The sequence below is a fragment of the Lampetra planeri genome, chromosome 1 (assembly GCF_965212315.1).
Source record: "Lampetra planeri chromosome 1, kcLamPlan1.2.h2, whole genome shotgun sequence".
NCBI lineage: Eukaryota > Metazoa > Chordata > Hyperoartia > Petromyzontiformes > Petromyzontidae > Lampetra > Lampetra planeri.
Genome location: NC_136107.1, coordinates 8687619 through 8793916, shown reverse-complemented (window position 1 = coordinate 8793916; position 106298 = coordinate 8687619). Strand labels below are relative to the sequence as shown.

Below are 106298 nucleotides of genomic sequence, written 5' to 3'. Positions count from 1 at the left end.
TGCTTGAGCATTGGAGACGTGAAGACCAAGCTTAAGCGGGGTTTGTGCGCGAGTGCCAATGGCCATGTCGAAAGACTTGCGAGGGACTCACTCGCTCTCCTCTTACTGGAACAAGCGGCGACCCGCTGTGGGCCTCTCCGTGGCAGTGCAGACCACCCAGGTAACTTCTCACTGAATATTTTCCGGGTCGCTGGCAGCCTGAAGTAAGCGTGCGATTAGTAGCCACAGCCGTAGCGAGCGCGTATATTGGATGTGGTGTGCTGTGTGTGGAAACAATGTACTTTATGGGTCACTGACCCAGACACCTGCCTGAAATTAAGCCCTGGCAAGTCGGGTTGCAGATTGTACGAGTATATTATTTTACACGATTGAACTTTAAATGTAACATTTATGCATAAAGTCGATGTGTGCTGAAGAGTCAAACTGATGCTTCATACACCAGTCTGGTATGTTCATAGTGTGAATAACTTTATATCTGGTGTCCATGAAAATGCACATTGGCACTTGTTGTTTGATCTCGATTTGGCAGAGAGCTGCGTGCTACTTGTATTGTGTTCAGTAGAGTCGTGCCGCACATAGCATTATTTGGCATGTGGATAAAGCACAAATCTTTTGTCTGCTTTTTCCTGGAATATTGCAGAAGTAGTGCTGGTGGATGTTAGCACTGTCACATTTTAGCCATAGATAAAAGCCAACTTGGTCAATAAATGGTGTGTTCATTTTATTAAATAGTGCATGAGCTTTGGATGCACATGTTAAAAGCATGAAAGTATATGTAGGATATGCTCTATATGGTACAGTGAAAGATGGTGCCTCAAATAAACATTAGATTAGAGCAGGGACGTGCGGTAAGGGGAGGCAGAGCCTCACCTATCATACTCCAATAAAAATAGCTGTTACTAACATAAAGAATAATCAAATAAATATTAAGATATTTCCACTGATCTGTGTTATAAATGTCATTTCTGTACGATTCCAATCATTTTTAAATCCTTTATATTAAGTTCGCATGCTTGCTTGCTTGCTTGCGTGCTTGCTTGCTTGCGTGCTTGCGTGCTTGCTTGCTTGCTTACGACCGTGCAAATCTTTCGGTCATTTTTTAACCCACTTCCCGTGATCCAATCGAGCTGACATTTTCCACACAGACTCGTTGTGCCAGACAATTAATGTTCGTGAAAAAAAATTCCCAAAATTTTACACTTTTTAGGCAAAAAAAAATATTTTACATATATTCAAATAGAATTCATTCATCGCTTTGGCTGAACGTCACAGTATAAGAGCCCAGAGCGTAACCCCTCCACAGGCCGTGGCGGAGTAGCGCAGTTGGTAGCGCCCTCGCTTCCCATGCCAAAGGTCGCGGGATCGATCCCCGCGGGATCGATCCCCGCGTCCTCCACAGGCGAATACATTTTTAAATCCTTTATATTAAGTTCGCTGCCACGCATATAAAGGATTTATAGTGAAAAACTTTGTTTTTACGGGTTATACTTATTATAGTCAAAATTCGCAAATTTGCGGAGCTCCGCTGCCAATACAGGAAGAGACGAGAGGTGAGGCAGCGACGAGCTCAGCCTCCCCTCTGATTGCGCAACCCCTCAGTAACTGGATGGAGCGCGGGCAATAAGTATGTCACCAATGTAATGTTTGTAGATCCCTACATTTCATGGCCTCGCCTTCCATACTCCAGGTAACTTATTTCACGTATGTGTATAAAGATATTTAGGCTCGCTGGTCTCGTCATGAAACTGCAATGAAAAAGCACCAGGGGAGGCAGCTATCACATCTGCCTCACTGATGGGGACGTGTTTAACACGCCCCCCTCAGTGAGGACACGCCCCTTTCAGTATGTGAATCTGGCTCTGACACGAGCCAGTGCCTCCCCAGCTATTGACCTCACCGCACGTCACTGGATTAGAGTGGATGTTTTTAATGAATGCATTCTTACGATTCTAGATTTAAAAGTGCATAGTTCAAGTGGCTTCCTAATATCGGAAGAGCGTTCCTGACGGCCGCAAAAGCGCATCTGAAAGCGTGCGATACAGTGACCGTCTTTATTAGATGACTAGTCATGGGGGCTGTTTTGGCCATACTTCACCATGCTGGTGAGTGCGGGGTTGGTGAAGGGGAGGGCCCCCATTATCGGTTCAGATATTTGCCATTGATGTAAGCCGTGGCTGGGAATCAAACTCGGGTTTGCCTGGTTTTTAGTGAGCGCGCGGATCCCTGCGCCACTGCTCTCCCACACATCATTTCAGTGCAAAACATTCTCCCCGCTCGTCTCCGTCAATAGCCATGAACGAGTGGACATTCCACATTCCTATGCCAAGAGCCTGTCTTCTTATGATGACAGGTTGATCAGCAATTTTTACTGTTTAGTTCCCACAAACGGTACACTTATGGACCCTGAAGGGATAAAGCTGGTGGGTCATCCCCTGATTGGAATTTAAACTCGCAAACTTGTAATTGTGAGTTGAGCGGTATGCAGAAACACTGAACTGCATGAGGGCAATCAAATTACTATTTTACTATGTATCGGCTAAAAAAACCTAATAAATACCTCCCTTACATTAACCAAATTACAGTGCTGAAATTAAAACTTGTGGGGCCAAGTTCACATGTTGACCAACCGACCGAAGCGCATAACCTTAGTGGATTTGCCCAAATTCGCGAGAAACATCGGCACGTTTCTGATAACATTGCACAGAGCAACATTCGCCAGCAGTTTGCGTGAATGGGGCCCATAATGTAAATGCGATGATGCCCTGGCGTCTTCTTTCGCATGACGGGGAGTTTAGAATAAAGGTTTACAATGTGCATGTCGCGATTACCGAGTGGACGCCTTATGAAAAAAATCCGACAATATGTGTGTGGAACTTATTTTCTAATCGGAGGTGCGGGACATTGAAGGTTGTTGGTTGAGCTCTCGCTGAGCGCTGCTGCCCCCTGCCCAGGTGGCGTGTGGGGGACCCAGGCTGCATCGAGGGGCAGCGTCTGCCCCACACACGAGGGACACGTGGAGCCCAGGAGGCCTTCTGCTGCTTGAGAGAAATGAGCAGGTTGATCTCGCCCATGGCCATTGCTGGGCACGGCTCCTCATGTCGTTATTCACGAACTTGCTAACCGCGCGCGATGTTGGCTGTCCGCGAATCGCGTCTGGAACTCTACATGGCTACATCGAGAGAGATAGAAAGACAGTGATGAGTTGTATTATTTACATATTTACTCAAGGTAAATAAGGAGGGAACACTGTACACGCAAACCAAGCAAATGCATTAGGAGCCAAGTAGCTAATTGGATACCCGGATTTAAGAAAATAATAGGGGTGTATGAATTTCAGCTCAAATTAAAACCTCAACAAAATTACTCAATGTGGATTACAAATACATGGAACAGTAATCGCCCCCTACTGGCAGACACATTTTAACTTGCAGGCCAGCAGTCGCCTTGTACCGCAGAGGCAGAGCTGTCATTGCGGGTGCTCTTCAAATGGTTCAGATGAAGTGTTGAGATGCCGATGCATTAAAGCGCCCCATGAATGCAAAATATTGTAGTTAACATAAACAATCAAATGAATCCCTCTCATCTCTACATTGGTCATCTCTAGCTTGTCTGCATTTTTCTTTTTGTTTAATCTCGCAACATTTCTCATTTTGTCTATACTTCTCTTATCTCACTACATCTCTTGTCTATTTATATTGTCATTTATTCGGATTGTATCAATTGAAATGGAGGGGAGTTATAAATTATTATTTTTGCTTGGGGTCCCCCACTGGGCCAGCACCACCACTCATCCACCTACCCCAGGTCATTCCCCCTTATCGGTGCAATAGCAGCAGAGAAATCATTTCCGCGAGGTCGTGAATTTGAATGTGCAGGAGGAGCTAAGATCAAACACATTTTTCAGCATCTTGGGGCTGCTGCCGTTTTGATCTTGGGAATTGCAGCAGCACAGAGAGACCACAAACAGCTGTCATCATTCCCACATTTGATCCTTAATTGAAAATTTCTTTGCAAGTATAAGTAGTATATTCTTGGGTCTTTCGGTAAAGTCACGTAGATAGGTTCAAAGAAAATAATCAAAAATACTACGACGTTTCGATCGCAACGAAACCTATGACTGCAGGTATATGAATTTGAATGCCTGCAGTCACGAAAGCTTTAAGTCAAGTTTTAGTAGTGTTTGCCTCGTGTGTGATATGGCTGAATGAGATTGTTACGAGCACATAGCCGACTATGCAAAGCAGCTGCATTCCTCTGCCTACGACTGACTGCCTCTGTCTGTTCCAGGGGTCGGCAACCAAAATAAAAAGAAGAGCCTTTTTTAAATTAGGTACAAAAACGCAATATTTCACGAGCCACAATGCAGTCCTTAAAGAGCCGCATGCGGTTCTGGAGCCGCAGGTCCGTGACCCCTGGTCTTTACCATAACTATGCCGACTGTTTAGGTACAGATTATTGATATGAAGTCTCATTTAGATGCTACATACTGTTCATCCGAATTGGTAAAGTAATTCCAAGCATCTCCCTGCGGAAATGATAATGGGGCGACAACCCTTTCCGTTGGTGGCCCCAAGCCAGTGGTGGAGATTCCACATTACTATGGGTGGGGCCTGGCTATCTCTTGGGTAATTATCTATGTTGAATTGATGTAAGCTAAATGACGCATGGGCTACAAATGCCTCTGACCGCGGTTGAAACCTAAACTTAGCAATTTGCCACAGCCACATGTGGCTGGATTACTCTGGCAATTACTGTACACAATATGTTGCTTATTGTATGACTCCCATATTTATAAAGTAATAGATGACGATTATCGTTTTAGTGCCTATGAACAAATCAGACGAAATGTCCTGGTCTCATCATGAGATCTCGGAAACTAAGCAGAGAGAAAGTGCCTGGTTATTGCTCAGATGGGTGACCACCACACGCCATATTGTTTTAGGGGGCTGTGCCACGTGGTCAACAGCAGATCCAATCGCAGAAAAATCCAACGCTCCCAGTATTCTTTGCCAAGCCACTCTGACCAGCGTGATTATTATCAGTGTTACCTAGAGGAGGTTTCGATATTGTTTGTGATGAGCACATGCCCAAAACATCAAGCAACCAGCAACAAACAGCACTGTTGAAGAAACGACGATGGTAGTAGTCGATGGGTTTGTTGCACAACAGTGTGTGAGCCATGTGAGTTTCTGCAGCACCTGACATCCATGCAGTGCCGGTGGGCACCACCGCGGGCCACGGGGCCGGCACTAATGGCCACGCAAGGAGAGCGGAGAGGTCACGGCTCGCACTCACAGATGCAGGTGAGAGTGGCACGAATGCCTCACTTCACAAGCTCATTCCACACATTAGTGGGGCTGGCCAAATATGTATCTGCAACTTATTTCGCACTGTACCGTACTAATCGGAGGTGCAGGGGAAGGACAACAAACTAAACACGAAAAGCAGTTTGAAATAAATTAATTAAAATCTGGATTTAAAAGTGCATAGCTCCGGTGGCTTTCTAATATCGGAAGGAAGAGCGTTCCAGACGGCCACAGAAGCGCATCTAAAAGAGCGCGATGCAGTGACCATCTTTGTTCGATGGCCAGCCAAAATCCGCTGCTGCGAGGATGACCGGAAGATCGCGTGATGGTTTATGCTCCTTGACGAGATCAGTAATGCATTGTGGTTCATTTGTGGCAAGCAGTTTGTGTATAATGAGTGCGACCTTATGGATGCGTACGGCAACCGGAAACCAATGCAGCTCGGCGAGCACTACAGGAGGACCAAGAGAGCCGAGGCAAATATTGGCACCTATTCTGGCTGCTTTGTGCCACTTGTCTTTGGTTTCTCGTGCCACTGGATCATTTTCTCTTTTTGTATCTGAGAGTGATTTTTTTTTAATTGTGGACGTTATAAGCTTCTAAAGTGTTTTATATTATTGTTACTAGTTGTGGAGCATAAGTAAACCAACTTATTCACGAAGCAGCTTTCACATTTGTTTCTAATTCATTCTGCTTTTTGTGCTTTTTTTCAACTTTGTCTTGATTGTGATGTCAGCATCATGTCATGAGGTGAAGTATCCATTCGAAACTGCCACAGAGCAAAATAGATAAGAAAACAATTACTCCTTGATATATATCCGTCTCAACACATGGAAATATTCGTATTTCTTATACAACTCATTGGTCGCACGGCCTTCTAGAAGTGCATTATACTGGTAGGAACCACCTGGTTCCACCAGCCCACAGGGGATTATTGTGTCCGTCCGTCCGTCGTGCATCCAAAAATGGGAGGGGTGGGGCTGGATGGAGAGGGGAGGGTGGGGAGGGGCTGGGTGGGGAGGGTGGGGAGGGGCTGGGTGGAGAGGGGCTGGTCACCCCGTGGTGCCCTTATAAAACTCAACGTTTAACCTACTCACGCCGGCTTGTGCCCGCCCTCACAGTCGGCCATATTTGCGGAATACACCACGCCGCCGTTGACCCTGGCCATTGACCGACCAACCTAACGTTCCTACCAGCTCCCTCCGCAGGAATGTGTTTTCATCAGCTTTGATTCAGTTCAAGCAAACTCCCAACCGGTTTTAACACCATCTCTCTTCAGCCGTCAAGATTGCTTGAATCAATTCTGGTGAACTTCCAGAGGTTACAGGCAAGGACACTCTCTTTAAAAATATGGATCCAAGTTCGACGGAAAGTTACAGAATGCCAAACTCAAAATAATCACGAGTGTTGTTGTGTCAGAGAGCAGTGTAATCCAGCCTCTCCACACGATGACCACTATAGATAAAAAAAAATGGGCACGAACTTTACGTGCTCCAGCGGGTGATGGGGGGTTGTGTTGACCCTAACCGGGATTTAAACGCCGTACCTTATCAATGTTAGTTGAGTCTTGATTTGAAGCTTTCGTGACTGCAGGAATCCATACTCTTTGGTTCTTTTGGTAAAGTCACGTAGGTAGAAAATAATAGATCACGACGTTTCGATCGCAACACAAGCAACCGTCATCAGGTGAGACCAACACAGCAGGGGAAATGTTGCATTTGATGGCAACGAAATATGAATGTGTAAAACGCAATCGTATTCAATTTATTTTTTTACAAAGGCAATGTGAATGCGTAACATACAGTATCTATAGTCGTGTTTTGTGTCGATGCGATGAACGTTGCCGGTGTGGAATTGATATAAATGTCCAATGGAGCAATTTTCCAGATGACACTGCTCCACGCTCGCCTTGACAATGGTGTGCTCGCGTTTCAGCGTATCATGACAGCAGCTGCCAGATGGCACAGATGGAGATATGAGGGCATGCGAATTTTTTTTGTTAATCAAAACCCGACACGGCACAAGATGTTTCCACCATTAAAGCTCAGCAGCGGCTTTATGTTGCCCTTTTATTTGTCATCTGCCGAGCACACGAGTTTTGTGAGCAGACTTGCACAGTTACATGTTTCGGTCATATAATTACGCTGATGGACACCAAGTTTCCTGACACAAAAGCCAATTTTGTAACGTCTATAATCAAGGTATATAACTGTTTAATTTTCAAATTTCAGTCCTTGTGACCCATCATTGTCCAGCTGTCCATGATTATCTCTTCGATTCGTGTGCAATTTAAGCCACGACAGCGCACATCGCAAACAGCAGACGGTCAGTAGGCACTGTAGGCAGTTCCAACATTGAGAAATGTTTCACTTGAAATATTGGATTTCGTCCTACAACCAGTAAAAAAAGAATACATTGATAAACACACACAAACATTTTCACAACTTCGAAGGCGTAGTTTTGCACACAAGTCATTTGTTGGTGTTGATGTCACGGCTTGCCGTGTCTCTACAATGTTTCTCAAGCTCGCGAGGCGGATGGTGGAGGAGGCTGGGAGACCTCGGGCACTGGTGATCCGGGAGGGCAGCCAGCAGCGTCCGAGAGCCATGCTCATCCTCACGCCAGAACTCGCCTCCTACCGGCAACCCCATCACCTGCAGCCTATAGCCGAGGAGGCGAGTTCGCTGCAAGTCTTCTCAGCCCACCCGCTGAGTAGAGCATGATTAATTATAGATTTGGAGTTTTCGTGACTGCAAGGATCCATACTCTTTGGTTTTTTTTGGTAAAGTCACGTAGGTAAAAAATAAAAGAAATGAAATCACGACGTATCGGAAGCAATTTTTTTCATTTTAATTTATTTTATTTTTTACCTACGTGACTTTACCGAAAAAACCAAAGAGTATAGAGCATGATTAGCCCATGAGATGCATTGCCTGCAGGCCGTAGTGTCCCCTTTCGGCTCCCACCCAACGGTTCACCCACACGGGAGGAAACCCCAGCAGAGTGCAGGGCCTCGGGATAATTAATCCAGCGCAACCACTGACACACATAGCTAGACATGCTGTTATTAAGAAACAGATGATTATTTTGGACATAATGTGATAACATTTGCGTGAAATAATTTACGGCATAAAATCAAGCACAAGATATAAGGGGCCGTCCATAAATGACGTCACGCACCTAGGAGGTGGGTCAGACATTTGTGACGACATGTGACGATGGGGGGGGGAGGGTTTGAGAAATGTGACGTCACATCCAAATGCGCAACTTTTAATAAATAAACACGTTCTACTTAATTAAATAGACTTTTTAATAAATGTATTCTCCTACAACATCAGAGTGCAGCGCCACATTAAATACGCACTACAATGACAATAGTTTTGAAGCATGTTTTATTTGGGGGGGGGGGGCAGAGCTTTGTGACGTCATATTTGAGGGAGGTCTGACTTTTTGTGACGCCGTGTGACGAAGGGGGGGGGGTAAAAAATCGTCCAAATCGCGTGACGTCATTTATGGACGGCCCCTAACTTATATTCTAAACATTAATATTGTATCAGCACCTTGCTCATTCGCGAATATTTATGAAGCATAACACACCGATTTGAAGCAGTGCTAATTTATTGACATTGGACTTTTGTGATTTACAACCTTGGTTAAAATATAATTTTTACTGACTGCATCATTTGAAGGGATGCTTGGTGACATTGCTATGGATTTGTTAGGAAAAAGATGCCACTCTGAAACTTCACCTGGGGTGTAAAGTGTAAGTGATGCGTGGCACCGTGTGTGTGGTTGTTCCAACTTCCAAGCTGGGCTGCAATGTCGGGTGCAGTGTTTTTCAGAGCACAGTGCAATTGGGACCGGCTTTCCAGAAGAAATCGCTCGTTATCAAACAACTCCATCCCATGCATGCCACGCAGGTGCAGTTGTTATCATTCTATGCTTTGCAGTATAACATTATCTGTAACTATTATTTCAAACAATTACATTCATTGGGTTTACAATTCAGTTTGGGGGGGGGGGGGGGGGAGTTAGCTTGAGTAAGTGCTTTATTGAATAAAATTGGTTTGGAAAATTAATAGGATGAGTAAAATTTATATTTAACATGGTATCCCAATCAAGAGCAGGATATAAAAAGAAGTAATTGTGCATCTATTGCTGGATGAAGGCCCTCCCAATAAGTTGGTGAAAGGGGGGGGGGGGGGGGAACGTGTCAGATAACCCTCGCCACTTACGTACGTTGTGACCAGAAATCGAAGTCAGGTTGCCGAGTTCATGGCGCAGTGCCACTGGCTTCAATCGATTCAAAATTATTTTTAAAGGTTCGGCTGAACCGTATAATTATAAAAAAAATATGTATTTTCTCCAATTAAAATGTGCTTACTTTTAGAAAGAAAGTCCTCACGTGTAGCCTAGTGCCTGCAACGTAGCTGATACGAGGTCTTTGTTTGGATAATTTTGCAAATAACTGGTTTAAAATAGATTTTACTCCATAGCTAATTGGAATTGAACCTTTCACAACTTTTGAACCGACTGACACAACCGGTCCAAACGGTTATTGGTGCACCAAAGCCGAACCAGAGAGCTAATCGGTTTTGACTCCCGATGTAAATGGGAACCCAATGGAAAACACCAATAACATGTGCAGCATTATTTTGATATAAACAAAGTGTGGATTCACTTTTGCGAGTGTCCGAAACTGATTGCCGTCTTAACCAGAGCTGGGAAGGAACGAATGCACGGAAAGTAACGCAAGAAGACGACTGTCACTGGTAAAAAAAAAGTGCCTCCTATGTTTATATTCGCAATTTTTTTAAATGATATATATGAAGCTATTTATTCATCCTATGTCCACACTAGTCATCCTGGTAAGGGAACTTTGCCATCATATGTCCTGGTAAGGGAACTTTCTAGCTCCAGTTACCCACAACGCGCACTTGCAGGAAGTTCACTTTTCAGCCTTTTCTTCTACCGACCCCACACCCGAAATCTGGCCTCTCACTCCCCAGCTTCTGGAACATTTCACAAGTCCCTCTCAGCGCCTCCTCCTTCCCCCTTTTTCCTGCCAAAATATATCTCCGTTGAGTTCCCTCCAACCCCCTATCTCCTTTTTCGCACCTTCGTTACTATCGTCCTCCTTAATTATTAGTCTTGGCTGTGGTTCTTCGTCCACGCGTCACCCTTCCATCCTCTTGGCTCGGGCCACGTGTTCCCCCACCTGACCTCAGTGTGCCACCGCATCACATTGACACGATTATCCTGAGCATCCATCTTGGGCATGCAAGTGTAATACAAATGATCAACATGATGGTCATTTCATATTACGGTAATTACAAAGTGCTTATATGTAGTTTGATGTCCACCTAAAATGTCATTTGTCAATAAAGTAGACGTCATGTTTCACCACCCACCCCTTTCCCTTAACTGTTCAATGAATTCTCATAATTCGGATGACAATGCCACTGGCATTACGTGTATGGCAAGCAGTTTGAACGTCTGTATGTTTACCGTGTCGTCGTCGTTATAGAGCCAACTCTTCAGGCTGTGTCTGGGCAAGAATACAGACGCGATGGCTTCACCCACGCCGGCCACCCAGGTCGTCTCCTCTCTGTCGTGAAGCACGCCCAGCCGCACGTATTCATGTTTGTTCCAACGTTCATGAAATCACAGCGCCTCCCGACTCTAAAGGGGGGTGGGACGACACTCACCTGTTGCCAGGCTTAAGTGGTGGAAATTCTGCATTCACCATTGTATTGGCCAGCATCTCTATAGGGCAAGCACGGTTCATATGCCACAGTTTGACCCTGATTTGGAATTGAGCTCTCAACCTTTCAACTGCGAGTCAGGTGCTTTTAACCACACGCCACCTTGCTGCACACAGAGTATGAGGTATGATGAAACTGTGAATGGGATAAAACAACACGGCGTCACAGGATTATAAGGCGGGGCGTGGGGTTGCTTGCTCGCGCATAGAGTAAGCGAGTGAGATACCCAACCTACAAGACAACTTTGGGGACCTGCAGGAGGCAGTACAGCAAGAATGCTACAGAAAGACACTTTCACTTCACTTCGTGCAGATTACATTTAAATAGCCCCCCACCCCGACGGAGCTGTAATGAATATTGACGTGTAGTGGGAATGCGTGTTTTTTTGATCGTCAATATTTTGTTTCTTCAGAGCATGGGAAATCCATCGACACCTCAAAGTACTGCGATGATTTCGATAGCGACACAGGTAAACATTACCAGCGGCTACATCCCTCTGCCTCGTGACGTTGTGGCGCCTGCAGCTTTGTTTCACAGTGCAATTGAGTTTGTGAGACTTCCTGCGTGATGTTATCAAATTAACCTCTACCTATTGTGAAAAAATTGTTGTCTTGAGAGGAAAGACATGTAAATCAATCATTGATATTGCTTTGTTTTCATTATTATAAGAAAACCCTCTGAGGTTGTTTTATGTTTTAAGATATATAATTTTAAAAATGTAAATGATGGTTGCTTTACCCTGGAAAGGTTTATCTTTTAAATTAAAACATTAGATTCCAGTAGTTTCAAAGAGACGATTTGTGTTTTTTGTAAAGAATGCTTACACATGTATATGAATTTTCCTTTTAACAACTAAGAAGTTTGATTTGTAGAGTGAATAAATTCAGTTAAATTAGAAATTGCTATTTTATAAACGTATGGCTAAAATAAATGACACTAGCCAAGTGACCCATGACTCTACTTGGTACAGACAGAGAGACATGGCAATGGTGAGGAGATGAATGAAAGGCAGCCCTCTACGATGGTACCTCACAGCCTTCAGCAAGGTGAGACTTGTTAATAACTCATCAACGCAATACCAATGCCGTACCTGCTTCTTTAACCGCACGAGGCTGCTCTTGTACACGTGTTGCTATGGGCCTAGGTGTGAGCGGACAGGCCAGTATGTGCTGGAAGCCACGTGGCGATGCCGACTCCGCCACGGCAGGCCAGGGGGCAGGGACACACCGACTCACGGCCTTCATCCTCGGGGTGGCCTTGGTGCTGGTGCTGCTGTTGCTACTCAGCACTGTCATGGGCCTGACCATCAAGCTCAGTATGTGTCCAAATGACCCCTTTGAGAAAAGTGGCCTCTCACTCATGTGTTGGCAGAAATTCAGTTTTCTGAAAGTGACATAATGACTGTTTAACATTTTACCATTTTCTCCCAAAGTATTATAAAAACTGCATTTCACAAACATGGGAATCAGGCCCAGTTTTTAACTGAGAAGGAAGTTTGCACTTGCCCAGCTTGCCCCACCAACTGTGGCAGGACTTGTGACCCGTTTTTAAAATGACATCTTCAAAACTTTTGCAATAAAAAAGAGCTTTATTTTCCCATATTTCCCTGGCCTGTTATAATAAATTGTAGACACAAAAAACACATCCCCTGTGCATATTAATAGGCAATTGTGATATAAGCTGCTTACTGACGTAAAAATGTTACAACTATTGCCTTTTTTTTAAAAGATCCTTGGAAGGAGCAACCAGTGACCGCTACAACAACACCAGCCATCAGCACGAGTCGGTGACGACACAAGCAGAAAGTGAACCAAAGCTGTAGCATTACAATTTGCCTCATTTTGGTCACCTATTTTTTTTTACACTTCCATTGCATTGATACTCGGTGAAAACATTGTATTGATCTCCTGTATTGTATTACACCATGAGCGTAATAAAGAAATGATTTAGTGCCTTGCAGTATACGTTTATAAGTTGTTATGGCCCACGTGTCACAAAGTAATTAAATTAAATTCATTAAATGCTGTACTGGGTTGATGAAGTTAACTGTAGTAGATATAAATTCCAAAGTGAAAAGCACTGATAGAGTTTGGCAGGGCTTGTCGGATATCAAGTGGAAATGTTTGACAATGGAATGAAGGCCAATGGGGAGACAGAGAAAGGCAAATTGACAGAAAATGATATCGCGGGATGAGATGAGGATATTAGTATATTCGATTAAAGTGGCAAGAGATTGTGAAGAGAGTAAAATATTGAGGAGGCCATAGCACAGCAAGAGAATATTAATAATAGTTAAAGGATGAGGGCAAGGGTTGGGTTAAGTTTAGCATTTGGTTAGGCTAGGCTTAGGTTAGAGTTAGGGTGGATTAGATATAGGTTCGGTTTAGGGTTATTATGATTATGGTTAGGGTGATTAGATAGATAGGTTAGGGCTAGGGTAGTTCGGATTATAGTTAGCATTATTAGAGTTGTTTGCATTATGGTGGCTAGGGTTATGAGAGTTATGGTTAGTTTTATTAGGGTGATCATATTAAGGTTAGGTTGTTAGGGTAAGGGTTAAGGTTATTCGAATTAGGGCTTGCGGTTCAGGGTCAGGGGTTTTTTGACTTGAGCTCCGGTGATAATCATGTTACTGACTGTTCTGCACATCCAGCTCGGTCACACTGAAGTGGTGTGACTTCCGCTGTTGTTTCTTCCATACACACTCATCAGTCTTCAAGCGTATACTCTGCAGTATGTAAACAATAGCACTGTGGGGACAGAAGCAGGATGAATGAGTTGGTTGTAAAATGAATTAAGTGTGAGCAATTGATTTGATGAGCGAGTGAGTTCATGGCTTAGTTGGTGAGTGAATGAGTTGGTGAGAGTGTGAGTTCGTTGGCGAGTATGGCGATAGGTGAGTTCATAACTGATTTAGCTGAGTGATTTGGTGAGTCAGTGACTAAAGCGTGAGCAAGTTTGTGAGTGAGTGCTTGAGCCGGTGAGTTCTTTCGTAAGCTGGTGAGTTATTTCATGAGCAAGTTTTATATATATACTGTAATGGTTCGTGAATCGGTTGATGAATTGGTATGTGAGTGAGATTGGTGTGGAGTGAGTGGGTATATCTGTGAATTTGTAAAAGTGTATGTGTGAGAGTACGTGTGAATGTGAGGAGTGGTGGCACAGTGGTTGGCACAATGCATTAACAATCCGGTAAGCAACCTAACATTGATTCCCGGCCATGGCTAATATCAGTGGCGATTATCTGAACTGGTCCGGGGCCTCTCCCCTAGGCATACCTGTCAACCCGTACGGTTTACACTGTATTCTTGTACAGGGAAATTGAGTTTTCAGGTCCATATGGCGTACAGCCGTTTCATTGCGGGCAATTTTTTTTTTGTCTATTTGTTTGTGTTTCTCCCTTGTGGTGGGACTTTGTAGGATGAACGTTGAGATAAAAATGGGCACGGGATGACACATAAGGTCTGAATTAGTCTGTAATAAGGTAGGCACTGATAAGGGGTTGACAGGTATGCCTAGGTCTACTTAGCCTTAAATGAGTAAATGGGTGGTGTGCGTGAACATCAGCGTTGGGGAGACCAAGGTGGCCGGTGTGGTGCTGGTCACATTATCCCCTTGTATGCTGTGTTGGTCTTCATAGGTGCTCGCTAACAGTACTTTCCCTGTTGGAGCTCTATGGGGTATATTTGCCTTTGTGTGTGCACGTGTGAACGTGTCTGTTATAGGATTTGTAAATTATAACCAGTAAATCAGTAACCATTTTCGAATCTATTACCAATTCCGAAAGGAGCCGGTCATCGTATCTCGTGGAATTGTATTAATGAATGCACTTATTGGCACATGCGAATGGTCAAACGACACAGTGAGCTAAGTCACTGCATGGTACATTTGCCCCTGTTTCTCACGCCACTACTGGCCGAATGGCCTTCATTCAAGAGAGCCTCTGAAAGATATTTGGTTTACTCTTGTCCTGACCAGATTTCTGGCAGCTTTGGGCCCTCTGACGGAGGCAGAGGAATTTTATAACTCTCCATTGTTTCAACCGAATTGCCGGAAGACCAAACCAGCCACCTCAAGATTGCAAGTCCAGTAAGCTAACCGTTAGACAGTGTCAGCTCCCTATGCATTATTCTAAAGGACTCTTCACCGAAAGTAATATGTAACCCATCAGTAAATGTGATTTCAATTTTCGTGTTTATTCATAGCATTTATTTGGCATTGCATTCATTTTGTACAAAGCTCAATATAACCGTATGCTATAATAAAAACACTGTTTAACAAAATATAGGTTTGGTTGACCATGGCATCTCCCTGGACATGTAAAATGTAAAAAATACATGACAAAAAACACCTTGAAATGTTGCAGTGTTCTTGTACCGATCGGCAAAAAATGCATTTTACAATGAACTTGCAACATTTCCCTGCTGTAACTGTAATTTTGAAAATACAGGGCGAATTTATACTGACTCATACTTTCATAAGCTCTCCACATTTACATTCTTGATTGTGTCGAATATCGCATAATTCATGCAAATCGCATCTCAGAACAGACAAATGGCATGGCTGCCAGAACCAGCAAAAACAATTGGCCTGGCTCTGTGGTCCTATTTTGGGATGTTTGGCCAACTCAATTCATGAGGGTTTATACAAGTGACAAAACCCACATGTGTGAGGGGGGGGTAACACTCGATCCCCGTAAAATAGAAATGAATCCACTTGCTGTACTGCCATACCCTGGCAAGTCAGGACATGGTGGTACGAATTTGTGTGATGCACCAACCCTCGCGTCCACAGCGCTGGATTGCAGGTGTGCGTAGCCACCACCGCTCATAAATAGCAAAACCTTTATGGACACTACAGGTTGATGGTTCAGCACCAATAATTAAGAGTGTGGGGCCTCAATACATCCGCATCAGTGAAGCATTCGTAATGCAGTGCGGATGCTTAGTTTATATTTATTTTGCTGGAACAACATTGGATTGAAAATGAAATTCATGGAACACACGTGAGAAACTAAGAATGAGACAAGATGGTAGAAATGGAGTGAACAATACAACAGAGATACGAGATATACTACACAACCAAGGCAGACCATACAAACAAGACAATGTAGACGGGACAATATAAACGAGACTATAAGCAGAATATATTCTCCAATTGAATCGCAACCCCAAATCGTTACAATTCTTTAAATGTGGAAGCATGCAATACCTCACACAGGAGGAATATGTTGTCTTGATATGGGGTAGCTTTCACGATCAGGCAAAAAATGGGCCATTTAAAATTTGAATGTTTCATTAATTTGAATGCACATTGTGGATGTAATCATAAATAGATTGCATAATCAGTCAATGAAATTGCGAAGAAGCACGCTATCTGTACATTTTCACAATCACGTAATGACTGAACTTAACCTCCGCACAACTAATTAGAACAGGACCCTGCGGGGTGGGCTGGTAGGAATAATACTAATACCGGTACAGGGATATCGACCGGGTATAGAGGAGTTAAAAAGAAAATGATTTGTGCATGGGGGGTGAGCGATGACGTCCACACCCCCCTCCCCACTGACTCGCGCGCCCACAGAGCAAGGATTGCAACAGGCGATGTCATTGGCTGCGCCGGATGCGACGTCCATTTAGTTCACGGATCGCAGGGGGAGCGGGCGGCCATCTTATCAGACAGACGGATGGCCTCGCAAAGCCTGTCGCAGTAGGCCTCGCGAAGCCTCCTGCACTAGGCCTCGCGAAGCCTCCTGCAGTAGGCCTCGCGAACCCTTCTGCACTAGGCCTCGCGAAGCCTTCTCTGCAGTAGGCCTCGCGAAGCCTTCTCTGCAGTAGGCCTCGCGATGCCTTCTCTGCAGTAGGCCTCGCGAAGCCTTCTGCACTAGGCCTCGCAAAGCCTTCTCTGCAGTAGGCCTCGCGAAGCCTTCCCTGCAGTAGGCCTCGCGAAGCCTTCTCTGCAGTAGGCCTCTCGATGCCTTTTCCGCAGTAGGCCTCGCAAAGCCTGCCGCACTAGGCCTCGCGAAGCTTGCCGCACTAGGCCTCGCGCCGTGCTTTTCGTGCACAAATAAGGCGATTAAATGTATCTCGTCTCTGTGTTAATAAATGTATCTTGTCTCTGTGTTTAAAAAACGTGCTGCGCTTCAGTAAAGTAAGTTTGAAGCGAAGTTTAAAGTTTCGCCGTGAGGCGCCGGAAGCGACGGCCATCTTGTTTAGTTCACAGATCGCAGGGGGAGCGGGCGGCCATCTTGTCGGACAGACGGACGGACTGACACATTAATCTATTGGTGGTCTGGTCCACTTCGTTCCTACCAGTAATATAGTCCTCCAACCAGCATTGCTGTATTCATAATAGAGAGGGGACCTCATCTGATCAGGACACTAATTTTCTGGCTTTGCAGAGTACCAACCTCAGGAAAGGGTTGACCAGAGGACTCCTACTAACGACAGATGGCAAATGAGGCTACGCCACCACTCGTGTTAAAACAAACTACCAACAGTCCCATTTCGGATTTCAAACGTCTTACTTGATAAATTGGAGGTAAATGTAAGTATTTTATTGTGAAAAATATATTGAATAACACTCGGGGAATTGAGCATGAGAATGTGGAGCTTTGAGCTCCTGAAAGGTGAACGTGGAGACAAGTTGAAGTTGTAGAAAAAGTGGTGGCAAAAGAAACTCCAGATGGGAAAGAGTACATCGAAGCCCACTGGTGTAGGTTGATGCAGATGATTCACAAAAACACGAGACTCCGGCAATGATGGAGATGGAAGGGAAAGTGGAAAAGGAAGAGATGGGATGGCTGGAGAGTTGAGATGTGGGTAATGGTGTCAAATACAGAAACTGTTTGATGGAAAGAGTAACAAAGAAGTTCTATCGGAGATTCAGGGGGAGAAAAGTCTTATTAGATCAATCGAGAAAAGACCAACATTTTTGGCCACACATTTAGTCAGAGGCGGGCCAGCAAGGCCTTCTCTGCTGGCCGAGAGATTGTCAGAATCAGAAAATTATATTTCTATAATTTAATATATATTTTCATTAATGCTATATGCATTTTACAAAGTTCGTTCTTATCAGTCTATTAACGTACTTTCATTGCTACCCTCTCCCTCAGTTGCACTGCTCCCAGTGCAGCTCATAAATGAGAGCTTTTATCCAATCAGATTTTCTACCTGTGCTCTCCACCTCTTCTGGTGAAAAATCGACCCTGAGGCCTTCAGAATGTCGAGTGAATCCCCTCTGCTGTTGAAGCAAATGGGGACGATGTTGTTGGTTGTCATTCTTTAACCAATCAGATTTCGAGTTTGCCATGTTGGGCGTATTCTTTGACACGCCGGAGCCTTCTCGCTGGCCTAACTGCCTACGTTAGCATTTTTCATGTGGCGTGATCAGAGAGCCAGTTATCTAACTGAAGTAAAACTAGCTAGCACGTAATGTAGCATTTATATAAATAAGCGCACAACTTTATCTATCTGTGATGAATGCTGCATTTTCTGTCGTTTTCATGCAGGGGGCGCTGCAAACCTACGCGTCCCCTGCATGAAGGACGGAGGCGCAGGGACAGACATTCGATTACGTTTGAATTGATCTGCAGACTGCGGTCTTCTCGCACAGCCAGCTCTGTCGCCTTATCTCGATCCCGCAATCCCAAACAGGTGATAGTCCGCATCGAACCGAACCCCCAGCAAGGTCATCTACTTAACGATGAGAGGATTCACACGAAATGTCGTTTTCAATTAAGTCTTCCAGATGTAAAATGATATAAGCTTTTAATGAAGAAAAAAAATTACCTAATTCAAAACACTACAATTCAAAGATATTTAATTTAAACTTCAAAACGGAGCATCGGGTGCTTGCGTGAATGAATCGTTGGTGTGCAATTTTTTTTGCGACTCTCCTGGCCGAAGGCCGTAAATGGTTGAGGGGCGCCACAGGCCCCCCCGAACAACCCCTAGTCATCTATGATCTATTTAAACTTTCGTGACGTTTAGATTTTTAGATGTAGTGTTTTAGATTTTTAGTTTTTTCTTTTTGTGGGGAAGCCTGTTGAATCCTGATTGTGTTTTGTGTTTTACGGCATTTTTGCTTGCTTGGTGGTCGTATGAGTAAATGACTGGTTGTTGTGAGTTTGTTCTTGTTTCTTTGGTAATGACATTGATTTGGGCTATGCAATGTATATTTGTGATGCAGCATCCTGTCATACTGCGTAATAGTGGTACATCCTTGGTTTTAGTCATGTATTAATTTCTCTGCAATTAGTGTATTGTAACTCTCATAGTCTCGTGATAAATCACTTTATTCCACTCGATAAAGGTTACTGTCACTGTGAATATGGGGTGGTTACGTTGAATGACAATAGCCTAAAGCCCTAGTGTCATGGTGAGGTTATTCGAATGCGGTTTAATTGCGGGAGGATAGCACTGAAGGCCTAGGTGTAAAATACACGGCCTGCCACTGCATTTAGCATATTGGGAACGAGGTCCAAGGGAATATGCTGCTTCATAACTCGAAGGGGGGCATTACAGTGAAATTTAAGCAGCTTAAGCTTTAGACACGCTGGAGGGAGTTTGAGCCAAGTATCCGACTGTGCAGAAGACTAAAGACACGAGGGAATACAGTACAGGGTGCGTGCTGGCAACTCGTGGACTATCACGCCCCCTGATGACCATTCTAGGAAAGACACGAATGGCGCAGACTTTCGAATGTTTCATATTCTTGACATCCGCATTGCCGACTGAGGGCATAGATTGACAATACATTTTTGTTGAAGTTATGTTGTTTCACGTGCACTTATAGTGCATTTTGTTGAATAAATGGTCAAATGATGCACCTGGTGGCTGAATGTAAAACAAACATTGCATTTTATGGCGAATTACGCAATCCTGAAAGTATCTACATAAACTGTATAATAAACGATGTTTTTGCCATGAAGAAACTACGGACTCTTATTTTGACCTGCACATGCTCGCTTGCCCACGAGTTCTGCAATGCTTTGCATCTGCTTGCACATCTCCGGATTAAAGTCTCCACATTGCTCCATGTACTTCAGCACTGCGTAAGCTGCAGACTTCGCGTCGGCGGCTTCAACCACCCCAAACCTTTTTCCATCCTCTTCCATGTGCTCCTCCCCACTGTCGCCATCCTCATTTTGCACAATTAAGTTCCTATGTTTAGTTTGGTCGTTACATGATGAAGGATTGCGAGGGTTATCAAACATTTCCTCCTCCACCTCATCATTATGAGTCAGCCACTTTTCAACATCAGCTTTATCCACGTCACACAAAAGGGGCAGTTGATTAATCCTCTCCAAGAATGCTACAGTCGAAGGCTCCTCAGCCTCCTCTGACCCATGTGTTTTTTCTGCTCCACTTGCTTCCTCCAACTCCCCAGACTTCCAAAGCTTCGTGCAACACTTCTGCAGAATCTCCGGCCGTACATCCTCCCAGGCAGAGGCAGTGTCGACAAGGGCGTCGTTAATAGAGTGCTGTCCCCACGATCTTAAAGCACGCTCGCCATGGACATCGGGTAAAGTTGGCGGTCGCAGCATCCGCCCTAACAGCCTCCAGCAGTAGTGCCTCTTGAAGGCACGGATGGCACTCGACCACATTGGACGCAGGGGAGAGACGGAGCCAGCCGGCAGCCACACCAACCTGATGTCTCCACAGTCGCTCTGAATGCTGGCTTGTGTGCGCGAATGCACGTGGTCTAGGAAGAGGACAGCTCGCTCGGGCAATTTTTTGGCACGCAAGTGCTGCCGGATGGCTGGCACAAACCTTTCGTTGAACCATCTTCGCAGCATCGCAGCTTCCACCCCACGTGTGCTGTAACGCGTGTAGTAGTCCACTGGCAGCGCTTCCAGGCCTTTGAAGACCCTCAGCCACTTCGCCTTGCCCACCACGGCGAGCTTAAGACGGTGCGTCCCGCTAGCATTGGCGCATAAGAGCACCATGACTCTATACCCAGCAGCTCCGCTGTCTGGAGAGGTCTCGGCGCTGCGTGACACCATGCTCTTTGAGGGCAAGCGCTTCCAGAATATCCTCGTGTCAACCGCATTGTAGACCTGCTCGCGTGTCAGACCTGCATGCTTTGCCTCCTCCAGTGCCACCCTGAGCGGATCCATGTCCATAGGCCCGGACAGTTGCGGCAATGGCTGGATGCCGTGGCGGCTGCTGAAGTCTTTGAGCCAGTCTGAGCTCGCCGCAAAAGGCTCTTCAACTTCCATTTGTTCGTGCAGTCGTAAGGCATTCGAGCAGAGCGCGGGGCCATCTATGTTCACGCTGCACGCCCGCATCTGGCAGAACCATTCGAAGATGGCATCATCAAGATCGGCCAGGGTTGCCTTGGTCATGCGTTTGCGCTTGGCAGGTTCAGCTAGCCTGTCCACGCCCGCCACGTACCCCAGGATCTTGTCCGCCATGCGCCTGATGTCGTAGACCGTCGACTTGCCAACGCCGTACTCGGCCACGAGCGAGGACACCGTCTCGCCTTGACGCAGCCTTCTGATTAGCTCGACCTTCTGCTCAATGGTCAGCAGCTTATAGATGCCCCTGCGGTCAATCTTGATAGGTTGTAAGCACAAAAAGAAAACAACTGTTGGGGTTGTTTGCTTTTCAGTTACGTTGTCAGTAACATTATACACACGTGCACGAGACAACCGAGGTGTGAGGCAACTTTATCACTTTGGGACTTTGTGTATTAGGAGCTTTGCTCTGAGGACGCCGCTAGCATTTGGTCTCATATTATCAAATTACAATTAAACTTAAGAATGTAATTGTGTACTTTTTTTTTATCAGGCTGTGCATTGAGAGGCCAAGCTAAAGAGTAAGTGCAGATGTTGAATGCAAAACATAGACACGACACAAAGACATATGTTAAACAAAACATTGGAATGGGGTAAAGGCACTGATAGGATGATAGTGAGCAAAGCAGCATGCTCACTTGAATCTTGCCGAAATATGTTTGAATGGTCTCGAGCTGAACATGTCCCCTTTGTTTCACTGTCTCCCCAACTTAAAAAATTGTACGTGTAAAGCAATATAAAGGCAAACACTTACAAAGCATCAGGAGCCCCCCGCGAGTGAATACAAGGAGCAAACAGATTAAGTTGTGCTAAAGGCTTCATATACATTTTAATCATATGGAAATATGTTCATGACCATAGCTCCTGCCATGCTAAGACCAACTGTTACAATCGCTCTAAGTACACATTTACCCAATCTTGCTTTCATTTTTTCTAAGATGTTTTTTCAACAGTTACTGCCATTGGATGAAGTACACAAACTCAAGCTAGGCTGCTCGTATAATCCAGAATGTTAATGAAATGTCAGTTGCATTCTCTGTGAATGTGGCATTTAGATTCCATCAATTACAGGTATCATGGGGCTGGTATAGCTATTGTAGAGGACTGAAAGAAACCCAGGTCAATGCTGTCCACATGCTCCCCAGCACGAGCAACCAAGGCTAACTTCTTCACATCCTCGACTCGTACTAATCTGTTAAATCCAAACAGCCAGGTCTTAAAATATTCATTGGTTTTATTTTCGAGTACAGGATCTAGAGTATAATAAGATGTTGAGCATACATTTTAAAACCATCTTAATTACTTTTAAAGTACGTGCCATCTCCTTCAGAGTGGAGGTTTTATAGTGACAGGAAATGTTACTATGTGTAATCCCAATTTTTTTAATTGGCAAATTTTGACTGATGTAGGCACACAATGGCCTCACAGGATGGTGAAAAATGGTGCAACAACCCCCCCCCCATGACTGGCAGGGTATGGGGGAGGTCTTCATTGACAAATGGTGCATTCTATATATTTTTATAAATCCAATATTTATTTGATCCTTATGGCGGTACCCCAGGGTACCAAATAATACAAAATGGCCAAGGCAATTAAATAGATTGTATCTGGGACACTATTTTTTCCAGGGTTGTACTTAATTCTGCAACTGGGGTATCAATCAATCCGAAATCAGTGCTACTCCGCGATGTTGAAACGCAGCGAGGACGATTGCGCTGAAACCCTGAACGCTCGTACGCACCATAGTGCATCGTGTACAGCTCGTTGAGATGAGTCGATTGCCGCACCGCCGACCATCAACAGACTAAAAATGACTGCATCACAGACATTATGCGAGAGCCAGGGTACTATGGTAACCCGGGGTACCGTCATAAGTTTCATTTGTATATACTCTACCACATCAATTCGGATATCAGATTATTTCCCGAGTAAAGCCCATTTACCAGAATAGGTTGACACCCAATCCAGGCACTTGAAAGAGAAGAATTGGTGTATCATGGAGATTTATACATTTTCAAACCAAAACGGGCTGTGAGGTTGCCAAATTGCATTAACTTGATTTAATCAACAATCCATTTGTGCAGATACTTAAATATAAGCTGCTCATATGCGTGAGGGTACATGGCTGATTAATGGATTTGGCCATAAAGCTGAAAGCAGGATCCTTCTGAAAAAGGGCTTTGGGAATCAGGGAGGCTTTCCTGGAGAAAGGACATTATATCACTTCAACAACACCAACTACATGAATAAAAAAAAAACATGTGGGTATGTATCTTGAACTTCTTTCGCACTGTACGTAGCCAACCGTGCAAATCCAAGGTGCAGAGTGAGAAGCTTTTATGGGTCTTTCGCCCCAGCATGCTTGTATAAAAAATGCAAGCGATATACTCAACTACACATTACTGAAATATACGTTTAATATGCAAAACTCATTAGAATCCAGTCCTAAAGGTGTGGATGCATAAATCAGCAGAATATTTAACACTATCCAATGTTATAGGCACCAACACATACATCCGGAATTACTTTATTGGTTACTCAAGAGTTAACCCTTAGAACTAAGTATTTGAAAATGAAAGAAATCAATGCAGTTAAATTGATTTAAGTAAATAATTTATGAGTGACGCACGTATTCATTAGTATGCACATCTCTGTTAGTTTGCATCTGTTACATTACAATTTTGGTATCATCTTATTGTAACCCGGTGAAATACATTCTATGAAAACCCAATACAACTATAACAAAAGCTAAAATAACATTTAAAAAGTTGAAATTTTGGGGGAAAAGTACACGTACAATAAAATCATGTTTAAATACAGATACATCGTCAACTCTCAATTTTCTGAGGCAATTGGGCGGGTCAGATGAAAGAAAAACGCATGAGGGTATACCAATGTATGTATTATTTACCTACATAGAATAAAGATTCACATTTTTTGGGTGCTTGACCCAACATCTAAATGCACGTGACACAATGTCTCATCTCAACCATTCCAATGCCCAGAGGTAGTTTTCTTTTTTAGCCTTGGGGAGAACCCCCCTGAAGACAGCGGTCCCTGTGCGGCACAAGGTGACGCAGCACCAGCCTGCAAGTGGGCATTCGTCTGCCGGTCGGAGGCAATGTTGCTGTTGGTACTGTAATTCCAATTAAAAATGTGTGATTAATTATTCAACTCTGGAAAGTTTAGAGCACGACACTGGCGCACATAGCTTTCACTCAACGTCCACTGTAAAGTAGACGATGCGTATTTTTGGTCAATGCCTTCAGTATTACCGAAAACCGTTGCAACAATCGAACTCAACCACTACTTGGCTATCTCACCTCTCCCATTTATAATTGTGGGGAATTCATCAACAGTTGGCCTAGGATAATTCTAGTTACACCCACCATAGAAATGTAGAATCATACCACTGGCTCAGGGCTGTAAACAGGAGACTAGTGCAGTGCCACCCATGCTCAATTCAGCAGGAGACAACTTTAACCAAAAAAACCCCACATGCTGCATTGTTCACCTTGCACTGCCAATGAAAATCTCTCACCAACATGACAAACTCGATGGTTTGATTAAAGAGTGGAATACCACTGAATGATCCATACAAAGCTCTGATTATGTAACTAATGCTCAAAGTGACTTCAAGAGTCTCCTTGATTGAACAGCTTTAAGCTATAGATTCTTCTTCTTGGTTCTTTCGGTAAAGTCACGTACAAGGGAAATAATAAAATAATTAAAATAAAACATATTAAAATATAATTCTCACGTTTCGGCCATAACGCAAGCAGCCGTCCTCAAGTGAAGAACAGGGCTGTCGGAAAGACAGCGTCCCAATGAGTTGAGGAATTTTATTTTATTGTTTTATTTTTATTCTTTTATTATTTCCCTTCTACGTGACTTTACCCAAAGAACCAAGAAGATTAATCCTTGCAGTTACGAAAGCTTTAAATAGAAATCTATAGATTCTTATTAAGTCTGCCACGTTTTTCCTGATTCATATATAATTGATTATTTATTACTTTTAAAAAGCTAACTTGTATACTTCAACCAATAAGAGTGATTCCATCATCACTAGCCTTCTCTATGCTCCATCTCCACAGTAGTCTTCTGCTCGGGCACGTTTCCCTTCCTTGCTATTCCGTCACGCGTCTCATCCATCAGTAAGCATTGCATCTTAGTTTTGTTGTGCCCAAATCCATATATTTGTCTGAATAGTGCATCTGATGTCTCAAATTTATATTTATTCCATGATCCAACTGCTCCTCTTTTGTCACTCACTATAACTTTCAACTTGCATTTCTCTATGATTTGTGCCCTTTATCAAAAGCCATATTTGTATTTCACAATGAAATTGCATGTTATTCAGTCAAAAGTGAGCCAGTTATCCAAGCTGTTATACCAAATGCATAATTAATATATATACAATTACAACTATTCACAATGAAACAGTGTTTCATTGAGACGATATGCGATCAGGAATCTATGATTCAAAATGGGAGTCGGGCAAAGGGATACTGCAACATTAGTGAGATAGCCGTGTAATTGGATGTTTAGCCTCTATAAGCTCATCGTAGTCGAACAATGCGGGCCAGAACGAGGAGACTTTCCTGAGCGTAGGTGTCCATGACCATGAAGCAAATGCCTGATGGCTTCCTTGCGTAAAGACACGGAGAGTTTGGATTTGATCTTACGGCGGGTGCCGAGGAGCTGCACCATCTCCTGGTGGTCTGTGTCTGGCTGTTGCTCCAGAAACTGCATCACTGTTTCCAGAGCCATAAGGGCACTCCTTGCACTGATTTCATTCTGGGCAGGAGGGTCATCATCTTCGTTAACCTCATCATCATCCCCATCGACATCCTCGCCACGATTCTGCTCTGCTACATGCTCATGATTTTCTCCAGTAATGTTAGCCAAACAATGCCCATCTAGCACAATGCCACTTGTTGTATTTTTAAAGCAACTAGCACTATAATCTGTATGGCCATAATTTTCCCCTGCTCCGTCCTCATCTTTGGGAAGTTTGTAGCTGGGCTTATTGTCATCCGAGGTGCACCCAGTCTGCATGTTTTCCTCATATCCATCTCTGCACCCGAGTGTCTTCCCTGTCTGCCAATGGAGAAGTGCCATGTTCGTTGCCTCATGTCGATGTCCATTCTCAGGTTGCGCCAGATTGAAAGCTGTGAGCTTCTCACCGCTAGGCCAGAGCTCACGCCAGGAGGCCATGAGTGTCGCTGTTTCTATCTGCGTCCATGCGGCCACGGCTTCAAGCAGCACGTCCATCACTACGTGCTCCTTTGGGGAGGTTAACGTATCTTCCGAGTGCTTGCTAAGCAGGCCGCACATGTAATGTTGATGGAGGCTCTGTACAACACCCTGTTCCATGGGCTGAAGCTTCAGTGCTGCGCTTGGTGGCATGTACACTGCGAAAATATGGCAGTTATTTGATACTGAATGCAGGGGGTGTGCTTCAGGGTGGGATGGTGTATCTGCCAGGACCAGGACAGCTTTGTGGGCCAAGCCCTGTGTACTAAGGTGGTCTTTCACGGCAGGGATGAAGTTGTGGTGAAACCAGGTCATGCAGATGTCACTGTAAGACTGCGTCGGGTTCTGCTGGAAGTAGACAGCTGGTAGGAACCCCTCGTTCAGACCATTAAGGACCCTACTCTTGCTAGCTCGACCAATAAACGCCAGAGGGAGCCGATGAGTTCCAGCTGCATTTGCACAGCATAACACAGCAATCGGCTCCTCATCATCAATAAAGTCAGGAGCAGCTATTGCCGTGCCAGCCACTGAGATACCCTTCCAGTGCAATTCCAACTCTGTGGCTCCATACAACTGATCCGGCATCAGGGCGTGCGCATCTACTAGCCTAAGGAACCGCCTACAAAAGGCGGACGTGGCACAATCTTCAGTGGAGAATCTTTCTGGCTGAGCATTCAGGCCATGAATGCCATGTCGGTGCATAAACCGGTGCAGCCACCCACAACCAACATTGAGGGGCTCAATGATTCCAAGGTCACGGTGCAACTGCTGGGCCTGCTCGACAACCGCACGGCTTGAGATGGACTTGCCCGCGGCTTGTCTCTGCTTGAACCAGGAGAAAAGTGCCGAGTCCAACTGCTGCACGACAGTAGTCTTTGTACTATTCCTTCGCAAGGGCATTTCTGTGTTGTTGGATGCTGACACGTGCGACAGGATTTTGTCCCTGCTGGGGTGAAGGTGATGAGCAGTATTTTTACCGCAGCCATGCTCAGCAGCAAGGTGGGACGCAGTATCAACATTGTTGAACCTCTTGATAACCTGCACCTTCTTGTCCAAAGTGGGCATGAGATTCCTCCGCTTGTCGCTTGAAGACAACTTGTAACAATCAAGGATAACATCAAAAGAATGACACACCACAAGCACAGTGAGTTTCCTCAGCCTCAGAGTTTCTCAACTACATTCAAGCTTTAGTAAAAATATAATGCAGCATTGGCATGGGGTATCGACTCTGCTATTCATCTAAATTATTTTCCCTGATATAATCAGTGTCTGTCGACATCTAGATTGGATTGAAATCTCAATGTTTTGGAGGGTCAAATCTGACAACCAATCACATCAAGCAATTTTGGAAAGTTGAAGGGTGGTGCAGTGGTGACACTTGTGCTTCACCGCAAATCTGGGGTTGATTCCCGACTCGTGTGCATTTCCAAATGGAGTTTGTACACTCTCCAGTTCCCTCCCAGGTAGCTAAAACAATGTAACTGATATTGGCAAAATATCCCAATTTAAATTCCAGATTCATTTCAAGATCATGCTCACCATTTTCAAGATCCTCCATGGATTTTCCATGGCCTAATTATATCCTCTCATCTGACTCCACTCCCTTCCACACATTCTCCACTCCAATAACCAAGGATTTATATTCAAATCTAATTGTTCATTATGTATATGTCAGTGTCCTTAACGTCAGGGCATCTCCGAGTGCTTTACATGCTCTATACAATGCTGCCCTCTAATATTGGACTCCTTTCCCCAACCATCCATGCTGTTGCTCCTATTCAAATCTAGACTCTCCTTTTTCCCTCTGCCTATAAATTCCTCTCTGTATATATAACTAGTGGACGTTTAAGAGCTGAACAATAATGCCCATGTCTCTCCATGGGAGAGAAGAAGCAAATGTGACCAAGCATCACTGCCTTGGTACAACTGCTGTGAAAGGAAAATGTAACCAAAAAAACAAACACCCCTTCTTTTGCAGATACGCACATTGACTGTGTCTGAGGCTGACACGAGGTTGAGGCGTTGCTTGCGAGAAAATGAGACGAAAGTTGACAGTGGCTTAACCGCATCGCGGTGGTGTGATCTCTGCACCGTTAATGTCACAAGACATGTATATGAAATAATCTATGTTTTTTTGAATGGCATCTTCTCTGAAGTCTGCCCTGATCAATCTGATTTTAATGTAGTAATGCCATGTGCTGTGTCACGGGAATCAAGCATGTGACGATCTTATTTGTACCCCAGATGCAAAAAAACGCCGACTAAAATCGCGCCAATAGGACCACAAAATCGCGGCTCAAATACATCTCTTGAACTCTTAAATTGTTATTCTTGGTTCTTTCGGTAAAGTCACGTAGAAGGGAAATAATAAAATAATAAAAATATAAAACAATAAAAATTCTTTATCAGGTGTGAAATCCACAGCAAGAAAATTTGCTGTGGATTTCACACCTGATGACGATTGCTTGTGTTGCAGTCGAAAAGTCGTGAAACATTTTTTTGTTTTATATTTATTTTATTTTATTCTTTCCCTTCTACGTGACTTTACCGAAAGAACCAAGAATATGAATCCCTGCAGTCACGAAAGCTTTAAAAATCAAAATCTTAAATTGTCAAAATTTTGGAGATTAACATAAAATAGGAATTATTGTGGATCACAAATGGGAAGATAACAAATAAAAAAACACGTTACACTGTAGCTTAGTTATAGAATTATCAAGGGATGTTTAGCAGCTGCTCCTATTTTATTCTAGAGTAGGCTGAGATTAACTAAATAGAAAGTGAAACATCCTTACTGAAGCTGTGAACAATGTAGATTTATGAATATGTTATTATATCCATCCCCGCATACCACTATAAAGAAAATAACTCAGTGCAGATTAGTCAGAAATTTTAAGTTTGGATTTGCGACACTGTACTGCGCAAATTACCTATGGTGGTAAAAATATGGAAACCCTTTAGAGAGTAATGTGTAATTTTTTGTGTATATTATCACATGCTTTAAAGATGTGTGTGTCAACTTGTATTTGCAGTTATCAAGTACATAATTGTATGTTTACGTACATTTAGTCATATGCAGTCAACACAAAGCAAGTATTTTGAACAAATTTAAAATGTAAATGAACACAAAAGAAAATAGGAATTTAGCTGCAAAACATAAAAAGAGATAAGGTGAAAAACAGGATAAATTCAGTGGTGGATGGGAAAAAAACTGCAAATGAGAAAAAAGTATATGATATAAAAAATATATTGAAGCGTAATTACAAGCAAAATTTAAATATACAATTCAAATGTTTGGTTGTTACGCACAACACAGCACATGTTAGCACTATGTTGTGAAATAAAAATTAAGTTAAACAATTAAAAAAAATCGGGTTGGAGATCAAAGTTGGGTGACCTTAACTCCAAATTCTGTCCGCAGCATCGCAGACATGCATTGTAGCCTTCCATCTAAGGCTGTTCCTTGTCCTCCCGATGCTTATCTGAAAATACCTGAGAATTCCACGACTAATAGGCTAATTAAGTCACTGCCCATGACTACATTTGCTTTTTAATTAATATGCGCAAAATTGTACGTAATAATAACAATAACATTAATAATATGGGTTATGGTAAGATCCGTGACATTGGTAAGGATTCGTGTATCATAACACAGAAGTCACGGATAACAGGGTCGTATATTACAGGACCAAGCCTTGGCACGTTCGCTGACTCTTTCAGAGGCGCACAGTTTGAACGCCACCATAAGTGTGATGCGTCCAATTCACAGTGGACGAAAACTGTCGTGACATCATATTTCGTAAGAGTAGGCCCAATGTTTGCTTGGCGTGATATAATTTGAAAAGTTACCTGCAAATCCAGATACATCGATAGAAAATGTTATATCTATCAAAGGATTGCATCTATCTTTGAATTTACATTTCGTGTATCTAAAGGATTCAATCTCTCTTTGGGTTGAACTTTCGTTGGATGCCGAGTTGTTATCCGTTCACATTCTTAGCTTTCTATCTGTAAATTGCAATTTCCTCCATGTTAAATCACTCCTTAATGGCGCTTACGAGTATCTGAGGGCAGTATAACATAATAAATAACTCATCTCCTGTGACCCTCTTGGCTGATGCTCTACAGCTGTGTGTACTACTTTGCAGAGTGGGTCTGCACGTACAGGACTGTATGACAGTCATTGCAACAGCTGCCAACCACATGGAATATGTATGCATGTATGCAAGATATGTTTAAATTCCAATTCAAAGGCGCATGCATAGTCCCAAACTGTGTATATGCTGCATTAATAACTATTGTTTTATCGTCTTGGGGTGAATCTATCTGCAGTACAAAACACTTCTCTTTCCAAAGCTTTTATAATAACTGTGAGCAATTCAGGAAACACGTTAACTCTCTCTTGATCTGTTGCCACTTTAACAGTACTGTTAGCTGCTGTCCCTTTTCACCCTTGTGTGAAACAACACAAAGCCTATTGGAAAGTGTCTCCTTGCACGAGCCGTAACAGATTGAGATGAGGTGGGAAAGGCAGATCTCACTACCTGTGCTCCGTCGCCTGCGAGGTCGATGTGCAAGGGGCTGTCAGGGTTTGGTGACAGCGTAGTCGTCTTCACTCCATCGTCACACCTATGCACACGCCACCCATCACTGCACCACCACTGATCACTCTCCCTTCAGGAGCTTTAACTATCGGCGACGTTGTTCAAATATTTACCACTCAGTGGGTTCTTGCAAGGATAAATAAAACATATATGTTTGAGATAAGTACAAAAATTTAGGCATGAAAGCTATATTATCAACTTTTTAAATCTGTCTTACAAAATTAATTTGTCCGGGCAATGCACAAAATTGTATGACATTTTCAATAATTGTGGGTGGCTGTCATCACAGATTGCCTGAAACTTCAGTGTCAGTGCTTTAAAATTAACTTGTGGTTTCAGAAGAGGCCCAAGCATTGTTTTCTAGAATGATTCATACCTAATCAACACCAATATTTTCAACCAGAGGCTACTTGATCAGAGTTGAAATTGAAAGACTAGAGTAAATAGCACTGCTATCAATGTGAGATGGATGAAACTAAATATTTTGTGTAGTTTATCTGTCCAGTTACGTGGGCAATGTTAAGAAGATACGATGTAGCAGTTCATCACATTTTTTCAAAATGTTCTGATACCGTTAGAGGAGTGGAAGCTGGCCTATGACCAAACCACCCTTAAAGTGCCCAGCTGTCAGATCCCAGAAGCTAAGCAGGTTTAAGCCTTGTTTGCACTTAAGGGTGACCACGAGGTTTTACCAGCTTTTGTAGGCATGAGCCTCTGAGGTGGTTCGGATACGCAAGCGATAAGTGTTACTCCTCACATGCGTTGTGGTTATTCTTGGGGTTCTCTTGATCAATAATGGAAGTGACCAAACACCGCAATGCAAGGCCCTGCAAAAATAGAGCCTTCAGACCGAGTGAGACTTGCCTGGGTGAATAATTGGCATTACTATTCTACAGGAAAAGCTGTTGTCCAACATCCATGGGGAATGGAGGGTGCCGGTTAATCAAACAGGCTTGTGATCAGAGTTAATACTTATGAAACTTTTCAGGAGGGCGAGCTCAACAGTTATCTAATATTAGAAGAACGTTTGTGACTTTTGGCTTTCCATGTTTCATCAGATGCTCTTTCACTGGTAAAAACCAGTACAAAAATATTTCCTCATCCATGCATTACATTGTGCCTTGTCCTCAATGCTCTTGGTTTCGTGAATTTTCCCACCATTAATAGCTTCATTATATGTGTGTCCGCTGCATTTGCACACATAGGTACAGTCAGGTGGCCCTTGTTCTACTTAAAACCAGCTGCACCAACCTCACCTGTACCAGCCAGGGTAGAAGTTGGAAAACAATGCCAAAAAAGGCCAATTTCATCAGCATTGGAGATCTGCTCTGGGGTTACGCTGTTTTACATAATGTAAAATTTCTAGAAAATGTTACATTATGATCAGCAGATTTATTTTTCTCCAGACACATGAAGCCTTCTGATACCATGACAAAGTTTGAAAAAAAACAACCATCCATTTGAGCAAACGCAGGCCTCGGTCATTTCCATTAGTCAGCATTGGGCCAGAAATTGGAGCTCCCTCCGAACGTTTTAAGGCAAACCATTCAAACAATACCTTGTCGAATTGTTTCAATTTTGGTTTGTGCAGAGCACGGGGCATTGTTCAATTGCTTTACTTGTCTCAAAATTTGTCGCGAACTGGAGTAACTCTGCCTTCTGCGCCTTGATATTGTAGATCGTAGACGAGCCGACATTGAATTCCTGCATCAACTTGTTCCTGTTCTCTCCTCTCTCCAGGCGCTTAATTACATCAAATTTCTGCGTAATCGTCAACACAACATACTTTGGGTTCTGTCCTCTGCTCTTTGATGGGAGTATTGGTAGCCATAGTTGCAGGATGGGCGAGATATATTCAGTGATAAAGTCAGGATACAACACAAGCACATCACCATCACAATGGAGGATGTTTACAATTGAGTCTTCCACTAGCGACACCACTCGGCAGCTTCCTGAGAGCTTCCAAGAAGCCAGATAGCAATCGAAATTTTTCAAGATTTGTATTGCCATCTATGACGGATGCCAATTAATAGAGCATTCCGGATGGTAAAGTGCCGAATAACAGAGCTTTTCCTGCATGATTATTATTTAGATTTGGTTCAGTGCTCCAGCATGGCGATTATTAGCCCCCGGTGAGTGAGACACCAGATTTAGTCTTTCAGACAATTACCCCGACAGCATTTGAATTCCTTGTTAATAACATAAACAAAAGCAAAAAATGGGCGTTCTCACCTGCTGCGCATACCCTCTGCGTGAACTCTGAGGTGAGCCCTGAGCTGCGAGGCCATCACGAAGTCCCTGCCACACTCTCCGCATGCATGCACGCGCCCCACGGCGTGTGCCTTCTCGTGTTGGTGCAGCTCAGTGGCAAGCTCCGTGGCGTACGGGCACAGCCGGCACTGGTGCTTCTTCGTGCGCACGTCTCCCTCGTGCAGCAGCATGTGTCGCCGCAGCGAGTTCCGGTTCATAAACCTCCGCCCGCAGATGCCGCATGCCAGCCTGCCGCTCCCTGCTGCACCCACAGAACGTTGCTATCGACTCGCCACTCCAGGAGGCACGGCCGCTACTGCTGCATACCTTTGACGGTGCTCATTGCAACGAAAATCATCATCAGCCATTATCTATCGACTGCAGGAGGAAGGCCTCCCCAAACCATCACTATCTCTCATGGTCTTGCGATGCCACAATCCATCTAGCCCCTGCACACGTGCTGATATTATTGCTCCATCTCCATAGTTGGCATCCTCTTAGGCGTGTTCGCTCCTTTGGATGCCACTTCATCATTAGTCTCGCTCACCGGCCATCATCCTGTGTGATGACGTGTCCTGCCCAAGCCCAAGTGCTCTTTTTAGCAGTGGAGTAAACATGACCACGGAGTAATAAAAACACAGCGTAGAGGACTTTGTGAAAAAATACGTGGAGCTTGAAATTATAACACTGTCACTAATACAAGGCTGTAATGAAACTAGAATAGGCTGGTAACACATGGCAGGTACAGTGGTGGGACAGGGACTGCTTCCATGCACTCTAGGGGAAAGTGATGACTCTATGGATACTGCACGCAATTATTTTATTATTTTTCCGACCTGGTGTTACTTCAATGTGAAATCTGAATTGCCGAGGTTTTACTGTAGTCACTCAGTGACAAGCATAATAGGAAAAATAATGCAAGACACAGCACCTTCATTCATGTCTCCCAGTTCCACCTCCACCTCGGCACAGCTCCCCATCACTGCATGGTCTCCCTGTGGGTCACACGTCACTGCAGGCCTCAAGGAAGAATGATAAGCCCTCAGCTGTTCCCTTTTAGTCTGAAGATCCTCTCTCTCGGCCTGAAAGTCGTCTTCTGAGACTGAGGTGATAAACAATGTTAAATGTTAATATCACTGAATCACGGAAGCCATATTCTTGGTTCTCTCGGTAAAGTCACGTAGAAGGGAAATAATAAAATAATAAAAATAAAACATAATATCTTATTATGTTTTATTTTTGTTTATTATTTTTATTTTATTATTTCCCTTCTACGTGACTTTATCGAAAGAACGAAGAATATGAATCCATGCAGTCATGAAAGCTTAAAATCGACACGTAAGCCATGTTTTACAAGGCGACTATTCAAACACGTGTCAGACAGCTCACGCACACAGCCTTGGTGTGTGTATATTTTCTGAGCAGTGACATGGCCCAGCGGTAGCGCATTCGCCGGTGTTGCTGAAGTTCATGGTTCGAATCTGGCAGGCTGCCCCGGTTAATACTGCAGGTGTTGAAACTGTGAAATACACTCCGTCTGCTTTATAGTGGTCGTAAAGATTCTGTGACGTCCTTCAAGAAGTGTTAGGCCATTGTGTACAAGCAAAATCGTGCTAATTTTCTAAATTTGAAACGTTAACAGCAATTATTTAATTTGAAAGACAGCAATTTCGCCCCCTACTGTGAAACTAATGCAGACTGTGAAAAATAGCATCTTTATGACAGCCTTGAACTATAAAAATGGTGCAAACAACACTACTGAATTATTATTATACAGAACTGTTTGCATTTTTGGGTTGCATAATCTTTGAAAAGACATTATCATTACATTCTACAAACTTTTATCAAGAATCTCATTTAATGTAAAATATCATGCCTCTAACCAAGACATATCACTTAAAGACTGTGGAGGCAAGTGGTGATAGTGACTACCTCTTAAGGCCAACAAGGCACATGAGGGGGTCGTGTGGCAATCACCACACCAGGTTGCATTCATCTTTCCAGTGCTGATGTTAACATGCAATCAGCCACACCAGATACCCCTTTTAGCCTGAGTCTACCTATGGGAGGCCATGCCAATTGAAAATATCAACGACAAATGGTGCACATTACCAGAAATTGAACCTGGATCCCTGGAATCACGGTGCAGTGCACCTCCGATTAGCATGGTTGGCTACGTACAATAAGAAATAAGTTCAACATGCTTACATACAACATACAAACAATAGGCATTGAGTTCCTTGCGCCCCCCCGTGGTGCTGTTGATCCTGCATAATGCATGGGCATAATGGGACTTTGAAACCCCTCCGCCCACCTCCTACGCATTTTCCATTGGTATGCTAAATTCCTCTTCATATGCACATTCTTTTGTTAAGGCGCTCCTCCTCGCTACACCTATATAAGCTCCTAGCTTGATAATGTCTCATTCTTCGCCTGAGGACGGCTGCTTGCGTTGTGGCCGAAACGTCGTGATTATTTTATTACTTCCCTTCTACGTGACTTACCGAAAGAACCAAGAAGATGAATAGGCATTGACATACAGGTGTCATGTTAATTCACACGTTCACACTCACAGCCGGTGCTCTCTTCTCCATGCTCTGTTTTGATGAGCGGCGCTCTTGTCTCCCAGTCTCGCACAGCTACACAAGCAATGGACACCTTATCGCACCAGCATGGCCCAGTCAGGAAAGACGAAAATCATCAAGGCTAATGGAAAAAGTGACCTCCTGACATTACTGACTCAACAAAAAACACACACACACGAAAAAAATGAATGGGGAAACCTTTCAAAGTGGGCAGCAGAGATACGTTTACTGTAAACTATCAATCGACTTTAGTAATGGGGGTGACATGACTCAGATAAAACAAATATATCGAATGAAATGGCAACGTATGCGATGTATATTATTTACCTATGTATAATATGGCCTTGTGTTTATTAATTAAATTCAATGGTTAATTTGGTGGCATGTTTGATTAATCCGCAAAGAGGATCTGCCCAAGGACAACAGTCAACTGTAGAATTTTATTCAAGAAATATTCCTCAATGCAGCCTCTTCCATAAGACCTATAAAAACTGAAAATGGCACCCAGATCCATCTAAGGTTAGGCTCCAGGATTCACAAATGAATGCTGTGCCAGGATGTTATGTTATGCTTCACTGAATCCGAGCTTACGTGCTTTCAGATTCGTTTGTTAATAACAGTCTGGCTACAGGCAAAGTTAATCTGTATAATGGATTAGCAGCACCAAGAAAAAACAGGGTTCCACTGTTATTGTATTGCTTCAATAATTGTTGGCGTACTAACAAGTTACAATGTTTGGTTCTTTACTGAAAACTCAGGATTACGGGTTCACACACAAGCGCACACATGCACATAATGCGTGAACACTATCTCACCGGTGTCACTCAACTCTTCTTGCTTCACATTCGCTTCCATCCACATCTCACAGCCAGGGTTGTCGTCACGCTCCTGTTTCACGAATGGCTCTGTGCACAGAAAAGCACCAGGTGTCCAGGCCTCCATGTCTGCGGGGGGGAAAAACAGCGCTTACATAACCAATATAAATGTATATTATACTGTATATATGATAGGTAATGTTTCGGGCAATGGCGCATCTTCATAGCACCAAATGGAATGTGCTATGAAAAAGGACCATTGCCCAAAACCTCACCGCATGTATTTTTTTCTTTTTCTTTTAAGGCAGCAGTTCCACTGCTGGATTATTTTTTTCGACTGAGGATGATCGTCTTCTTGGTTCTTTCGGTAAAGTCACGTAGAAGGGAAGTAATAAAATAATAAAAATAAAACATAATAAAATACAATAATATAATATTATGTTTGATTTTTATTATTTTATTACTTCCCAACTCTATCTCTGTGACCTCTCTATGTATGTGTTATTGAATGAGGTTCATTGCCTGAAACGTTGCCACTTATATATTTTTTTGTTAAGAAAGTAATTCATATTTGTTTAGTTTGTTTGCTAGCGGTGTTTGTGCACCACCGCCAACGTAGAAGCATCACCAAATAATGTGTTTATAATTATTATTAATTTGACTTTTAATAAACAAAGGCAGCCAAGGGCCAGACTGTTTCAAACCCTTGCGGACGCGCGATTCGGAATCGCCAGTGTATCGATTCTATAGTCATCGATACCGTGTACGATTCGATTCGGACGTGCGGCCGGAGCGGAAATTCGGCTGGGATATCGATTCCCTCCCCAGGTGCGAATCCGATTTCGATTCCTCGCGCTGATTGGCTACGGGGAGTTCTTAATCCTCTAATCCGGTTTGGGGTCACGTGATGCGACGAGCAGTGGCCCCGAACCATGGATTCGCTGGGAGCGACACGATGCATTTATCTCTTTTTTGTGTTTTCAGGAATCTTTATTTTGACTGGAAGAATCTGATGAGCTGTGAAGTTCCTTTTTTTTCGCAGATGTCCAGTAAGGGGCGGGTCAGAGAGTTACAACAACAAACAAAACAAAAATACGAGTGGAGTGCACAGGGAAGGAAAGCGAAGCAAGTCAGTAAATATTAATGAAGGGTATCAGTACATTCATAATAACGTTTTTGGGTTAGATCGCGTTGGTAAAAACATATATTTTATTTCTATTATTTTTACTTCTTTTTACCAACGTGACTTTACCGAAAAAACCTAAGAGTATGAATCCTTGCAGTCACGAAAGCTTCAAATCTAGAATTAGATCGCGTTATTTATAAAGGTGTCGTAATCCTCCACCACCCGACACGGCCAATCAGCAAAAAAGTGTCACGTTGACAAAAGACAAATAGTTCACTACTCTAGCCCACCGGTGTGTTGAAGAGTGAAACCACAACATTTACAATTTTTGGGTACGAGTTTCGTTGGTAATTGCATCCAGCATCATCGGGCAATTCGCCATAATGGTGAGGCTCTGCACTTGCTCCCAGTCTTAAATAGAGCAGCAGCAGGGTGACGTCATCATCAGTACAAATTGCATAAGGACATCGATTCATGCTGATTTTTCAACACCAAATGCAATCTTTGGCAAGGCAGCAAAACAAAAACAGTCCCGGATTACACCAAGACAACACAGCTCCAAAGCACATTTACAAATGTGGTTGTACCCGGCACTAATCTTCTGCTTCAGAATATGCTTTTGAAGGAAGATTTATGATGAGAGGAAACAAGGTTTTTCCAAAACGTTGGTGCTGCAACGGAAAATTGTGTCACCTATTACAATTCTTGTTCTTGGGATAGTTAAAATACAATTTAGATGGACGTCTTAGATTTCATGGCTTTGACAATTGGGTTTATTAGCTAAGCATAGTGCAGATTTGCATATCAGGATTTTGTGGATGAACATGGTCCAATGTAGATGTATTCTTGTGTAGTGAAATCGGGGATGCAGTGACATCGGGGATGTCACTGCATAGTGCCGGCCTGAGAGGGCCAGGGCATGCGATGCACTTGTCATCACATACACCCTGTGGGCGGGTGTAGTACCAGCCCTAGCGGGGCTTGGTGAGCGCTGGATCGCGCGGGCACCGCACATAGCGTGTGGTGGGGACTCCCACGAAGGGGAGCGGGAGAGTGTCAGCTCAAGGGCAGTGTTGCCCCGGGCCATGGCACTCTGGTTGACCCGGCAGACACGTGATCTAGAGTGTCCATAGAGAGGCCCCCAGGTCGGGGGACTAGGGGGTGATCACGTGTCCAGGGAGAGCTCTCGAGAGGGAGCTAGAAGGCTCCAGAAGGCGGGTGGGGCCAAGGGCGGAGCGGCCCCGACCGTAGGGGGATATAAGGCAGGTCCCTAAGAGGGACTGGGGTCGCTGCATTCTACAAGCTGAAGCTCCACGTCCACCAGCTAAAACCTACATCTCAAGTTGGAAGCTCTATGTCTTCGAGGCAAATACATGGTCGCGGACCCGAGAAGGGACCCAACCCTGCGTAGCAGTAACCCCTCTGTATAGAGTAGTTAGCTGGGTGGTTACCACCCTAGGCTGTATCTGGTGAAGGGGCAGTTACCCCTTTGTGTTACGTGTTATAAATAAATGTGTTGTCTCTAAAAGGAACAACGTCTGTGACTCAGTTGGACTCACGACACTTGCATCAAGTAATGTGAGATTGGATTTTAAGCAGAGGTCACAATGTTGGGTCCTGTACAGGGTGTTTCAAATAGATGCACCGAATTTCAAAGCGGTATATTTCAGGATGGCAACATGTTACAATTACACAAAAACATACAAACGAGTTAATGAGTTATCAAGTTTTTCTAACCATTTTATAAATGCTCTATGTGCCCTCCACCTGCTGTACGGACAACATTGAGACGATAGTTGAATTCATCCCAAACGCCTCTCTTCTCACGTTTTCCTCTGAGGTGCGTGGTCGCCCTGTGCCCTTCCCCTTACATAAACAGCCTGTTTCCTCAAATTGTCGGTACCAACGACGAATGCTCTTTGACATTGGCAGATAAATGCCAAAACGCAGTTGAAACGCACGCGTCACCACAATTACGGATTCAGTCTTGCTGAACTGCAGAACGCAAAACGCCTTGTGTTGCGGGGTCACCATCTTGCGAATGACTGAGGCTAGGTGCTGTTTGTGCGCTGGGAGAGGCACCTAGCGGTAATCATTTGAAACTCTATTCCCCGCCCTTTCAAGTGGTAAGAGTTTCATTCAAGGGCGGTTTGTGGTCGCAGAGCTATAGCGATTTCAAATTGGGTCCATCTTTTTATACCACCCTGTATGATACATCCTGTGAAAATCGAAGAGTAGAAGTCTGTTTCGTGATTCATTAGTATGGGAGGGATGAATATGAGAAGGCAGCTTTTCTTCCTTAAGCGAATCTAGCAATTGAATACGAAGGTTATTTTGAAACTGCGTCAAACATCATCAGGGCAAGATCCCTAAAGTCCCAATAAAACTCCAGGAATTCCAAATGATACAAATGTATCCAGATCATAATATGGTTGTCAAAATTACAAATCGTATGTTGGCTGCGAAAATCTCCGTGGTTCGGTTAAAATTATGTTATTCAGTTAATCACTTTGGTTAGTGCGAGTGCATGAGAAATAACTTGGGGGTATACAAGCTCTTGTGACAAATGCGTGTTTGCATTTGTTACAGTGAAACCCCAGATAACATTTATGAATTATCTTTGAAGAACACGTATATTGACATTATTAGTCATATTTACAATTGGGAGTCTAAACATGCAATGTTCATGCTCAACTGATACCAACTCTACACACGCCACCTTTGATTCACCACTCGTTGTGCCAGCTGTACCACACCTACACACGGGTAATTGTGTTGGCTTCGTTTCGGTCGGATCGTACAACATTCCGAGGATGTCAATCGTACGTCCAACCACACCACTCTACCACCACCCATCGCCATCATCACCCATTTCTCGACCAACACCTCCACGAACCACCAAAACCGCTTTGCCAAGATGATAAACGTCTCCACCATCTTCACACCCCTGGAGAGGTAACATCCAGGCGGTAGCACGTTCACAGATTGATTAATGAAGAGGTTCACGATTGAAATCCCGGAGGCCGTCCTAGTTATAATTGCAGACGTGTTAACTGCAAACTACGATGCCGTCTGATTCAGTGGGCATTAAAGAACGGCTTGACGTCATTAAAAAATTAGGCCATTGTGTGTTAAATTTGAAAATGTACTATGAAAATGCTCACGTTTACTCAGAAACAGCTGCAAACTATGTGAGACAATAGCACTATCATGACAGTCTTGCGCTATAGGAATGGCACGAAAACCAAATGTACTCGAGATTTCATTTACAGGTGAAGTATAGCCAGTAGGTGTAAGGACGCTAATTAAGCAGGTTGTTTGTGTGCAGTGTTATGAGGTGAGCCCCTGTGCGTTATGCATGTGTCGTGACATAGAATCGATCACGTAGCAGCATAGCGCTGGCTGCTGGCAGGGAAGCGGATCTGCAGCTTACAGCAACCCTGACAGCAGGTCACGTGATAGACAAGAGAGGCATGTAGGGGAAAGGTTACGGAAGGGGCACATTGAGGTTCCAGAAGGGGGCGTGGCCGGAGCCAGGCCACGTTGACAGTATAAGAGGGGCCCCGGGAGGGGACCTCGGGGCTGTCGTTTGGAGTGGGATCCCGTCGTGCTGCTGAAGTCTTCACCATCGTCTCCATCTTCACCATCTCCACCATCTCAGCGTCGCCAGTCAGGGAGTCTACCAGCTGTCCTGACTGGGAACCGTAGTTATCAATTGTTGACTGTTAAAGCCTTTTTAGAGTGCCTCCTACTCTTAGTGTCTCTGAGTCAGTCACTACACATGTGTAATAAAAGACTCGGACGCTTCTCTCTGTCCTGTGTCCTTTATTTGGGTTCGATCTCTTTCCCTCACGGTACTCCCCTATATACTCTCCACCCTGCAGCCCCAGGCTGCTGTCGCTCCCGTAGCCCACACTCTGCAGCCCCAGGCCGCTGTCGCGCCGTGCAGACCCCTGCTGCCGACTCCTCCCTTGCAGACCCGCTGCTCTCTGCAGCCTCCTCGCTGCTCCTCCTGCCCCCGGGCCGGTCACCGTTGGCCGACGGTGCCGATCCTCCTGGCTTGGGTGTGTGGCGACCTCGCCCCTCTCTCTCACCCTTCGCCCTGCGTGGCCTCTCTCTTCTCCTAGTCCCCGATCACTCCCGACTGCTTCCGGTTACCCCCCTTATAGACCCTTACCCTCTCCCCCACGTGACGTAACTCCTCCCCCCATGACGTCACTTCCGGAAGGTCGTTTTCGCCCGCATTACACATGTACTGTAGTTATGCTGATATCGGGAAGGTCATGCAATTGGGTCAAGAAACGAATGTGACCATATCCTTAAGTCCCTCGTGATAGCTAAGAAATAGGCATGTCATGTTGAAAATCTTTAAATCAGAGAGGTCTTTATTTATTTCACATGAAAACATTTCACTTCATAATGATATTTATATACATAAAAACAAAATGTAAGTATCGTCTTTGATTGTAATTCGCAAGTTAGATATACAAGACGTTAAAAGAAAAAGATTAGCAAACAAAAGATAAAAATGAATCAATTTGGTTTTTTACAATATGCTCATTTGGGTGAATTTTAGCAGAGTTAAGTACAGCAGTCATATCCCACGCATCAATGATTGCCACATTCATGGTTTTAAACACTTCCAAGAGGACTTGGTTAAGCTTAAATGTGTTCCAGTTATTAAAGATCGCCACTCCGCTGTTTTCTCTCACGTTGGAAAAATTTAACAATGACCTTCGTTTGAGGGCTTCGAAGCAGGAGTTTCTCCACTGCCGCTTTAATGTTGTGCATTCTCGTTTGAAACACGTGCAGAGGGAAGGGTGTGAAATGAGCGCCGAGGGAGATTGCTATGACCGTATCGCTCCCACCGGTGATGTTATCAATTCGATGAGCTACGTATCGGAAGTCTTTTTTTGAGGTTATTCTCGTGGCAATATAAGGGTAGTTGTGATAATACCAATTCAATGTAATGTTGTATTCATCAACGGCAATATTTTGCACATCTTTTCCAGGTAGGTCACGATCTACAATCTCGAAACCTGTAAGAAAAGCAACACACATAATTTTAAATCTATCCATCAGGTAGCGCTTCGTGTGAAGGCTGCAGGTCTCTCAGACACCGCCAAGACCACGCCGACTGCTAGGCCATGCCCGCTTTTCGCAATCATTTAGAGACGTTAACGATTGGGGGCCAGGCCTGGGCAAAGCTGCTTGGCAAGTAATCACAACCGTTTCCTGTTCACCTTGGGTCGTCCAGATGTCTTGTGACCCCCATTTAATTCTATAAAACGGAATATTGTTAAAGTAATGTTTGTCGAAAATATAAATGAATATGAAAATGGGGAAAAAATTGGGGTCAATTAATTGGGCGTCAAAGCTTTCCATAACTCTTCAAAATAAACGTCCATCTGGTACAGACACAATGGGAGGCTCATCGATGGCTAGGTGCAGTCAAGCTCCCTACTGGCCAAGTATGCTGTTTGCTAATCTGCTAATTGCTGCTCACTCTGAGGAGTTGGGTGACTCTTCTGTAGAACCAGCATGTCACTTGGAGGTGGGGCCGTACCATCAGCCTGGGTATGAACACAAAGCACCTACCTGGTACATTTTATTATAATTACAAGTAAATAAGCATCCTTACCTTTGGTGAAACGTTGAAAATATTTGAACCACTGCCCAATTGTTGAATCACCAAGGAGAAATATTTGTTTCCCCTTCAAGCAGTTCTTGACAGATGATGGCGAACCAAAATATGCATTGTTGCAGTAAGAAGATTTCCATGTGTTTTTAAAATAATATCCAGTTGGACTTGGATTCCCTAATCCCATAACACAATGTGTATTTCTCTGAAGTAAACCTATAAAAAGAGTAATAGTTTAAAGAAAAATATTGACATTGACTATATTTTGCTCAACATTCATAATTGTAAGTAAAGAATTATTTATGTCAGGAACTCTTTTTTAACCAGTGCAAAATCCATTAAACTCTAATGGGGAAACAACCTACAAGAACACGATGTTTATCATTTATTATTCCACAACACTGGTGACAGTCATGTTAAAACATTAAAAAAAGCATATTTTACCAAACAACAAACTACATAAAAATTACTAGAATTTATCCCATAATGTGGGTCATTGAATACAAAAAATTTGTAAATAAGATGAGTTCCCTGTTGGATCATACTAATTGATGTGAGCAATGTTTCCATATGTGCAGGGCCCATGCACTTTCGAGGTATAATGTGTGTTCTATCATACATGCAATGCATATGATACCACACAGGGCCAGTGCCCAAGTTCCCTCTTATTAGCAGTAGATATCCCTGCAATGGTCGCTCACACGACAGTTCTACTGCCACCCCCCCGCCAATTAAGAGGACCTGGAGCCGGTCCTCTACTCGTCATTGGCACAAGAGTAGGTAATTGATATTAATCGGGGCAACTCTGGGCGGTGACGTTAAGCGTTAGCGCGTTCGCCACTTGTGGTAGAAGTCCATGGTTCGAATCCAGCGATTGCCCTGATTAATTATTAATGTGGGCATAATAACCATAATACATGTATCGAGCGCGATATCACAGACATTTAAACATTATTCTGCGAAAGCCGGTATAAACTAGTCCATTTCATAATTTTACAGTAGTAAATTGTGGTGCATATATGCATTCTTACCAGTTGATGGTGCAACATGTATTTTGTATGACATTGGAATTGTCACCCATATACGATCCCTGCAATAGAAATTCCAAAAAGTATTTTATATTTATTGTGCCACCGTTGTTTGAACAGTGTCTATATAAATTAATACCTTAATTTGTATGTCTCAAAAACCTTTAGGATATTTCCCGACAAGGTAGAAAGTTGAAATTTGGTACATCGGTAGCTTTTGGGACACACACAACATAAACAAATCTGAAATCCAATATTTTTCATTTTAAGGCCCCGACATCCCGATTTTATGTGCCCCATAGGACATGTTTGTGCGTCTCATTCAGAAACCATTCAAAATATAAGATTGTGGGTTTTTTCATTTGATAGAGCGTTAATCAGCAAATGCAATATAAGTGACTCGTTCTATCTTTTATTGTTTTTGAAATATTTCGGATTAAAGCGGTTTTGAACGAAAAAATACGCATTTTATGGTGTTCAAATCTGAATAATTCGAAAAAGGTTAAATGTAGGAGCTTCCCCTCCAAAAGAATTCAGTTCATACATTTGTATTCTTTCTAATAAAAAACGGAATATTCAAATTGAGTGGTTTCTGTAGGGTACATCTTTAAATATAAGAAGTTGAATCAAGTCGTCAACCATTTTTTTTGTGGAAAATATTTTTTTAAGTAGGTAGTGTCTGATCGTAGATAGAACTTGTAAAAAATCACATCAGGTTAGTTATTATATTTATTTAAAACTTTTGCCTGGCGAAGACAGCCTTTATGAACTAGTATAAAAACACTGCAAAGTGTTTTTAAAATGCACTGTTCAAAGAATAATGAGACATTAAGAACCAGTATTGTGTATACATTCAACATAACACGTACTCGCAAAAAGTTTTGTAAATAAATGCTAGAAAATATCAAGTGCATTATACTTAGTGTCTGCTATTCTACCATGGGAACGCATGCAAGAGGACATCCACCGAGGGCATGTGGCAATGAGATCAGTTCATGCGCAGGATGAAGGTGTATTGCTGCCCAACAGGATCGTGAAAGGTAGAGACGGCTTAAAGCTATACAACAGTGAATTGATTGCGGCAGATGTTTCCACCAACAATGAACAGAACAGTGGCCTATTTTGCACAGTGGACCTAAATATTCCATTGGAAATTACAGGTGTTTTGCTTTGTTCCACTATGGTAGCACACTCCACCGCCTCTATGTGCCCATGGTGGACATTTGGAGGAACTATAGTTGAGTTTGGGGTGAGACTATGAATTGTTTCATACAATTCGTGAGTTTTCCTACAAAACAAATTGAATCCCGGTTTGGCGATCTAGGAGATGAGGCCATATGAACTGGGTTTGTACTGAGCATGGCATTGTTCTCAGTGCAATTGACGAGGCATTCAGAGCCACTCTACTGCATTATGGTGGGAATTCAACAAAATCATGTATGCCTGGTCGTTTCAGGTGTCTTTATTTGCAAACTTGAAGGTTGTTATACATTAATGTGAAAATAACTCTTCGTCCATCATGTGGCTTTTCACAATCGATGTCTTTATTTTTAGAATGCTTACTGTAAACATGGCTATACCTTGGAGGTAAAAGAGCAATGCACCGAATATAAATCTGAGTGTACATGTTCTTACCTTGCAAAAAACTTCGTTTCCTCTTCGTTAAAAACATTCTTATAGTTACTTAGTGATTTCATAGTGAGAAGAGATGAACAAGGAAGCATTCTTGGTTTTTCACACATCCATGGTTCATGCAAATGTGGATCAGTGAAATCACAGACTTGCTTGGTAGTGTTTAGAAAAATGTGACATTGGGTTACTTCTCTTGACTTCCCACTCACAAAAGTCCCCAGGAAAGTGACTTTATCTGGAATGGTTTATCGGACTCTGTCCAGCACGCTCACGGCCTCACTGGAGTGCACGAGCGTGAAGGCCAGACTGCTGTCTCCTGGCCAGAAGAGCGTGAACCTCACATCGTACACACCATTGCCAAGGTCAGTCACCACGCCAGAAGACGCAGCCCCAAGGCGTGGGCTGAAAATCCGAGCGAGGAGGAAATCTCCACCATAGAGCTTCCTTCTGTTCGTAAAGTCATACATTTCCACTTGAACATGGAGTGTGTTTCCAACGGTGTGAGGTTCTCCTCTATTTAGTATCGTGATTCGACTGTTCTTGGCAGATGTAGAACAAGTGATGTTGGTTGAAATGGGTATTTTATAACCATGCTTTCGAGTGACTCTGAGCTTGGCTCCGCGCCTCTGAGTTGCGGCCGTTACGTCCGCAAATTTGCGCGCGTTATAAATTGCATTATTACGTTTTGTTTTAGGATATGTCAATGTGCCACTGATTGTACCTTTTGTTGGAAGTAATGATGTCTTTTGGTAGTGAGCTTTTGGTGGTATTGATTTGAGGTTCCATGTTTTCTGAAGAAAGAGAGGGATTTTTTTTGTATTTCAAACAAAGCTATAGCAAATACGATTTATTTAGGGCATTGACATGTTATAAATTACTAAATTAAGCAAGGCATTTAATGCGCTGTTGTGAAGATTGTGTATCAAAGACAATCACAGAAGGTTTTGTTTCACCACGTATAATATTACACTGCTCTGGGAGATTGTGGTGGTCGTGAAGCCGCCCTACCTCTACTGTCCCCGCCCAGCAATGCCACTGCCACGCGCGCACCCCCCCCCCCTCGCCTCCTGCCTGTGACAACCCCCATCATTACCTAACCAACCCAACCCTGTGATTGATGGGACGGGGTGGGGCTTAAACAGAAAGAGGAGGGGACGAAAGAAAGGTGGGGCCTAAATAGGAAAGGTGCAGATCTGAAAGAGAAAAAGGTGGTGCCTAATGAATAAGGAGGTGGGGCATACAGATGAAAGAGGAAGGGACGTCAGAAGAAGGGCCAGAGTCTACAGAGGGTGAACTATTGAGTTAAGGTGATAAAAGCATGGAATCAAATATGTGCAGCAGGTAGTATAACTTCCTTTAGTGTGGCAAATGCGGCCACAGACCAACTCGTAAATATTAAATTATATATTTGACCATCAATCTATGTTTTTTTCCCAGCAGCATTTCTATGAACAGGACAAACTATGGACTGCATTTGACTTTTTGAGTGCCGATAGCATAGTGTGGACCTTTAAAAAAATAGTAAAAGTTTTACTTTTCAGTATGTTTCTACATGTAAAAATGAAATAAGATTTTGGTGAGCAGCCTACAAGCATTTTATTTATTGCACTTGTGCTTTGTCTACTATTTTATAATTGTGTTAAATTATTGCCAGCAAACCGCTATAAGGCTGCACATAATACATTTTGTAGAGTTTTTCTGTATTATGCCTTCAGAAAACCCAGCAGCAGACCTGACTGCTGATGAGGTTCCGACCGTTGAAACCAGTCAACGTGTTCATTGTACCAATGGTTGACATTTTTTTTTAAGGTGTGCATTTGTATGGTAAATGAATAATAGAACATCATTTTTGGACATAGTTACGTGACCTTGAAAAGAAAAAGTATTGCATAGGTGACTGAATAGTTGCATGAAAGACATAACGCTTCGACTTGCAGACATCTTCCAACGTCAATGGGTGGCAGTGCTTTCAGTTGAACAATATATAAGAAGCACTGCTGCAAGTGATGTGATGAAAACTATTTTATTGGAGACTATTTTATTTCTAAATGTCTTGGAATTCATTTTTCCTGCAAAAAAAGTTATTATTTCTCGTTTGAATACTCAATCAATTTAAAATGTTCACAGTGTATGACCTCAACAACAAAATGCTCAAATTCTACATTGTTTGATTTTTTTTCTGATTAACTTGCAATAAACAGATAATGTATATGCAAGTATATAAAAATACATCCCTCAATGGACTGTAACATGCAAGAGCAGCAGTTTTCATCAACATGTGAGCTTCTTGAGAAAATCAATTTAAGCTGAATAAGTCCCAAAATAATCAACGCCGTTAACGTCGTTAATGATAGATAAATAATTCAACAATACACCTTCCCATATCTGTCCCTCCACATAAGCAAATAAAAAATATGTTTTACACATCTCATCAACCACACTGCCTTTTGGGAGTGCTGCTTGATTGCACCAATGCTGTTGAACTACCAGGTGTTGATAGGCAAGTAACCTCGCTCTCTGTTAGATATGGGTCCAAGTTCGACGCGAAACTATTTAATACACAACACAAGTGCAGCGACAGGTATAGGAAGCAGGCAAGCGTGTTGTCTGCTTATTTATCGTGTTACTTACATTCTCTAAGTAACCAGAATCCTGGTGACCAGAATCCTGGTCTCTTATCATCAATATATAAACACCCAGGTCTGTCATTCTGTGTCATTGTGTGACATTGTGACTAACGCGGCACGGATTGGTTGAAGTGCGTCACGTGACCGGGACCAAGCAGCCAACCAACGCTTGGCGGGGGCTATAGAGGGGCGGGTGAAAGTCCGCATCGAACCAAACCCCCAGCAAGGCCATCTACTTAACGACGAGAGGAAAGTCACACGAAATGTCGTTTTCAATTAAGTATTCCAGATGTAAAATGATATAAGCTTTTAATGAAGAAATACAATGATCTAATTCAAAACATAATACAATTCTAAATGTTTCATTTTAAAACTTCAAAACGGAGCATCGGGTGCTTGCGTGAATATGTCGTTCGGGTGCAATTTTTTTCGTGACATTCCTGGCCGAAGGCCATAAATGGTTGTGGTGGGCGCCTGTAGTCATATAATCATGGTCATCTGTATGTATATATGCTTTTTGAACTTTTTTCGTACCGTACGTAGCCATCGTAGTCACTTAAACCGGAATCCTGGTCACTTACAGAGTCTATAGGTATGTATTTATATGTTCAAGTCACACACACACACTCTCTCTCCATTGACACCAAAGCTCCACGAGGTCTAAAGAAGCCTGAAGCTTCTCAAGTGGATCTGGCTGCTGCCGTTACACAGCTGCTGATACAGCTGTTGCATGGTCGCTGCTGCTTGTTTGCTGTTGCTGCTGCACTACACACGCCACCAACTTATCTGTCAACATCAAGCGGGTTTTAGTCGCGATCCTGGTGACATCCACTACCCTGGTACATTCCCACTCCCCGACTCGTTATTTGCCTTTGTGGGTTTCGAGAAGGAAGGCGCGGTCAGGGCGGAGCCAGGCCACGCTGGGAGCATAAAAGGAGCCGAGAGCGGGGGCTCGAGGCTGCTGGTTCTGGGACGACTCGTCTCGTCGTTGCTGTCATCTCGTCGCCGTCGTTGTTGCAGTCTTCGCTAGATATTGCGTTGCAGGAGAGTCGTTGGCTGTCTCAGGCAGCGCCGTCAGTGTTAGGCGGCTAGTGTTGTGTACAGGCTAGGCTAAGCGACTGTGGAGAGTGTGTGGGCGAGGCCGTGAACGTTGTTAATAAAGAAGGTGCTTCCTACAAACCTCGTCTCCGAATCATTGACACTACACATACACACAACGCCCTTCTGTAGCAATATAGCACAAACACACCCGGTCCAATGGTTTACACCATTCTCAATGCAGATTAACCGACAATTATTAAACTCATTAGTACCCACGTGAATATAAGTGGCAGCTACAACTTACCGTGTTACCAGATGCTATATTGCATGTACAACGTTCGTACCATTCACGGGCGTATTCTAATGGTAATCACTAACCGCAGTATATTTAACTCCACAACCAGAACTAAAAATAACTTTATTTTACGAGCGAATGGTATTCGACCCAGTCTGCACAAACTGCACCCATATATATATAATTAAAACAATGTTCTTTGGTTCTTTCGGTAAAGTCACGTAGATAGAAAATAATAATAAAGTGAATACAAATATCACGACTTTTCTATCGCAAAACAAGCGGTCGTCATCAGAAAAAGAGGTTAGCCTCTAAAGGCAATCTGTTTAAATATCATGATGAAACGTGATATTTTTATTCACTTTTTTTTTTCTACATGACTTTACCGAAAGAACCAAAGAATATGAATTACTGCAGTCACGAACGTTTTAAGTCAAAATTTTATTACAATGGTTACTGGGTGTATTCGTGTACATGTCAAACAATACAACAGTCATGTGTTACAACGCTCAGCCCTAAGTATTAACTCTTTATCAATCACTTAATGATGGAAATCACGTACCGCAAGCGATATTAACCCTCAGGTTCTTGAGCATCTGGTTTGTGTAGTGACCCTATCAGAGACCGGTCTGTCTGTCTGTCATACCTACAATGGGGGGGCCCCTCCACACCACAAGGGGGGCCCATCCTACGAAACCAAGGGGGGGCAATTTGCACCACATACAGAGCCCAGCCCGCACCCCACACTATGTAACAAGGGCGCATTCACCCTGCTGCGACGCACTCCAAAGGGGGGAACCCCATCTCCGGTCCATTCACATCCATCCCCCATCATCTCACCATGCACCGCAGGATAACGAGACGCCGCCTGGTCAGTGGCCGGACTCAGCCACACAATGGAGGAAGCTGGCAAGGCGGGTGGTAGCGGCCACGTCAGGAACCTCGGTCCTGGTCGGTGAAATCGCGGGAGTGTCGGCACGTATCTTGGTTGACACGGGGGCATCAGCCACGGTTATCTCAAGCACCATGCACGAGATGCTGTCGGATAAAAACCGACCTTTAGTCCCCGTCACGACGACGTTCATTGCAGCAAATGGAGGCAGCATGGGCTTCCTGGGCCAGGTTGAAGCCCCGATACAGATTGGGCAGCTTTCGGTAGCAGGACCCATCCTTGTCTCCGCAACGTTGCCCGTACCCTGCCTGTTGGGGACGGACTTTCTGAGGCGGATGCCAATGAAAATCGATCTGGCCAATGGGCGGGTGGAAGTCCAGGGAACGCATCTCCATTTCCTAAAGGCGGGGGGGGGGGGCCGGCCGGGGTGTACCCTACGTGCAGGCTCTGGTCAGTAAGTCTGTCTCCATTCCCCCGGCAGCCCAGATTCTGATTCCGCTGCGATATCGGTCTCCCCTCGTGACAGCCCAACCGGACTCACCCATCCTGGTGTCTCCGGCGTCAGCTGCCACAGATCGCCATGCGCTGGTGGGAGCCGAAACTATTGTCCAGAGGAACCAGCATCTGTTCATTCAGGTGCTGAACACCTTCGATAGAACAGCGACGGTGCAGGAGGGAACAGTTCTGGCCCACGTTAGTCCCTTGTCACTAGGAGCCCCCAGGTCGGAAGGCAGCATCAGCCAGTCCGAGGGCAGAGGGGCCGAATTGTGGATGGACCAGCTGGCGGGGCCTGAGCCGGGATTGCCGCCTGACCAGAAACACCAGCTGCACTCGTTATTGCATGAGTTCTCGGACGTGTTCAGCCGGGGACTGTTCGACCTAGGGCGCACAAATCTGTTGCAGTACCACATCAACACGGGAGACGCCGCACCCCTGCGCCAAAACACATGTAGAATGAGCCAAATGGAAAAAGGGCACATTCAATAAGCGGTGCAGGAGATGCTGCGGGCCGACATAATTTCTCCATCCTCAAGTCCCTGGGGGGCACTGGTGGTCCTAGTCAAGAAGTCAGATGGGTCACTGAGATTGTGTGTAGACTTCCGACGCCTCAATGCCGTCACGCTGGCCAACGCATATCCCCTAATCCCCTACCACGTATCGACGACTCATTGGATGCACTGGCGGGAGCTAAATTTTTCAGTACGCTGGATTTATTGTCCGGGTTCTGGCAGGTCCCACTAGACGCGGACTCCCGGCCTAAAACAGCGTTCCGGACACCACAGGGCCTGTTCGAGTTCATCTGCCTGCCTATGGGCCTCCAGACTGCGCCGGCGACGTTCCAACGCATAATGGAGTTGGCCTTAGCAGGCCTCCAATGGGAAACGTGCCTCATCTACCTGGATGACGTCATTGTCTTCAGCCGATCATTCGAGGAACACATTGACCGATTACGTCAGGTATTCCTGCGGTTCCAGAACGCGAACTTGAAGCTCAAGCCGTCGAAGTGCCACCTTATGCAGTCGTCGGTACGCTACTTGGGCCACGTCGTCAGTGAGTCTGGAGTGGCTACAGACCCAGAAAAGACGGCCTGCGTGAGGGCCTGGGCTGTTCCCACAATGGTTCCAGAGGTACGCCGGTTTGTGGGTTTCGTTTCTTACTACCGCCGGTTTGTACCCAACTTCGCAACCATTGCCAAGCTCTTGCACGTGTTGACGGCGAAGAACCAGAGGTTTTATTGGGGCCCTCTGGAGGAAGAGGCATTCCAGCAGCTGCGCTCATGTCTGACAGATGCACCACCATTGGCCTTTCCGGATTTTGGCCTCCACTTTATCCTGGACATGGACGCCAGCGATGTGGGCATCGGCAGTGTCTTGTCGCAAGTCCAGCAGGGTCGGGAGGTGGTTATCGCCTACGGTAGTTGCGTGCTTTCATCAGCGGAGCAGCGCTACTGCGTCACACGTAGGGAACTCCTGGCAGTCGTTCACTTCGTGCAGCAATTCCGACCCTACCTGTATGGTCACAAATTTACGGTCCGCACTGACCACGCGGCCTTGCAGTATTCGCTCCGCATCGACCAGCCTTCGGGCCAGCTGGCCAGGTGGATAGAGCGCCTGCAGGAGTACAGGTACCAAGTGGTGCATCGCAAAGGGACCAGACACGCCAACGCAGACGCATTGTCCCGACTGGCGCCCCAGGGCCCTTGTGCATGCACCACAGGCGGGGCACGCTGCAAGGAGGCGAGGCTGGAGGGGACGGTCATCGCTCCCGTACGCACGGCGGAGGGTGCACAGGGTGAGGTCCAGCTGACCGACCACGACCTGGGGCTGACCTTGGACGATTGGAGATGGCTACAGCTGGAGGAAACCCCACTGCGAACGCTATGCATCTCAGCAGAGGCAGGGGGGGAGGAGTACATCGTATGGGAGGACCTCCTCATGCGATGGGACCCGACAGGGCGCCGGCGATGCCTGGTAGTTCCGGAGTCGCTGCGTCAACAATTGGTTATGGACGTACACGGCCGCCAGCTGCTGCACCTGGCGGGGCGGAAGACACTGTCCACATTACAGGGTCGGTACTTTTGGCCAGGCATGACCGCTGACGTGCATCGATGGGTCGCTACCTGCGTCGAATGTGCACGGCGAAAGCCGCCACCCCGGGTAAGCCGGGCACCCCTACAGCCCATCACAGTGACCAGGGTCAACGAATTGGTTGCGTTGGACATCCTGGGACCACTGCCGGTCACGCCACGGGGAAATAAATACCTGTTGGTCGGGGTCGAGTACTGCACGAGGTGGCCGATGGCGTGGGCCCTCCCGGACCAAATGGCACAGACCATCGCCGATGCCTTCGTGGGAGGCTATGTCCTTGATAAGGGGGCACCGGAGCGGTTGCTCACGGATCAGGGCAGGAATTTCTCCTCACGGCTATTGAAGGACGTCTGCTCTATCCTGGGCACTAAAAAGGTCCGAACATCTCCGTATCATCCCCAGACTGATGGGATGGTAGAGCGGCTTAAGTGCACCATAGCGGCCATGCTGTCTCAAGTGGTGGACGAAAACCACTCCGACTGGGACTTCCACATTCCATCGGTCTTAGCGGCGTACAGGGTGGCCCCGCACGCGGCAACGGGGTTCTCGCCGTTTTTCCTGATGTACGGACGGGATCCCGATCCGCCTATTGAGGTGCAGCTGACGGACATTCCCGCAAGAGCTGACGCATGGCCGAAGGCACTAAAGACCTCCCTCATTTATTTGAGAGAGGCCCGCCAAGCAGCCGAGGCCGCATCGGCCACGAGCCAAGAGAGTAATGTACAGATACGGGAGAGGACAGTGACAGCCAGGCCCTTTAAAGTCGGGGACCAGGCATGGCTACACTGTCCTCAGGTGCCGGTTGGCCTCTCACCAAAGTTGCACCGACCCTGGAAAGGGCCGGTCGAGGTCATTAAAGCACTCCGACCGCAGTGCGTCCAGGTCCAACTGGGTATGCGACGATGGTTTGTACACCCCACCCGCATTAAGCCATACATCTCCCCACCGTCATCTCCACCAACATCACCACCAACATCACTGCCAACATCATCATCATCATCATCATCCCTACCCAGGCCAAGGTCGCCGACCACCACGCGCCGACCAGCAGGGGGTTCGGTGTCCTGTGTTCCCTTGTCACCTACAGCGCCCCCCATGTGAGGCCTGACGGAGCGGCGGCACGACCGGGGGCCGCAGGGGCCAGAGAGACAGCGGCGCCAGGCAAGGCAACACCGGCGCCACCGAACCAGGGACCGCGACGAGAGGGCCTTCGAAGGAGGGGGCCGCCACGGTCATCTGCTTTCTGTGGATGTCCGGGCTGTTACGGGACGCTGGCTGGAGACCTGGGCAGGCCGCGCAATTGATTTTGTTGTGTTATATTGCATTGTATGGTTGTGGGGGGGTTAAGGGCTGTCGTCACTGTCAGTGGGGGGAGGCATGGGGAGACTTAAATGGTCCATGGGGGAGGCAGAACCGAGGACGTTTTTTTTGTCTCCGGGGGGGTGGGGGGGTGATGTAGGGGTGTCAGGATTCCCACCAATAGGAGGGTTAGTGGGAGGGGTGATCGAGGAGATATAAGGGGAGAACGGGCGGGAAGACGGGGCCTTTGGCGGGAACGAGATTGGTACGGCTGGGGACAGGTGTGGATGGTGTTGTGGTTGCCGTTCACCCGGGGGGGGGGGCTTTTACACGCAATTATGTTTAACCACAACTTGCACACCGTATTACCACGATTTGCCCATCTTCTATAGGCATGTGGAAAGGTACGTTTGGAATGTTAGTAACATCGTACAGGACAGCAAAATACCGGGTGAGCAGTGGCGCCGCGGTTGCAATCCCTTTAACAAACCCGCGTGGAGCAGCGTGGTGAAATATGGTTAAAACAATCCCCATGATCAATACGGCGTAAGGAGGCCTTCATCCAGCAGTGGATTGACAAACAGAAAATACAGTGTTTTCAGAAAGTTAAACACAATGTATGTGCTCTTCTACATTCTGCTTTATATAATTGATCGTAGTTCGTCGTTATCATAATCTCATTATACTACAACCTTCGTGTAATGTACACGCTGTTTAATCCAGCTGCACACAATTCACTTGTTAATCATAATTGAGTATTTTTTTCAGCAAGTAATGTAATTACGCCACCTTGTTTTGCAGCAGCCAGAGGATGACACTTGTGAAATGTTATTCAGAATGTTAGCAACGTTTGTTCAACGTGTTAGAATGTTTTCAAGTGCAACCGAATAATTGTGTCTATTTAGTTTAACACGTATAGGATTTCGTAACCAATATTATCCATGAGGTTTTTTTTGTGTTAGATCACGTAAATATAAATGTGTCGTGAAACCCGCCACCACCCGACACAGCCAATTAGTAAGGTTTGTCAAGTAAACAAAATGTGCCAAAAAGTTGCTAGTTCAGCACACCGGTGTGTTGAAGAGTAACTCCACAACATTTACAATTCGAAAACGACATTTCGCCGGTAATTACAAGCAGCCTCATCAGGCGACAGACATAATTCTAGCATGTTTTGTTTACGTGGCAAACCTTACTTATTGGCTGTGTCGGATGGTGGCGGGTTTAACATTTATATTTACGCGATCTAACCCAAAATACCTCTATTATGGAGCATGTTTTAATCTGACGACGAAGATTACTCAACATATCCGCTATACACATTAGAACAACCGCATATGCACCTCCCATAAGCACGGTTGGCAACATACTGTGCGAACGAAGTTCAACATACACGTAAAACATGCCACACCAACCTTGTTGAAGCGAGAACAAAAATTGCCCATACAGCATACACGCTCTTGTCCAAGCTGCGCACAGCCTCCGCCCTTCACAGGCGTTTGTGGCGTCACCTGTCTCTTATCTTGGTGTCCAGTCGAAAAGAATCCGGTTTGACTACTTTCAAAGACAACTAATTATACTGTAACCCATGCATATGCACGAAAACAATCTGAAAACTGCACAGAAAGATCAGAAAAAAATATAACATCAGGAGACTAAATTTTTATTTAAAGTGTTCGTGACTGCTGTGATTTTACACCTGATGATGATTGCTTGTGTTGCAATCGAAACGTCGTGAGAATTGTATTGTTTTATATTTTTATTATTTTATTGTTTCCCTTCTACGTGACGTTACCAAAAGAACCAAGAATATCAAGAGACTAACCTGAAATTAAGGAAATTTAAGTTTGTGACCTTTGCCTTGCCTGAGACGTAACCAGGACTGTCACTGAATTATAATTGTAAAACTTTCGTGGTGTTTAACATCAACTACACTTTATTTAAACCGTAAAACAACAACAAATAGCGAGTTCCGAGTCTCTTATTCAGAAAACTAAGAGCCAACACAAACAACTCTAGAGCAGGTGAAACCAGAAAATGTGTCACTGCGGTATCACTCGACAAGGGGGTGGTGGTCAGTAGGGCTGTGGTTCAATTGTAAAATATGTAAAATCACATTTTTTTTTATCATGAAACATTTTACAAAAGTAATACATGTCTAAAATATACCAAAGTTTTGTAATACGACAGAACATTTTCAAACTGAAATCTTAACCCAAAGGTTTCCAACTTCATAACTAAGACCATCAATTGCTACTCGAGATCAATGTTTTAAAACCCTGGTGAAGTGAGTCGCTCTACTACGGTGGACCAGGGATAATGTGACCACTAAAAGGGGTGCGTGTAAGAATTCTAGCCGCAGGATTCTGAACATGTATGTTGAACGTCTTTCGTACCGTACGTAGCCAACCATACTACCGTAATCGGAGGTGCAGCCTGCAAAGCAACTTAGCTGGAACTCCTGATGGCAAGGAATTGCAGTAATCAATCCGCGAGGAAACAAAAGCACGTATACGTTTCTGGGCATTGGACATTGAAATAATTCGACGTAGGCGAGAAATGGTTTAAGGTGAATCATTAAATCTGAACAGTGTTGTTGATATGCATGTATATATGTTTAACTTATTTCGCACTGTACGTAGCCAACCGCGTTTATCGGAGGTGCGGGGGAGGAACAGCAAACTAAACACGGAAAGCAGTTTCTAAAGAAATGAATTTAAAATCTAGATGTCGGAAGGAAGAGCGTTCCAGACGGCCGCAGGTGTGGACCTGAAAGCGCGCGATGCAGTGACCCACCACCGAACGGAGAGGCGCGGTTACTCAAGGTATCAGCGGAAATCGCAAGGTAAGGGTACAGTACATTCCTGGGAAGTGGACAAACGAGTGTCTGCAGCCGAATCCCACCCTCCTCCAGTGCACAGAATGAAGTCGAAAAAAACACAAGAAGTTGATAAAAAAAACTAAAATATATTTACGGGAAATCGCCCTATAAGCCCTTTGTGACGATCTTTTTTTTTACTTTTTAAGCTCTCGATTATAATATTTTAAATATCGTTTAATTGTTCCATTTGCTATTATTGTAGACGATTCATCATCATCTTACATAAGCTAATATACAGGACATGCTCTTCCTCACTAATCACCATGGCCATGATCTGATTAACTACACTCTCGCAATTGCCGCACGTGCCCACCTGCCCAGATATCAATTATCTCTCTAATTGGCAATTGGGAACGTGAGATCATACACAAAATCGGCAGGGGAGGGAAGGGTTCATTTTCGCTATGTTATTTTTTTCCAGGTGTGGGCTGCAAGTAAGGATTGCACCGCCCTCCTCACCACCGCGTCTCTACCTTTTTCCCAAGAGGCTGCGGAATAAGTCGGCACCCCCGTGTAGGAGCGCGTCCCCCCCCCCACCTCACCTCGTCCGCCAGCTGGTGTTAATCCCAAAGACTTCGACCCCTCGCTGCTGGGAACGAGCAATGCCGCCTGTGATGATGACATCCGTGGGACTTCGATCGTTCGTCTCCTCGTCCGTGCGCGCGTGGGCATCGCGTCGTTCGTGGTCGAGATGGGATAACGAGACGCCGATCGGCTGGGGCGGACTCTGTGATACGGGTGTTCACGGGTAGAACGAACTGGCCAGCTTGGCTGCGGGGAGGTTTTGGGGGGTTGCAAAGGGGATGAGGATGACTTGCCGGGGCTTTGGTAATTTTGCGGCGAGGAGGAGACGGAGCTAACCCATTCATGTCCTCCCACTTGGTACCAGGTAACTCCGATCGACGAACGGGTGGGCACCTCGTCGCGGTGATCGGGCCCTCTGCCCGTTCACTCCCGGCCTGGATGCCCTTTAGATAACGAGGTCTTAAAACGCCGCCACTAGCGGTGGCGCCTCCTATAGTGGAGGGTGACACCCTTCCAGTAACACACAACAAAAAAAGCTCCTCTTGCAACTACAATGACTAAAATCCAGGGTTTCTTTTAAACTACGGTCCTGACCGTTTTAATTCGAATTCCTCGTGACATGCAGAGCGCTCCATGTGCACGGGCAACGTTGAAGACCTACCTGTAGGGATTAGAGAGCACATCGTATTGAACAAATATTTATTTAAAGATGTCTTTCACAACGGGTCTCTGTTTGCGTCAGTTCCAAACCCCGCTTAATTATATTTGAGGAGTGGATAGTACGGCATTGTGTACTGTGAAAATCTAAAATTACAATGACTTGCCATGGTGGCGTTGTATAGTCGTGCACTTTTCTTTTGACGTGGTCTCCAAGGCAATTTCCAAATATTTGACTTTTGGATGAAAGGTAATAATGACGTTAGAACGTATTTTAATCCTCGTTGTTACTGATTGATATTTACGGTAACCATGTTGCTGTAGTCGTATACGTCCAAACCAATTAAATAAGTGGTCGTTAAGGTGTTATGGTGCTGCTATAGCGGAGGAGCACGAGGTTATCGCCTTTCCAAAGAAGTCTTCAACGAGCGATGAATAAATCCTGACCGATGATGCACCATCGCACTGTCTTTTTAATAGGTGTTAACTTGCCGTTTTAAATACATCATCCATAAACTGGACGAATGCGTATATCGGAGGCTGGTTCATAGCGATCTTGCGCCGTGACTACGAAAAGCGTTTACAGATCTCCAATTTTTTAAACCCTTGCGTGCAGAGGAACCAAATTCAAATGTTGGGAATTATAAAAGTGATTTTAAAAAACTTGACATGTTTTCACCATCTCCAGCGCACGCTTACAGAAATTGTAATTTCGCATCTTGTTCACACCAGATTTGTTGCACTTGCAGAATGGATAAAAAAAAGATGCAATTGGCTCTGCAGAAGCTTGCTAAATGAGTTTTCTTGTCCATGCTGACTTCACAACATTACACACCTGCTGTTAAACCATACTTAATGAGCCACTACTATGCCCCCCCCCATTCCTCTTTTTAAATGCCACCGAAGTCTTAACGTGACGATTTAATGTTCTGTTACAGAGACCAGGTGATGTCTCGGCTAAAAGGCAAAGTCCCAAACTGTTCTTTTAATTTTAGTTTTGCCAAATTAATTTGCAAGCTCCCTTGAAGTGTTCAGATTGTTTTCTGGTTACGTATACATGGGTGAAATTTCAATTTATAACGGTCTGAAAATTGCACACACTTTTTGTAGTCAAACCAGTTTCTTTTGTATTGTATTACCAAAAGGGTAAGACGCCACGAACAACCCCCAGAAGGGCGGATGCTGTACATAGCTTGGACGAGACCGTGATTGGGACATTTGATTGATCTCGAGTCAACAAGACAACGTTACAGCAAGCAGGTTGGTGTGGAAATGTGTTTCGCGAATATGTTGTTGCGTCGTGGCATCGTCGGCTTGGCCAAACCTAAAGGTTTGTTTATTTTTTTCAATGAATTCGGCAAAGTGTAACCAAAGCAGTGGCAATCGGACGGATGATTCCCGGTAGCAAGGTTGGGAGCCGTGACGAACGCGTAACGATGGTTGCTGTCACACTGGAGCGGTTCCTGTACTTGGGTAAGTCTTCCTCCGTAATGGTCTCGTGTGTGTGTGTATAAAGAGTACTCGACACCATTTGTCAAATAACACTGCCTTTTTAAAGGAGATTGAAGTGATGTTTTTGAGGCATTGACCCCTTCAAAGCGCACTGTTGGACGGAGTGGACGGGTTAATCAAAATGTTTATTGAGGCTGGAGGAATCCGATGAGCTATGAAGCTCTTTCACAGATGTCCAGTAGGTTAAAGACTGCGTGTGTACGCTATTGTTTGGGTGTGATGCCAATTATTATTTTCACCTAATATAATCAAACTTTAATATCAATGGGGTGCTTTGATACGGGCCACGTGTTCTCGTGTTGCAAGTGTCCCCCCTCTTGTCACCAATGGCTGTATCACGGTAATGTGGTTCTTTACATTGGCCTATTGACCAAAACATGCAAACATGTAGACCGTTGAAAGGGAATAGCGACATATCAAATTGTGGAAACTGAACCCGAGGTTATGACCGGCAGGATTGTAACATTGCCTAATGCTTTGCGAGCGAAGAAAATAAGTAGCATTAATTATCGAACGAATACACTCATGCACCGTGCGATATTGCTCAAGTCTTTACACTGAATACCAATGCATACAGTATCTTACTAAGATGTACTCAAATGTCAATATGCTATATATCAGACCTGTCTTTTTAATATCACCGTAGAGTGAAACGGTGGTATATCAGAGATCATTCATTAAACACACAAACATCGCACCACATTAAATCCACCTGAACACCAACAGGCTGCTGCACACTTAATACATAAACAGAACATTCAGGACAAGGCGACTGGCTATGTAACACAAACTATGTCCCATACAGGGTACCGGAGTAGTCTGCACTCCTTCGATGGAGGAACGGCAAAACTGCACCCAACTTTCACGAAACCCTCGTGGCTCTCAGGCCTCAACATTGGCATTTGGCCCCTTCAACATTGCCACACGTAGGAATGCAATAATGTATCAATTATAATTCAATACGGAAGACGCACTGCTGTGTTAGCTTTTTGCTCTTTATATTTTCTTGAAATGAAGTCATTTTTATGTACAGTATAAAATGGAAGGTTGGAAAAGCAAAATTTTAATTTTTATGGATCGCACTACGTAATCTTCCGTGAATCTTTCTCTAACTGCAACATCAAAATAACTTAGTTACAGTGTGTATGGTAAATCAATGTTTCCACAATGGTATGCTGTGAATCCATACTAGGGCTGAACGATTAATCGATTTCAAATCGAAATCGCAATTTGAAACAATGTGATTAACAAATTGTAAAGGCTGCGATTTTTTGCGATTTGAAAGTCCTATTACTTATTGGAATAATTTTGTATTAATATAACTTTAATTATTTAACTCAAGAATTGTTCTATGTTTGATTGTTCTATTTCAATTAAAACATATTAACAAATACATGTTGGAAGCAATTCATATATTTTAAGTTATCATCCTTGCATTAGAATATATAGAGCAGTTAATATTTTGATGGTATCATGTGGTAATGCTCCATCACACGTTTTAAATCTATTACACAGTGAATATTGAACTGAAGCTTGACTTTAAAACATTTAATAGCAAGTCAAATCGCAATCGCAATATCTGTCAGAAAAATCACAATTAGATATTTCCCCCAAATCGTTCAGCCCTACTCCATACAGCTTTCTGGCATTGTTAAGGGGGCTTTAATGTGCAGTGGTTACCGTGCTGCGCTACGAAACCGGGATGATTGTAAGGGTCCTTCTGGTAAATATTGCTTACACAATGCATTTCCCGTGCAACATTCAGCGGAGGGGTGATCACTGCCATTTAAATAGAAATGCACCGAATTTCAATTAAAAGAGGAATAATTGCCCCCTCTGAAAGCTCCGAACGGCATCTCAGATGACATGTTGAACATATCCCAAGACAAAGTAACATCTGCACGTACTAAATACCGTCTTGGTGTTTAAATCCATCTACCTCAATTATAATGCAAATGTAAGGTGTAATCAAATATTGAAGTTTTAAATTTCAAGAATAAACGTGGCCCATTCTTTATATCAAAACCTCGAATACAAAACAATTGCTATTTTAAGAATACATTTTAAAACAACCACTAAATGTTTAAAAGTATTTTATATACCACTTTATTAATTGTGCTGGTGAAGTGGTGCAAGAGTTCACACTGGTATGAACCAAGTGACCTAACCCGGATTTCCCGTTGCGCCGACTTGGTGGTCTAGCTGCCCAGGGCTCTCTGCCTATTGTCAGCATTGCTCCTCCTGCCCTCTATTTTGGAGGCAGCTGCCTCTAACTGCCCAGAAGCGTCCATCACAAGCCTCTGCCACAGTGACCAATCTTGACACTCCGTGGTACCGGTTGTTAGCATGTCCAGTCCCGGCTCCTTTAATGCGGGTATCCAATGTATCCTCGAACAATGCAAGATAAATCCAGTATGGATGATTGGCTGGCCTGTTGGTATAGGTGCATGTTTTAAAGTTGACGCAGAGGAATTTCTATCGGAAATGGATACAAATGAAGGCTAAATTATGTGTGGGTGCAGTCAACAGGTGTGTCCCGACAGGATAACCATGTATGCAAAGTTTGTGGGGAATAATAGCCATTTTCTATACCTTTTGAGGCATAAGCAATGAGAAAATAACACGTATTACGCAGAACAAAAATCGTGTTTACATAATGTGCTCACTCTCGAGAGCATTTGATAAACTTTCTTAACCTGAAGCGTGCGGTGGGCCCTTATGTTATTATCCACTCACTCAATTATACCTGAGTAGTGTGTGTACAGAGTGGAGGAACATTCTTAGCTGAAAGATGTGCCCGCGGTCAATCTCCGATGTGTCAGCGGAGGTCTTGGAAACTGCCTGACCTCTACTCTTTGGTTATTTCGGTGAAGCCACGTAGGTACCTTTTTTTCGGTGACTTTACCGAAAGAACCAAAGAGTATGGATCCCTGCAGTCACGAAAACTTCAAATCTAAATTGCCTGACCTCTGGCACAAAACATACTCTCGATATTTCTGGCCATTGTAAACCCTTCAAGTTCAAGTTCAAGTTCATTTATTAGGTATAGCCCTGTGAGCCATTCAGCTCTTGAATCGGGTGCAACCGCAACAAACAAAAAACAAAAACATGAACAAAAAAACATCTTAAAGTGAATATGTGACTAAGTGCAAACAGAAAATCCAAGAAAAGACAGCAAAATATTGCAGAAAAAACACCGTACACCAACGCTGTGTGCAAAAATCCCAATGGGATGCAAGTCAAACAACAACAACAACAACCACAAGACAGCTTAAATTAAGGCCATCAGTCTAACTCTGTACTACAACAAACAAACATGGCTAAACCAATACACTTTTCGAAATCACCAAAATAAAGCCATGAAAGCAATGAAAAAGCAATCATAGGAACTGTGACAGAATTTTCACAATAAATGGCATAAACAACATGTACTACCAAAACCCTGCAGCCATAGCTGGCTGCATGAGTCACTCCACCTTTAAGATCAGCACACTAAATCAAAACACAGGTCATACTTTGTAGCGATCATCCGGAGCGAAACATTTTATTTTAGGTCACTGAATAGCACTGGCAGCTAGGGGTGTACAACTCCTCTAGAGCAGTTTTGAGTGAAGATCTCATAGGTAGTGACTCAAGTTTCAATTTATTGGCAACAGCATTCCAGACCCTGGGGGCATCAATAGCAAAGGCCCTTCCTCCAGTATAACCTTGACAGACTTTTGGGGCAAGTGCTGTTAGCGAGCATCTAATGAAGGCTGGCACGACACACGAGGAGGTGGTGGGTGGCCAGCATATACTATACTGTTACAGTATAAGGCACAAAGACCAAGATCACCCGGTTTAGCTCTAACAGAGGCAGGCGGCATATCATGCTGCCCGAACAGTCTCCCCAGTGGCGATGTTCACACCGCACCAGCTACTTAAATTGGGGTGGAGTCGACCTAGGGGAGGCCCAGCACCGGTTCCAATAATCGTCACTGCTATTGGCCATGAGCGTGACTCGAACTCAGGTCGCCTGGTTCATAGCGTAGCAACCACTTGGCGAGCATCGGACGCCGATGCTCGCCACGAAGTGACGGTGATGTCACCACAATGCCAGGCCAGGTGCACTTTGAGACCACGTGAAGTGTCGAAGTCTCGCTGGCAGGAGGTCTCGGGACAGACAGGAGGTGCCATGGGTTGGCTGAGCTGACTAGTAGACGCACACCAGTTGTACCCCCTACTGTGCCAAATTGCTGCATTGTATCCGCCTAGCGGCTCGGCTCGTCGTTGTGAGCGTCGCTCCTCTGCCCTCCGTTGTTGGAGGGCGACTGCCTCCAGCTGCCCATTAGTAGCAGCGTCCTTCACGAGCGTCCTCCATAGAGGCCGATTTTAACACCGCTGGCAGCAGTCATTGGTAAGTTAACTCATCTCCACATCCTCCCGTACCACATCAGTCCATCTCTTCAGCCCATGTGCCCGTTTAGCCCCCTCTGTGGCCAATCAGAAGCTGCTTGGGCATGCAGTGGCTGGGCATGCGGACGACATAACCCAGCCAACGCAGTCTTACCTGCCGGTGGAGCTCACTCATGGGAATGCGTCCAGATCTCTCAAGGATTTGTGAGCTCCTCACACAATCCAGCCTGGTTAAACCCATAATGGATTGTAGGCAGGCCAGCCTGAATGTTTCTAACCGGCGCAGATGTTCCATTTAGAGGGGTCCACGTTTCACAAGCATAAAGGGAGGGCATGACTGTAGTCGAGAAGACCCGAAGGTTGGTGCGGGGCGACAGACCAGATAGGAAGTGATTTTTATATTTGCAGTTAATGCACTTGTAGTCGAATTAAATAGTTGGCCCCGCATAACCTTAATCCGTCCTTGTATATAGTTCAATACGCTTACTGTCATTTTTTTTACTATTACAGTAGTTTTAATAATGTTACTGACATTACGACTCACAATGGGAATGATAATGCCGGGAAACCGGTTATGATACAGGGGACTATAAGCATATCCACCACAACAAGAACTTCAGCATCAGAAGTTTATTTCCCAAGTAAAGCCCATAGAGTTAAGAACCTCGTCAATGGTGACTCGGCCGTCAGACAACGTCAAAGCATTCTACAATTGCAGATTTAAAAAGCAAACAAACGTAATAATATAAATTATGTTGTAAAATTATAGTCACACATTTCAGTTATTTGAATAGTCTGTTTTAAATGATGGCAGAATGGAGATGCCAAGAAATTAGGTGGTTCTAAAATTTTGTGGCAGCTGCATTAAACGCGTTTGATCCAAATGTTGGCGTGCAAATTTAATAGACAATCAGACGCGTGTCGCAGATTATTTTTTTGGGCTTGTCCAATGGTAATAACAGCTCGAGTCGACAACGGTACGTAACAACAGGAGCTGTAATAAAACACGTTTAAATAATGATTCGCCTCAATGTCCTTTATTGGTATGTTTGACCAACTCTTATGTCAACGAATAATTACGTGAGCATGTGCTCTCTTGGTGCCAGGGGCGAGAGCACTCGGGACATCGAGTGTCGTCAGGGGGTGCTTCACAGCCGGAATTCACTTCAGTGAACCGCACAGGCGAGACACTCAACCGTGTAGAGTCCATTCAGTATAACTGAAACCCGTATTACCATGCAGCGGATTTGCCTCTGCTAAAATGTCTACAATACAGTGAACTCGGGGTAGGCAAAAGACCATGAACTTCCATTGATGTTCATAACGCCGCCAAGGTCAGTGAATCAGTCTAGGATCATATAAGTTGCCACCACACAAAGACAAGACGATCGTGTTAATCTGATAGGGTTTCTATATTCTAGTCCGTGCACACATAGGCCAGCATCATTTAACTATTATTTTGAACTGATCGCTTCACTTCAGGAACGACTTAATTCAGCTCTCATGAAAAATATCACTGATCAGCTATGCCAAGGTCGATGAACTAGACATACATCATCAATAGATGCATTACCAAGGTGAAGTTAACGTTTAGAATCGTATCAATCAGATTTTTTTGCAGCGAAATCCAAAACTGGTTGGGCAAATTGGACTGACAGAGATCTTGACAAAGAGCAATTCGTCAGATTTCTACAAACTATTGTCCATGCTCGTCTGTGATTAAATTGTGGCTCTTGTTTAACAAATATCTTAACTTAATATAGGGCTATGGGCATAGCAGCAAAAATATAGCCCTTGTCTAATTCAAATCCTGACCTCGGGGGAAATTGATGGGCTAAACATGAATGTAGCCTGGAGTAGTGATATTGTGTTCCTGCACTACAACACTCACGCTAGCTACTCCTTATATACTACATTAGTGGTCCTCGGATTGAGGAGGTTTGGGAATGACTGCTACATGATACTAAGCATCGAATAAAGACGGTCACTGTATCGTGCACTTTCAGATTAGGAAGCAACCGAAGCTATGCACTTTTAAATCCAGGTTGAAAACTAATTTCTTTAACTACTTTTCGCGTTTAGTTTGTCCTTCCCCTGCACCTTCGATTATCACGGTTGGCTATGTACAGTGCGAAAGAAGTCCTATGTAGAGGAAGATTGTGTTAATCAGTAGAGCAAGTAAGTCATGATCACGACCGTGTGTGTACAGCTTTGAGTGCTCTTTACAGAAGCTCTTAATTTTTCTTCAACATGGCAATTGATTAAAACATAGGCTTAACCCTTGCCTGCAATAATACAGGCGTTAAGATATTCAAACATTAAATAGAAAGCTATCGTAAGGCATCAAGTCTGCATTAAATTACGATCTGATTGGTTTGGCCGAATCTCACCACTTTGGACCATTGCACAATGCCAAACTTATCGATGAACTTTGTGAAAATACGAAAATAGTCACGTGTAAACAAGTACCCTCCAGTTCAGTAAGATTCTTTTCAATGCCTTTTTACATTCACAATTTGCAATTATCTTTTTAACATGCATTTGTATTTTATTTGTTTTACAGAAACGATTTAAAACCACATACATTTTGGAAGTAAAAAATGCCTTCTTTAAAAGCAAATCTTATAATAATTGTTGTCATTTTTGCACTATTAACCAGTTGTTATAAACTCTTTAAGGTAAGTTCTCACATGCACCATCATCAATATGAAGGGGTGGTTGTTATTATGGTTAATTTATCCCTACGTTGAGATAATAAATACATGTTTTTTGTATAAAGTTTCATATTTAACGTATTACACCATCACAAACATGACTTGGCCCAATTGTAGCATGTTTGCGGATTGTTACAAGAGTTTCATGGTTCTAACCTAGCAGGCAGCCCTGGTTATATACCAGGGGTATATATTAACCATAAAATACGACGCGCCGTCTGCTTTACAGTGTGTGTTACATATAGCGAACAATTCGAAACGAGAAGGCCACTGTGCCAACATCATGGTCTAATTTTTCCTAATTCAATCATTTACTTGCAAATTATTAATTTGAGATGACACACAATCATCGCACTGTACTGGCAGGCACATATCAGATTGCTGACCAGGAGATAGAAATCACTTTGTGCCCACAGAAATAGGTGTCACGAGGGGAGTCTTGTAAAATATGGTGAGATGCTTATTGTCTAAGTGCAAATTGTCTTGAGATGCCCCGGTGTAACTTCATTTTTAAGCTCAATTTGCCTTTCAAATAAAAATAACAGCTAGTTATTTAATTATTTCAAGTGGTGATATCCATTTAATAATTTTGCTCCTTTAGGCATTTGAATGTGTTGCTGAGAGATATCCACTTTTTGATCAATAGATATTTGATGTTAACGGTCTTATTTTTACCTGTAACCACCCACATGAGCAAGCTTGGATTAAGATAGATTTATCTATCATCGACCTCGTACATGCTATCAAGCAGATATTTGGAAAATACGAATGAATACCAATGACTATTATGCTTCTCTTTTGTAGACGATAAAAGGTAATTGACTGCTTTCACCAACCAATCCCCTAAATATAACGAGGAAAAACAATCAGGTGTATGCGTGGATTCTCTAATACTTTACAACACTCGTTTAATTAGTACTCGCAGCTGGCGCGCCGCAAGAGGTATATCCTTGATAAGACGACGGAACAAGATTGGATGAGGGTCTGCTTGCATCTTTACTCAATGCCTTCAATTCAATCGGAGAAAAAAAAAATTCAGTGAATCCAATATATAATGAAAATAACTGGGATCGGTACTACTTATTTTCATTACAAATACTGCAGAAACAAATCAATTTTCTGTCATTCCAGAATGATAACATGGAATGTTGTGTGAATGCAATATAATAGTTAATTTTTAACCTCGACTCCCCTGTTTTGTTGGCTATGCAGTGAGATTTTGTTGCATTAAACTACATCGCGTAATAATGCAGTTAAATTGACAAAGTATGATTTCAGAGTGTGCTTGATTAATGGCTTACTTTGTATTTTGGCGTTTTAGTAAATGTGAAATCAACCACTTTTTTTCAGACATCGACCATTAAAAATGTACTACCAAAACTTCACTACCAGAATAAGAAATTACAATTTCTCCCCAATAAAGATGAAATTAACAGCAGCACAACGACGAATATCCCTATAACAACAAAGCGCCCAATTCTCATTTCAACCAATATTACTTGTTCTACGTCTTTTAAGAACAGTCGAATCACAATACTAAATGGCGGCGAACCTCACACCGTTGGAGACACACTCAATGTTGAAGTGGAAATGTATGACTTTACGAACAGAAGGAAGCTCTACGGTGGGGATTTCCTCCTCGCTCGGATTTTCAGCCCAAGCCTTGGGGCTGCGTCTTCTGGCGTGGTGACTGACCTTGGCAATGGTGTGTACAATGTGAGGTTCACGCTCTTCTGGCCAGGAGACAGCAGTTTGGCCTTCACGCTCGTGCACTCCAGTGAGGCTGTGAGCGTGCTGGACAGAGTCCGAGAAACCATTCCAGATAAAGTCACTTTCCTGGGGACTTTTGTCAGTGGGAAGTCAAGAGAAGTAACCTCATGCCACACTTTTCTCAACACAACGAAGCAGGTCTGTGATTATACGGACACGCATTTGAATGAACCATGGAAGTGTGAAAAGCCAAGTGAACTTCCTTGTTCAGCTCTTCTCACTATTAAGTCGTATAACAAGTACCGAAACGTATTTTCTGAAGAGGAATCGAAGTTCTTTACAAGGTAAGCACGTGTACGCACAACACTGAGTGGATCAATTTGCCTTGATTATCCTCAGTTTGTGTTTTAATAGGCACTTTTGCATTAAAAATGTATCACGTAAAATGTAGTATTATGCTTACAATAACCGGGACAGCCGGTGGGTATAAGACGATGAAAACGTGCACGTTAATGATTAAACAAGCAGACAATACATCTTCATATTAGTGCCTCCACATAGAAACAAACGGAGTCCCCCCCCCATCCCACCAGGGTTTGAACTCGCAACGCCACTCGCTGCACCACTGAGCCACCTGGCTTGGATAACGCGATCACATCTTCTCACGTTGATAACGTTTTCTTTACCCGCTTTTATTAAACTCAATCTGTTTATTGTTGTCGTATCCTCAAATCTTGTAAGCCACTTCCTGGAGTCGTGGACTTCTGCCATTACAAGTAGGGTACATTTCATTAAAGCGTGTTTAAAAAAAAGTATTTTTAAATATTACTTATTTTGGGTGAGATCGCGTAAACGGAAATGTGTCGTAAACCCACGTCCACCCGATACAGCCGATTTAGTAAGGTTCATTACGTGAACAAAACGTGCCAATTGGTTACTATTTCAGTACTACCAGTATTTCGGGAGAGTAAACCCAGAACTCATTTACAATTTACTAAGACACGTTCTAAGTTAGAATATACGGCATATATCTATGAATGTAATGAGGAAATTAAGAAAATAGCACACATTAAATTTCGATTTAAAGCTTTCGTGACTGCAGGGATTCATCTTCTTGGTTCTTTCGGTAAAGTCACGTAGAAGGGAAGTAATAAAATAATACAAATAAAATATAATAAACAATTCTCACGACGTTTCGGCCACAACGCAAGCAGCCGTCCTCAGGTGAAAACCAGGTCTGTCGAGGCGACAGCGTCTGAATGAAACAGCACACGTGCTTGGAGCATATATATAAGCTGGGTTGGAAGGGGGGAAAAGAGCGCCTTGACAAAAGAATATGCATATCAAGAGGCATTTAGCATATTTATGGGAAATGCAGGTATGTGATTAGTACTACTCATGTCCGTGCATTATGCAGGATTAGCAACATCTAAACTTTATTCTCTTACATCAAACGAGTCTACACCGTACTATATACTGCCATAGACAAACCCAACGTTAAATTATATACTGTATTGATATAAACCACATTGTAATATTGAACTATGTATTATTCTACCCACCCTAATGTATATCATACTGCTGTATATTGACTATACAATTACGATACTATATATTACCTTGTACATTGTATTAAGCATATAAATGTTATACTATTTGTTATTATACACTGTACCATTGACCGTCGTGTGAAAGATACTAAGGGGAAGCAACGAAATATGTCAATGGGTGAGTAGTGAGGGTAAACTTGCAGCGGAGCAAAGAATCCATTCCCTGCAGAGAATACAATGCCAGTGAGTGGAACGCGGTCTGAAAGTCACCGTAAACGTGAACACAATCAGTTAAGATCCGAAATGGTTTATTACGTCCTTCCAATGATTGCTAAGCCAGAATCCATCTTCTCAGGTGAAATTGTCTCTGTGTTTGTATATGTGGATCGCCTCATGAACGAATCTCTCATGGTAGCCAGATGGCTTGCAGAGAACCTCTGTCTTGGAGAAGTCAATGTCATGTGAGCCCACTGAATTGTAACAGTGATCTGCCACGGCTGAGGTGTTTGTCCTACCGTGTTTCAAGTCTGCTTTATGTTCACGGATGTGGTCCGAGACATGTCGTTTGGTTTCTCCATGTCTCCGTGTCATGTTTTTAAGTCTATCAACACACGATAACAATTTACAGTAATAACAGATGCAAGGCTTGCTTAATAAAGCATATAATCAATGCTTAATTTCAAGTGAATTTTGTTTTCATCACAGTGATCGCATATGGGTATCGAAACAACTTACGTACAATGTACGAGTTGCTCCAGCAAATGGTAAGTACTGTATATTTTAGATGCAGCAACAATTTGTCATTTTGAATGAATAAATACCATTATTTTCGTCGACTGGAGGTTTTGCCCTCTATTAATTACGAATTCCCATCCTATAGCTTCCATCCAACGCCCCCCCCCCCGTTTAAATACATTTCGTCTGATACATTTAAATCATTATCAGGGGTGATTAATGCATAGCCCGTGATCATTCCACATGGGAGTTGTTTGACCGTGCTGGTTTGTGCAGATTGACGATCATGCCGCGTGTCAACAATAGCAACCACACAGTGCGTTACTAATCTATTCGTGCGAATGGCAACGTGTTCAGGAGCTCAGTTTCAATGTCTGCTAGCCACGAAAGGACGTGAGAAAGTGTGTTTAGCTTTGCTGTGCCTCCATTGAAGGAGCGCAGACTACAATAGTTTACTGCACGTGGTATTTACGTGTGATGTTAGCCCAGACAAATGCGCTACAGCATCACTATTGGCCAGTCCCACGCTGCACTAAATGTTCACGTGGAAATTTTCTCCAAGGGCAATACTCTTTTGAGAATTTGATAGCGGCCACCAGAGGTGTGGACTCGAGTCATGTGACTTGGACTCGAGTCAGACTCGAGTCATGAATTTGATGACTTGCGACTCGACTTGGACTTGCATAACAATGACTTTGTCCCACCTATGAGATGTGGACTCGAGTCATGTGACTTGGACTCGAGTCAGACTCGAGTCATGAATTTGATGACTTGCGACTCGACTTGGACTTGCATAACAATGACTTTGTCCCACCTCTGGCGGCCACCTCTTCACTTCAAAATTATAATATATTTATATTGGAGGATTCCGATGAGCTATAAAGCTATTTTCACAAATGTCCATTCGGGGCGGGTCAGAACGTTAAACTTATCACGCCCCGAGCCCCACCTTACTCTTTTGGCTGCGGGAGGGTCCTGTGGAGAACTTTGTAAGTTCTGCCTACTTTGTTTGCTTAAATGGTCCGGGTTTTGACTTTCCACCTGCCGACAGTCGTGCAGGAGTAACATTCGTGAAAGCTTAACATTTCGCCAACATGTAAATCTAATAATGACATTCGGCAAGAATTATTGGCTGTAATTCTAAAATGCCAGCGAAAATGGGGGCAGTATGATATGGCACAATCAAACTTGTATAAATGTGTATCATTCTTTTCAGAAAGGACTTTAGCGACAGGTCGCAATCATTCGCTTCTCAAATACAGAGTAACATTGTTCACAAAGAGCATAACAAATAAACTACGTTTAACCAACGTTTATCGTGTAACCTTGCACTAAAGAACATTTTAAAACGTTGTCTTGCACATTTAACTTTACAGTCTTTGCTTTTTCAATAATATATTTTGTAAATTAGACCTTGCAAATAATTTGATTGAGCCCAAAATGTCTGTCGTAATGTGCTTGTGGAGTGTAGCGGTTAGCGCGCTGCGCTATGAACCTGGCGACCCGGGTTCGATTCCCGCTCACGGCCAACACCAGTGACGATTATCTGAACCGGTCATGGGCCTCCCCTAGGTCGACTCAGCCTGAAATGAGTACCTGGTGCGGTGTGTAAACATCGCCACTGGGGAGACAAAGGCGGTCGGGCGTGGTGCTGGCTACCAACCCCCTCGTGTACCGTTCCGGCCTTCATAGGTGCTCGCTAACAGTACTTGCCCCTACAGTCTGTTAAGGCTATACGGTGGATCTTTGTCTTTGTGTAAACACCAGCACTGGAGAAATGAAGGCTGGTGGGTGTGGTATTGGCCACCCACCCCTCGCGTGTTGTGCCAGCCTTAATAGGTGGTCACTAACAGCACTTGCCCCAAACAGTATGTTACAGACTTTACGGAGATCTTTGCCTTTACATATACTTTTTCGCGTGCACAATACGTAAATTTAAGCCCCAATTAATGTGAATGATTAAGCATGCTGTTCAACCTTCATGAAATAATTTTCAACATGTTTTTAATAATTGTTTTTTTTTACTTCTTACAAGGTTCATTTGAAAGCAATTTTGAAGATTGCGCTATGGGTTTTGGAAATCCAAACCCCAGTGGATATTACCTGAGAAATACGTGGCAATCTACGTATTGCAAAACGAAGCAGTTCAATTCGCCATTATCTGTTTTGAACTGCTTGAAAGGGAAAAACGTAATTCTACTTGGCGATTCTACCATAAGGCAGTGGTGGGAATATCTAGTTAGTTTCATCAAAGGTAACGGCACTTAATATTATTTGTACTTGTGTCCATGTGGTTATTGATAAATGTCAAACATCACATTAATCTTAAAACTGAGGGCTAAACATATATGGTTCCCAGAAGCAGATTTTGCAGGAGTGGGCTTTGGTGCTGTCACATTTGCTTCAATTAATTTTTATGGTCACCCAAGATGAGAAGACCAAAATGCACTTCAGGAATTGCTAATGGTTTAATGCATAATGCACGACCTATTACATAAATGTTTTCTAATTACTGTATTGAAAAATACATTAATTCTATATATGCATTTATTTATCCAATTGACTATTTGGATTGTGCTTATTAATGGAAACATTAATTTTAACGTACACGTGTCCTGTCTCTCATACAGATTTACACGTTATCGATCTTCACAAACCTGGAAAGCATCAACCCAAAAAAGCTGTCAATGAAAGCTACGACGTCACATGGCAATGGTTTTGCCACAGCTACCCGTTCATTGCATCGGCAGACACTTATCCAGAAGACCTCAAATATGTCGCGAATCGAATTGATAACATCACCGGTGGGAGCGACACTGTCTTAGGAATCTGCCTCGGCGCTCATTACACGCCCTTCCCTCTGCACGTGTTTGAAACGAGAATGCGCAACATTAAAGCGGCGGTAGAAAAACTCCTGATTCGAAGTCCTGAAACGAAGGTCATCGTTAAATTAGCGAACACACGAGAAAATTATGGCGTGGAAATATTAAACAACTGGGGCACATTTAGAATCAATCAAATCCTTTTGGAAGTGTTTAAAAACTTGAAGGTTGCATTTGTAGATGCGTGGGATATGACAGCTGTGCTTAATTCTGCTCAGATTCACCCGAATCCATTCATCGTGAAAAATCAAGTAAATGCTTTTTTTTCTTTTATTTGCTAATATTGGGTCATTCCTACGAGATCCATAACGGAATCGTTCTGGTCCTGGTTCATTGACACATAATGATGGTCCTACTTAAAATATAATGCAAATATATTACATACAATGTTTACATAATATGTAGCAAATGAGCATTTCTCTTCTTGGTTCTTTCGGTAAAGTCACGTAGAAGGGAAATAACAAAATAATAAAAATAAAGCATAATAAAATACAATTCTCACGACGTGAAAATGAGCATTTCTTAAAATATGTATCTTGTTCACTGCTCAAACCACTGTTTTGAATAACTTTTAGAGGTTTTGGTATCCATCCGGGTGTGTCTGTGGCAGAGTGCTTGACTAAGATGCAGGAGGATGGTTCAAATTACGTATTTTTTTTTACGAGGGATGGACTTATCCCCCTATATGTCCAGTATTCTTAAATGGTTTTGCCTCCTCGTTAGGTTGATGAATGCTATCGATACGTGGAAATTTCACCACTGACTCAGAGATGGCAATGCAGAAGAGCACCACTGAATGTTTTTTTTCTTGGTGACGCTTACACTTAAGGTTTCGGACACAACATTCGCTATGATGTATATAATCGTGGAATAACTTTTGTTCTGGTGGGTGTTCTAGTGCACGCGGCTATAATTCAATGTTACGCATACATGTAGAATGTACTGCGATTATTATGCGTGAAACAAAGAATGTGCATTGTCTTAAGTGAAACTTTAAATCTACACAAGAAACGGAAAATAGCATGTATTTAATAAATTATTTCAAGATAACCTTCCAACCTCCCTTCAATTATTTGAGACTTAAACGTCCGACATCCAACGAACTTCAACTCAATCCCATTCTGCTCCCTAGAATTCCAGCTATAAACGGTGGTGAGATGTTAAATACCTCGCCTGGTATACAGGAAGTTGTGGGTTCGATTCTGACCCTAACGCCTGTGTATTTTTAGTTTGCATGTTCTCCCCGTGGTCGTGTGGACTTTTCTCCGGATGATAAGACACTTCGTTGAGCTATCATTTGTGGCCAGGTCGCTTCAGAAAACGCGCTATATAGCTCCGTGGACCTTATCTGGTGAAATGGAACAGTAAACCTTTGTAAACAGCTCTTTGATTGGTGTACACCTACTGCCGGTTACGGAGACCTCTCCTACATTAACATTAGCTGCCCCGCTCATCTCTAAACCTTTATAAACAGCCTGCCTCAGCAGTTTTCCCCCTCTTCTTTCACCTGAGGACGATTGCTTGTGTTGCGATCGAAACGTCGTGACATAATTTGTATTCTTTTTTTCTATCTACGTGGCTTTACCGAAAGACCCAAAGAACATGAATAAAAAAAATTGTCAAACTAATGTCAGTAAAGGAATAAACTGGAAATGCATTGAACTTGATAGCACTCAATTTTCTTCATGGTTTCCAAGACTCATTATTCACCTCCAGATCTAGAACAATATTTTATATGTTAACATAGAATATAAGGAAAGACTCGGCTGTAAAGTGGCCAAAGCCATGCATCTTTTGTTAAGCGTTCATCTCAAGAGGTAATGTTAATTATTAAAAAAAACTCATTATCCGCACGACTTATACATAATTACCGCCACATGAGCTGCATTTTGTGTTTCGTTTGTTGTCCTTCCCCGCACCTCTGATTAGCACGGTTTGCGACATACGGTGACAGGGATAAGGAGAGGGGGGGATGGGTGAGGGGCCGTGGGGTTAAGAGTGGGCGTCGGCAGGATGAAGGAAGGAGGGAGCCGTGTATGATGGAGATGTAAATAAAGGACTGGAAGAGTAACCCAAGGTGATTAGTGGTACTACTGTCCTATCATGCTGTTAATAAAAAATAAAGGTGTACTTGGTTGTGTGTGTGTGTACTCTAGTTTAATGTGACTAGTTCATGCCGAGGTGGGTCGTGGTTGGACGACTTGTGTTCATTGATTGGACAAGGTGAATTCATGTGATTAGAGCAAAATAAATTTAGATTCTAGATTTGAAGCTTAAATTTCGATTTAAAGCATTCGTGACTGCAGGGATTCATCTTCTTGATTCTTTCGGTAAAGTCACGTAGAAGGGCAATAATAAAATGTCGGAAAGACAGCGTCATTGGGACGCTCTCTTTCCGACAGCTCAGTTTCTTCACCTGAGGACGGCTGTTTGTGTTGTGGCCGAAACGTCGTGAGAATTTTTATTTTATTATGTTATATTTTTATTATTTTATTATTTCACTTCTACGAGACTTTAGAATAAAATAATCCACGACCACCCCCATGGGATGGTTCTATCAGGTATCTCGAAGTCGTAATTTACTCAATCTGGGAAAGTGGATGTTCCTTGGTGTGGCTATTGTATAAGCACAGGACATGCCGCCAAAGTCACCATCATGCTAAATTATAATCTTCATCTGCCAATATTTCCATTGCGTTTCCCCGTCTCATCCAAAGCCGCATTAACAACCCGGGCAATGAGGTACCGTTTACAAATGTTTTTATTTTCACAAACCGCCGACCAAATGCACCATCCACGCAACATTCCGGCGTCGACTGCTGCCTCATTGAGTTGATTTGAAACAAAAAAATAAACTACTTGTCATACAGATCTGTGCGTGTGGGACAAACTTGAGTCATAAGGCCAGCACTTGCTCCGGGCGCACCTGACTCGTCCATAAGCCCCGCAGCTGCTCTCTATTGCGGCAATTGGGCTCGGAATGCGTTTCGACCAGTGCCGGATTAAGCTAGTGCGGGGCCCTAAATAGAAAAAATATGAAACACAATTGGTTAACTTGCAGTAGACCGAGATGTTGCGTGGATGTCGCATTCGGTCGGCGGTTTGGGTTTGATGGTATGGACCACAGGCGTAGTTCGGCGTTTTTTTGATCTTCAACGTGTGCGAGGCGTCACGCGCATCTCCCACGTTGCGTTCGAGCACGAGTTTAGCGAGGTCCGTCGTGGTTGTGGGAGAGAGAGAGGGGGGGAGAGAGCCCGGTGCTTCTTACAGTCGGGCCCTCTAATGAGGGTGTTTGCCACGTCGACAGCCGCCCACGATTCCACCCAGGAAGTGGTCCATGCCGCGTGGCAATTACATTCCTTTTTTTGTTAAAACGTTGAACCAAGGAATGCTTTTTGTTCGGGGGTCATCACGCCTCGCCTTCACGAGAGCAAACCGTCACGCATCGGCAGCAAAAAAAATCTCATTTAACGTTTCATATAAATGCGTTTATTTTTTAACATTTAACAAGTAGGGTTTCGCGACCAATATTATTCATAATCAACGTTTTTGGGTTTAGACCGCGTTATTTATAAACGTGTCGTAACCCTCCACCACCCGACACGGCCAATCAGTAAAAAGTGTCACGTTGACAAAAGACAAATAGTTCACTGCTTTTAGCCCACCGGTGTGTTGAAGCGTGAAACCACAACAATATTGGTCGCAAAAGCCTACGTGTTAAATGTTATAAAATAAACACACAAAAAATTGTAAATGTTGTGGTTTCACCCTTCAACACACCGGTGGGCTAAAGCAGTGAACTATTTGTCTTTTGTCAACGTGACAATTTTTACTGATTGGCCGTGTCGGGTGGTGGAGGGTTACGACACATTTATAAATAACGCGATTTAAACCCAAAAACGTTGATTATGAATTTTGTAACATTGTTTTAAATCTTGAAGTTTCTGGTATTAAAAAAGTGTTAGGTACCTACCTAGTCATATGCCTATAAACAAAAAAACTGAAATTCATAAAAAAAAAATTAATTATCGTTAGCCACCATGGTGTTAAGTGCAGTCTCCAATCCCTGTCGATGTTTTATCTCTCTATGGTCGCTAATTATATGTGCTATGAAGAAGACCCAATTTAATCTGTATCTTTTTTTTATCCCATTGTATGATTGACCAATGTGTGGAGTATACGTAGCTCGGGCGCATGAGAGAAATTATTTTTTATTTTACACGATTTTATCTAACTCGCTGTCTGTTGTTGTCGTATCCTCAATCTTGTTACTCAATTTTAACCCACTCCCCAATGTGGTATCGACTGCAAACTTGGTATACTTATATCATACTGATGACAATACTATATTCTATCATAAAAAAACATTCTTTTATATATGTTATGTTTCGGTTTGGGTCTAATTGTCCATTCTCAACTAACGTTGGCTATAAATCACCACTGCCCCTTACGTTATGGCAAGCTTCGAGGCCACTTCCTGGAGTCGTGGAGTTTTGCCATTACGAGTGCAGTACATTTCATTAAATCGTGTTTAAAAAAAAAGTATTTTTAAATATGACTTATTTTGGTTCTTGCGGCAATCGGTAACGAGAGCGACGACGTCGGGAGTCCGAACAGCAGTGGATAGACCATGGCTGACCGTGGCGTTTACGGGGCACGAGTATTCCGTGGCAAGGCGTGCGTGCGGTCAGCACTTTGCTCTTCTGGGACATCACAAGGGGATGACGTCACGCGCGGGGATCGATGACGGGCAAGCACAAACATGCCGCGCCCTTTTCTTTGCCCCGAGTGAGAAGTCTCCGTCACGGAGATCGCCACCTGGCAGCGGGGCTCCCATGATCGCGTTGGCTGATGGCTTCGATGATTTTGTTTACTTTGCTGTCGAGCTCCGCGTAACGTCTCCTCCGCCGTCATCTCTGTCGCACCTCCGATTACCACGGTTGGCTACGTGCGATGCGAAAGAAGTTCAACGTGCATACGTATCCCGCGAGTTGCCGTTCCAACTCTCTTCGTAATTAGCTTGAAGCTTAACATGAAGGTTGAATCAATCTGCTCAAGAAAGTGAAGGTTAAAATCTATTGCGGTACGTAATTTCCCATCATGTGAAATGACAAAGGGGTTAATCATCTACTTGGGGCTGAGTGTTGAAACACATGACCTTTGTATTGATGACGTGGATACGGATACACCCAGCATCATTTTATATAATTATATATGGGTGCAGTTTGTGCAGACTGGGTCGAACACCATCCGCTTACAAAATAAAGTCATCTTCAGTTCAGGGTGTGGAGTTAAATATACCGTGGTTAAGGATCACCAGAAGAATAAACACGCACGTGAATGGTAAACATGTCTATACGTGTAATATCGCATCGTGTAACACGGTAAGCTGTCGCAGCCGCTTACAACCCATGTGCGGTCGTCTTTGGCGGAGCCTTCGGTCGAGCATCAACTGCTGACAGTCCCCGCTGCAGTAGCAGCGCAAGAGATGAGATGATCAACACAGGTGCGCTTCTGCGTCCGTCTGGAACGCTCCTCTTCCTTCCGATATTAGGAAGCCACAGGAGCTATGCACTTTTAAATCCAGATTGAAAACTAATTTATTTAGAACAGTTTTTTTTGTGTGTTTAGTTTGTTGTCCTTCCTCGTATCTCCGATGAGCACGGTTGGCTACGTACGGTGCGAAAGAAGTTCAACATACATACGTACAAGTGACCAGGATTATGGTTACCAGGATTCTGGTCACTTATAGTCATAGAGAATGAAAGTAAAGTAACTCGATTAATAAGTAGACAACACGCTTGCTTGCTTCCCCTGCCTGTCCCTGCACTTTGTGTTGTGTATTAAACAGTTTCGCGTCGTACTTGGACCCATATCAAACAGAGAACGAGGTTACTTGCCTATCAAGACCTGGTAGTTCACCAGCATTGGTGCAATCAAGCAAGCCTGACTCTACTCGTGAGACAATGAGTATCCAAAACGGTTCAGAGTTTTCTTCTGTTCAACCAATACTGCTGAAATGATGCGCTCCCAAAAGACAGTGTGGCTGATGGGTTGTGTCAAAAAATACTTGTATTTGTTACGTGGAGGAACAGATATCGGACAGAGGTGTATATTGTCTAATGATTTATCTATAATTAATTACGTTTACGTTCATGATTTGTTTGTGACTTATAAAAACTGATGTTTAATTTATATACTTTTTCTGTTCATTACAAGTGAATCATAAATAAAAATAAAACATTGTAGAATTTGAGCATTTTGTTGTTGAGGTCATACACTGTGAACATTTTCAATGAAATGAGTATTCAAACGACAAATAATACCAACCTTTTTTTGCAGGAAAAATGAATTCCAAGACATTTAGAAGTCAAATTACGGTCTCCAATATAATAGTTTTCATCACATTACTTGCAGCTGTACTGCTCATATATTGTTCAAATGGATATTTTAAGGTAAGTTTTAAGGTAAGCACTGCCACCCTTTTAAGTTGGAAGATGTGTGGAAGTCGAGCTATTATATATTTCATCACCCGTGCAATGCTTTTTTTTATCAAGATACCGTAACTATGTGCAGACATTTGTTACTATACGTCGGCCATAGAAATGTACACATCCTTAACGTTATGAATCTCATCAGTCAGGTATGTTGCTAGGTTGCCTGAAATTTTATATTATTTCATTTTCACGTATAGAAACATATCGAATAATAAAACTTACACTATTTTGTTTAAAGTTACAAGCTATGCTACCGACACTCAAAGTCAAATGCAGTCCATTGTTTTGTCTGTTCATAGAAATTCTGCGGTAAAACAAGTAATTCAGGGCTTTAGGGTGGTGGTAAAATATGTCATCTAATTTGTACTAGTTGGCTTGTGGCCACATCTGCCACACAAAAGCTACGCTGCCTTTATATGCTTTTATTACTACCTTTTTACCCCTTTGGCCCCCACTCCTTCCTGATAAGGCGCCACCTTTATATATTTACCTATTAAGGCCCCGCCTATTATTATTTCGTCCCCTCTTTCTCTTTAAGCCCTGCCTCGGTTACAGGGTTTGGCTGATATCGGTAGTGGTGGGGGTGAGCGTGGGCGTGTTGCAGTGGCATTGCTGGGCGGGGACAGTAGAGGTCGGGCGGCTTCACAACCACCACAATCCCTCCGAGCATTGTAATATTATGCGTGGTGAAACAAACCCTCTTGGGATTTTCTTTGATACACAACCTTAACAATGTTGTAATTTACAGCCTGTCATTCGGTGCCCTATATAAGTTATATGATACCGCTTTTTGTAAAATGCTAAAAAAAAAACTTTTTTTTCAGAACACATGGAACCTCAAATCATTACCACCAAAAGTTCACTACCAAAATGCATTATTACTTCAAACCAACGATACAATCAGTGGTACAATGACATATCCTTCAACAAAACATAAAATACCAATTTCAACCAACATCACTTGCTCTACATCTGCAAAGAACAGTCGAATCACAATACTAAACGGAGAAGAACCCCCCACCGTTGGAGGCACACTCCATGTTCAAGTGGCAATGTATGACTTTGGGAACAGAAGGAAGCTCTACGGTGGGGATTTCCTCCTCGCTCGGATTTTCAGCCCACGCCTTGGGGCTGCGTCTTCTGGCGTGGTGACTGACCTTGGCAATGGTGTGTACGATGTTAGGTTCACGCTCTTCTGGCCAGGAGAGAGCAGTCTGGCCTTCACGCTCGTGCACTCCAGTGAGGCCGTGAGCGTGCTGGACAGAGTCCGAGAAACCATTCCAGATAAAGTCACTTTCCTGGGGACATTTGTCAGTGGGAAGTCAAAAGAAGTAACTCCATGCCACATTTTTCCAAACACTGCCGAGCAAGTCTGCGATTTCACCGATCCACATTTACGTGAACCGTGGATGTGTGAAAAACCAAGTACGCTTCCTTGTTCGTCTCTTCTCACTATCAAATCACGCAACAGGAACATATTTAGTCAAGAGGAAGGTCGTTTTTTTACAAGGTAAATAAACATCTGATCATTTCTTCATGACTATGGTGTTCCTAATGAAAATCACATCGAGGGCCCCACCACTGCTCTGCACGGGTTTATTCTAAGAATACTGCGCTCGCTGTGCGCACCTCTTCCACACGTGGGAAATTAAAGATGACCCACGGCAGAGTGACTGCGGCCACCCGAACCACACAATGGACCATATTACAAACAAGTGAATTCTGTCGTGCTACTCCCAAAGCTATCACATGGCTCACAAACTTTAAACTGGACATATAATTTACACCTATTTGCCATAGGGTAAAAAAAAGACTGCAATTGTTTCCTTTGACCTAAAATATATACAATATTCTTGTATTTATTTCAAGATATTTCTAGAACCAAATGTGTCCAGATGTCAGGGACAATTATACATTGTTTGCACTTTCTCTTGCAGAGAAAAGATATGGAAGCCAATTCCATCTGCATACAAAATAGATGTTGCCCCAGTAACTGGTAAGTATATGTAAGAAAAATCTTTTAAATGTTTATAAATGTGAACGGACTGCTTGTATAGTGCAAAAAAAAGCTGTTGGGCAGGAGGTGTTGGCATCTATTACACTATGTAACACAATTTTTGTTCCTGGGTAGTGTTATTTCCTAATTGCTTACGCCTAAAAAGTATAGAAAATGTCTATTATTCCCCACAAACTTTGCTTTTGTGACCAGGACAGTGATATTTTGAAATTTACCTATTTTCAATGAGAAAACAGGAAAATTAGTGTATTTTTGTTCACATAAAGTCAGACAAAACAACATGGGAATACAAATTAACATGTATTTATACTAAAGTAATACAAAAATGACTGCAAAAAATTGATAAGTGAGTAGTTTTTCGAGATTTACGATTATACTGTAAATCACGTTGACGAATCAGCCCCCATCATGTTCTCGTTATACTGTCCTTGGTAGTGGCGTTCAAAGTCCAGTATATCCTTGTGGAAGCGCTCGCCTTGCTCCTCCGAGTACGCTCCCATGTTCTCCTTGAATTTATGAAGATGAGCATCAAGCATATGGACTTTGAGGGACATCCTACAGCCCATTGTGCCGTAGTTCTTCACCAGAGTCTCAACCAGCTCCACATAGTTTTCGACCTCGTGAGTGCCCAGGAAGCCACGAACCACTGCGACAAAGCTGTTCTAAGCCGCTTTCTCCTTGCGAGTGAGCTTCTTGGGGAATTCATTGCCCTCCAGGATCTCCTTTATCTGTGGTCCGACGAAGACACCGGCTTTGACCTTTGCATCTGACAGCTTAGGGAAGAAGTCTTGAAGGTACTTGAAGGCTGCCGACTTCTTATCTACAGCTCTGACAAATTGTTTCGTAGGGCCCAATTTGATGTGCAGTGGTGGCACCAGCACCTTCCGGGAGTCCACCAGTGGCTCCCACTTGACGTTGTTCCTCCCCACAGAGAACTCGGTCCGCTGTGGCCAGTCCTGCCTGCGGTAGTGCGCTTTGGTGTCCCTGCTGTCCCAAAGGCAAAGATATCAGGGAAACTTGGTAAAACCGCCTTGGAGACCCATCAGGAATGCCACTATTTTGAAGTCTCCGATGACCTCCCAGCCATACTCATCATACTTCAAAGCATCCAGCAAGGTCTTGATGCTGTTGTAATCCTCTTTGAGGTTCACCGAGTGAGCCAGGGGAAGAGACGGTTACTTGTTACCATTATGGAGCAGCATGGCTTTGAGGCTCCTGGATAAGCTGTCAATGAAGAGGCGCTACTCATTCTGGTAACAGGCGATTCTGATTGCCTCGAACAGACTGGTCACATTGAGTCAGAAGCAGAGCCCATCTTTATGGGTGAAGAAGCTGCAAAAAGGTTGGTGACGCTTCCTCTGATCTGCGACCTGCACACTTTCATCCAATAAGTTCCACTGCTTAAGCCGAGCCGTCAAAAGCTCAGCATTGGACTTGGTGAGACCAAGATCTCTGATCAAGTCGTTGAGGTCTTTTTGGTTGGGGTAGTATGCGTTTCCCTCCTCAGCTCCACCTCTGAAATTGTCATCTGGATCTACAACGTCTTCCTCGCTCTCTGACTTGCTGCTCTCTTCTAAAGACGGCTGCTCTCTCTTTGGAGGAGTGGGTACGGGGAGCTCATGGCAGTGTGGCACCGGGGCGATGGATGAAGGAAGGTCCGAATGCATGATCTTCTTCTTTAGTGCTGCCTAACGGCGTGTGCGACTTCACGATGATATTGGTCCCGGTCTAGCACGGCGTGTAGAGTTTGTGCTGTTGTTAATTGTAGCCATGTTTTGATGTTACTGAGCCATGTCGTTTTTGGCCGTCCTGGTCGTTTTTTCCCTTCGATTTTTCCTTCCAGGATTAGCTTTAATAGCTGGTATTTGTGGTCGTTTCGGGCAATGTGGCCTAGGTAGTAACACTTCCTGCTAATGATGGTCTTCAGCAGTTGCCTGTCAGTGCCCATATCTTGCAGAACTTGTGTATTGGTGGTTTTGGCTGTCCATGGGATTTTCAGCATTCTTCGATACAGCCACATCTCGAAAGCTTCGAGCCTTTTTGTTGCTGTTGTTGTCAGTGTCCACGTCTCAACTCCGTACAGCAAAATTGACCAGATGTAGCATTTCAGTGTGCGCAGTTTCAGTGATGTACTCAAGTTGCGGTCTGCAAGGAGTGTTTTCCATTTAATAAATGCTTGCCTTGCTTGTTCAATTCTGCTCTTGATTTCGACTTCATGGTTCAACTGATCGTCAATGATTACACCAAGGTATTTAAATCGGTGTACTTGTTCCAATTTTTCGCTACCAAGCTTGATTGTTATTTCGCTTGTAGTTCGGCTGACCTTCATAACCTTTGTTTTCTTTTTATTAATTCGTAAGCCCCATATTTGACTCTCTGTGGCAACCTCGTCCAAGATTTGTTGTAGGTCTTGTTCCGAATCGGCCAGCAGTGCAGTGTCGTCGGCATACCTGATGTTGTTGATGTATTGTCCATTGACTTTAATACCAATGTTTTTATCTGCTAGTGTTCGATCAAAAATCTGCTCCGAGTAGATGTTGAAAAGACTGGGTGAAAGTGGGCAGCCTTGTCGTACACCTTTTTGTATTGGTGTTGGGTCTGTCAATTCGTTGTCATATCGGAGTTGGGCTGTTTGCTTCCAATAAAGAGCAATGATGAAGTTGATGTCGTTTTTATCTAGTCCCAGTTGTTTTAATAGAGCTGCTAGTCGGTCGTGGTCGACTGAGTCAAAGGCTTTCTCGTAATCTATGAAGCAGATGTACACTTCTTTCTGATGTTCGTAGCATCGCTGTAGTAGTATCTGTAGACAGAAGATTGCTTCTCTTGTGCCTAGTCCTTTGCAGAAGCCAAACTGTGTGTTCTTCAATGCATTTTCGCATGTGGAGCGTATGCGCTGTTGGATCACCTTCAGGAAGACTTTCAGCACGTGGCTCATCAAGCTTATCAGTCTGTAGTCCTCGCATTTCCGACTTGTTGCTTTCTTTGGTATGGCCACAAAGATGGATTGTAGCCAGTCGGATGGAATTTTATTGCCATTGTATATTTGATTGTACCAATTAGTCAGTTGTCGTATGTTGTTACTGTCTAATAGTTTGAGCAATTCTACATGGATTGTGTCGGGCCCGCACGCTTTGCCTGACTTAGCTGTTTTGATTGCATATTCTACTTCTGATGTTAAAATGTGTAGAGCGTCTTTCGATATCTGTTGGTCTTTTTCTGCAGGTGTTCTAATGGCGCCATAGAGCTTGTGTATATAGTTTGTCCAGGTGTCCATTTTTTCTTGTTTATTTAGGATTGGTTGGTTGTTGTCCGCATACAAGGTAGCTGTTGGGGCTGGTCTGTAGATGTTACCAGCTTCTTTGAGCTTCTTGTGCAGAGTAAAATTGTCGTGTTTTTTAATTAGTTCTTCAATCTCGGCGCATTGTTCTTCCATCCACTTTTCTTTTGCCTGTCGGATTGCTTCTCTGATCTTCTGTTGCATTTGTTTGTACTTCTCCAAGTTGTTGTTTTTGTACATTCTTCGTTGGCTCATTAGATCGAGAATACAATGTGTCATCCATCGTTGTTTCTTTTTCGGTGGCTGATGTTCCAGCATGACTTCTGTTGTTTCTGTGATGCATTGTTTGAACGAGCGCCAGTACTCCTGAACATCTGCTGTTTCTGTTGTTATTGAGCGGATGCTATCGTTGAGATGTTGCTGTACTTGTCTTTTATCGGCGCTGTTCTTCAGTTTCTCCAGGTCTGTTCGTCTCGTCTTTGTACATTGTATTGATCGCAATTTGAGTCTTATTGTAGCTGTTACTGGGTTATGATCTGACGATATATCGGCTCCAGGGTAGGTTTTTGCTGTAATCACACTGGACTTAAACCTGATGTTAATTAGGATATAATCGATTTGGTTCCTGACGATGTTGTTGTCGGAGTCTTGCGGCGAGGTCCACGTGTACAGTCGTCGAGGTGGTAATTGGAACCACGTGTTAGCAATACTGAAACGTTCTTCTTGGCAGAATTGAACCAGTCTGTCGCCTCGTTCATTCCTTGTTCCTAGTCCGTGTTCTCCGACAATGTTCTGCATTCGACCGTGGCCAACCTTGGCATTGAAATCGCCGAGGATTATAGTGATGTCTTGCTTCTTCAGCGGCTTCAGCGTGTTGGTTAGTTGCTCATAGAACGATTCGATTTCATGATCTTGTTTATCTGCTGTTGGAGCATAAACCTGTAGAATGTTCACGTTGACTTTGTTGCCTGCTAATTGTAGTAGTGCTATTCGTTCTGATACTGGGGTAAAGTTGTTGACTTTATTCGCTAATTTCTTGTGTACTATAAAGGCGACACCGTATGTTTGTTTGGTGTTTTCTTCTCCTCCGGAGCAGAAGATGTGGTGTTCGCTCGATATAAACTTTTTTGTTCCAGGCCATTTAGTTTCGCTTAGACCGATTATGTTGATTTTAAGTCGATCCATTTCTTGTATGACATTGGCTAGTTTTCCTGCTTGAAGTAAACTTCTAACGTTCCAAGTTGCTACTTTGAAAGGGTTCTTTGACACAAGCTCGGAGATTCTTAGCACCCCTGTCCTATTTAAAGGACGCCGATACGTAGGGCCTTTGTTGATTTTGCTTGTCATCATTGAAGAATGCATGATAGCAGGTGCATTCTTGCCAGTTCGACGTTTGGAAGGGTCCACCATGAAGAAGTAGCAGTTGCTTGAGTGGTCAGTGGGTTCCCGCCAAATTCTTGGGATAGCGAACTTCATGGCTCTCTTTTCCCCTCTGTACCATCCTACAAAATACATTTATTTCACCCATGACTAATGTGTAAGAGATTCTCGCAACATTTTTCATATATTATATATTTTTTCAATAAGATTGAAAATTGTAAAACATTAAAATTAAAAACTTTTACAATATTTTACATTTTAACAAATTTTATAACATAAAATTCCGAGCAACAATTGTCCATCTTACCTTCCAGAGTGTTTTTGCATTGCTCGCAGGTGAAATTAGGTGCCCAGGGTTTGTCTTGATCCCCGACAGGCATGCCGAAATACGCCTTGTAGGCCTCACACATCTTAGCAGAGGCTTCCACAGAGTACTTTTTCGCTTTTGTCTTGATAATTTAGCCGCAGACATAGCAAAATGCGTCTGCCGGATGCTTGCAGCCTCTTGATGCCATCTCAGAAAAACGCAGACATGTATCCACTTAGGTAGCTGAAACTAAACTGAACTACTACTTATATTACTGGAAAGTTCTAGAATGTTCTAGAAGTTACTCCAAGTTTACTCAGCACTTAATCTATCTGGAATCTTCTGTAAAATAGGTAAATTTCAAAATATCATTGTCCTGGTCACAAAAGCAAAGTTTGTGGGGAATGATAGCCATTTTCTGTACTTTTGAGGCATAAACAATTAGGAAATAGCACTTATTACCCAGGAATATTTATATTTTACAGTGTTATTAAACACTGCTTAGATCTCTTACTTGCCTTGTTATACTTTATTCCTCTAAAGGCCCACTGAGATTCCTTTTCCAGTGAGACTTTGCATAGTTGCAATCATATAACAATTATTGTATGCACTCTATATTAAATGTGATGCGTGATCCCAAGATGACTATCTAAACACTTGGAGATATCTCAGAATTTTCCCCAAAGTTCACTACAATTTCAAAATGAATACCAAAATATATATACTTTTATAAGCTCTTAAACTGGATTTAGTGTCTCAGGTACTGTAGTTATATTCTCCACGTTCTTGTCAGTTATTAATCATAAACTGTTTATTTACTAATACACATATTTAGGCACCTCTGAATGTACTTTTGAAGTTCAATTTGTATGCGTTACAAATGTCATGAATGAAGATATATATACTGGTATTTTTGCTGTTGCAAACATACGATCAAAAACATTGTAAATATATAAACTTAAATTTCGATTTAAAGCTTTCGTGACTGCAGGGATTCATCTTCTTGGTTCTTTCGGTAAAGTCACGTAGAGAAGGGAAGTAATAAAATGATAAAAATAAAAATAATAAAATAATTCTCACGACGTTTCGGCCACAACGCAAGCAGCCGTCCTCAGGTGAAGAACATGTCTGTCGATAAGACAGAGTCTGAATGACACGTCCTAGGCTTGGAGCGTCTATAGACAGACATGTTCTTCACCTGAGGATGGCTGCTTGCGTTGTGGCCGAAACGTCGTGAGAATTATTTTATTATGTTTTATTTGTATTATTTTATTACTTCCCTTCTACGTGACTTTACCGAAAGAACCAAGAAGAAAAATATAAAAACTATTTAGGGAATAGAAGAGCGCCATGCCAGTCAAAGCCTGACATCAACTTCTCAATGTAACTTGAATATAGTTAAACATTTATTTTAAACTTTAAAGAATATAAATATACAGTACTGGGAAATGTTAGGTTAGTATTCGGGGTAAAGATTTGTCGAGCTGCGCTCCTACACTTGTAACGTATCTATAAATAATTTTCACATTACATTTAGTGTAATATTCATTTTTGGATTCTGATTCTAAACAGTTTGAATGTTATTGGCTGGCAGCATAGTTAAATTGGAACCTAATTGTAAAACTATGTTAGACACCACTTTATTTCCAAAATAAGAAATACCAACATTTATTTGAGTACTGTCTAACTCTACATTGATATAACCCCATGTCAGTGTTTCTGGAAAGTTTACATTTACATTATATTAAAAACAGCATCCATTCTTCACTGGTGCTGCAGCACAGGTTGGGTGCTCATGCTTTAATTGAAAAGGTATGACGATTCCATGTGTTTACTGCCTTAAATCAACAGGGAAGTTCAATCTGTGTAAGGTCTACCCCTTCCTCTGCAGGACCCGGCCCTTCTGCTTTAGGCCCCACCGTCCTCTTTATTCCCCGCCCCTTTACACCTTATTCAGGCCCCGTCGTTTCCTCGTTCAGGCTCTGCACCTTTCCTTTTTAAGTCCCGCCCCGTCTTATTTAGGCTCCACCTCTTTCTGTTTAGGCCGTGCCCCATCCTCCAGACACAGGATTGGGCTGGTTTAGTTTAACACATAGGGTTTCGCGACTAATATCCATAATACAGGTTTTTTTGGGTTAGATTGCATACATATATTAATGTGTCGTTAAACCCGCCACCACCAGACACAGCCAATTAGTAAGGTTTGTCACGTAAGCAGAACATGCCAATTCGTTACTATTTTTCGATTTAAAGCTTTCGTGACTGCAGGGATTCATCTTCTTGGTTCTTTCGGTAAAGTCACGTAGAAGGGAAGTAATAAAATAATAAAAATAAAACATAATAAAATGAAATAATTCTCACGACGTTTCGGCTACAACGCAAGCAGCCGTCTTCAGGTGAAGAATGCACATTCTTTTTTGTTAAGGCGCTCTTCCACCTCCAACCCAGTTTAGAAATAAGCTCCTAGCTTGGTAGTGTCTCATTCTTCACCTGAAGACGGCTGCTTGCGTTGTAGCCGAAACGTCGTGAGAATTATTTCATTTTATGTTTTATTTTTATTATTTTATTACTTCCCTTCTACGTGACTTTACCGAAAGAACCAAGAAGATGAATTCGTTACTAGTACAGCACATCCGTGTGTTGGTGAGCAAAGCCACAACATTTAAAATCTGATTACAACGTTTCGCCAGTAATTACAACTAGCTTCATCGGGCGACAGCCAGATTTGTGGAGAAATCCTCCTATTTCGTTTCTTAAAGAGAGTGGTAGATGTGATGACAGCATTTGTGAGCACTGATTCTTGCGCGAAGTGGGAGGGGGGGATTAATGAATGTGTTTCAATGACATTGGGTATATATTTCCGGTTTTAGTTATTTGTATGGTAATCAACGAACATTATGCATCCGCATTATGCAAGCCCATTGTTCTTTTAGCTCCTGTCGATTGTGTATACTAAAATAGCCGTACTTATTCTTGTTCAATGGTAATCCCTATTGAAGTATGGTGACCTGTATAGGCATGCATGTAAACATTGTATTACTTGATGATTAGCTTCCAATCAGCACTAAGTCTGTAGCTATCTGAATGGTTAAAATAATTTTTATTTCTCAATTTCGATAAATTCTCTAATTAGTCTTGGCCAGTAGTAGCTAGTTTTGCACAGAACTTCAACATTATCAAAATCAATTGATTGTCCTTGTTGGCACACGTGTTCTGCCACTGCCGATAGTTGTATTTGGGAGTATTTAATATTTATTTGGTGTTATTTTACTCTCGTGCTGATCATTCGTCGCTTGTTCCCAACATAGCATTTTCCACACGTGCAATTAGTCCAATACACACTTTCTGTTGATAGCTTCGGTAATGCATCTTTTGTAGCAGATATAAATTTCTGTATTTTATGTACTGCGCCAAATCTGACTCGGATGTTTGTTTTTCCAAACATCTGGATAGTTTATCAGTTACGCCCGCAATATAGGGCATTTTGATCGTTTAATTACTTCGTCAGTTTCAACGGTCGTGTTATTTTATTTGGTTTTGGCATTCAGTGCCCTGTTGGTTTTGGTAGTGGTGGGGGTTGTGGAGGTGGTTGGGGGAGGGGTCATCAGCAGCAGTGGGTTGGGGCAGTCAGGGAAGTGATGGGCAGCTACAATAGGTAGGGGTGGGAAGGATAAACGATTACCAAAATCCCTCACAGAGCAATATAATAGATAATGTAAGTTTACTAACTTTAACTGCATTGTATTTATAAATGGCTGTAAATGTACAAATCATAATAAAGGTTTTTTGGTTAAATTGCGTGAGTATAACTAACCATGTACCAATATATGGATTAAAGGGCTTCTGCAATGTTGCATTAAACGCTGATACTTCTTTTTATCGAAGTTGTCCCGGATTTTAGATTGTGTTTTTTCTATATGCAATGGGCTTCACATTCTATGTGAAGTAGTCTGCCCAATGGCAAGTCTTGAGCTATCCGATTGTGAATTCTCTTCTCCATTTCCTTACACGGACATCCTTCCTTCAAGTTGTCAAATGGCATTTCATTTTTTTGCTTCTTGGCCTCTTTGCCAACATCCATAACCCCTATGAGAATGGTGTACAAACAACATACCATGCCAATCAACAATGCTTTAAATAGATGATCTTTTATACATTATACACGTAATAATAAACAAATGCTGTGTGTTCTTGTTATAGACTTGTTGGAAAGCAGTCTGCCCAATTGCATCATGGGAATGGGGAATCCAAGTCCAAGTGGATATTACATCAACAATGCGTGGTGTTCGTCATATTGCAAAATGAACTATTTCTCTTCGCCATCATTGGTTCTGGGCTGTTTGAAGGGGAAAAACATATTTCTCCTTGGTGATTCGACGATAGGACAGTGGTTCAAATATCTTGTTCATTTCACCAATGGTAAGGAATGACGATACTCACTCACTTGTATTTATGAACCACTCCTCTTAACAGTAAACCTCTCAAACATTTTTATGATTTAAATGCATGCCAATGCATTCATGCAAGATGCACTGAATGTGACACGTTTATGCCGACGCACAGCTTAAAGCATTGTGTGTACGTTTTCTAGAGGCACATGAAAACCATCACAGATTGTTAGTTTTTCAACATTGAGTTCTAAAGCATCTATTATTTTGTGGTGACATATTTTTATGCCATTTTCTACGAATATAACATTGTCATATACAGATTGGTCCTCGTTGTAAATCCCATTAAATTCTAGAGAAAGTTTTCATTATATAAAAATCTAACAACTGCATACCTTCTTAATAATATATATTTGTACCGTTGCAGAGCAATAATAGTGAGTGTGTGTGTTGCCTTTTCTGCAGGTTTCAGACTTGTAGATCGTTACATTCCTGGAAAACATATGCCAAATGTTGCCATTAATGAAGACAACAGCATTACATTGAATTGGTATTGTCACAACTATCCTTTTATTGCCACGAAAGGAACTTACACAAAAGACTTCAGATACATAGCGAATCGAATTGATAACATCACCGGTGGGAGCGATACGGTCGTAGCCATCTCCCTCGGCGCTCATTTCACGCCTTTCCCTCTGCACGTGTTTCAAACGAGAATGCACAACATTAAAGCGGCAGTGGAGAAACTCCTGATTCGAAGCCCTGAAACGAAGGTCATCGTTAAATTATCCAACGTGAGAGAAAACAGTGGAGTGGCGATCTTTAATAACTGGAACACATTTAAGCTTAACCAAGTCCTCTTGGAACTGTTTAAAACCATGAATGTGGCATTCATTGATGCGTGGGACATGACCGCTGTACTTAACTCTGCTAAAATTCACCCGAATGAGCATATTGTTAAAAACCAAATTGATTCATTTTTATCTTTTGTTTGCTAGCCTTATTTCACTCCATATGCAATGGCAGTTAACTGTGGGAACCAGATGGTTACAGTACTTCAGGGGCGGTTTCTTCATTAGGGCGATTGGGCGACGCACCACCAATGTCATTCAACCACAGAGTCACGCTAGCCGTCACTGTGCCTCTGGATATAGTCCAATCAGCGTCATGTCACGTTCTGTGGAGTACCGCCTCTTTTTGGGCGATTTCACTCCGGCTGAGAATCGCCCAGAGTGGCCCCATAGACTTACATTCAAAGATGTTTTTTTTCGAACGGGGGGCGCTGCAATGCATTCTCTATGGCTTCCGGGAGGGCTCGCACACTAACGTGCTTACGTCATCATACGTAAGCACGTTTCATCCAACAATGTTATTTGTCGCCACCTAGTGGAATCTTTAATAAAATAAACTTGAGTGGATTGTATTAATAGTGAGTATAGAAACAAACAAGATGTATTGTAAGAGTCACTTTATTTTTCATTAATATTAAAGAAGTGAAGTAGCCTTTACATGCTTAAGCTGTTAATTTATCCTTTGCATGGGTGGACCTTATCCTTATAAATCATCCAGACATTTGCCCCCCCTGAGAGATTTTGCAGGAGCCGCCACTGCAGTACTTATTGCTTTACCTGGGAAATACTCTACTGTTTCATCCATCTGTTAATAGAAATCCATATTTTATGAAAGTATAATTATTGAATGAAATTTCTAAAACCCCTGAAACAAATGCAAAAAACCTGAATGATATCACTGTTAGGATATTCGAAATGTAGGGCAGTTATATGTTTCATTGGAATGGTCATTGGGCCCAAGAATGCACTGCAAGATGCATTGCGCATTGTTATCAAAACAAGAACAAACCTTTCCGCAATGCATTGTTCCGGCAACAAAAAATTTAACTTTTAATATAAATCAGTTTATTTACGAATACTTTTCATTATTGAAGTGTTTGTCGAGTGCTCAATATTTTACAAATTCACAAGACTCCATGGTGCTAAGTATAGACTCTAACCTGTATTAATTCTGTCCGTCTGGCCTCTAAGTGCTATAACGAAGGGTCATTTCCAGAAGGGATACAGTGTATATAAACCTTTTTTCATTTAAGGCCACTGCCATTGACGAATATGTAGCGTTTTTGTTAATTGTGCTTGTACAACACTGAATACGCAGCATCACAAATAACACACTGCAGGATGTGCATTGTTTATCGGCAAGAATGACAATTGATTTGCATGAACGTGTAATTAGAACGAACATGTCATTTGAACTCGAGTGTGTGGCTGTTAGCGGACATCTTTTGCGTGTGTCTGTGTCGGCGATTCCATGTGTCCGCGCTCCCAATTATTTGTACAAAAGCCCGTAGCAAAATGTAGGCTGCCTCTCCCTGACTGGGTTGGCTTCTCGGATTGTTTTTAATTGATATTAAAATATTATTGGGTCTTTCGGTGAAGTCACGTAGATAGTTTCCAAGAAAATAACGAAAAAAATAACAATTTGTTATGAGAAAATAACAAAAAATAACAATTTGTGATAACAATTTGTAATTGTTTTGTTATTTTCTTTGAACCTATCTACGTGACTTTACCGAAAGACACAAGAATATTAATTCCTGCAGTCACGAAAGCTTTCAGTCATGATGTGAAAATTCAAACTGCATCTTAGAATTTTTTTTTTAAGTTGCTGGTGTTGGTTTTACGCCACATGTTATTTGTTTGCTTATGACGCAGCGGAGGCGTTTACAGCGTGTGCGTGTTGGGCAATGTGCACATTAAAAGTGCACCTTGCCTAACACAGGCGCCGAGGTCTTCGTCACCACCACTTACTGGCGAACTGCGGCTGTTGTTGGTGGTGGGCGGGGTGCGTGTGTGTGAAATAATCGCGTTCCACTCGTTTACTTGTGTGTAACGAGAACCAATAAAGCATGTATTGAACTAATCACGCAAACGTGCGCGGATAACCACACTTATACCGACACAGCCTTGCAAGGCAGTAAGCACATTTACTCTGTCACTGGCCCAAACATAGATGCCAGCCCCGAACCAGCAAAAGCAATGCTTCTCGGTGTGCAAGCAAAAACGTCGTGCTTCTTCTGCTGGAAGCTTTCGCAGCCGCAAGTTTGTCTCGAACGAGCCTTCGACTTGACAGCTGTCACCCCTTTGGGCAGTCAGTAGGGGACGCCCCATGGTCGGCTTGGCACAGCCTGGGTCCACCCAGCAAGCGGAGTCGGCGGCCCCCCGGAGTGGACACGAACAGAATCGCACCCCCCTCCTCCTCCTCCCCACGCACGTCTCGTGGCTCAGCCTCACGACCCCGTCCAGTTCCGCGAAGTACCCGAACGATCTATCACCTCCCCACGCACGATCCGGCAGTGACGATCAATGTCACGACAACGTTCTATTTGTAAGATGCATTTTCATCCGGAGATCCCAATGCGCCGTTTACGGGAAGCAGGGAATTATTATTACAACGATAGTATTTCTTTTCCACATACAGCTGTCTACAAATACTATACGCGGCCTCAAATGTTAATGAAACAATGAGCCACCAGAGACAATCATCACTTCAATCCGGTTCCCTGAGGTGTCGGGCACAAACATTGTATCTTCAGAATCCAAAACGTCTGGTAATTTATATCTTGGACTTTAACACTGAGCTGTAAAGATGAGGATGGTACCTCGTGTGACTGTGGACAGTCGGGTGTCTTTGTTTGACAGCAGATGAGTGCTGGTCACGTCAATCCCCCGCACCTTATCTGAAGTGCGCACGTTACGTGAGTATTGCAGATAACGCGTTAAAGGCGCCGCCCTGCAATAGCTCGCCTGCGTCCTCTACTAGAGGGAGATCTAGAGGGCATCTGTTCTATACTCCTCCACGATGGCCAGGCGTGTTGAAAGAAGCGGGCCTACCCACACTTTGCCTCAACCACACGAACGCTGCGCATCGACTATAGCTGTGGAATAATATTGGTAGGAACCTCCTGGTTACACCAGCCCATAGGGGATTATTGTGTCCGTCCGTCGTGCAGAGAGGGGCTGGGTGGGGAGGGAGGGGCTGGGTGGGGAGGGTGGGGAGGGGCTGGGTGGGGGTGGGAGGGGAGGGGCTGGTCACCCCGTGGTGCCCTTATGAAACTCAACGTTTAACCTACTCACGCCGGCCTGTGCCCGCCCTCACAGTCGGGCATATTTGCGGAATACACCACGCCGCCATTGACCCTGGCCATTGACCGAACAACCCAACATTCCTACCAGCTCCCTCCACAGGAATGTGTTAATCATCATTGGTGTCTACTGCTGGGTGGACAGAGGTCGGGAAGCTTAATGCGCTTGTCCCGTGGAGACTGAATCTAACCGAGACCTCTGGATTGAAAAGGTCGAGTGCGCTAACCATTTACACACTGTTGGGGGCAAGTGCTATTAGGGGTCGTCCATAAATGACGTCACGCACCTAGGGGGGTGGGGGGTCAGACATTTGTAACGATGTATGACGAAGGGGGGGGGGGGGGTTGAAAAAGGTGACGTCACATCAAAATGCGCAACTTTAAATAAACATAGACAACACATTCTAATTAATTAAATAGACTTTTTAATGAATGTTTTCTCATACAACATCAGAGTGCAGCGCCACATTAAATACGCACTGCAATGACAATAGTTTAAAGCGATTTCAAGCATGTTTATTTTTTTGGGAGGGGGGGGCAGAGCTTTGTGACGTCATATTTGAGGGGGGGGGGGGTTAAAAATTTTTACCAAAATTGCGTGACGTCATTTATGGATGGCCCCTCAGCGAGCACCTATGAAGGCCGAACGGCACGACACAACAGAGGGTGGGTGGGCCAGCAGCATGCCCGGTCACCTTTGTCTCCCGAATGACGATGTTTACACACCGCACTCGGTACTCATTTGAAGTTGAGTCGACCTCGGAGAGGCTCCGGACCGGTTGAGATATTCGTCACTGGTGACGAATGCGTATATCGGAGGCTGGTTCATAGCGATCTTGCGCCGTTGTTCTGCCTCACGGCAGGTTTGCCTAACGGCAGATGGGAGGGGGGGCGTATGTACACAGGAATTTCCTGTTATTGATGCTAATTTTGGTCACGTGACCAGGAAGTTGAGAATTAAGATTCCCACTTAACCACGTGGGCATCGGCCAATTACACACGTAATTCAAGATGGCGGCACACATCGCGTCCCAGTGAAGCCAGCTGCAATTGTCCATTGTGGGACCTTAAGAAGCATTGTCTGTAAGTTCGTTTATGTTCTTATAATATTGGCAATGCTGTTATAATATTAGAATGACCGTTATAAGGATGTAAATGGATTTATAATGCTGTTAAATTGTTATGATAAATACGAGGCCTAGTTAACAACGAAGCCTGCAACTTTCCTTATTGTGAATGTTACTTGTAATTTAATAAGTCGAGTCAAACTTGTACCCAAGTAACTATATTGCGATCTGGAGAGCAAGGATAACAAAATGTCTCATTCATAGTGCAGTGTTATGTGTAGTACTGTACATCTGGGGTGCAGTGTGATGATAACATGGTGTGCCTTATGTAACACAGCAGCTTATGCTCTTGTATAGCTTTTCAGTGGTAATGTAGGTGCCTGCCCCCTCCAGGATCTATTGTTTAGAAATATGTTATCTAAGACAATGTTATGATGCTGTGGTATTCATTCATTGTGTTGGTGTTTCCGGGTTATAACAGATGCTGTATCTGTGTTTTCTCACCAGTTTTACCTCGTTAAACTCAATAAATGACGTTTGGAGTCGGACGTTCATCCTGGCTCCGAGGGTTTATTGAACGCGAGGTTAACTACTCAGCTAGCGGTGCAACGCAGCGCATAGCGAGGCCGAGACAGTAAAAAATTAACCCGTAAAAACAAAGTTCTTCACTCTAAATCCTTTATATGCGTGGCGGCTAGAGTCCTCTCGTCCTCTGGCTTGAGATGGCTGCCACCTATGGGTCAGATGATTGTCTGCCACCATTAAGCAATTGGTAATTAAATATTTAATTTGTTTTCCCTAAACAGTGTAAAATTTTGGGAATTTTTTTCACGAACAATAATTGTCTGGCACAACGAGTCTGTGTGGAAAATGTCAGCTCGATTGGATCACGGGAAGTGGGTTAAAAAACGACCGAAAGATTTGCACGGTCCTAAGCAAGCAAGCAAGCACGCAAGCAAGCAAGCACGCGAACTTAATATAAAGGATTTAAATAAGTATAACCCGTAAAAACAAAGTTTTTCACTATAAATCCTTTATATGCGTGGCAGCGAACTTAATATAAAGGATTTAAAAATATATTCGCCTGTGGAGGACGCGGGGATCGATCCCGCGACCTTTGGCATGGGAAGCGAGGGCGCTACCAACTGCGCTACTCCGCCACGGCCTGTGGAGGGGTTACGCTCTGGGCTCTTACACTCTGACGTTCAGCCAAAGCCATGAATGCGTTCTATTTGAATATATGTAAAATAATTTTTTTGCCTAAAAAGTGTAAAATTTTGGGAATTTTTTTTCACGAACAATAATTGTCTGGCACAACGAGTCTGTGTGGAAAATGTCAGCTCGATTGGATCACGGGAAGTGGGTTAAAAAACGACCGAAAGATTTGCACGGTCCTAAGCAAGCAAGCAAGCACGCAAGCAAGCAAGCAAGCACGCAAACTTAATATAAAGGATTTAAAAAGACATTCTTCTTGGAGCTCCCAACCAGCTCCTCAAGCAAAGAGCTCTCAAGCAGTCAGCCTGCAGCAGGGAGAGATGCTGAAGAAGGTGATTTAAGCAATCCAGGACCTCCCATCCTGCCTCAAGAGGACCAAGGGAGTTCAAAGCCCCAGAGAGAGGTCAGGCTGACACAACGGGCCTTGGAAAGCTATGATGCTGAGAAGCAGGACCTTGATGCCAGGATACAAAGGGCATGGGACCGGGTTGAAGCAGATATATCTGAAGCTTCAAACGCCTCAGACACAGTGGCCTCAATTCAGCGGGTCATCCAGCGAGTGAAGGTGAGCAGCTCAAGCTACAAGCTGCTGGCAAATAAATACATCTCCCTCCTGATGAAGGTGAAAACAGATGAGGGCATTGAGGGAGTGCGTATGCAAGAGCACTTCCTTGAACTGCTCGATGATAATGTGAAGGCAGTGATACAAGATGCAATGGACCGTGTGGAGGGCTTAAGAGAGACACGATCTCAGCACTCTGTCTCATCCAGGTCCACCACAAGATCTAAAGCCTCAGCACACTCACATATATAATCTCCTAGTATGGCAGCAGCTCAGGCACGCGTCGGAGCAGAAGCAGCAAATGCCCGTATCTCCTACATGGCCGAAGAGAAAGCCATGCTAATTGAAAAGGCTCGCATACAAGAAGAAGCAAGCATAACAACTGCTGCCGCACGGAGGAAAGCAGAGCTCGCAGAGCAAGAAAGTATATTAGCAACTGCTGCCGCACGGAAGAAAGCAGAGCAAGAAAAAGCAGAGCTTGAAGAGCAAGAGAGTACATTAGCGGCTACTGCCACACGGAAGAAAATTGAGCTGGATGCTAAGTTAAGCACCCTACAACTCAAAAAGGAAGCAGCTGCTGCAAGGGCCCAGGCAGAGGTGCTCGAAGCAGCAGCCAACCTGGATAAGGAAGAGAATTGGAGTGAGATTGGCACTCAGATACCTGTCAAGGACCGTGATCAACTCACCAGAAAAAATATTTTGGACTGGTCTGAACAATGCATCAATGCTCCTCCACCAAACGATACTGAACAAAGGGTGGACGTTCAGGCATCGCCATCTCCACACCGAATGAACATGAATGCTGTCTACGGAATGGTGGAAATGCATATCCTGCCCTGAGAGTTAGTCGCCGACTCAGCATCGCGCACGTGGGGTCAGACGTGGATGCACCAAGTCAGACCCACATTCCTGACAGTCGCATAAGGGGATCCAACCAACGTGATCGAAACCCTTTGGGCCCACAGTCCAACGCCATCGCGAATGACGGCATGCAAGGCAATACAGCCAATAATGCCACCTCACAAGCGCCAGTATGGACACACCCTGGACCAGCAGGACTAGGGGACTTTGCTAGGTACCTGGCTCACCACGAACTAATCAACACAGGACTCGTTAAGTTTGATGACCACTCTGAGAACTATCGAGCCTGGAGATCTACCTTCAGGAATGCAATCCGAAATGCAGACATCTCTGCAAGTGAAGAACTCGACCTGTTGGTGAAATGGTTAGGAAATGAATCTGCAGAGTACGCAAAGAGAATCCGGTCAGCAAACATTGACGACGCCACCTCAAGCCTGCATGCGGTGTGGGAGAGGCTCGATGAGTGCTATGGTAGCCCAGAAACCATTAAGAAGGCTCTCTTCAAGAAGTTGCAGAACTTTCCAAAAATCTCTGGTCGAGACAATAAAAGGTTACGGGAGCCTGCAGATCTTTTGATGGAGCTTGAATCAGCCCAGGCTGATCCCTACTTACCAGGTCTCATTTTCTTGAATACCTACCATGGCGTGAACCCCATCGTAGAGAAATTTCCATTTGACGTGCAGGAAAAATGGAGAACAACGGGTTCAAGATACAAGTCAGAGCATCAGGTTGCATTCCCCCCATTCTCTTTTTTCTCAAAGTTTATCCACAACCTGGCTAAGACCAGAAATGACCCGAGTTTCATGTTTGGCACCACGGGGATTTCCAGTCCAGATCTCCCAAAAATGGAAAGAGCAATGGCGAAACGAGGAACAGCGAGAGTGCCAATTTCCGTACACAAGACTGAGGTCTCTCCTACGACATTCGCAAACTCCGTCCAGGCAACCACCACAAAGAAAAATATAGAGGATCCAGAGAAGCAATGCCCATTGCATGATAAACCTCACTCCCCCCAGAAATGCCGTGAGTTCAGGAGGAAGCCATTGGAAGAGCGGAAGAACATGCTGAAAGAATTTGGAGTGTGTTTCAAATGCTGTGCTTTTACAAACCACCTTGCAAGGAATTGCAAGGCAGATATCAAGTGCGAGGAATGTGGCAGCGACAAACACGCAACTGCTGTGCACACATTTTACTCCAAACCCAGTGGCACTAAGGCTTCCGATCCCGAAGCAGAGCACGGCGGGGAGCAAGGCGAGACCGCCACACTCACTTCGTCAATCACAACCAAATGCACAGAAGTCTGTGGAGAAGGCTTCAAAGGAAGATCTTGCTCAAAGATATGCCTCGTCCGAGTGTATCCCAAACGACATGCTGAAAGGGCAGTAAGGATGTACGCCATAATGGACGACCAGAGCAACAAGTCTTTGGCAAGGTCAGAGTTCTTCGATCAGCTAAGCGTAGGTGGGAATTCCTTTCCATACACGCTCAGAACATGCTCAGGACTGATGGAGACAGTGGGAAGAAGAGCGAGCGGCCTCATGGTGGAAACCATGGATAGCACCATGAAGCTAGCCCTTCTTAGGGTGACAGAGTGCAATGAGATACCGGACGACAGGAGTGAGATTCCCACGCCCGAAGTCGCACGTCAACACCCACACCTGAAACCGATAGCAGAGTTCATCCCGCCATTGGATCACGCGGCACAGATTTTACTTCTGCTCGGCAGGGACATGCTGAGAGTCCACAAGGTTCGCGACCAACGCAATGGACCTCACGACGCTCCCTACGCCCAGAGACTCGACCTAGGATGGGTCATCGTAGGTGACGTTTGTCTCGATGGAACACACAAACCAGACCACATTAGCACATTCAGAACGAGTGTGCTCATGAATGGACGCACGTCGCTCTTCAAACCGTGCCCCAACCACTTCACGCTGAAAGAGAAATTTGACGATAGAAGTCAAGGCTATACCATGCAGGCCGACGAAGAAACCTCTACGCTGAAAGATGATGTTGGACATACGGTGTTCGTGACAACGAAGGACGATGACAAACCTGCTCCATCACTAGAGGATAAATAATTCTTGAAAATAATGGACAGAGAGTTCTTCCAAGATGAGTCAAACAGTTGGGTTGCCCCTCTGCCATTTCGTAATCCCAGATGCTGGCTACCCAACAATAGAGAACAAGCCCTCTCACGGCTCAACTCATTGTGCCGCACCTTGGACAAGAAACCAGAGATGAAGAATAATGTTGTGTCCTTCATGAAAAACATATTTGACAGTGGTAACGCTGAAGCAGCCCCTCCTCTAGAAGAAGGACAGGAATGCTGGTACTTACCAATCTTTGGCGTGTATCACCCAAAGAAGCCAGATCAGATCAGAGTGGTGTTCGATTCCAGTGCTCAATTTAAGGGCATTTCCTTGAACAACGTAATGCTCACTGGACCGGACTTGAACAACAGTCTCCTAGGGTTACTCATCCGTTTCATAAAGGAGTCAATCACCGGAACAGCCGACATTCAACAAATGTTCCACTGTTTCATTGTCCGAGAAGACGACAGAAATGACCTCAGGTTTCTGTGGTACCGCAATAACAACGTCGATGATCGAATTGTTGAATACAAAATGAAGGTGCATGTCTTCGGCAACAGCCCATCCCCAGCGGTAGCCACCTATGGACTTAGGAGGACCGCGCAGGCAGGAGAAGGGGAATTTGGGAAAGACGCCAAGCGATTTGTAGAACGAGATTTCTACGTTGACGATGCACTTCAATCAATGCCCACGGCATCAGAAGCCATCGATATGCTCCAAAGGACGCAAGGAATGTTAGCAACTGCTAACCTGAGACTTCACAAGATAGCGTCCAGCAGCGCAGAAGTGATAAAAGCTTTTCCTTCAGATGATCGCTCAAAAGACTTGAAAGACTTGGACGTTAATGTCGACACACCACCAATCCAATGTAGCCTTGGACTGAGTTGGGACCTGAAAGCGGATACGTTCACGTTCCGAGTATTAATTGGAGAGAAACCTTACACGCGACGTGGCATCTTGTCGATGGTAAACAGCCTGTACGATCCACTGGGATTTGTTACCATTCAAGGCCGTTGGAAACTCAGAGACCTTTGTGCTGATACACAAGACTGGGATAGCCCGTTGCCGGAGGAACGGCGACAAGAATGGGAAACTTGGAGAAATTCCTTACAGGCACTTGAGCATCTGCAGATTCCACGTTCCTACACGCCCACATCCCTTTCCGTAACCCAACGGAAGGAGCTACATGTGTTTGCAGATGCTTCTATGATGGCCATAGCAGCCGTAGCTTACCTAAAAACCACAAGCGCAGAAGGGATCCAGCATGTTGGGTTCATATTGGGCAAAGCCAAACTGGCACCACAACCGGAACATACCATCCCAAGGCTTGAGCTGTGTGGAGCCGTTCTTGCTACAGAGGTGGCGGAACTGATCTTAGACGAATTGGACATCAAACTGGATGCGGTCAAGTTCTACACGGACAGTAAGGTCGTACTAGGCTACATAAACAACCAAACCAGAAGGTTCTACACCTGCATCAGCAACCGGGTGGAATGCATCAGGAGATCGACGCAGCCGGAGCAATGGAATTACGTTCCAACTGATCAGAATCCAGCAGATCTCGCAACTAGTTCCGTCCCTGCATCTTTGCTGAAGCAAACCATCTGGCTGACGGGTCCAGCGTTCCTTTTACGACGAGACGGTGGCCCATGTACTACCAAAGAGACCTTTGGACTCATAGAGCCCGAGTCAAACAAGGAGATTCGTCCTCAAGTGACAACTTTCGTAACAAATGTGCGACCAAGAAGTCCAGTGAGTCCACACCATTTTGAACATTTCTCGAAATGGACGATGCTCGTGCGAGCGATAGCATATCTAACGCATATCGCAGACTGCTTCCACCGCCCGATGAGAGGCACCACTGGTAGCTGCAATGGATGGCATCACTGCACAGTGCCACGCACTGAAGACGAGCTTTCCAGAGCAAGGAAATCAATCTTCCGTTGTGTGCAACAGGCAGAGATCAAGGCCATCAACAAGGGAGAAGACCTTCCTAGGGTCAGCACCCTCAGGAAGCTAAACCCCAGAATGGACAAAGACGACTTGCTCAGGATCGTTGGTCGGCTAGGGAATGCAAAATTAGATGAGAATGAACGAAACCCCCTCATAATCCCAAGCCAGAGCCACATCGCAATCTTACTTGTGTGCCACTACCACGAGAAGGTCAAGCACCAAGGTCGGCACTTGACAGAAGGAGCAATCCGATCTGCAGGGCTGTGGATCGTTGGAGCAAAGAGGCGCATCACCAGCACAATCCACAAGTGTATCAGGTGTCGCAAGCTACGTGGAAAACAGGAAGAACAAAAAATGGCAGACCTCTCAGCCGATCGACTCAGTGTGGAACCTCCCTTCACCTCTGTAGGGATAGACGTGTTCGGACCATGGACACTCATCTCCCGCCGCACCAGAGGAGGGTCGCGAAAAGCAAACGTTGGGCAGTGCTGTTCACTTGTATGAGTACACGAGCAGTGCACATCGAAGTCATCGAGTCCATGGACTATTCGAGCTTTATAAATGCACTCTGGAGATTCTTCGCCATCAGAGGGCCAGCCAAGCAACTCCATTCTGATTGTGGAACGAATTTCACTGAAGCATGTAAAGAACTTAAGTTCAATACGGAGAATGTCGAAGATCATTCTGTCAGGAAATACCTTTGTGACCAAGGCTGCACATGGATCTTCAATCTTCCTCACTCTTCGCATATGAGTGGAGCCTGGGAATGCATGATCGGGATTGCTCGACGCATTCTCGACTCCATGCTATGTGATGTTGGGTCCACACGGCTCTCTCACGAGGTCTTAACCACTCTCATGGCCGAGGTCTCAGCCATAATTAATTCAAGACCCCTGATCCCCGTCTCAACCGACCCGGAGTCACCATTCATCTTGATTCCTGCTACACTTCTTACCCAGAAGACAGACGCGCTCACAGCACCTACCGAGGAGGCCAGCACTGCAGACCTCTACAGACGTCAATGGAGACAAGTGCAGAGCTTCGTGAACACGTTCTGGCGTCGTTGGAAAAACGAGTACCTTACGACACTCCAAGTGCGCAACAAGTGGCAGTCTAACAGACCAGACATCCAAGAAGGTGATCTCGTCCTATTGAAGGACAACTAAGCCAAACGGAATGAGTGGCCAATGGGCCGCATCCTCAAGTCGATTCCAAGTGCCGATGGAAAAGTTCGAAACGTCGAGGTTATGATTGCGAAGCAAGGTGTCGCAAGAACTTTCGTCAGGCCCATAGTCGAGACAGTACTACTTCTCTCTCACAAAGATATGGACAAATAAGTTAACCCGTCGAAGTTGTTATACATTTGTTTATATAGGAAATAAATGGTGGTATCTCTTAGATACCAGACGGGGAGTGTTCTGCCTCACGGCAGGAGGTTTGCCTCACGGCAGATGGGGGGGCGTATGTACACAGGAATTTCCTGTTATTGATGCTAATTTTGGTCACGTGAACAGGAAGTTGCGAATTAAGATTCCCGCTTAACCACGCGGGCATTGGCCATTACACACGTAATTCAAGATGGCGGCACACATCGCGTCCCAGTGAAGCCAGCCGCAATTGTCCATTGTGGGACCTTAAGAAGCATTGTCTGTAAGTTCGTTTATGTTCTTATAATATTGGCAATGCTGTTATAATGTTAGAATGACCGTTATAAGGATGTAAATGCCTTTATAATGCTGTTAAATTGTTATGATAAATACGAGGCCTAGTTAACAACGAAGCCTGCAACTTTCATTATTGTGAATGTTACTTGTAATTTAATAAGTCGAGTCAAACTTGTACCCAAGTAACTATTATTGCGATCTAGAGAGCAAGGATGACATAATGTCTCATTCATAGTGCAGTGTAATG

General features: G+C 43.8%; 4 protein-coding genes across 10 annotated transcripts; 3 read left to right on the top strand and 1 right to left on the bottom strand.

Annotated features, from left to right (window-relative positions):
* The first annotated feature begins 8786 nt into the window (after window positions 1-8786).
* On the top strand, window positions 8787-13023 carry LOC144740924 (uncharacterized). 3 transcript variants are annotated; one of them, XM_078623652.1, is made up of 5 exons: window positions 8787-10078; window positions 10834-10902; window positions 11484-11540; window positions 12042-12117; window positions 12216-13023. In XM_078623652.1, exons 2-5 carry the CDS (start codon window positions 10876-10878, stop codon window positions 12467-12469), a joined length of 414 nt encoding a protein of 137 aa, XP_078479778.1. In that variant the 5' UTR covers window positions 8787-10078; window positions 10834-10875; the 3' UTR covers window positions 12470-13023. The 3 variants fall into 3 exon arrangements, 2 of the variants coding, with proteins under 2 accessions (XP_078479778.1, XP_078479842.1); XM_078623716.1 differs by having other exon boundaries at window positions 8787-11540; window positions 12216-12386; window positions 12800-13023; XR_013589881.1 differs by having other exon boundaries at window positions 8787-11540; window positions 12800-13023.
* A 29354-nt stretch (window positions 13024-42377) lies between these two features.
* On the bottom strand, window positions 42378-59130 carry LOC144740058 (NXPE family member 2-like). Its single transcript, XM_078622974.1, is given in 6 exon segments — window positions 42378-42731; window positions 42733-43049; window positions 43652-43867; window positions 44683-44741; window positions 47033-47102; window positions 58477-59130. Coding segments are annotated over 6 exon segments (1005 nt in total). The 5' UTR covers window positions 58607-59130; the 3' UTR covers window positions 42378-42518.
* Window positions 58068-76744, top strand: LOC144739815 (NXPE family member 4-like). Of its 3 annotated transcripts, none has more exons than XM_078622799.1 (7): window positions 58068-58447; window positions 60262-60376; window positions 67587-67701; window positions 69088-69791; window positions 71703-71761; window positions 73768-73986; window positions 74363-76744. In XM_078622799.1, the coding sequence occupies exons 3-7, from the start codon at window positions 67624-67626 to the stop codon at window positions 74893-74895; spliced, it is 1593 nt and encodes a 530-aa protein (XP_078478925.1). In that variant the 5' UTR covers window positions 58068-58447; window positions 60262-60376; window positions 67587-67623; the 3' UTR covers window positions 74896-76744. The 3 variants fall into 3 exon arrangements, with proteins under 3 accessions (XP_078478925.1, XP_078479001.1, XP_078478867.1); XM_078622875.1 differs by having other exon boundaries at window positions 58347-58823; window positions 60262-60589; XM_078622741.1 differs by having other exon boundaries at window positions 58348-58823.
* A 2658-nt stretch (window positions 76745-79402) lies between these two features.
* Window positions 79403-95414, top strand: LOC144739563 (NXPE family member 2-like). 3 transcript variants are annotated; one of them, XM_078622593.1, is made up of 6 exons: window positions 79403-79697; window positions 80957-81069; window positions 81936-82621; window positions 83049-83107; window positions 92293-92511; window positions 92946-95414. In XM_078622593.1, the coding sequence occupies exons 2-6, from the start codon at window positions 80962-80964 to the stop codon at window positions 93476-93478; spliced, it is 1605 nt and encodes a 534-aa protein (XP_078478719.1). In that variant the 5' UTR covers window positions 79403-79697; window positions 80957-80961; the 3' UTR covers window positions 93479-95414. The 3 variants fall into 3 exon arrangements, with proteins under 3 accessions (XP_078478719.1, XP_078478773.1, XP_078478651.1); XM_078622647.1 differs by lacking the exon at window positions 79403-79697 and adding an exon at window positions 79849-79998; XM_078622525.1 differs by lacking the exon at window positions 79403-79697 and adding an exon at window positions 79988-80120.
* Window positions 95415-106298: the final 10884 nt, after the last annotated feature.

Excerpts from the sequence above, each read along its gene's own strand:
- LOC144739815 (XM_078622799.1), top strand. The coding sequence starts at position 67,624 with ATGCCTTCTTTAAAAGCAAATCTTATAATAATTGTTGTCATTTTTGCA. Across the intron at positions 67,702-69,087 it reads GTTGTTATAAACTCTTTAAG|ACATCGACCATTAAAAATGT; the intron begins GTAAGTTCTCAC and ends ACTTTTTTTCAG. Across the intron at positions 71,762-73,767 it reads ACGAGTTGCTCCAGCAAATG|GTTCATTTGAAAGCAATTTT; the intron begins GTAAGTACTGTA and ends ACTTCTTACAAG.
- LOC144739563 (XM_078622525.1), top strand. Across the intron at positions 82,622-83,048 it reads GAAGGTCGTTTTTTTACAAG|AGAAAAGATATGGAAGCCAA; the intron begins GTAAATAAACAT and ends TTTCTCTTGCAG. Across the intron at positions 83,108-92,292 it reads AGATGTTGCCCCAGTAACTG|ACTTGTTGGAAAGCAGTCTG; the intron begins GTAAGTATATGT and ends TTCTTGTTATAG.
- LOC144740924 (XM_078623652.1), top strand. The coding sequence starts at position 10,876 with ATGGCTTCACCCACGCCGGCCACCCAG. Across the intron at positions 10,903-11,483 it reads CACCCACGCCGGCCACCCAG|AGCATGGGAAATCCATCGAC; the intron begins GTCGTCTCCTCT and ends TTGTTTCTTCAG. Across the intron at positions 12,118-12,215 it reads ACCTCACAGCCTTCAGCAAG|GTGTGAGCGGACAGGCCAGT; the intron begins GTGAGACTTGTT and ends CTATGGGCCTAG.